A 118,186-nucleotide genomic window follows, 5' to 3' on the forward strand; every position below is an offset into this window, starting at 1 on the left:
ATGTATTTAATGTTTTTAATGTCTGCCACAGAAAACAGGCATGTGCATATAAATAGATGGGCCAACTGTATGTACATGAGGAAAAAGAGGTCAGTTGTGGGAGTGCCTTAAAGTACCCATACGTGCAGCCCGGGGAGAGGAGTCTTGGGCATTTACACAGGAGAAAGCAAAGACTGTTAGGATGGATGGACATGCTGGACACTGCAGAGATGTGGAGACCCCTGCCACTGCTCAGCTGTTGACCTCCACAGCCACACGGCCTGAGCGTGGGTTGCCAATGATTGAAAGACAGGTGTGTTTGTGCCTGCCCTTTTGGAAGCCATCTGCTTCATCCCAGGAGGGATCTGATAGACCCTGAGCTCTGAAGACTCAGTCCATCCTGGAGACCCCTACTTTAGGACTAAAGCCTGGGAAAACAATAGGCTAGGCCTCCCAAATCAGTCCAAATGGATCGGGTAAAATGACCCAACTTTCCGGAAGAATATACAACTGAAGAGCAGAGTGCTGTTGAATGCTATCAGAGCTGAAGATGTGAGGGTTGAACATTTACATGCCTTTAAATGTTCGTATTTCCTTTAAATAAACAAAATGTTGGGGGCCAGGTCAATTTGGCTCCCAGACTGACCCATCCTTCTCTGTTACCTAGCTGCCTTGGTCATGGGACTGACTCAACCAAACTGCCCTTCTTTAGCATCTGACTGAACTGTCATGGCTGCTGTCCTGTTCTGAGCACCCCTTAGATTCTCTGAGGAAGCTCCACTGCAACCACAGCTGCTTACTGCTAAAGCAAAGCCGTGAGTCCAGAAGGCAGTCTCTAAGACACAGCTTTTCAATAGAATGCACCAGACTTCTTACGGTCACAAGCCTTGGTAAGCTCTGGTAACCACTTTCCACCAGACACAGGGGTTGGGAGTATGGGGAGCATTTCGTTTAGTGGTCCAGCAGAAGGACTGTGACTGGTGCAAGAATCTTTGCCACGCCCCATTCCTGGCTATATAAACAAGCTATTCCGCTCACCTTTTTTTCAGTAAGTTGGGTGAATCTTTTATCCAATAAAAACTTCTCTCGAGTGATGGTACACTTTTTTTTTTTAATGCAAGCTAGACTAGTAATATGACAAACACATCAGTGAAGCACTGGCAGTCGCAAGGGGGCTCTGAAGAGCTCCAGAGAGAGAATGGGGCCAGAGCAACAGCATACACTGGTGGTGGAGACAGGAGACAGCAGGACTGAAGGAGGCGATAGCGAGGCAGAGGAGGGAAATGGGGTACCAGCCACTGGAAGAGTTCCAGGGAGCCACCAACCCTTAAGGGGTAACGGTCTTTCTCTAGGATTGAAAGCCGCAATGATAATCACATAGGCGCTGCCCGTTGCTGATGGACACTCAGGATTCCAGGAGCTGCCAAGTGTGACTACAGGTGGGTAAAGCCCAGAATACTCTGACTTCAATATATTGAGCCGCAAGCCTCTGGCTTCTAAAGCCTGGAGCAATAGGCCCTTGGCTCTCAGCGGGCAGACTCATAAGCCTCTGGATCTGCCAGTCCGTCCCATAAACTCTGGGCATGTAAGGGCCGGGATTACTAGCACTGGGAATCATCTCCTTGCCCGATCACGTGTATCTGGGTAAGGCAGAATGACCCCAGCCAGCTGATTAGTAATACAGGGGTCAGAGCTGTACCAAGAGCTGGACTAATTAACATCTGTGAGGAGCTTTGAGAGGCACAGACCAAAGGCCTCCCTCAGTAATACGCAACATATTATTACTGGACACCCCTGTTTTCCATGGCTTTACAATTAACCACCTTCATGCTGACTACACCTGCTCCTACCACTTCGGCTAAGCCCCACCTTCTTAAGCTGTCAGGCATTTAATTACCATGGGTTCTGCGTGCCAGAATTGAACTCATGCATGAAAGCCTTCAAATGGCTGGGAGTCCTCCCATTCTCCAGCACCCCTCCCAGCCCCCAGGAAACAGGAAAATAAAAGAAAGCCACCACCCTGGTCTCTACAATGGGAAGTGGCACCCACCTCCCGTGTGTATTTAACAAGGGCTGATTTCCTAACTACATGGAGTGACTTTGCATGACAGCAGCCTTCTGCAGGCAGTTGTTTCAGAGAGCCATCAGTTCAAGTCACCATGGGATGCAGATGGTTCTCCCAGCCTTCTGGAAACCAAATTGAAAGGAATTGGAAACCGGTGGTGACCAGGCTGAACAGTGGAGCCAGAGAAAGCAGGCATGAAATGGGTGGTTTGGGGGAGGCATCAAGATGGACTCATTTCCTGATTTTTGCTTCTAAGGTGTGATAGACAGACCTGTTTCTTGGATACTGAGGAACCAGGAAGCGGTATAACAAGTGGACTTCAAGTGAGGCATACTCTCCTGTTGTCTTCACTGTGACAAAAATACCAGAGGGACAATTAGCTTAAGTGAGGGAAGATGTATTTTGGCATGGTTTCCGAAGTTTCAGTTTATGGTCATTTGGCCCCAAATACGTGTATAGGACACCACGGTGGAAGAAGAATGCAGCAGAGGAGAGCTATTCGTCGCCCACACCCCCAGGACGCACAGAGTGAAACTGGATTGTTGTATAGCGTTTCCATCCAGGGGGAAGATCCCTAACGTTCTGACGGGAGGGGCCGTAAAACTCAAGAAGTAGGGGCTGGAGAGATGGCTCCGCAGTTACAAGCACTTGCTGTTCTTGCAGAGGACTGGGCTTTGGTTCCTAGAACCCACGTGGCAGTTAATAACCATCTGTAATTCTAGGTCTAGGAGATCTGGCACCCTCTACTGGCCTCTAGGGACAAGACTTACATATGGAGCACATGTATGTGTTCAGGCAAAACACACACACACACATATATATGCACACAAAATAATAAATCTTAAAAAAAAAGTCAGGAAGTAAACAACTCCAGAGCCTCAGGAAGTCCCTGAAACCAGATACTAAGAAATATGGACTTCTGAGAGACAACTCAGACAAGCCCAGCCGTCTGGAAGAGACGACGACCAACAGAGCTGCAGGAAAATACACATTTCAGCCTTTAAGATGCCTGCAAGTTGTGCGGTGGGCTCTAGGTTTCCAATTGCCGTGAGTTGTTTCTGGGGTGGGCCTTGCTGGTGCAGCTGTCTTTGGGGCATGCAGGGAGTTCCACGATCTTCACAGGTAGCACAGAGGTGAGGGCAGATCAGCTTGACATGACTCGGTAGCCGAATCTGAATCCGAGTTGCTTCATTTTGGCATATTTACACACAGCACGATTTGCTGAAAACTTTTCTTGTGAAGATTAACTCAGTCCCATGCGCACAACAAAGCATGTCTAAATCTCTTTGAGGAACAAAGCCAGCTAAATACAGAGCAGATGTGACAACAAAACTCTCTGCAAGGTACATGTGACTTCTCCCTAATGGTGGGTTCTATAGATTACACGTGACACCTTCCTAAAGATGGGCTCCATAGACTACACGCGACACCTTCCTAAAGATGGGTTCTATAGACTGCACGCGACACCTTCCTAAAGATGGGCTCCATAGACTGCATGTGACACCTTCCTAAAGATGGGTTCTATAGACTGCATGTGACACCTTCCTAAAGATGGGCTCCATAGGTTGACTAAGAAAAACCTGTTTACGAGAAGGGTCTGGAGGAGGGTCTGGTGCCAGAAAGTCTTTGACCACGCCAATTGTGCAATGGTCAGCTGGCTAGATAGAAAACACGTCCACTCCAGCCTTCTGGGTGTAAAACAGGTTTTGCATTCCTTCCCTGGAAGGAATAACCCTTGTGTTTAACATTCCAGGTCCCACTAGTGCATGTCCTGTGAGCACAAAACCCTCCCTGCCCGCTTCAGAGTCATTTCTGCTCCTGTAAGTAACCCTCCCTCGTATGCCTGCAGTAACACCCATAAAATTCCCTGCTTCACAGAGCTGGACAATGGTGGGAACCTCATTTTGCTCTGTGCCTGGTTCTCCATCAGGGATGAGTAGGTGTTCTTTTTCACAGCATGTTACACAACAGGGATACAGGAAGGAGTCAAGATGAGAGCAACCCAAAGGACATGTCTCAGTGACCTACTCGCTAGCTAGGCCCCACCTCCTGTGTTTTGCCTCCTCTTGATGCGGTGACTTCACTGAGGGATTAACCCACTGACCATGTCAGAGCCCTCGGATGTCTGGAAATGCCCTGACACATTCCCGGAGGTGTACTTCATTAATAATCTAGGCATTTCCTAAGCCAGTCGCATTGACAGACTTTACATCCTGGGTGCTGAGGAGACAGTTCAGTGGGTATAGAGGCATGAAGACCTGAGTTTAGATCCCCGGAATCCACACGAAAAGCCATAACATCAGTGGTTCTCAGCCTTCCTAACGCTGCAACCCCTTAATAAAGTTCTTCAGGTTGTGGTGACCCCCACGACTACTTCACAACTGTAATATTGCTACTGTTATGAATCGTCAATGCACAAACCTGAAATGTAGGACAGTCTTCGGCGACCCCTGAGACAAGGTCATTTGACCCTCCCCCCAACAGGTCACGACCCACAGGTTGAGAAACACTGCCATACCGGAGGACACAGATTTGTAACTTGGACCAGGGATGGAGAAGAGTCAGGCAGATGTCTGGAGCTCACTAATCCGTGCTGTTTATACCACAAACTACAGGGAACGTTATCAGGAAGGTGGACCCTGCCCTCTCTGGAAGAACGTTCCCTGTGATTTGAGAACAATTCTGTCATTTCGGCTCCTGTGAGGTGTGAGCCGTACCAGCTTGATGGGTCCAGTCGATTGCTTCATTCATCAGGCTAGTTGTTATCTTCGATACTGAAGCAAGCAGCGAAAACGTGGACGTAGTATTCTAAGACTGTGCGCCTTGCCCTTCTGCTCCATTTTCTCTACTTGGGAGCTGTGGTGTTTGGTGCTTTCTTTATAAGTGTTACATTATCTAGGCGAATCAGCTCTTAGAGCAGCTGACCCTTTGACATCATGTCTTCCGTGACAATGTTGACTTGAGGCCCAACTGTCTTAATGTTGGTGCAATCACTCTCATCCTCCTTTGTTTGCACTGACATTGCCCCCCTTTCAGTTTCAGCCCCCAGATCTTTTATCGTCCATACATACTGGGATCTGTTTTTTTTTTTTTATCATTCTGCTGATTTGTGTTTTATACATTTTGCTCACTAGCAAATTCATATTTACTTTATGCATTTCTCTTCTAAGTTCTATTAGAAAAAAAGTAGAAGCCACATATGATGGTCCACACCCAAAATTCTCGCATTTAGAGTTTGAGGCAAGAGGATTGTCATGAGTTCAAGGCCAGTCTGGGCTACAAAGTGATTTCCAGACTGACCTGGGCTTCAGACCATCCATCTCAAAAGAAATGAAATTAAAAATCAAACCACCTGAGGCTGGAGAGATGGCTTGGGAGTTAAGAGCACTGCTGATTTTCCAGAGGACCTGGGTTCCATTCCCAGCACCCATATGGTGGCTCACAACTATCTGTAGCTCCAGTTCCAGGGAATTCAGTACCCCCTTCTGACCATCGTGAGCATCAGGCATTCGTGTGGCGCACATACAGAGATACATGATGGGCAAAACACCCAAACATAAATTTTTAAATTAAAAACACCAAGCCATGCTGGGAGGTGGTGATATGTCTTTAACCCCAGAACTCAGGAGGCAGAGGCAGGTGGATTCCTGAGTTTCAGGCCCATTCAGGACTACACAGAGAAAGCCTGCCTTGAAAAACCAAAGCAACCAAACAAACAAAAGAACAAAAACAAGGCACAAAGTTCCTCAGCATTTTTATCTTTAATCTGAAGAGTGTCCTATCATCTACCTTCTTTTTATTTTTAAAGTTTATGTGGACATGTGTGCCTGTGTCCATGTGTGCCTGTGTCCATGTGTGCCTGTGTACATGTGTGTCTGTGTTCATGTGCGTCTGTGTACATGTGCGTCTTTGTACATGCCTGCCTGTGTACATGTGTTCCTGTGTCCATGTGTGCCTGTGTACATATGTACATGCATGCCTGTGTACATGAGTTCCTGTGTACATGTGTTCCTGTGTACATGTGTGCCTGTGTACATGCATTCCCATGTACGTGTGTTCCTGTGTTCATGTGTGCCTGTGTGTGTGCCTGTGTACATGTGTTCCTGTGTCCATGTGTGCCTGTGTACATATGTACATGCATGCCTGTGTACATGAGTTCCTGTGTGCATGTGTTCCTGTGTACATATGTTCCTGTGTTCATGTGTGCCTGTGTACTTGTGTACATGCATTACTGTGTACATGTGTTCCTGTGTACATGTGTGCACGTCCCTGCAGAGGTCAGAAGAGGATCTGGAATCCTCAGAGCTGGAGTAGCAGATAATCGTGAGCCACCAGGGGCTCTCTAGTTCTCTGGGAAAGCAAGGAGTGTTCTTAACCAATGAAGCATCTCTCTCCAGCCACCACGTCCCTTGCTTTTGAAGATCATCAGCTTTGCCAACTATAGAGCTCTTTTTTTTTTAATATTTATTTATTTATTATGTATACAGCATTCCTTCCATGTATGTCTGCAGGCAGAAGAGGGTACCAGACCCCATTACAGATGGTTGTGAGCCACCATGTGGTTGCTGGGAATTGAACTCAGGACCTTTGGAAGAACAGTCAGTGCTCTTAACCTCTGAGCCATCTCTCCAGCCCCCAACTATAGAGCTCTTGATTGACAAGTTTTGATTTGTTTTTCTTTCAGAACTTGAGATATGCCAACTTGCGGCCTTCTGTTCGCTATGTTCTAATGAGATGCCAAGCCCATGAAGGTTACTAGTTGGGGACAAATCACTTCTCTCTTGATGATTTAAATATTATCTATTTGCTTTTGTCTTTCGAGTTTACGCTATATGGAGTTCCTTGAGTTTCGGGCATTTGTAGCATATAGATTCATGGCTTTCATCAAATAATGACTATTTGAAATTTATCCTGGGTGTACAAAAGATAGCCCTGTCATTGACGAATGGATAAACAAAATGGGATATATGTACATATAGACTACATTCAGCCACATAAAGTAATGGGTTCTCACACATGCTACACTAGGAATGGAACTTAAAAACATTATACGGTAAAATAAGCCAGACAAGCATTGTGAGTCTACCAGCATAGGCTAGCATAGGTAAAGGCAGGGTAGCTACCAGCACTGTTGGTAATAAGAAGCATGTAGTCACTCCTTGTAATCGCAGAGTTTCTGTTTGCAATGACGACAATGTTTTAGGGACAGATGATAGTAATGTTCATGCAACGTTGTAAATCAACACTAGGAATTTGTACGCTTAAAATGATAAGCTTCAGCACAGTGCACGGTGATAGCGCATGCCTTTAGTCTCAGGACCCGAGAGGCAGAGGCAGACAGATCTCTGTGAGTTTGAGGCCAGCCCGGTCTACAAAGCAAGTTCCAGGACAGCCAGGGCTACACAGAGAAACCTATCTCAAAAACCAAAAGGAGAGAGAGAGAGAGAGAGAGAGAGAGAGAGAGAGGGAGAGAGAGAGAGAAAGAGAGAGAGAAATATGGATATTTTATGATTCAACCTCTTCTTTACAGCATAAATCAGGAAATCCTAAACAGTGCAGAAGACAAGAAAAAGGGGTGGGCAATATGGCTTAGTGGGTAAAAATGTTACCATGCACAAGCCTAACTCCATGAGTTCAATCCCCAGAACCCCAAAAGCCAGACGCAGCGACCTGTGTCTGTAATCCCAGCACTCCAGCAGTGAGATGGGGCAGGAAGAAACAGGAAAATCACCGAGAAGCTCACAGGCAGGCTCATCTCGGTAGAAAGGGTGAGAGCAATGGAAACAACCAGGGAGACCCTGGCTTACCACAGTGGAAGGAGCGAACAACTTCCTGGAGGTGTCTTCTGACCCCCACCTGCACACCCTGCACCCTGGCATGCCACGGTCTCACTCCCGGGTCTGCCATGCACCCACACCAACACGGTGGGGACAGCCTACCAAAAGCATTTCAAAAGGCAAGGAAAAAGGGGTACACTCATCCATTGCTGGTGGGAATGCAAACTTGTACAATCACTTTGGAAAGCAGTGTGGCGGTTTCTCAGGAAATTCGGGATCAACTTACCCCTGGACCCAGCAATAGCACTCTTGGGAATATACCCAAGAGAAGCCTTATCATACAACAAAAGTATATGCTCTACGATGTTCATAGCAGCATTATTTGTAATAGCCAGAACCTGGAAACAACCTAGATGCCCTTCAATGGAAGAATGGATGAAGAAAGTATGGAATATATACATATTAGAATACTACTCAGCAGTAAAAAACAAGAGCTTCTTGAATTTTGCATGCAAATGGATGGAAATAGAAAACACTATCCTGAGTGAGGTAAGCCAGACCCAAAAAGAGGAACATGGGATGTACTCACTCATATTTGGTTTCTAGCCATAAACAAAGGACATTGAGCCTATAATTAGTGATCCTAGAGAAGCTAAATAAGGAGAACCCAAAGAAAAACATATAGGCATCCTCTTGAATATTAACCTTCATCAGGCGATGAAAGGAGACAGAGACAGAGACCCACATTGGAGCACCGGACATAAATCTCAAGGTCCAAATCAGGAGCAGAAGGAGAGAGAGCACGAGCAAGGAACTCAGGACCTCAAGGGGTGCACCCACACACTGAGACAATGGGGATGTTCTATTGGGAACTCACCAAAGCCAGCTGGCCTGGGTCTGAAAAAGCCTGGGATAAAACCGGACTCTCTGAACATAACGGACAATGAGGACTACTGAGAACTCAAGAACAATGGCAATGGGTTTCTGATCCTACTGCACGTACTGGCTTTGTAGGAGCCTAGGCAGTATGGATGCTCAACTTACTAGACCTGGATGGAGGTGGGGGTTCCTTGGACTTCCCACAGGGCAGGGAACCCTGATTGCTCTTCAGGCTGAGGAGGGAGGGGGACTTGATTAGGGGAGGGGAGGGAAATGGGAGGCGGTGGCGAGGAAGAGACAGAAATCTTTAATAAATAAATTAATTAATTAATTAATTAATTTAAAAAAAAGGCAAGGAAAAGAACCTGAAAGGCACACATGTTGCCTAGGAAGACTTATTGATCCTCAGATGATGATTGCACATCATGTGGGAAATCAAGAAATTTATTGCAGTTTTTTTTTTTCTTTTTACAGTAGATTTAGCAGTGTCTGTGGATACAAGATGCATCCAGGCAGCCAGAGCACAACTCTGGTGGGAGCACTTGCCAAGCATACATGAGCCCCTGGGCTCCTACCCTGCTGTAACGAATTAACATATAAATAAATACCTTCATCTCTACATAACAATAATCTACTGGAAGCATATTTTAAGTATAGTTTATAATAATGAAAAAGGAATCTCATTAAAATTAGTTCAGATTTGCAAAATTCCATCGATTCAAAAAATATGAAACATTGTTTTGAAAAAGTCAAAATCAAAATCTGAATAGAAATCACACTGATGGATTTGGAGACTCAATGTTGTGAAGTTGGCCATCATCCTTAAACTATCCTATAGGTTCCATGGTGTCTCAATAGAGTCTCAGCATTTTTTGCTAAAACTTGCCAATCTGTTCAAACTTTTGTTTTGTGAGAGTGATTTCTTCACTTGATATCATTTAAAGTTCTCTTAGGTATTTCTGCAATTGATGATTTTTAATTTTTTTAGTAACGCATGCTCCATTCTCTAGATGCAGCACAGATTATCTTAGGTATTTCTGCAATTGATGATTTTTAATTTTTTAGTAACGCATGCTCCATTCTCTAGATGCAGCACAGATTATCTTAGGTATTTCTGCAATTGATGGTTTTTAATTTTTTAGTAACGCATGCTCCATTCTCTAAAGGCAGCACAGATTATTGACTCACTGCAGGTTCTGGGCTGAGTTTGGGCCGTTATGAAAATCTGCTATAAAGCACCATTCGCAGATTGTTCTGTGAACACAGTCCTCAGTGCACGTGGGTAACTGTGACAACTGCTGGGTTGGATGGTGACTTGACTTGGCTTTAGCACAAACTCCAAACCTTCTTTGGAAGGAAGTTAAGTCCTTTTTTGTGAATATTTGGTACAAATGATAGCTGGGTCAGAGAGAATACAGATGACAAGGACACCATACTATGGGGAAGGGACTGCAAGATGAGGCTTCAAGATTAGATTTTCTCCTAACAAGCAAACATAAATGTATTTCAGACCTGATAATTGGGTCAAATGCATGCTTGAAGAGTTGAAAATAGAAATCACTGTTCTACTTGACACCTATCCTGGGCAGCAACCAGCGAGGTCATGTTTATATAGTCTCACAGGTAAAAACCACTGCAGGAAAATGTCAAGCAAATAACTAAATAAATAAGAAATTCTTATATTGTGCGCTCACTGTTTTTTTGTATTGTGAGAGATGTGAAGGGAATGAGGAGCAGGAAACTAGGCTCAGGTGAACTTCCAGATCAATTTGTTCCTCTGTGCATATGTGTGTGCGCATGCTTGAGTGCGTCTGTGCGTGCATGTGTGTGTGCGTGCATGTGTGTGTGCGTGCTGGGGTCCGGGGAACCCACCCAAAACTATCTATTTGGAAATGTTGGAAATGTCCCAAGAATGGAGACAATGTCATCCAACCCTGAGATTTAGCTCCCACAGTGCAGTCCCTTGCACTTTTTGAGTCAAACAGACCAATGGTCACTTGGGTGAAATGAGCAATGAAGTGAAAGCTGACAACCTTGCGGGATCACTATGATCTCCATGGTACTAAGTGAGCACTGGCTGAGATACAGCCAGAGCTGCGGGGCTAGAGCTGGCTTGGTTGCTGCCAGTCACAGAAACTGACCCTTTTCAGTGAACCACCACTTTCAGGCTGCCCACCATGCTCTGTGACGAGTTGACACCTACCTCGTCGACCTCTTAACTCTGTAATGTAACTATAGTCTACCTTTCAAGAGCACATTATTGGGAAAAAGAGTTCCCAATACATGTTCAGCACCATCAGGATAGGAGAATTTTAAATCAGATGCTCTCCAAAGTGTTCAGTTGGGACATCCTGTGCCCATTGTCCTGCTTCTCTGTGACATCATCACACAGTAAATCCCCTTAGGTGACGGATCCGTCCCTCACTTCCACTTCTTCTCGTGTAGAGTAGTATCCTTTCTATCCTCCAAAAACAGGGACCTGCCCAGTCTAGCCAGGTAGGAGAAATCCCTGAATGTTGTGCCTTGTGTTTGTCTCTCCAGGCCAGAGTCCTCCTCCCTACCTAGAGGAGCTGCAGCCCCATCTGTCATCCCCCCCCCCCCAGAACATGGAGTCCTTTCTGAGGGGTCATGTCATCTCCAGACCCCACGGACACGGTAGGAATGTGCCTACAGCCCTCTTCTTTCCCCTACATTCCATTCTGAAGTCAGCTCCTCCCAGACCTTTCTACACACACCTCTCTTCCCTTCGTCTTCTTAGCGGGGTCTCCAAGTGCTCCAAGAGCCTTGGATTTTCTAGAACCAACTTCAAGAAGGCCAGTGAGCCAGCTCCATCCCTTCAGCTAATCAAGGGCTGCCCCAGTGGGTGACAGGAAGAGATTTCCCACTCTGAATCCATGCAGCCCTGTCTTGATCAGTGTGTAGCATGTAGACTATGCCAAGGTGATGAAGGCTAGGGGAGCCAAACATAATGTCCTCCCCTACCACCACCCCATCTCCTGGAAACGTAGGCTCTTGGATGCATGCGCCCCCACATCTGTAACTGGAGGACTTGGATGCATGTGGCCCCACACCTGTAACTGGAGGTCTTGGACACATGCACCCCCATACCTGCAACTGGAGGACTTGGATGCATGCGCCCCCACACCTATAGCTGGAGGACATGCACCCCCGTACCTGCAACTGGAGGACTTGAATGTATGCGCCCCCACACCTGTAGCTAGAGGAGCAGTGTTTGCCACAGCAAAGCCCACGGATGCATTTTCTTCTGAAGCACTGAGGCCTGGCAGCTGATGACCAAGCTCTTGGAAGACAGTGAGGATGACCTCTCTGTTCTCTCTTCTGGACCTCTGGCACTGCCCCTTCCCAGTCAGTCTCTCCAAGCAACCTTTGCCTTCTTCAGATGTCACAAAACGTTCTAGTCACTTGTACCAGCTACTGCACCTGCTTGCTCCTTTAGCACATCCTAAGCACACGGGGTGGGGGTGGATTCAGCAATCTGATGCCACTTAGAAAGAAAAGCAACACTGTTTTCTAAAATCCCCTGTTTATATTGGTTGCCACTTGGAGAAGATGCAGTCTACTTCAACTGACTTTAAAGGTTTAATTTATGTTGCTATAATCCACAATATGCATACGTAATACATAATCACACCTAATAGTCTGTCCCTCTACCTCAGAGTATGACAGTCTATTCATCCTGATCTTAGAACCAGTATTTATGGAGAAATTCTTGTTACAAAGTAACAGCTGTGTTCTACAGTATACATATATATTTGTAACTAAGAAAATATATGCAAGTGAAAATTGAAGTACCTAGTATGTGTGAATGGTTCTGTACCCAAAGTTCAGGTGTTAACAAGCTTAATCCCTAATACAGTGTTGGGAGGTGGGATCCAGGGAAGTTTCAATCAGGGAGGACCCACCCTCCAGGCTGGATTAATTACAATATAAAGTTCTGGGAGTGGGCTCTCTCTCTGCTACCCGTCCCTCCTTGAAATCCCCTATGCAGCATGTAACCCCAGGGAACCCTCCCAGAGGGGACAAAGCCTTCCTCCCTTGATCCTGTGCTTCCTAGCACCTAAAACTAAGAGTCCAAGTTACAGTTCTGGAGAGACTGCCAGCCACGGGCCTGTGCTACAGTCATGGAGAGGCTGAATAGCCCCTTAGGGAAGCTCTGGCCAGGGCCAGGTCTTCATGTCTAGGGCACCTGACAACTAAAATATGCTAGTCAAATTCCAAAGTTGGAACTTAAACATTTTTTAATGCACTCGTTTGGTCTTTAAGAACTATATGGTGACATATGTTTAAAAAAAAATGTCTGATGGGGCCAGAGAGATGGCTCAGTAGTTAAGAGCATTTGTTGCTCTTGTAGAGGACCCTGGTTCTATTCCCAGCACCCACACAGTGGCTCACAATCATCCATAACTCTAGTTCCACGGTATCTAACCCCCTTCTTCTGACCTCCTCAGGCATCAGGACACACATGGTGCACATGCATTCATACAAATAACATACATTCATGCAGCAAACACTCATACACATAAGCAAGTCTAAAATTAAAAAACATTGGCTAGGTTTTGTGCAATAATTAGTTCAATACAAAAATATAACTTAAAAATGAGATTCTTAGTAAGTTTCAAATAATTATGCCCTGATCATAAATAGTTTTTATTTAAGGATGCATATTCTTATGATTCAAAATCAAATGTTTTAAAGGTAAAACTAATAAAAATCAGCATGAAAATGTTTTATTTAAAATAGTTACAGGTGACAGGAAAGCAGCAAGCCTTTAAAGATCAAAAGTAAGCATCTAAGCTCAAAATAAAATCTCCTATCACCATTATGCTCAATAACAAACATTTGACCAACAGATTATCATTGTACAATAAATAAAAAAGTCTTTCTAATTCTTCTTTACCAAAAACTCATGGGCTGATGAATTAACAATAGGAAGTTAATAATCTTCATTTTTTAAAAAAAGGCACATCCAGGCAAACAGTTCAGGTGATTGTAAAATGCAGTGTTAAAACTCTGTACATAACTGACTGACGGCAAATAAATTACTCCGGAGAAACACGACGGGAGAGGTTTTGAATGCAAGCAAACACGAGGACACTGGCTCTTCCTTGCTGCTGCTGCTGCTGCTGTCTCTGATGGAAGGCTGGCAAGAGGGAGCAGCAACAGACCATCTCAGGACTCACAACCCCCCAAGGAGGACCCCGCCCCACAGTCCAGTCCCTCATCATCTGGCGCTGTCAGAGGCTTGACCTCCTCTCTGGTCTTGGCACACACTTTGTAATGGCCGCTTTCCACAGCACCGGGGCAAGTAGGAGGCTAAGTGTGGTCACGCTTAGAATAAGGAGGTACACCTGCAACAGATCAATGGGCACAGTCACGGGGGTTCCGGAAGGTGACTACAGGACGCTCTGTGGTTTCAGAGGGCACACTGAGTAGCACATGGTCCCACTGAGTGGCAGAGCTTACCCATCTTTACAGAAAGAGGAAGTAGTGCGGGGTGGTGGTGGGGGGGAGGACATTTGCAGTGGAAACAACTGGGATTTAACCACTGATGGAACGCTGTGATGAGGTCTCGTAAATTCCAGGGTAGCAGCCTGGTTTCTTTGCTAGCCTGAAGGTGACCACGCTCTTCCCATGGTGCAGCCCTGTGTCAGCTTCAGTGATGCCTCATTCAGTGGACAGGCCTCTACCATGGCCCTTACACTGCCACCTCCTCACACTCCTTACACAGGGACAACCACTGGTCTCTAGATGCTCTGCAGGCTTCTTGTGCTTCCCTGGGAGCTTCTATTGTAGGCTCCAGATAACATCCCACTTCTCCTCAGCCTGCTAATTATAATTACTGTAAAAGACAATGACATCACTTCCTGGCCTTTGGGCTAAGATCAAGCCGAAAAGATGACAGCAGGGATTAACTAGCTATTTTCACCTAAGAATTTCAACACCTTAAACCAGAAGGAAGCAGCCAGGTCCAGCTTCCTTCCAGGCCAGCTCAGTGCCCACTGAGAGCATGCTGCTGTCCCAGAGGCCTGGTGTGCCTGGACTCCCAAGTCAGCACAGTGGGAGTCGGGGAGTGTTCACTCTTTGCTAGAAATGCTTGCACTGAAGCATTCGATGTGCTCCACAGGACTGTCATGCCTGTGAACTTACTGACTCTCACCTCTCTCGAGATGATGCCCGCTCTCCGTGCTCGACTCCCCAGAACGAAGGAGAACTCGCTGACCTGTGCCAGTCCTGCTGATACAATCCACTTGATGTACTGGCTGCTCCGTGGCAAGATGAGAGACAAGACCAGCACTGCCAACACAAACTGTAAGAATGGCTTATCACATCACTATTCACGACCAAAGGCAGACAAAATGACTCTCATAAACCAGAACCGAGATGGAGAACATCAGTGGCTACCATTGTTTCTAGCCACAAATCAAGTAGGAAAGTGCACGCAGCAGCATGTTAAATAATCAGATATAGCACAATTAATAAAAACCCAGACACAGAAATTGGGGTTCAACCTGAAGGTCAGAAAAGCAAAACAGCCAGCCACTGGCTCTTTCCTCTATTTCAGTCTGAAATGGCGATCCTGCCTCCAGGGATTTCAGAATGAGACTGTGTGTGAGAGCTGTCTCTTCCCGTCTTATATTCCTCTCTAGGGCTGGGATTAAAGATGTGTACCACTACAGCCCAGTTTCTGATGTGGGATGTCCTTCTGCATATGTATTGCTTTTATTGATTAATGAATAAAGTTGCTTTGGCCTATGGCAGAGCAGAATATAGCCAGAATGGAAGGGATATATAGAGAGAGTAGGTGGAGTCGAGGAGACACCATATAGTGATGCGGGAGGTCCTTCTGTTTGTATGTTGCTTTTATTGGTTAATGAATAAAGAACTGCTTTGAGCCTATGGCAGGGAAGAACAGAACGAGGCAGGGAAAGCTAGGCTGTATGCTGGGAGGAAGAAGGGTAGAGTCAGGGAGAAGCCATGGCACAGCCGCTGGAGACAGATGTGCTGAAACTTTGCTGGTAGGCCACGAACTCGTGATGATGCACAGATTATGGAGATGTATTAAGATGTAAGAGTTAGCCATAAGAAGCTAGAACTAATGGGCCAAGCAATGATTTAATTAATACAGTTTCTGTGTGATTATTTTGGGGCTAAGCTATCAGGGCGGCCGGAAACCAAAAAGCAGCCTCCTCCTACTACAATGTAGCTGCCAAAGGAGGCAGATGCCATGTAGCAGATCAATAAACAAGAGGTGACAAACCACGAGCCTCATGGTAAAATATAAAATAATAAAAATGCGTTAATTTGAGATGTAAGAGTTAGTTAATAAGAAGCCTGAGCTAATAGGCCAAACAGTGTTGTAATTAATATGGTTTCTATGTGATTATTTAGGTCTTGGCCACCTGGAAACAAATGAGCAGTCTCCACTTACAGGTTTCTGTGGCAAACTAGTGTGGCTAGTGGGATTAAAGGTGTGTGTCACCACTGCCTGGTCCGTAAGGCTGATCAGTGTGGCTGTTTTACTCTCTGAACTTCAGGCAAACTTTATTTATTAAAATACAAAAGAAATATCGCTATAGCCAGAAGGCACTAAATAAATAGAAACTGTCTTAAATCCATATAGAAAAAGAAGGCAAAATAAAAAGTTTGGATTCAGTGATAGAAAATAAGCCTTCCCCCATCAAACTGAATCAACAGCATTAAATAGTAAGCACTCAAGACAGAGGTTCATTCCATATATGAGAAAAGCCTGGAAGTGGCAGGCAGTTCAGAACTAGCAACTTGCCAAATACTGCTAAACAGGCAGTCACATTGTGACTTAGACACCAGTTCAGGTCATACAGTAATTTGTGGTCATGAGGATGGTCATTTAGCAGTGCCCATTGGATTTCCTGTATGCTGAAACACACCTCCATCAGGAAGGAGACAATGGCGGCTCCTCAGACTTAACCACAACAAGCCTGTTGACCCAGAAAGATGCTCCCCAACCTGGCTTCTGCTAATTCCCAACACCTCAATTCTGAAACAACACATCATCCTACCATCTAAACCACTGGTCCAGACCTGCCTCCTTGGGCCTGCCAAGGGCGTGGGTGGGAGTGTCTCTGGGAGCCACAAGTGTCACTGGGGCTCTGCAGGACTTAGGCAGTGACTGGCTGGAAACGAGGGCCAATGGGAAGTGTTCTACTGTGTAGTGAGCAACAGAGCAGTGTGGACTTCACCAGCTCTGAGTGCTAAGAGCCAGCCTCACTTCATACCTTCATGACGACCACAGACAGGGTGAGGAACACCAGCACAGTCAACTCATAGATCACAAAGGTGGGGAAGACATGGAGCCCTGTGGGAGACAGAGACAGAGACTTCAGAGCAGGCTCCAGCCATCTCTCGACTACAAGTCTACAACTCTGTCTTACTCGTTAAGCTTGCTCTTACAGAAGACTTAACTGAAACTCAAGTCCTTCTGAGTGCTTTGGCAAAACCCTCTCCCTCTTCTGGGGAAAGAAAGAGGCCCAGCAGCCCTCCTCCATTGGGCCACACCTGCAGAGAATGCACGAAACTCCCAGGTCGGCACAGGACCCAGCACTCCTTCTGGACTAGGGACTAGCGCACACACAGCTTGAGTGTGTGCACAGCAGCCACAGGAAGGGTCAGGAAATGTCCCACAACTACACAGTCTTTGTCATTCCTCACTTGGCTCACACAGGAAGAAACCAGGGAACAGGCCTTGCCCTAGGTACCTCCCATCGCACTGATGAAACCTGACGAACAACCAGCTAATTCTTGACCTTTTTTTTTTTTGTCCATTTTCCCTATTTTAAAGTAAGTCTTTCCTCAGACTCTAGAAAAGCATATTTATATACAGCCATACAAACGGGTCTCACATGAGTATCAAAGGAATTGCAGCATTGAGAGGAATACCTATGGATGCGAAGAAAATGATGGCCAGGAAGTCTCGGATAGGCTCGATGTAAGCCACGATCTCCTCTGTGACCATGTGCCCCTGAGAAGAGACCAGTGCTCCAGCCAGGAAGCAGCCAAGCTCCATAGAGACGTCCAGCAGCTCTGTGACCTGAGGATGAAGGACTCAGCTTCATTAAGGAACACACGCACTGCCCAGTCTGCTCACTGCCAGAGACTGCTCACAGCCTGACACTCTTCAACCCAATACAAAAACCACAGTGCACACCAAGAATGGCTAGTATCCAAGTGCCACCCAGAGACGCAGGTTCCTATATGCAGCTCCAGGAGGGCCCATGAGTGGCCAGAGATACCTTACACAAGAGACTAACATTGGTTGAATTAACCACACTTGGGGAGAAAAAAAATAATATTTTAAACAGTCACTTATGTAGACCACTGTAATATTTTTAAATAAGGGTATTTTCCAATCTTTATTTCAGTTCTAAATTTTTAAAATTTTATATGCATTGGTGGTCTGCCTGCATGTCTGTCTGTGTGAGAGTGTTGGGTACCCTGGAACTATTAGAGACAGCTGTAAGCTGCCATGTGGGTGTTGGGAATTGAATCCTGGTCCTTTGGAAGAGCAGCCAGTGCTTCTAACTGCTAAGCCATCTCTCCAGCCACGCCAACCTTTATTTTGAATAATTGTTGTACATTTTTTATCTGCATCAGGAAAGAGTCAGACTTTAGCACTAAAACGATTCCTGTAACTGACCTCAAACCTCATAGTAGGCGGACAATCACCAGCAGGTGACGACATTGACAGAGTACAGAGAAAGCTCCCACCAGTGCAGAGAAGATGAGAAGGTCAGACGGAATGGATGGTCATCACAGACCAGTTCTTTAACCTTGCCCTGTTACACACAGAGCTCAAGACTGGCTTCTGGGACATCCCCAACAGAACAACCACAAAGATACTTTAAAACTATAGGAAATAGCAACAGTCCAATACAAAACATTTTTTTAAAAGAAGTACCACTTACAATGACATCAAAAACACCATTAAACATCAAGACACAGGTTCACAAAATGGCCGAACCTTTGTGCCCAACACAAGATGCCACTGGGGTACTAGAAGATCCCAACAGTGAGAATGCAAACACTCTGCACCAGGAAAATGTCAATATCCCCTCAAATAATAGACAGATTTAGGAATGCTGGTGAGACTTAACGCATGCATGAAAGATGAAGGCCAGACCTGAAAACTTACAAGGAAGTGGAAGAAATCACAAATAAAGCTACGATTATCCTGATACAGAACCAAAGTTGGGTCAGGATGCTACTGGATGCCAAGCTACAAAACAGTGTGAGAGCAGTCACGGATTAACAGGTGAGCAGTAGCAAATCAAAGTAACACCCCACCCTTGCATAAGCACTTTGCATGAGCAAAGGAAATGTACACATCAACCAATAGAAACACACACAACTATGTACATATACATAGATAGTATACATACACTATCCACTTGTATTTACAAAAGCGCACACGTACACACGTATACCTCATACAAAGGTACAAGAATAAATTCAAACACTTGCACATACAAATACACAACACAGCTACTTGGATTCTGGCAAGGCTACCCTACAAAGCAATGGTCAAAGATTCTTTTATACCCGTGAGAAACCTCATACCACAGACTGAACTCATACCCCAGGTGGACTGTAGATCCAAAGGAGAAAAGCGGAGCAACGACACTTGCAGAAGACACTACAGAACATCTTCATGAGCCCAGAGTAGCAAACATCTACACATCCATACAGAAAACAGCAGGTGCTAGCTATAAAGAAAACACTTGCTTGTTGGGTTATATTGAAATTAAGAACCTCAGTTTATTAAAAACTGCCATTAAGAGCAAGCCAGGATCAGAACACATTAGCAAACATGGACGTGACACAGAACACTGTGCAACCATATGGACACAAGCGCTGGCACATTCTACACATGGACCTGAAGGCATCAGGCCGGAAGAAGCCAGATGATAACAGCCACGTGGTGTCTGATCCAGTTTATATAAACATGCCAAGAAGCAGCAGCCGGTCCACAGTGACGGACAGTGGACCAGTGCTGATAGGGATGGGGAAGCAGCAAGTCCACTGACAAGCGGCGATAATGGCACAGTACTGAAGCATTCTGGGAACCACCAAATCACACAGTAAGATGTTTAAATGTGAAGGTTATGTTACATATATTTCATAGCTGCTTTTTTATTGAGACAAAAAAACCTAACAAAAATATTTTTAAAGTCTACAAATGAATAAGAAAATTACTGGTTCCATAGAGAAACAAGCAGACCACACTGAGGCATATCCCAGAGCGCACCCCAGGTGTCTTGCATCACGTAAAAGGAGAGCTGACTCAGCAGCTCCGAGGAAAACGGAGTCAGAGCCCACTGCATATGTGTACGCAAACACACAAAACAGAAACGCTAAGGTCAAACACAGACAACACCAAGTGTGAGGAGGGTGTGGACGAACCCGGCTCCCATCAGTCTCAATGTCACAGATTAGGCTTTGGACAGAGAGGACAGCAGGGAAAGTGACCAGCAATTAAAGAAATGAAATCCAGGAGTAAAACCGTGGGGATAACAAACAGCAGCTCGCTCGCATCACCACTAACTGCAGCAGCAGCAGCGACAAGCACTGTGGGAGCATCTGATGTGCAAAAGGCCAGCACGTCCTAACACCTAGCACTGACAGTGGGTGCCCAACAAAGGCTGTGGAGTGAATAGAGGAAGAAACCAAGGAGGGCCGGGGACAGTCACTCTGGCTGCTGTATCCCTGGGGAAGGCAACACTGACCCCACAGACAAGACAACTTTGCTGGCGGTTACTTTCAAAAAGAAAATAGTCTGGAATAGGCAAAGCAGGGGAAATTTTAAATAAGTAACATTCATGAAATAATTATAGTTATCATGAGCAGAAGCAAATGTGTGCTTCCCACACATAAAGAAAGAATTTGCTAATTTACTTTCTAAAACACTGAAACCTTTAATCTCAGGACAGATTCGGTGGAAGAGGAACAGTTAGGTTCCTCAGGGCAGTGTCCTGTCTGGCTCAGTGGTGTGGCCAGGCTACCTGCCAGCCTTTCCCAACCCCTAGCACTCACTTCCTTCCTTAATTTCTGAAACTGCTATTTAATGAGTACTATACAAACGGATTCACTCAGCCATATACAGCCTTTGAAGAATGGCTCCTTCGCTCTGCATGGCTCCCTGGGCTTTGTGGGGACAACAGTTTTACTGTAGGACAGCATTACCTGCTATGGATAGGCCATAGTTTCTCCTTGTTTATTTAGTGCATGCATGTTGATGTGTGTGCATGTGCACTTATGGAGGTCAGAGGTCAACTTCAGGTGCTTATCCAACCACACTCCCTCTTGCTTTGCTTTTATGTATTCATTTTTGGAGACAGGGTGTGTCACTGAAGTTCAAGCTTAGCTGTTCAGCTAGACTGCATGGCAAGCAAACCCAGGGACACTTCTGCCCCTGCCCCTGCCCCTGCCCCTGCCCCTGCCCCTGCCCCACAATACCTCACTTGTGGATTACAGGACCTTGTCACTGCCTGGGTTTTGCAGTGGGTCTGGGGACCCAAGCTCAGGACCTCTTGCTTTCAAGGCCAACACTTTAACAACAGAACCGTCTCCCCGGCCCTATAGACCACAGCATCTTACTACTCACCCTGAAGAACAATCACACTGGATTTGGCCGTGAACATTCATGAGTTTCTGAGTGAACGTCCACCTTCACTTTTCTGGGGTAAGTGCCAGGTTGCACGGCTGCTGAGCAACACGGTGGAGGTGTGTGGCAATTCCGCCTTGCTATTTAAGCTACTTAAGGATGCCCCTGACCTTCCCCCACTCTCTCAAGAGAAGTCTACTTTCTAACACAAATCTGGTTTGTCTTACTTTATTTTTAAGTCTTTTTTTAAAATATGTATTTATTTATTTATTATGTATAGTGTTCTGCTTGCATGTATACCCGCGGACCAGAAGAGGGAACCAGATCTCTCATTACAGATGGTTGTGAGCCACCATGTGGGTGCTGGGAATTGAACTCAGGTCCTCTGGAAGAGCAGTCAGTGCTCTTAACCCCTGAGCCATCTCTCCAGCCCCACATTTTCACTTCTTTTATTTTCTAAGATGACATTATTTCCCTCCTTGCTTCCTTCTAAGCCCTCTTATACCCGTCCCCTTGCTCTCTTTCAAATGCATACATGGACCTGTTTGAAAGTCCTCTTTATGGCAACAGAAGTCATACCATTAACTAGCTCATCTCACCAGAAAAAAATGAAAAATGGTTTGAAACTTGATCTGCTATTTTGAATGCAAAGCTGTGTGAAGCTTAGGATAGTTATGTGTTTCTGTGCCTTTTCATGAATACACGTCTGTTTTTAAAAAATGTAAACCCTGTCTCGAAACACAAACAAAATAAATGCAGCACTCACAAATCATATTTCTCCAAAGTGGTTGGTAATGATCAAAGGTTCAGTAGGATAAACTGTGTGTGTGAGATAAACATTCCGAGTGTCAATGCTTTAACCGCTTCTCCAGTGAGACAGACCGCACACAGGGCCACAGGAACTACAGATACTTGAGGATTACCGTCAGCATCAGAAAGATGAAAGCAGACACTCCTAGGATCAGGATTTCTTTGTTCCCTTTGCTCTCCACGTGCAGTTTTCGGTAGTACGGGCCTATGAGGTAAGTCTTTATGATCAGACATAAAAGGAAAATGGCAGCCAGCGAAAAGAGGGCCTGTCCAATCAGAAACAGGATCCGCAGCGCTTCCATGATAACGCTAGAAAGAAAAGAGAGAGATGGCATTTCACCTCCAAATATAGTCCTTTAAGGTCTATAAATCATCTGAAAATATTTTCTTTAACATGTTACAAGGTAAATAACTGAATCATACACAGTTTGTTTTTAAATGCTAAAATACAATCTATATATTACATTAACTTAGAAAATTAAGTCATATGCCTCAAATGTGGATTGTTTTGGGATCTCTGCTTTAGAGTCAATAAGTTTGGTTTTGTTGTTGTTTTGTTGAGACAGGGTTTCTCTGTGTAGCTTTGGAGCCTGTCCTGGAACTCACTTCTTGACTAGGCTGGCCTTGAACTCACAGAGATCCGCAGGCCTCTGCCTCCCAAGTGCTGGAATTAAAGGCATGTGCCACCACTGCTCGGCTGAGAAATAAGTTTTTTAGGAAGTTTAAGAGAACACCAGAACTGGGGAGACACCAGTGGATGAAAGCATTTGCTCCACAAACATGAAGATCTGAGCTCAAATACTTGACACCCATTTTAAAAAAAAAAGGCCAGGTGTGGTCATGCACGCTTTTAATCCTTTTAATCAAGAAGCAGAGGCAGGTAGATCTCTGGGAGTTTGAGGCCAGCCTGGTCTACATAGCAAATTCCAGGTAAGCCAAAGCTACACAGTAAGACCCTGTCTCAAACAGTAACAGCAACCAAAAAGAGCTGAGTATGGCCACATGCATGCTCAAAACCCCTGTGCTGTGGGGGTCGGAAATGGGGGAGCCTGGGGCTTGCTGGTGCCAGTTTAGCACCAGATTCAGTGAGAGGCCTTGCCTGAAGGGAATGAGGCAGAGTCATAAAGCGGGACACCTGATATCCTCCTCAGCATGCACGCCCCATGAGTACACTGCACACACACACACACACACACACACACACACACACACACCATAAGCATACATTCATGTACACACATACACATATACACACACCATACACAGATGCACACATTCACAAACATGCACACACACACATGCATACACATTATCCACATACATTCATGTAGAGCCCCCCACATACACACCATACATAGATGCACACATGTACACACATGCACACACACACAGTCTCAACTGACAGCTTTTGGTCTCTGGAGATGCTATATAATAAAGCTAGAGTCAGAAGGACTCTACATGTCTACAGGAGATAAGCACAGTTTATAAGAGTCAGTTAGAGTGTGTCTACTCTCTGTCTTTCTCTCCACCTTCCTAATTCTGTAGGGCTCCCTATATTTTTCATCTGTGCTTATATTCTTTCTGCCATTCCTGGAGGCCAGCTGGACTTGTAACATAACCAAAGGTTTTTTTGGTCAAGTTAATTTTTAGTTGACTTTTCCTTTCATACGGACCAAGCAAGGGCTGAGTAGGCTTGGGCTGTTTGTGGGGAAGAATGAAAAGAATGAAGGACACAGCAGTTGATATCCACCCAACGTCTCTTCTACATCACCACAGGGCATGGCACACATGCAAAGACATATGTCTATGCATTTATCTATGTACATCTATGTATATAGATCACTGCTTTCCCAAGGCTACCCTGGACATGTACACCTACTGACTCACTAAAGCCTCCGATTGCCTTAGAACAGGTGAGTTACCATTCCACTCCATAACCACAGAGGGGAGCAGTGAGGTTGTGTAATCTTCCAGTCCAGGAGCTGGTAGACAACAAAGCCAGGATCAGCCTGGTGGTGTCACCACAGGCTATGCTCAGAGACACATATGACATGAGTTAGAGACCACACTGGGAAAGGTATTGTGTAGCTTTTTTGTTTTGTTTTGTTTTTTGACACAGGGTTTCTCTGTGTTGCCATGGCTATCCAGGAACGCCCTCAGTAGACCAGCTGGCCTCGAACTCAGAGATCAGAGATCTGCCTGCCTCTGCCTCCCAAGTGCTGGGATTAAAGGGTTGCACCATCACCACCTGGTCTTGTGGAACATTTTTATAAACAAACAACTTTAAGTTAGACAAGCACATGATACGGATGCTTACTTGGAAGATGTGCTGGCTCCGGCCTGGATGAGTGTGGGCATGACAGCAATGAAGAGCCCCAGCTGCACGTCCTGCATCACCAGCATGCCAAGCAGCACTGTGCTGTAGTCAATGTCACCTGCTGGTGAGACAGCTACTCAGAACCAAGGCTTAGTGACGCAGTGCCCAGTCCAAACCAAGGCCCTGGGGGACTGTGACTGCACACATGTCTGTCAACCCGAATCCAGTCTCCAGAGCCTATGGCAAGGGGGGAGGGGAGCTGCCTCCACAAAGTTGCTGTCTGAGCTCCACAAGCACACCACGGCACATGCTCATACACCCGCACAATAGTAAAGTTAAAGCAAGAAATATCACAGGACTTAACATATTTTCAAAATAATTCACAAAATCTTCAGAACTTAAGTAAAAACGACTTTCAAGTCTCTTTGGAGCAGTAGGTGGGGCACACTTGTAGGCCTAACTACTGCAAGGCCGAGGCAGAAGGACCCTGTTAGCACAAGAGTTTGGGGCCATCCTGAGCAACATAATTACGAGGCCTATCTCAAGAAAAACCTTAAAAGGGTTATAACTTTTAAAATCAATGTTTGCTCTCAAAGACTTTTTTTTTACTAGTTTTGCTTGAGATGGGTATGGGCAGTTTTCACTATGTTGCCCAGCCTGGCTCGTAGGCTCAAACAATCCTCCTGCCCCAGTCTTCCAGGTAGCTGGCACTACAAGTGTACACCATTGCCCTAAAAACATTTTATAAAGAAAATCACCAAAATACCTGATTTCTATGGCTTGCTATTAATATAATTATAGCAAAATGCCATTACCAAAAGACACTGTGGCAAACAAGACGACATGCTTGGATAATGGGAACAGGAGCTCTCTGTCCTTACCCTCAGCCCCTAACAAGCCAGACTCAGCCCTTCAGGTGGCAGGTTCCCACATTCTGCAAACCACCAGAGCAAGTCCCTCCCCCTCCACCTCCCCTGGCATGTCCTTCTACAGGAAGGGGCTCTTCCTAAACACGCAGTAAAGCAGAACTACAGATTGCATTTCCACCTTAGCGGTTACCTCTTGTTCTTATAAGCAATTGCAAAACCTGTGGATGGAGCAAAACAGAGCGGCACAGGATGCGCAGTGGCATTTTCCCAGCTGCTGCTGCTGTCGCAAGCCCTCCCCTCTCCACCCCCGGTTCATCATTCAGATGTCTCCTTGGGCTGCTGGGGTGAAAGTTCTTGTTTCCAAACCTGACATTGGATCAACACAGACATGCGCTGCATCTCTGCGTCTCCTCTGATCCTAAGACTAGCTCCGATTGGTTTCACAGTTTCCCAGTGACTATGCTACTGATGGCATTGTCTGGTCTATGATTGAACACTTACATTATTAGTGATTTTTGTTATTGAAAGTAACGCTGTCTTTAATATTCTTTTATAAGACTCTTTTAGGGCATATAGTTAGAAAGAGAATTTTCTCTTTTGAAATCATTCTCCAAAGACATTGGGTCCACTTAGAGTGCAGAGGCTCCTGAGACTCGACATTCTATCAAGGCTAGTTAAAGTCGACATACAGCAGGAAGACAGCGAGTCTGAGGGCAGCCTGGGCTACATTTTGAGATGCTGTCTCAAAACAAAACAAGAGCAGAACAGCACCTCCTCCTCCACTCAAAAGGACAATGGGAAATGGCACCGTGGTGGTATTAGCATGTCTCTCTAGGGTGCTCACAAGAAGCAGAATCTTTGTAATTATTCACCCGGGTGTCTGCTCCCACAAGGCGTGTTCTGATAATTTCCCGTGGGCAGCAATTTGTAGGGCCTTACAGAGGTTCCTGCTCTGGGTCCAGGGATGCTTACATTGTTGTCAACCTGACAGGGGTCGAGAGCCACCTGAGGGACACCTGCTAGGCACACCTGTAAGGAGACTATTTAGATGAGGCTAGTCTCTTGCCAAGCCTGTGAAGATTATCTTGAAGAGGTGGAGGCGGGACCGACTCCAAATGTGGGCGGAGCCATTTCTCAGGTTGGGTCCTACACTGCCAACAGGACAAAGGGAACTGAGCTGGCGCATTCATTGCACCATTGCACTTTTTTCCTTACTGCAGACAAACCAGTTATATCAAGTTCCTGATACCTCGACTCCCCAAAACCGTGAGTGAAAATAAACCCTTCCTTGCCTGGGTTGCTTTTGTCAGGGTTATTTCCACCACAGCAACAAGGAGGGTAACTAAAACAAACTATTTTGCAGAGTGAGCCAAAGTTGTCCCTGGCCTGTGCTCATTTATTATTTATTTGGGGTTTTGCAACAGGGTTCCTCTGTGTAGCCCTGGCTGTCATGGAACTCACTCTGTAGACCAGGCTGGCCTTGAACTCACAGAGATCCACCTGCCTCTGCCTCCCGAGTGCTGACATTAAAGGTGTGCACTGCCATGCCCAGTCTATGTTTTACTGTGCTCACAGCTCTCTCTCATTGTCTTCCTTTGGGGTCAGCGTTTTTTACTTTAGGGAGTGGACACTACGGTCTTGGGTCTCTGGACTATGGTCTCTCTCCCCTTCAGTAGCTCTCAAGCTCCGCCCCTCATGTGCTGCTGCTGAGTCATGTGAGCTTGCTTTTTCCAGGTCAGGGAAGGGCTCTGGTTCCATCCTTTCCAACAGGGCAGCTTTTCTCATCAGTGACTCCCCAATTCCTCCAACGTACCTGGAGCACCTGGGCCGGCTGTTCAGTTCCACGAGTGCTTGTGGCAAGGCTCTACTACCTTGTCACAGCCACAGGGAGTCCTGTCATCTGGAGGGCTCTTCACTCAATAGTTTTCAAATGTATTTATTATGTTTACTTTATGTGTGTGAGTGGTTTGCCTGTGTATATGTATCTGTGCCCTGTGCACACAGCACCCTAGGAAGCCTGAAGAGGTCACTGGATCCCCTGGAACTGAAGCTAAAGAGAAGGGCATGTATGAGCTGCTATGTAGGTGCTGAGAACCGAATCGCAGTCCTCTGCTAGAACAGCAGATGCTCTTACTCACTGAACCATCTCCCCAGCCTCTCCTCACTCAGTCCTCAAGGGCCATTCCGGCCTCTTGGCCTCTAATGAATCTGAAGTTGCTGTGAGTTTACAAATTCAAGGAGAAATAACATCTCATAGATTAGGCCTTTTTATCCATGACCACAGACAAATTCCCTGATTAATCTTCAGGAATGCTGCAGTATGTTTTTTTCTTACTCAAGGGTAGCACACACCTTTTGAGAGATTCCCCAAATTTCTTTTATATTATATTACTACTATACATTAAAACAGAAGAAGAAAAAGAAGAAGAAGAAGAGGAAGAAGAAGAAGAAGAAGAAGAAGAAGAAGAAGAAGAAGAAGAAGACGACGAAGAAGAAGAAGATGACGACGACGACAAGATCTTTAGCCCAGGACATGGCTGAAAATGATCTTGAACTTGTGATCCCCCTGCCTCTCCCACCCAAGTGCAGGGATTACAGGCCCAATCGACTCTGCCTGGTTCACGCAGTACTGGGGATTGAACCCAAGTCCTCATGCATTCTAGGTGAGTGCTCTACCAATGGAGCTCTATTCCCAGTCACGGCCTCTCTTCCTCCATCACATCTCATGACAGTGCAGGGGCACCACCTTCCTAACACGATAAACTATAAACTGCTTGCCATAGTCTACAGTCCTCTTATCAGCATCCCTGCCAAAGGAACCAACAGCAGCACGTCCTTTGACCTTTCCTATGGTTTTGGTGTGACCTTTGTGAATTTTAAAATGAAGCAAAACCAGCCTCCTTGCTAAGCAGTCCCCAGTAGTCCAGGTCTGAAAAATCTCATGCTCCTCACTGTTTCCCTGGCATGCTCCCCAGCCCTCTGGACCCTCTACTCTTGTTATCCTATAGTGTGGGATAGGACGATGTCACCAGCCCTGCCCTTGGTCACATCTCTGCATCTGTGACCTGTTCTCCCAGGTGCTCTGTCTTTTGACATGACCTCATGGTACAGAGAAGGCACGTGCTATTGGGCCACTTGTCTATTCCGTTGAGTGTTGAGACCTCCTTGAACTAGAGATGACATGACTAGGGCAAACTTCAATTTTCCCATTCAGTTTTAGAGACGTACTTCAAACCCAAGCTTCCTGTCTTCCTCCAGGTCTGGAAAACCACCAGCCACTTTCTGCAACTTCTCCTACACACAGGTCAGACTTTCCATCTCTTCTGCATCTAAAGGTTTCTTGCCTGTTCTAAGCTTTTGGAATGTGATCTAATTACAGACGTGACCTTTGTTTAGGTTCTCAGGCACTCGATCGTGCCGGTATGGTCTAGTGAATACTCTTGTGAAGGAGGGACTCACGGACAGAGGCTGACAGCTGTCCTTTCTGGAAGCAGAGTTCTTCACATGCAGGCCACCAGTCAGAAGACACTTCGTACTTCATTGCTTGCCCCGCCTTCTCTGCCTGTGTCCCTAGCTCTGTATCCCAGTGATACCTGGGATGAAATCCACAGGGATACTGGACCTGTCTGCTGGATCCCCACTGATGTGGCCACTACAGTAGTGACAACAAGATGCGTCGCCCGAGAAAATGTCACACCCATACCCCATGAGCCCACAGGTCTCACAGGATCTGCAGTTTTCTCTTTCACCAGTGAGAAACTCCTTACCCCCAGGTCATACTACAAGTGTTGGGGACAGTTCCATTGGTTCTCCAGAGCTCCACCCAGATTAAGAGTTCAGGAGGCTCGGGGCAGTTCTATGCCCAGTACAGCAGTTTGAATCTCACTAGAGGAGTTAACCATGCCTCTTTTTTTGTTGTTGTTTTGTTTTGTTTTTTTACAGTTCCTCTTCTAATCCAGATGTACTCAAGGCATCAATTGATGTTACCATGGCATTTTGGCCTCGTGAGTTACTCACGAAGTAACTAAGTAAGTAAGAATCAAACACCGACATCCCCGTGAACAAGTGTATGTGAAAACATTACTGCTGCCAGAGACGCTGAGCTTGACTCTAAAGGCCTCTTGTGACTGCTCCGTGCTGCTCTGGTCTCACCACCCCAAGCAGCGACTCAGAGAGGACCACAGTTCACACACATAGAGAACAAACCAAGCAGAGAACGGTTTTGTCACTGCTGAAAGGCTCTGGTTTCACAGAAAAATTCACCAATTGTGTGAGCGCCTCATGCTGCTACAACTAAAAAGACCAACAAGAACATGGGCGCCTTCGTAAGCTACCACCTCCGCAGGCTCCACACACTGTGCTGTAGCTGTGTGGTCTTCTGGTCCTGGTCTGGTTTCTTTCTAGCTCTCTAGTGATGATAAACACATGAGCACGCAATGGGTGCTCCTTTTAACCCAGCAGAACGCATGGAGGCACTGACGTCAGCAGCAGAATAGCCCCTTGAAGGGCTGAACATGTACCCGAGGAGCCACTAACAGCTGAACAGTCCTGTGAAGGAGGGCTCACAGTTCGTCCTCGCAGGCCTCCAGTCATGAGTCTGCAGGTGAGCTGCGCACGAACATTAGCTACGCACATACTTAGAACATGCTGCTTACCTACCTTCTTTATCACCCCGGGCACTGCCCATGAGGAATCTGGACACCAGGGGTGTGCTTGATAAGGACAAACAGGTGGAAATGAAGACACTCTGGGTGGGTCTGATCCGCAGAAGGTGTCCCCACCATAAGCCAAAGGCAATCATCAGTAGTGTCATGTAACAAGGTCCTTGTAAGGATATCTTCCACACCTTGAAAAGAACACATAGATTCGTGCACGTTCCAGAGACAAGAGCCCATCTCTGGACTAGGGCCAGAGCGGAGAACTGATGTTTCAGGAGAGAAGGAACTCACGGCCCATATACTCAGACATAGTAAACACACATCCCAGGTTGCAACACACTCAGGCACAGACGCTAAGTACGAGCATCTCACAGTATCCCTGGAGATTGGGTATAGCTCCCTTACCCCCACCAAATACAAGATACTGAAATCCTCTGATGCTTAAATCTTTTATTTTAAAATTTTATTTATTTACTTTTATGTATATGGGAATTTTGTCTGCATGTTTGTCAATGCACCGTATTCATGCCTGATGCCCATGGAACCCAGAAGAGCGTGTCAGGTCCCCTGAGAATGGAATTACAGAAGCTTGTGAGCTGCCATGTGGGTGCTGAGAAATGAGCCTAGGTCCTCTGGAAGAGCAGCCAGTGCTCTTAACCACTGAGCCATTTCTCCAACTCTGCTCAAATCTTCCTATTAAAAAGGGGCAATACTTATGCCTTCCTGTAGATTTTAAGTCATCTCTAGATGACTTATAAGTCTCAATACAATATAAAGGCTATGCAAATATTTATATTGTATTAATAAGGGAATTAATGACAAAACAAACCTATTGTATATTCAATATAGAAATACCTGTTTCTAAATATGTTCATTTTGCAGTTGGCTGAGTCCATGTATGCAGAACCCACAATATGAAACATTGACTATGGGTCATTTATACATGTGACTTCTCTGTTCCCTCTAGTATATGTATAAACACTGTTTGTTTGTTTGTTTGTTTGTTTGTTTTTTGAGACAAGATTTCTCTGTGTAGCCTTGGCTGTCCTGGAACTCACTCTGTACTGGCCTTGAAGTCAGAGATCCACCTGCCTCTGCCCTGTGGAGCCATGAGGCAGAGGCCAACAGAGGTTTTCTACAGGGCTAGCCTCCTATGGCTCTCCTGTGGATGCTTTGCAGCCTGCGACCTTTGCATCCCTGCTCTACTGTTGGGTAACAATTTCATTCTTCTGGAAATAGGAAGGTGGACATGCTTCAAAGTTAGAGACTGAGATTTCCAAGTCCTGTCACCTGAGCACTCAGCTGAGCGCCCACAATGCCCAGTTATGGGTAGGGATGGGCAGCCCCACGGAGGCTGGTTCCAGATGCCCAGAGGCCCTTTCTCTCCAATCCTGTACTTGGCAGGCACAGTGGTGCTCTGGAGCAAACTCCCTTCTTAACACTCCTGCCACGAACAGAGGCACTCCAGGCCGTTTGAGGGTTGGTGAGACTGTTTAAAAAAAAAAACAAAAAAACAAAAAAAAAAAACTGCCAACTGTGTTCACAGGAGTAACTGCCCTGAATTCATGAGGCTGAACTGCTGAGCTGGCTTCCGAAACCTCCTGGAGTTGAAGACTGCATCTGTCAATTACTAGCCATGAACTCAGGAACACACTCTACAGCTTCATTTCTACATCTGGAGGGAGGAACAGTGAGACTCAATGATCTCTGAGACAGAAGGACTCTGGGATCCCTGTGAGAGGAGACCATCTCCAGCACTTCTCCAGCACGTGGATTGCCTGGGGGGGGGGGGGTGCGGAGGGGGCACAGTTCAGGTACAAGTGGGGTCAGTCAGACGTTCCGTTTCCAGTTAGCATGGGGCCCAGAATGCATTTGAAGTGCAGCCTACAGCTCACTCTGGGTCAGACCATGTGGGCTTTATCCCCAGATGATTCCTACAAAGAGGAATTAGGAAGCTCAGATTGGCAAACTTCCCACAATAGCTGTAATCCCCAGACAGTTGGGTACCAGCCCCACAGGCTGGTTAGGTTTCTCTGGTTAGGTTTCTCTTCAAGGCACATCCTCTGAAACCCTAAAGTCAAGCAATACAGCGGGGCTTAATGCACCATGCCCACAGCTGCAAAGGGGCTGAACACCACGGGTGCAGAGCAAGAACCTGCTAGGAGAGCAGAAGATAAGAGAAGAAAACAACTCTGGCTCCCCATGATTCAAAATTTATTTGGAGAGAGGTAGTAACTGATGAACTGAAGATAAAAATGAACAACAGTTGGTTCAAAGGGGTCAGTAGCATGAGCCTGTAATCCCAGCACTAGGGAGGATGAGGTAGGAGGATCTGAGGTCCAGGGCAGCCCTAACTACAGTTAGACCAGTGTCTCAGAACAAAGAGAACAATTTAAGTCGATTTCAAAGCAGGAAAGTGAGAAAGGTCCTGGCAGGTTCAAGAACCCAGACTAAGCATTCAGCAGGGATGGGCACTCAAGGTAGGGAGACTGCATTCTCTGCCATACTAGGAAGCTCTTCCAGACCCCAGGAACTCTGGCTGTTTCTAATCTGAGGATTCAGAGTCCGCAGAGGGTGTCCATCAACTGCTACCATTTCAGAAAACACTATCAGATGTTTTCTACCAACCACAAGCTGCCTTTACAGTGCTCACAGCCACGATGCTAGCAATGTCACAGAATGTCTCTCACCATGACCCTTGGGCACTACAGACACAAATTTAATTATGGAAACCAGGGGAAACATTATCAAAATTCTCCACTACAGATGATGTCCCAATTGACATCCAGGAGGGTCAGAGCCCTGCGGAAGGTCTTGTGGCTCGTTATAGAGGAACAGAACTTTACCTGCCTTGCTTTCCATGAATTGCACTGAATGTCTTTAATTATACAATCCCAGACAAGCCAGTGTACTTGGAAACAGAGGGCACGTGTTCCCATGAAGCCTGCCCAAGATGGCACCTGTGATGGCTGAGCCTGGCTTACGCTAACATGGCTGGGCACTCCAGAAATCCCTCTACCAAGCTTATTCCCTCCCTACCCCATGTTCCTCAAGAGAATGCATAGGAAAAATGGGGCCTTTTTTAAAATTTAGGATCTAGAAAAATGGTTAATTTTCTTTGAACTTTGAGTTTAGAAATTAACATCTGTGGTTTATGATGTCAGAAGCACATGAAGAGACCAAAGTCCCTGCAAGATGGCACTAACAGCTCAGAACTCCTCAGAAGAAGCAAGCAGTGAGATCAGACAGAGTCCCTGGAAGACGGCACTAACACAGCTCAGAACTCCTCAGAAGATGCAGGCGGTGAGATCAGACAGATTCCCTGGAAGACAGCACTAACAGCTCAGAACTCCTCAGAAGAAGCAGGTGGTGAATCAGACAGATTCCCTGGAAGATGGCACTAACAGCTCAGAACTCCTCAGAAGATGCAGGCGGTGAGATAAGACAGATTAACAGAGCTTTCAGCAAAGTTTTAAAAAGGAAAGAAAGGAAGGAAGGAAGAAAGAAAAGCAGACAGCTAGGAGTGAGTGAACACATTTGTAATTCCAGTACATAGGAGGCAGAGGCAGGAGGATTGCCACAATGTTAAGGCAACCCTGGGCTACATAATGAATATAAGGTTCTATCAAGAGTCTATGAGGAATCTCAGGAACAACAGCAACAAAAACCCTTTCACAGCACTACAAGGTGCCGTGCAGGCTACTGGAGGAAAAAAGGAATGATTAATCATAACCAGCTGTCAGTCATGCAAGCCACGGCAGTGACTGGCTTGGCAAGACATGCCCACCGGTGCAATAGCGGCATAAACATTATGGGAGTAACCAACCACCTCTTGCTTAGATGCAAGCCCAGATCCACAAGGTGAAAACCAAACTTGGCACCATCACTGAGCCAAGAACCTATGGCCTGATGGGACATAGGCTCCAGAGGGGGAACTAGCACTGCTGTTCTGGTAAATGAACATAGCATTAAACTGACTCCTAATGACTCAGCATTATACCCGCAGATCACCTGAGCATATTCTAAATGCAGGAGATGGTTAGTAACGCAGGGACCCACGACTGGCCAAAGCGCAGAGAATGAGAGACTGCAGGGTGCAGTCTCTGCAGAGCCCTAAAGGGAACACGTATACCGCAGCTCCTTTCCCAAGGCTCAGGGACCACCTTAGAAGGAAGTGTCAAAGAGTGTAAGAGCCAGAAGCAGTGATGGCTACAGAGAAACATCTTGACACCACAGCTGTGACAGCAGGCACAAAACGGATACAAGCCCGAGCCAGATAAAATCCCCGTATGGAGACAGGCACACAATCACACCCCTAGCTCCGGCATGGATGGCAACAGCTCACTGCTGGGAGAGGGAGAGACGGCTTTTTCTAAGACTGCAGCCCCTTATAAGATGACCGTGCTCCATCTGAAGACCATACATCCCAGGATATTTAGGGAGCATAAATTTGTATTTACAGGTTAAAAAATAAAACAGACCCAATTTGGGCAGGCAGATCTGGGAAGAGTTGGGGGCCTGAATATGATCAAAATGTATTATATGAACTTGAACCTCTCAAAGAATAAAAACCAGAGAGAGACACACAAAGTTGTGGGTTAGGGGAGTGAAGGTAGATATGGGCGGAGATGGGGGAGGGAGCAAATATGAACAAAATAGATTTTTAAAAAGCCTCCAAAAATAAATGTGTCTTTTTTTTCGGTTTTTTTTTTTTTTGAAGTGCTGTAGAAAATTTGAAAAACAGAGAAGGGTGCAACCATAGCTGTCCCCTGTTGTCTCCTGTGTGTGCTTGCCTCTTTACACTGCTATTGTGTAATATGCTTTCTTTCCATATCACTTCTGACTGTATGCAGCCCAGTCTGGAACCCTCACAAAGGCCATCTCTTCAGCCACTGAGCCATCTCTTCAGCCACTGAGCCATCGCTTTAACCACTGAGCCATCTCTTCAGCCACTGAGCATCTCTTTAACCACTGAGCATCTCTTCAGCCACTGAGCCATCTCTTCAGCCACTGAGCCATCGCTTTAACCACTGAGCCACAGCTTCAGCCACTGAGCCACAGCTTCAGCCACTGAGCCATCTCTTCAGCCACTGAGCCATCTCTTCAGCCACTGAGCCACAGGTTCAACCACTGAGCCATCTCTTCAGCCACTGAGCCACAGGTTCAACCACTGAGCCATCTCGCCAGCCCCCAGTTTTGCTGAGGGTGAGTGCCATAACAAACATTTTCCTTGTTTCTATACTCTAGTGTTTCATGACTACCTAACGTTCCATCAGGCAGTTAGGCTGCTGGTTAGCCATTACTTATTCACATCATTTACAGCATCTTCTAACATGTACTGATTTGTGGGGAAGTGCCACAGGCTGCCTAGGTGGACTGGAGGACACCTTGCAGGAGCTGATCTTCTCCTTCCACAGTGTGGGTCCTGGAGATTAAATTCTGGTGGTCAGGGTTGGTGGCAATCCCTTGTACATGCTGCACCATTGCACCAGTCCCCAGCTGTCCTGTTTTATTTTTCTTATTGTTTTGAGACAGGGTCTCACTATGTAGTCCTAACTGGCCTGGAACTTACTATGTAGAGCAGGCTAGCCTTGAACTCATAGAGATCCACCTGCTCCTGCGTCCTGAGCGCTGGGATTAGGTTAGGTGCCACCATACCTACCTCCAACATTTCTTAAACATGAGGAGTTAAAACTCCTTTTTGGTAAATTTGTGTGCATATGTGTGTGCAAGTTGGGAGGAAGGAGAGGCAGCGAATGTGTGTGTGTACGTGCACAGCACATACATGCAGTGAACAGGGGACACATGCTCGGTCATTGTACTGTCTGACCACCTGTTGGAGACAGGGTCTTTCCCTGTCCTGGGGGATGATTAGGGTAAACTAGCTGGCCAGCAAGGCCAGGGATCTCCACTTTCTAAATACTAGAACTGGGGATATGGAGCACCAAACCAGGTCTCCAATAGTACTCGTTTTATTCCCTAACACCTTCAATTTTTAGGAAGCTATTCCCTCCCCCCCAATCCAGGCAGTGGTGGGGGCGCACACCTTTAATCCCAGCACTTGGGAGGCAGAGGCAGGTGGATCTCTGTGAGTTCAAGGCCAGTCTGGACTACAGAGTAAGTTCCAGGACAGCCAGGACTGTTATACACAGAAACCTTGTCTTGAAAAAAACAAAACAACAACAACAACAAAAAGAAGTTAGTTCCCTTGTTTTTGAGGTAAAAATCTCTAATTCATTTTTCATCGTAGGAACGTTCTTCTAGAGAAATACACTGCGTATTAAGTCTCTATCATATTTCACCCTCGGTTTCACATTTCCCTAGAGGGACCCATACAAAGCCACGTGGAAATTCATCCCACTCACTAAGTTTTGACATTTTCAAATTTATTATCTTAAAAAAGTATCAAACTAAATTAAAATTCACTTATTCTTAACTATTATTTTTAAGAAATTAGTTAAAAAAAAAAAAACAACAGACACTTAATAGCCAAGCAGACTCTATGTGAGTTAAAAAGAAAAAGTGAGTAAACCTAGCTGCCCCCAGGCAATAGCAGAGGGGTTGGGTCCTTACCTTCCTCAGCTTTTCCGGAGAAAACTCCAAGCCGACAAGAAACAGGGTGAAGAAGACCCCGAATTCTCCCAGTGTCTCCACCTGTACAATGGACTGAGAACAAGGAAGCTTATTATTGGGTGCTTTCTTTACTTAGCACATATTAACAAAAGAACACACGCTGATTATGGAGGGTATTCCCCGGCCCTCCACCCCCACCAAAAAACCCATTTTTTTAAAAAAAAAAATGAATTATGTGAATTTCCCTTATATCGGAGATCTTTTTGACTTCCTGCCTGTGCTTGTACATGCATGCGCACATACACACACACGCACATGCATACACGCACACACTTTCTAGATTTGCTAGAGAAATATTTATTTTCATTATAGTTTCTATTGAGAAGCAGCTGTGGGGTTCACTGACTTTCAAATACATGGTCACTTCTGTCTTTGCTATTCCTTTTCTCAACACACACACACACACACACACACACACACACACACGGACAAGCAACAGGCAGAGTTTAAGACCAATTCACCCTGACTTGTTTGGATATGAGCTTGTCTAAGTAGGGAAGGTTTTCTCATGAAGTGAATTCCCCTATTTGGCCACATCCCAGAGATTCTGTTATGTAATCTGGTGTCTCTCTTTCTTGGCTCATTTGTCAGTTGTTTTTAATACTGTCATACTAAACGAAAAGAAACAGGATGATATATTTAGGTTTTAATTTTTTAAGGTGTTCATGTGGTTGGTACAGTGTTCCTGAGTCCCCATGCCGTCCTGAACCCAGCATGAACCAAGTTTGCAGCACCCCTGCTCCGTGTTTATCTACACCTTTTGCCTTCAGCCTTTCTTACTGCTCTACGTTTACCGCACCTCGTTCACCATGCTCTTGTCTGTATGCCATCAAGTCTATCTTTCCGTAGGGAACCTGTCCACTTACTGTCCAGCCAGATGTTATTTCCTTGACATCTTCTTGTTTTTATGCCTCCTTACTTTACTCCTATTTTCTTTTTATTTCCCTTCCCTTTTCTGAGTCAGATCATCGTTACGATGCCAAAAGAATACACTTAAACCTCCATTTCTCAACAATGAAAGCGTATCAAGCTCCTAGAGGGAAACGTTACTGGTCTGGTCCTGCTGACCATACCCCACTTTTAACGAGCATGCTCTTGGATCTTTACTCAGAATCACAACACTTCTTGTGGTACAGGTAATTGAGTACACACAGTACACAGGTGTTGTGTGGCCCAGTTACTCTGACCTGGCAGTTTGTGAGATCTCTGCTCCTGTGTGCTTGCTTTTACCCTCGACACTCTAGATGGGAAAGGGATGCAGCAGAGGGATTTTCTCCTTAATCTTACTATACTGTTCTAAGTCGGTGGAAACATTTGGGCAGAATATGAACCTGGAGCACAGTTCACTATGCTGCGAAGCCTTTGAGACCCTCCCGGGACGGAGGGCTACCTCCACCACATCAGGCTATTTTTTCCTAGAAGGCAGCAGGCTCAGAGTCTGAGCAGCTAGGCAGACAGCCCTTTTCCTGGCCAAAGATCATTTACTGTTCAGATCAGTCTTCAGCCTGAAGTCACTGAGCTCTTCCGACCCAGTTCAACAACTGTGGACTAGAGCGCCCCACAGGGCCCTGCGCACTGCACTGAGTCCTTCCTGAGAACCGTGGGCTAGAGGGCCCTATGGGGCCCCTGTGCACTGCGTTCTTCCTGAGAACTGTGGACTTGAGCGCCCCACGGGGCTCCTGCATCCTTCCTGAGAACTGTGGACTAGAGCGCCTCACGGGGCCCCTGCGTCCTTCCTGAGAACTGTGGACTAGAGTGCACCACGGAGCCCCTGCGCACTGCGTCCTTCCTGAGAACTGTGGACTAGAGTGCCCCACGGGGCCCCTGCGCACTGTGTCCTTCCCAAGAACTGTGGACTAGAGTGCACCAGAGAGCCCTGCGCACTGCATCCTTCCACTCTCTCAGGGTGTCTTAGTGAAATGAGGAGGGTTCTGAGGCTGGTCCTGTGCTCTCCTGGACTGTTCCCTCACAATAAACTAACAGCACCCACTCTGAGCAGCCTCTTCCCACTGTCACTCCACCACCACCAAGTATACTTAAGTGATGTACTCAAAAATGACCAGGAACCCTTTCTTTCCTGCTGGAAGTGTGTTTATTTCCTTATGACAGGGATCAATCACCCTGCTCCTGAGATGGCTTCAGGTCTACTGACTCTTGAGACTGGGACTTCGGCCATCTCCCCAAACCACAGGAACTGCATAAAATTACACTGAGATCAACATTTCCAGTTGATTTATTGTCTGAATGTTAGTCTGGACAACTCCGGCCATCATATCACCAGAAAGGCAATTTTTAATGTTAGCATAATTTAAAGAGACAGACAGCCCATCATAAAGTCCTCTTGCCCCAAGAAATGCAGTCTTCCCGTGGATTAAAGTAAGCATCGAAGACATCTTAGAGTGGTATCTTCACTGACTGGGCTCAGATCTGTTTCATGCACCTTATTAGACACTAAAACAGTGAGAATTATTCTTACCTTAATACTGTTTAGTCCTGAAGGCCCCAGAAGCACACCACAGATTATATACCCAAACATGGTAGGCAAGCCTATTGTTGTACACAGCCAGCCACAAGGTAAGGACAGCATTCCTATGGTCACAATGTCCTAACACAGAAAGAAAACAATAATAAACACAGACTGGTTGGCCGCGAGGGGGAACGGGACGGAGAGCGTTGATTTCATCTCAGCCCGCGAGAATACAAACCGAGTGAGGAAAGTGAGAGGATGAGCTCTCACTCCTGATGTCTCACACACGCTGAGAACCCTAAACTGTGCTCTAAGAGACGAGCTTCAACTCTGAATGGGTTGGTCTGTTTGTTCAAGCTCTCTAAAAACATTCTAGGATCCAGGAACACTTGAATCCCATTGAGTGTTCTGGCCTCAGGGCCCTAAGAGCTCACATGTTAATTCATGATACCTTGGATTTCTCACTACTCGGTAAGTGATACAGTAAGATCCAGCATGGTGCTGGGGCCCCCAGGTGAGTGAGACTTGGGGCGGGGTATTTATCCAGCCTCCAATATTTCATAGAAATTATTTATTCATCACAAGAGGAGGGGAAGAGAACTTTTCAGAGGGCCCCCAACCTCCATGGAGGGAACTGATGGTGTCAGCTGGGGAATCAGCTCTAGGACAGTTCAGTCATAGCCACGGACAGCAACACCTGCTGTGAGCTGGGCAGAGCCCCTGGGCATCCTGTCTTGTCTGCCCATCAAGACAGGCTGCTTAAAACTCAAATGTGGTGCTGTCTGCCTGTAATCCTAGCACTTGGGAGGCTAAGGCAGGAGGCCTGGTGAGAACTCAGACCAAACTGCTCCAGGCCAGCCCAGGCTTCATAGTGACAGCCCACCTCAACAAAAGAAAAGAAGACAGGAAGGCTTCTCAGAGAACAGGGGAGTGATCAGGAGGAGCCTTTGACAGCAAGAAGGTTGAGGCAGGAGATGGCTCAACCTCACTGGCCAGCCCCAGGCTGATGGCTACGGCTTGCCTTTATGAAGTGGTGGTCCGCACGCGGGATAGTGGAATCCCGGGGCTTGGTCAGAATATACTGGTTGTTCTGGGAATCGATAAGCATGCTGAGGCCCAGGCCATCCTCCACTTCCCGCTTTGTGATATTCTGCTTGGAACTGGCCTCCTCTTCCTCCACTCTCAGAACCGCCTCAAAGTTGACTCCCTTGACCTGGAAGCATAACCAATATTATATAATTAGAATTAAGGGCTTTCACATCAGCATTTAAAGAATACAAGACTGAAAGAGTAACCGAAATGTTTTAGTGTCCTGTGACAAAGAAATCAGTGATGCTAAGTCTGGAGCCAGGATCTGTAATCCCATCTTGTACAGGGAGGCACAGGATTTAAAGTTCAAGAACTACCTGGACTACTGAGTGAATTCGGGGGGGGGGGGCATAGGCAAGTTGGCAAGATTCCATCTCACAATAAATAAAAGTGAGAAGGCCAGACGTGTAATCCAGGGGCACGGCGCTGGGTGTGGGATCCAGGGGCACGGTGCTGGGTGTGGGATCCAGGGGCACGGCGCTGGGTGTGTGATCCCGGGGTATAGCGCTGGGTGTGTGATCCCGGGGTATAGCACTGGGTGTGTGATCCAGGGGCACGGCACTGGGTGTGTGATCCAGGGGTAGGGAGCTGGGTGTGTGATCCAGGGGTACGGAGCTGGGTGTGTGATCCAGGGGTACGGAGCTGGGTGTGTGATCCCGGGGTATGGCGCTGGGTGTGTGATCCAGGGGTATGGCACTGGGTGTGTGATCCAGGGGTATGGCACTGGGTGTGTGATCCCGGGGTATGGCGCTGGGTGTGTGATCCCGGCGTATGGCGCTGGGTGTGTGATCCAGGGGCACGGCGCTGGGTGTGTAATCCAGGGGTACGGTACTTTTCTAGCAATGTGCACATCCCTGGCTTCAATACGCCATACTTCCAACAAACCAAACAAACAAACCCAATAACATCCATTAGCCAGAATTAGGGAATTTTTCAACTAAAGAATTTAGAGGTAAAAATATTAGGACTTATGCTACTTCCAAACATCCACATTCCTTGATTTATGGTATATTCTTCCAAATATTTGCAGCTCTAGAAAAACCTTAGAGCTCTTCTCCGAAACCAGAATGAACTAAGCGCCCCTTTCCCTCCCTGTTTTCTATTCTCCCCACACACCGGCATTTACTCTGATTTGTTTTCAGCCCATAACCGTTTATAGGTTCCCCAAGACCCACAATTCTTGGCATCAGTATGAATTTTCCCTTATGATCTCAACATCGGACAAATGAGAAGCCTAAATCCTATTTCTGCTATAATCCTGTCTTTTGCAGAATCTAACAGATGCCCCAGTAGATAAGCACGAAAAACTCAACCACCCCAAATCCCGAGTCTAGAGCCCCGACCCAAGCTGGGGCCTGAGATAAGTCATTCATATGGGAGTGATTGCAATTGTTACAAGAGAAAGCAGGCCAGCTAGCTCACTTCTGAGGACGTGCCACATGAATTCTGATGTGGCACAGAGGTGTTTTAGTGTACCCTCTCATCCTCAGCTTCCCTAAGATGCACATGTGAGCATCTTGAGCACGCCAGGGCCCATGAGATCATAATGGCTTAGCAGGCGGAGAAGTCACCTGGAGTGCTGCTTACTGATTTATTGTCGTCGAAGGCATGCTCCTCTATCTCCTCCTCCAAACGGTCCGCAGCTTTCCTCACGTCTTCAAGAATCTCGTCGAGCATGGACAGACTCTTGTTTTGATGTTGCATGTTTTTAAGGGCTTCCACTTGGTGTTTTTCTGCAGCAAGGAGTTCCACATACTCTGTCTCTTCCTAACGATTTGTAAGAATTGAAGATCTGGTGAGGGTTTACACCAGGCTATGACTTCCTCACGTCCACTAAGGGCTCTGATCTGGATTAGACCTACAAGGGGCCATCTGTACAGGTGCAACTCTAACTCTGACCAGCAGAGGGAGTCAAACATTCTTACCTGCTCATATATATACACTGAGTTTATAGCAAAAAAACCATGCAGGGCAAGCAACAAGGAAACAGCAAAGAAGCATCCTAAGCAGGCTTGCTCACCACCCATGGAGGTCCGCTGCTAACAGCAAACCATGTGCTGAGCACAGCAACGCCGCAAGCATCGTAGTGCCAAGCACGGGGCTACTTTCTGAGTTTACAGGTAGCATACAGTCCGATCCCAGTCAGTCTGAGCTGAGCACTAAGATTTACATGACATGGGTAGGTGCCTTCTGGAAGCAATGATGGCACAAACAGGGCTGTGAGAAAGGTTCCCTCCAGCTAGCCCTCCTAATTTTGTGTGTCACTCCACCCCAATCTCCCATCCCTGCCAGATCCCTAGACAGAGCAGGTTCCCCCCAGATTGGAAGCTGACCTTAATGGCAGCCTCCCTCAAAGCCTCCAGCCGTTGCTTGCTGCTCTCCTTCATGTTGACCACATCTCTGTAATCCCCCTGCAGGGCTCTCTGCAATCCATAGATGGCCTGGAAGACAGAGTTCTCACTCTCATTCAGTTCTTTCTGGAAGATCTCAAAAGTGTGCACCTGGAAGAGCTTCTCCTCCCCCGAGAGTGTGGCGTCCTTCTCCACCGCTCGGATGGCACTCTTCAGTTTGTTTAGCACAACATTCTTCTGCCGCAGGAGCCCGGTGAGCCTCCGGCAGCTGTCCAGGACCCACTGCTTCCTCTGGGTGGCGGTGGCCCCCTTCCCGCGGTGTAACTTGATGGCATGCTTCGCGACCTCCTCGTGCTCGGCAGCGCTGGCTATCAGGTGAAAGAACGGAAGCAGCATCCAGAAGAGGCTCTCATCCAGGACCTTCATGGTCCAAGGACGAGGGTCGGGGTGCAGGGCCTTCTGCTACATCCAGCTTGCATCTTACACGCACATTCTCAGCTGAAGAAACAGATAAGACATTACATCAACCTCTGAACTATTGTATTCAGACTACAACCAAACACTGAATGTTAAAGCACCATAAGTGGCGAGTGAAGGAGCTTCCTCGACTTTAGAGACGACTTTAAAAGCTGAAAACACAGCCCTGCTAGGCAGTCATGTCACACGCCTGTAATCCCAGCATGTAGGAGAGGGAAAAAGAAGATTCGGCTGGGAGCTCAAAGCCAGTCTACACCACAGAATGTCTTGTCTCGAAACAAGCCAACAACTAGTGCAGTAAGTAAATCATACAGCTTCATAAACTGACACGTGTGATAGAACAGAACCTGTCCACTCAAGAGGAACCACGTGTTGCTGGGCGGTGGTGCCGCACGCCTTTGATCCCGGAACTCAGGAGGCGGAGGCAGGCGGAGTTTCGTGAATTTGAGGCCAGTCTGGTCTACAGAGTGAGTTCCAAGACAGCCAGGACTACAGAGAGAAACCCTGTCTCAGAAAAAAAAGCAGAAGAAAAAAATCAACTTTCCCATCACATGGGAAGCCACTGTCTTTGGAGGTGCTGAGTGGCACGCTTAGCCACTCTGTTTGCTTCCTGGAGCCTTGGGGAGTATTGTCAGTTTTCCCAGGTCAGCCGTAGTTAATGAAGTAGACATTCCAGAGTCTGACGCTCCTGGAACTCTAGGATTTGACCAAAGGCTCAAACCTTTTCCACCACTGAGACTCAGGCTTATCCTCCTTTCCCCTGAAGGGAGACTAACACCACATATCAGTGTTTGCAAAAAGAACAGAGAACCTGGTTTCTGATGTCTCGTTTTGGGGCGTGGGGAGGTCTTGGTGCCAGGTGCAGCTGAGACGACAAGAAGACGAGGCAGGTGACAGCAGTGTCTTAGAAGCTGGTGGCTGCAGTGCTCAGTAATGGTCCCTGAGAAGGAATGACCTTGGAGGCTGAAAAACAGACCAAATCAGAAACAAAGATTAGATAGATCCGGTGAGTTAAGCTCTAAGAATCACCCATGGAACCAGCTGGACATGGACCCTGATCACAAGGACAGAAAAATATTATCTTAATTGAGGCTTCCTTCTCTCAGATGATTTTAGCTAATCGAAATCACCAAGAAAAGACCACGTTGTGACTGAAAGCCAACTGTCAGGTCTCAGCAGGGCTTGAGAAGTCTGGCTGCTCAGGCTGGCTAGCCACGTATGGAGAAAGAACTCACTGCTTCGATAGCTTTACTCTGTGCCAGTATCAACACAGCTTTACCCACCCGGGTGACCAACTCACAAGCAAACTGACTATTTCCTCCTACATGGCAATAAACCGGATCTGTAACCTCTATGCTTCCTGCTGCCCTCCTCCTGCTCCTAAGGGGCGTAGTCCCGCTTTACAAGGGCACATCGGGGCTTCTCCAGACCTAGGGCAGGAACTTGGGATCCTTCATTTTCGCTTCCCGTCACTCATCGTCCCCCACACATCAAGATCTCCAAATGTGACTATTTTATAGATCTCACGCCTCAGAAGGCAGTGTGTGTGAGAAGGGCGTATTGCACTCATTTCTGCTTCCTTCCCCAACCAGGTCCCTAAAATCAGTCATCCTCCAGTTCATACAGGAGAGAGTTACTTTTTTTTTTTTTTTTTTTTTTTTTTTTTTTGGTTTTTCAAGACAGGGTTTCTCTGTGGCTTTGGAGCCTGTCCTGGAACTAGCTCTGTAGACCAGGCTGGTCTCGAACTCACAGAGATCCGCCTGCCTCTGCCTCCCGAGTGCTGGGACTAAAGGCGTGCGCCACCATCGCCCGGCTGAGAGTTACTTTTTATAACAACTTTTTGAGGATTCAGTTGTGCAAACAGGAATATTTTTCATAAAAGATACTTATAACATAAACATGATTGAAATTATCTAGACACCCATAAAATATGGCACCTTTTTCCTAAGTTCATTTTATTTTACCTTCAAATCTGCCTACAAGACCCTATATATTTTATATAGTATTTTTTTAAAATTTAGTAAATTAGTAAACATTTTTAGTATGCTGCTATTTTTAATTGGTTAAAAAGACATTTTGATGGCAGGTGGGATGGTGTACACTTGCAATCCCAATACTCAGGAAGCTGAACTAAGGCAGAAAAGCCAGGAGCTCAAGGTCACTGTGAACTACATAGAAAGTCTGAGGACAGCCGGGGTTACATAAGAAGAACACATTTTCCCCCAAAAGCAATAATGACAATAATAAAATGGAAAGACTCTCTGGTTTTCTGCAATACTGAACAGCCACATAAAACAGCTTGGACAGATCACAACACTGGGTGGAGAGATCCCCCAAAAGCAAAACACTGTAAAGTCCACCTAGTGTTCTCAAAACAACAGCATGGCAGGAAGGCCGCGTGGATGAGTGGTCCTTAGCGTTAGGAGCAGGAGGTGGTGGCGATGGCTGCTAAAAGGAGTAGGAGGGACTCCCAAGAGCTAGACAGGCCTGAACAGACGAGGGCAAAGATGCTTACACACACTTACTCACCTGGGGCTCGCACAGCTGAGCCACTTTCCACAGCAGGCAACTGAACAACATCCCAAATGTGACTGCTGACAACTTCCTGCTAGTATACAGCCCAGAGGGCAAAATGCTGCTCCTAGAGAGAACAAGTGAAGGATCTACTTCACCTAGTTTTTCTTAGTAGTCTTAAAACTGAGTTGGAAATTAATAAATGGGACCTCCTGAAACTGAAAACCTTCTGTAAAGCAAACAACACGGTCAACAAGACAAAATGACAGCCTACAGAACGGGAAAAGATCTTCACTAACCCCACATCAGACAGAGGCCTGATCTCCAAAATATACAAAGAACTCAAGAAATTGGACACCAAAAGATCACATAATCCAATAAAAAATGGAGTACAGACCTAAACAGAGAACTCTCAACAGAATCGAAAATGGCTGAAAGACACTTAAGGAAATGTTCAACATCGTTAGTCATCAGAGAAATGCAAATCAAAACAACTCTGAAATTCCATCTTACACCTGTAAAAATGGCCAAGATAAAAAACACTGATGACAACTTATGCTGGAGAAGTTGTGGGGAAAAGAGAACACACCTGCATTGCTGATGGGAATGCAAGCTGGTGCAACCCCTTTGGATGTCAGTGTGGCGATTTCTCAGAATACTAGGAAACAACCTTCCTCAAGACCCAGTAATACCACTTTGGGGTATATATTCAAAGGAATGCTCAATCGTGCCACAAGGACATGTGCTCAGCTATGTTTATTATTTATCTGTTTACTTATTTTTTGAGACAATCTCACTATGTAGCCCTGGCTGACCTCAAGCTCACAGAGCTGTCTCTGCCTCCCAAGTGCTGGGATTAAAAGTGTACTCTACCAACAGCAAAATTTACTTTAAATTCTAAAGGACACTTGAAAGGGGCACTTATACCCCATATACACACAACAGATAGTTGGCAAAGACAAAGTCTACGAATTCATACCTAAGGACTACAATAATTAGAAAACAAAAAAGAGGAAGTAAATGACAGGATAATTCTCATGAGCCCTGAGGAGAGTTTTAAAGCATTATGTGAGCATTAGAGTACTACTCATTGGTAAAAACAATGACGTCTTGAAATCTGCACGCTAATGGATGGAACTAGAAAACAACATCTTGAGTGAGGTAGCACAGACCCAAAAAGAGGAATATGGTATGAACTCACTCCTAAGTGGACACTGGCTGTAAACAAAGAAGCCTATAGTTCAATGAAGTGAGCCTAGTTCCTGATTCTAGAGAAGCTATGTAACAAGGTGAACCCTAAGAAAAATAAACATAGATTTACCTGGAAAGTCGAAATAGACAAGATCACCTGACAAAATTGGGAGCATGGGGTTGGGGGAATAGGGAGGCTGGAAAGGGAAGATGAGGGGAGAAAAAGAGTGGGGAGAAGAACTTGGGGGAACGGGATAGTCAGATGGAGGAAGGACAGAGAGGAGAGCGAGGAAAGAGATATTTTGATTGAGGGGGCCATTGTAGAGCTAGCAAGAAACCTGGCACTAGAGAAATTCCCAGGAATCCACAAGGATGACCCCAGCTAAGACCCTAAGCAATAGAGAAGAGGGGGCCCGAACTGGCCTTGTCCTGTAGTCAGACTGATGAATATCTTAAATGTCACCATAGAACCTACATCCAGCAACTGATGGAAACAGAGGCAGAGACCTGCATCGGAGCACTGGACTGAGCTCTCAAAGTTCAGTTGTAGAGTGGGAGGAGTGAGAGTATGGGCAAAGAGGTCAAGACCATGATGAGAACACCGACTGAGACAGTCTACCTGAGCTAATGGGAGCTCACCAACTCCAGCCGGACAGGGAAGGACTCAGCATAGGTCCAAACTAGTCCCTCTGAATGTGGTGACAGTTGCATGGCTGGAGCAGACAGTGGGGCCCTGGCAGTGACACCAGGATTTATCCCTACTGCATGTACTCGCTTTTTGGGAACCTATTCTCTTTGGATGGATACCTTCCTCAGCCTAGATACAGTAGGGAGGGCACTGGACCGTCCCCAAAGCACCATGCCTTACCCTCTCTGAGGAGTGGATGGGGGAAGGGCAGGTGGAGGGAATGGGAGGAGGGGAGGGAGTGGGAACTGGGATTGGCATATATAATGAAAAAGATAGTTTGTCTTCCTTTTAAAAGAAATTTTTAAAAGTGGGGGCTGGAGAGATGGCTCAGCGGTTAAGAGCACTGACTGCTCTTCCAGAGGACCCGGGTTCGATTCCCAGCACCCACATGGCAGCTCACAACTGTCTGAAAATGCAGTTCCATGAGATCTGACACCTTCACACCAACAAACATAATAAAGTTAAGTAAATAAATTAAAAAAAAGTTTTAAAAGTGAAAAAAGTACTGTGTGAAATTATTAGGCAGGGGAGAGAAGCATTTCACTAATAGACCAATCCTTGAAACTACTTTGGAAAAAGAACAAAACATAATATGGAAGAGGAATAAGATGTCATGAACCATAGCTTCTTGGTGGTGTACAAAAGGTTCAAATAGCTACTTTGTTCAGGACGTTCCAACTCAAGTCCACAAAGAAAGGAGACGGAACCTACTCGCTAGTCAGCTGCCTGTGTCTGTTCTTTCTCTTGTTAGGGAAGCCAAGGAGGAGACAGAGACTGTGAAGAACGAGGCCCTTTCGTGGGCAGCAAATATTTCTCTGTGTAAGCAAATCTACTCTGTGCCCCACATAGCCGAGCTAGATGCTGAAAACGAAGGCGCTAGGGTATATGCGGTCCTACCCTCCTTTTAAGAGTTGGCAAAAGGCTGGAGCCAGAGGTTAAACCTACTGTGCTAGAGAGACCTTCCAAGTCACTTTCAACAGACTTGATTGGTTACACACACACACACACACACACACACACACACCCTACACGCAAACTAAGAACTAGGACTCCTTGAGTAATGTGTAAACCTTGGTTGCTTGTTGACTACACCTCTCAGGCTGTATAAGCTTCCAAGTGTTGCGAGACACCGCACTTCCTGCACCGCACCCTCCCTCAAGACAATCTTGGGGGGTCCGTTTCCAGGTATACCTTTAAAAAGAGGTTGTCTCAGTACCTCGGGGAGCTGAATCCTGGAGTCTAGACGAAGTCTTGAGAAGAGGAGCCCCTCCCCACCCCCAGAAAAGAAATCACTGGAAAGGTAACTTCCCGGGAAGGAGCCCCCCACAGGAAAGGAAACAAAGGCAGCCCCCCGAGGGAACACTCCCCCTTGGGAAGAGACAAACCGTGAAGGATCCCCGGGTAGGAGTCCCCAGGATTGAGTTCCCCGGAAAGGGACCCCGGTGTAACCAGTCTCAGGACAGGAGTCCCGCAATCGCAGAGCTCACCCCAAAGGAGGAGGCCGCTCCCTGGACCTGAGACCTCAGCATCACTGTCTCCGGTCGGGAGCTTCCTGGCGCAGCCAGCAGGACAGACGTGGGCCTGCCCACATCCCTTTCGTCGGCGTGGGTCCAGGACACGGAGGACGGCGCCGCCCTCTTTTTACTTCAGGCTCTTCTGACGTGCTGCTGAAAAGTAGTCGCGGCCCCTTTAAGCAAGCTGCCGGTGGACAGCTCCATCGGCCTTTGCACGGCGCTGTGCATGCCGGGAACAGTAGTTTCTATAGCTGGTCTCCTAGTGCGTAACCTAAGAGCCAGAAAACAGCAATAGCCTCCGAAAGAGAGGTCACGGTTTGCCCAAAACGCCGAGCGTCAGGCCGGAAGGGCGCCTGTCTACACTGCACGCGGAGAACCGGAGACTGAGTTAGCGTCCCAGCCGGCCAAAGTGAACGTCAGTATAGTGCGCCTGCGCAGAAAACCTGCTGCTAGCAGCGGCGACGGTCGCCCGCGCAGAGGAAAGCAGCGTGCGCTTGCGCAGAAAATTGAAGCCTCTTCGGCAGCGTTGGGGAGCATGGTAGGTGGCAGCGTCTGCGCTTGGCAGGTGCGGCCAGAAGCGGGCGCGGAGGTCACTGCTCTGTGCTGGCTTCGGGATCATTGGGCGGAGGAGGCCGGGTGTCCCCGTAGGGGCGCTGAGGGAGGGACACGGTTGACTTGGAGAGGCATGGCTCTGCCTGTAGGTGTGGGGAGCCCGGTTGGGTCTCTGGGAGGGCAAAGGTTCCTGATCGGCCCAGTGCTGCCCTGACCAGAGGGCGGGACGGGGCTGTGAGTGCGACGGATGACACCTGCCTGATGGGCGAGCCAACCCGCGTCGAAGTGGGCAGTGACGCCGACGGGGGCGGAGCTGGCCGAGCTCTGCCAGCTCTTGGTACGCGGAGGTTTCTGGAAGAGATGGAAGGAGGCAATCCCGGGGAGGTGGTGCAGGCGCCTGACTCTGCAGGGAGAGGATGGTTTGCGATCCGCGCAGCTGGCGCCGGTAATGGATGTCACCAATTGCTCGTTCTTTTCCAAAGCCAAGATCAGGCTGGGGATCCTGGAGATGGGAGAGACTGGCAGGACGTCGAGGTAGAGGAGGGTTAGCCTAGAAAATCTGTGCACAGGCGTAGATCGCGGGAGGGGCACCTGACAACCCCTTTCCTTGGATTTGGGGTAGCCATGCTCTGAGAGGCTGCGGGCGGATGGGAACCCAGGGAGACAAGATTTGTCTCTGTTTCTAGAGCGATGTCTGCTTGTCTTAAGAGTTTGTGCAAAGGAAAGCACATGGTTCTTTGGGAGAGCCTCTTAGGGAGGCAAGAGGGGATGGAATGGATACTGAGAAGGGTGAGGCTGGAAAACTAGAAGGTACGAACCCAGAAACCAAGAAATAATTGAGAAGAGCAGCCGAAAGACTCTCCTGACCAGCGGAGGAGACCAGCAGAGCCAGTGGCCAAGCCCCCCATGCCTGTGCCCTTATCTGGGAGGCTGAAAATCTGGAAGCGGTTGGATTTAAGGACCCACTCTCCAGGCCTGGACCTGCAAAAGCACAGTCAACCTAAAGTGGGCCACAAATTTATGTGATCAAATGATTGTCCGGTGAGCCTAAGAGGAGGTGCCTCCGGAAGAACATTTTACAGATTTTTTTTTTTAAATCTTATATCGAAGCACCCGTGTGCCTAAATTGTGCCTTATTGTACACAAGGTAACACATAACGCGTTTGAAGCTTTTTCATTCCCGCTTCCGCTGTTCTGGTCCCCTGTCCTTTTCCATGCCAGCCTCCGCTGTTCAAAAGGTCCTGTTGTCCTGCTTTCTGTATATCTGATTGATTATCCCTTTCTGAAATGATTCTGAGCAGCTGCGGTTGTGTGTGAGGCACTGTGCTGAGCTCTGGGAGACTATGGAAACACTGGTCAGTGACTTCAGGCACTTTCTCAGTGGGCTACTGTAAATGTAGTTTGGAAACTTGTGAAGAGTGAGGCAGATGAGCCATTGAAAACATTGGGCAGAGAACTCACCCAAAAGGTTGTCCCTGAAGGAGCTCCATACATCTCTTCTTGAGATGGTTTTCTTAAAATGAAATGTTTTATTGTAATTTAATCGAGCAAAAGGGTTAATTAACACTTACCAGTCCAGGCTGAAGTGATGGCTCTGCCGTTAAGAGTAATTGCCACCAAGCCCAATGACCTGAGTTCAATCCCTGGAATCCTGGAATCCAGATGGTGAATAAGTAAAACCAACAATACAAGTTGTTTTCTGACCTACACACTCACACACACACACACACACACACACACACTAAGTAATTGTAAACAACTTGCACTAAAAAAAAAAATCTGTGCAGGGCTGGAGAGATGGCTCAGAGGTTAAGAGCATTGCCTGCTCTTTCAAAGGTCCTGAGTTCAATTCCCGGCAACCACATGGTGGCTCACAACCATCTGTAATGAGGTCTGTTACCCTCTTCTGGCCTGTAGACATACACACAGACAGAATATTGTATATATAATAAATAAGTATTAAAAAATAAAAATCTGTGCATTTTAAACAATAAAATAATGAGACATAGAAAATGTCCTCTAGGACTTTGGTTCCTGGGACGTGCTAAACTTTATCTAAAGTCACTTGCCTAAGTAGACCTTGGCATGGATGCACTTGGAGCTCTTTTATTTTCCTGTAAATTTTTAGTTTATAAACCATTTTTCTTAAGAAAATTATTACCAATTCACCTTTCTTCCCATTGGACCTGAGTTCTCTTAGCTGTTTTTTTGTTTGCTTATTTGTTTTTGTTTGTTTGTTTTTTCTTTTTTGGTTTTTCAAAACAGATGTTCTCTGTGAAGCTCTGGCTGTCCTGGAACTCACTCTGTAGACCAGGCTGGCCTCGAACTCACAGAGATCCTACTGCCTCTGCCTCCCAAATGATGGGATTAAAGGCATGCGCCACCACCACCTGGTTTTTAATGCAAAGCAAACACTTTTTAGATTTAGCTGTGGATTATTGGTTTTTAAAAACATTTATTATTGGGGCTGGAGAAATGGCTCAGCAGTTAAGAGGACCCGAGTTTGGTTTTTAGCACCCATGTGGCGGCTCACAATTGTCTTTAACTCCAATTGCAGGGGATCTGTCACCCTCTTCTGGCTTTTATGGGCACCAGATTTTCCTAACCTACTCCCGTTTTCTTCTTTGCTGTGGCAGCTAGCGGCTTGGAGCCTGCTTTCCAGCCCATTTTCAGCTCTTATACATGGTATGCATGTCTTTGTTTTAATCCCTTTCCTGCCTCCCCCCCTTTATTTCTTCATCTGCACCTTACTATTCATTATGTATTTCTGTAAGTTAAATTTTATTCTGTTACTACTATAAATTCTCATCTTTATTTGAATAAGAAAAGTGCAGTCCTCTTAAGTAAAAATTGTTCCCTTATTATTGTTTAAAGCTTCTTGTTTAAAAAAAAAAAAGAATCCTCAGGACTGGTGACAGACCACTGTAGCTTGGCACTTTCCTAGTGTGCATGAGATCCCGGGTTTGATCCCCAGTTCTACTGAATAAAGAAAGAAACTGTTTATTATGGAGTCTGTTTTGATTTCTAGAAATGAGCTCATCACTTCTGGTGTTGCTTTCCCTGAGTTACCTTAGAGGCGTGGCTGTGCTGGTCAGCAAGCATGCAGATGCACTCTTTCGCTCCGGACTATATATAGCGCCGTTCCTCGGCAGTGCTATTCCTGCCTCCCCACAGCCTCTGTCCCACTTTTCATCTCACGGTTTGTGTGCTCCCTTGTGGCCCTTTGTAATTTCCTCCAGTGTAGCGCTTAGTTATTTGTGTGTTTCCATCAGCACCGTTCTGCTCCTAAACTAAGAAAAGCCTTAAAACAATAGTGCTTCCAAACTGTCTATTTCCTCAGTATTCACTGGAACCTGAACTTAATGGAAGCTCCTGATTCTGCAGGGGGGGCCCTAGGATAGCATCAAGTCCCCGTGTTGTTGGCAGGGTACCAGATGCGTATTACTGAGATATTGTGCTAATGTTTTAAGGGGGAGGGGAGCAGTATTTTATACAAAGGGAACATGCTTTTCTTTTTTTTTTTTTTTCTTTTTTAAGACAGACTCACATCATAGCCCTGACTGGCCTGGAACTTTCTGTGTAGACCAGACTGGCCTCTGAATATCCTCCTGCCTCTGCTTCCCATGTGCTGCAATTAAAGGTATGCACCACCATACTTGGCTCGCTTGCTTATTTATTTATTTACTTTTTATAGACAGGACTCCCAGTATAGCCCCTGGCTACCTTAGAGCTCATTGCATAGAGGCTGGCCTTGAACTCATTCATAGTCCTCCTGGCTCTGGCTCCCAAGTTCTGGGATTACTCATGTGCATCTCCATTCCTGGCTTATAGTATATTGTCTATAAAAGGTTGATTTTCATCGACTTTTCGTTAAACTTTTATATATTTATTACTGTAGAGTTGCTTTCATTTCCATTTTCAGAAGACTATGCAGTCTTTTGACTGATGAAGAGTAAGGTTTTGGTCCCTGCTATTCTGAAAGTTGGGTCCAACAAGAAAAATAAATCCAGTTAAAATGTAGGTGTAAAATGTAAAAATAGACGTATGCCATGTGGTGATGGCGCACGCCTTTAGTCCCAGCGCACAGGAGACAGTAGCAGGCGGATCTCTGTGAGTTTGAGGCCAGGCTGGACTACAAAGTAAGTTTCAAGACAGCCAGAGCTACACAGTAAAACCCTGTCTCAAAAAACAAAACAAAAACAAAGAATCAAGGCTGAGCAACCATGGATTCATTGGCTTTCCCACCTTTTTGTTTTCATCCCAAAGCATAAACTTAAATCAACTCAGAAGGACAAAGTCCGCCAGTTCATGGCATGCACACAAGCTAGCGAGAAAACTGCCATCTACTGCCTGACACAGAATGAGTGGAAACTAGATGAGGCTACAGACAGTTTCTTCCAAAACCCAGAGGCGTTCCACCGAGAGTCTATGAAGAGCGCGGTGGACCAGAAGAAACTGGAGCAGCTCTATGGCAGGTACAAAGGTAAGGGGTACAATGGCAGCAAAGCCAACCAAACGCTGTAGTGCGCATCTCGGATGATGGTAGTGGACAAGCACACGGGTGATGCTGGTGGACGCTAGAGGATGAGCACACGGGTGATGCTGGTGGATGGGCACACGGATGATGCTGGTGGACGCTAGAGGATGAGCACATGGGTGATGCTGGTGGATGGGCACACGGATGATGCTGGTGGACGCTAGAGGATGAGCACACGGGTGATGCTGGTGGACGCTAGAGGATGGGCACACGGATGATGCTGGTGGACGCTAGAGGATGGGCACACGGGTGATGCTGGGGCACACGGATGATGCTGGTGGATGAGCACACGGGTGATGCTGGTGGATGGGCACACGGGTGATGCTGGGGCACACAGATGATGCTGGTGGATGAGCACATGGGTGATGCTGGTGGATGGGCACACGGGTGATGCTGGGGCACACGGATGATGCTGGTGGACGCTAGAGGATGGGCACACGGGTGATGCTGGTGGATGGGCACACGGGTGATGCTGGGGCACACGGATGATGCTGGTGGATGAGCACACGGGTGATGCTGGTGAATGGGCACACGGGTGATGCTGGGGCACACGGATGATGCTGGTGGATGAGCACACGGGTGATGCTGGGGCACACGGGTGATGCTGGGGCACACGGGTGATGCTGGGGCACACGGATGATGCTGGTGGATGAGCACACGGATGATGCTGGTGGACGCTAGAGGATGAGCACACGGGTGATGCTGGTGGGTGAGGAGCACGGGTGATGCTGGGGCACACGGGTGATGCTGGTGGATGAGCACACGGGTGATGCTGGTGGACGCTAGAGGATGAGCACACGGGTGATGCTGGTGGATGAGCACATGAGTGATGCTGGAGCACACGGGTGATGCTGGTGGACGCTAGAGGATGAGCACACGGGTGATGCTGGTGGGTGAGGAGCACACGGGTGATGCTGGAGCACACGGGTGATGCTGGTGGACGCTAGAGGATGAGCACACGGGTGATGCTGGTGGGTGAGGAGCACACGGGTGATGCTGGTGGATGGGCACACGGGTGATGCTGGTGGACGAGCAGCAAAGACCCAGATGCCTCCTCCTTGTGTGTAGTTCTAGAGTCCACTCTCCTTAGCAGAGAGGCTGGAGATGAGGGAAGGAGTCGCTAGCCTTCACCTCACCCCTCAGTCCCTGTTCTGTGCATGCTGAGGATGTCCAGCAGGGCTTTGCAGGCTACTGTTTCAGGCGTGCTATACCTGTGAATGCATTTTCCCAAAATGCTCTCTGTTAAGGCTGAGGCAGGGGTTTTTATTGGTTTTGTTTGGTTTTTAATAGGCCTTTTGTCCCATAAGCATGGAGAGGGTTACTCCACGTATAATACAATTAGAAAGATGTCTGGTTTTATTAATTTCATTTGTGTCATCAATTTTTCTTTGCTGTTGGTCACCATGGTACATCCCAGGACTTGGGAAGCTGAGGCAAGAGAATTGCTGCAAATTCAAGGCAAGCCTGGGATCCACAACACACCCTATCTCAAAAGACAGCAGGGGTATCATTTAGAGTAGAGGTAGGGCTGGAGAGCTGCCAAGGACTTACTGTCCAAGCATGAGGACCTGAGTTCAGATCCTCAGCACCCACATAAAAGCTGAGTGTGGAGACACATGCCGGTAACTCCACTCCCAGGAGAGTAGACACAGCTGGGTCCCAGGGGCTCACTAGCCAGCGAATATAGCCAAAGCATCACACTGCAGGCTCAGGCTCAGAGATCCTATGTAAGAGGTAAGATGGTGGGGTTGGAGGAACAGCTCAGCAGCTAGAGCACTTGCTGAATTACAGAGGACTGGAATTTGGTTCCCAGTATCTATGTGGTAATTCACAACCCTTTGTAATTCCATTTCCAGAGGAACCGACACTCCAAATGGTCCTGTACTGTCTATAGCGCCCATGCCACTACAGGACTAGTACTCGAGCCAGGAACTGGACTGGAGACTTAGAAACACAGAGAGACACAGACACGGACACGGGTCATCCTTGTTACAAGAATGCCAATCCCCCTTTATTGTGCTCAGGGGCAGCTTATATAGGGATCCTTAGCCATGCCCAACTCTCGGGATCTTTCAGCAGTGGGCTTCATCAGCCTGCCATCAGGGTCTTGTGCTCAGAGCAGCTGCAGGCAAAGAAAGTCAAGGGGCCAAGGATCTATAGCTCCCAACACATTGAAGCTAGCAAATGAAATTACTTAAAAAGAAAACCAATCGCTTTTGCCTTGGCAGAATTGTGAGCACTCTTATTTCCCTTCCCTCCGTTCTCCAGAGTCTGAACTGAGATAAACCCACAGCATGTGTGCCCACGTGGAGCAAGCCTCCACTACATAGCTTCGTCCTCGGCTGGAAGTTAAACAGAGTTTTGGCTTTGGTTTTAGTTTTCCTGTATTGATGTTAGAACCCAGGGCCTCAAGCACACCATGCAAGCATTCCTGCCTGAGATTGTGCTCAGCCCTTAAATTAATTCTTAATGATGACATCTCTTTACAAGAGTTTCAGTCTTCTTTCTAGATGTTAAGGATGAACTGTTTTCTGGATAGATTTTTAACTCTCTGTATTTATTTCATACTTAATAGAAAATGGTTGTTCACTGACTGGTGTGACTGAAATACTTGATAGAACTGTATGATATAGTATGATTCTAACAAGCTATTTTAGGATTGCTTTTCAATGTAGTATGATGTCCCCCCCCCCAATTTTAACAACAGACCCACAGGATGAAAACAAAATCGGAGTTGATGGGATCCAGCAGTTCTGTGACGATTTGAACCTGGACCCTGCCAGTATTAGCGTTTTGGTCATAGCATGGAAGTTCAGGGCTGCCACTCAATGTGAATTTAGCAAAAAGGAATTTGTGGATGGCATGACAGAGCTGGGGTAAGTAAATTTCTCATTTTAAACCTTTCAGAAGGAAAGTTACTTAGATCATTTTTCAACCACTTACAAATCCTAATTTCATATACGTACACTTTCTTTGTGTATTATAAGCCTTCAGTTTCCTTTCAGAGTCAGGTTTTCTTCTACTATCATTACTCATATTAAATCTTCTTATTCTTTAAACTTAAAATTTTCCTTCCATTGGGGAGGAGATGGCTCAGTGGTTAAGAACTTGCACTACTGGCAGAGGCCATAGTTCAGTTCCCAGCACCCCTGTCAGCTGGTTCACATCCACGGCTTGTAACTCAAGCCCTAGGAGATCTGACCCCCTTGGCCTCTTCTGGTATCTGCGTACATGCATGCATATATACACAATTGTGTGCTCATGCACACATGCATAATTTAAATTACTAAAAATAAAGTCTAAAATTTTAAAACAAATATTCTTCCAAGTTTGAATTAACAGTGAATAATAGCAGGGTAAAATTTTTAACCACTCATTTTTGTACTAAATATATAATTTCTTATGTGGTTGTATTAAATGCCAATAAAATAATACCATTTTGGTTTTTGTTTCTTTATTATGCCTAACAGAGTTAGGATTAATGACTTTAGATGTTGCTCGTTTAGCAGATGTGACACAGAATAAATGAAAATGCCCAACAAAAATAACCTTTTAATTGGTAAACTTATGAACTGCTTTGTGAAGTTGTATAAAGGCCAACTTGTTCCCCTTGCTGACATTTCTGACTCTCTCATCCACTGTTGATACTTCAGAGTCAGTGTTTTGAGTTGCTGAAAAACAGGGTTCTTTGGGGTACCCACCCCTCAGACCCTTCGAGGTTCAGCTAAAGCGTCACAGCCAGCGAAGGAAAAATGACTAAGGGGATCTGAGGGGAGAAACAAATTATCACACACACACAATTCTTCCTCAGGATGTCTCTTCTAATTCTTCTGTCCTAACTGTATAATTTCTTAGCTCCAATTCTCTGTCTCAGTTCTAATTTCCATTCCAATTCTCTGCTACATTTTTTTTTCCTCTCCATTTTCCTAGCTGCTGATTTCTGGGACACTTCTGCTCCAGCTTCTGCTAACTCTCCTTGTTCTTACCCAGCTATAAAGACCCTCAAAATCTTGCAGGCACAGAGAGTAACCAGGCAACTCCAGTACACAGACAAAGGCAGTTTATGGCCCTTGGTCCATTAGCCCTTTTCCCAAATGTTGCAAGCTCTAAGGGACTTTTAGATCTGAAGTTTACACCATTTACTCTAAGCGGTTGAAACAAGGAGGAGACTCAAACCTCTAAATGATCAGATCTGGGGCTTGATGCCTATCAGAGGCGCCAGTGGAGGTTTGTCTTCCTCCGGGCTGTGGGTTGATGATTAGTTATTTTTCCTCAGAGTGAAAGACGGGCAGTAAATCTCCTGAACTCAGATTATCAGTAGACTGAGATGGAGATGAGGTGAGGAGTTAGGGCTCTTTTAATGCGAGGTTAGTTTAAAGTCGTTGCTTTCCTTATCTCTAAGTCAGGTAACCAGGGCCTGCTTATTTTTTCTGTCTGAGAAGCTATGAATCAACAGCTATGTCCTTTGATGTCTGGGAATGTCTTAAATGGAATGCTTTTTCCTGGACCCAGCACACTGACAATAAATATAATTGCAGGAAGGCAGATCTCCATGTTTACACTGAAGAAAGAAACAGAGACCTGGTAGTGGAAGCAGGTTTCTTGACTGAGACTGTCTTCACACATAGCTGGGGGATGTAATCAGTAAACCCCAAATGCATAGGGGAAATCGTGCCCAGTAAATGATCAAATAGTGCTGAACTGTGGGGGTAAGTCCTAAATTTGTAACAGGTAGGGATAAACTACAGAGAAATCTATCTCAAGAAACAGCTACTTTATTCACAAGGCAGTAATTCCAATATGCCTTGCATCTTGGCCTAATCTCCAATACAGAGTCCCTGACTCTGATGGGTTGACTTTGTGAAACGAGGCTGATTAATTAATGATTCCATGGCTCAGTGCAACTGAAAGCCTGTAAAGTTGTCTCCAACAACTGACTCTGCTTCTCCCAGTGACACGCCTGGAGAGAAGTGTGTTCACGTGTGCTCAGGCTGCGTGTGTAGAAATGCTAACAGCATTTCTTGTGATAAGAAAAATCACTATCAGTATGTTCTATAAATTACATACGTATGAGTCCTATGACAAAGGCAATGACTGAATTGTATCTGCACACACCGCAGGATCAACCTCACACATGATGTAGGCCAAAAGACCAGGCACGAAACAGCGTGAGTTCACGTTTTTGTCGAGCTCCAGGGTAGAGCAGTGCTGTCAGGTGGTAGAGCTAGAAGAACAGGAGAGTGGGCTCCGCCTCTCCAGGGGGGAGTGCTCAGCCTCTGTGGACCTGGGTGCCTGCCGCTCAGCTGTGCTACCTGGAGGTGGTGCCCGGGGCATGTGGTCACCAACGGGAGTCGACTGCATTTGTCCTGAGTGCACATCCCATAAGGGTGTGGAATAGTGGATAGTCTGGGAGCTGTAGGACTTCCTCCAGTTTGTCTTCCTTAGATTAAAGCACACCTTGGATAAGTGGTTGAGTACCATTCTTACTCTGTTCCCTGTTGGACAGTTGAAGCAAAATAGACCAATTCGTTTCGCTGCTCCACATTTATGCCTTAAAGAACAATTAATATTTTTACTGAGGTATTTTGGGATTGTTTTATGTCTGGGGGCTTTTTGTCTGTTTTGTTTTACAGAGCTGGGGATGGAGTCCAGGGCCGACTTATAGTAGGCAAGCCCTCTACTGCAGAGCCACACCCCAGCCCAGGCTGATTGCTGGTTTTAAAGGTGATTGTCTTTTTAGAGAAAAACTAATCTTTAAAACAATACAGCCTGGGCAAGGTGGTGCACCCCTTTAATTGCAGCACTGGGAAGGCAGAGGCAGGTGGATTTCTGTGGGTTCAAAACCAGCCTGATTTGCCCAGTGAGTTCCAGGACAGCCAGGACTACATAGAAAGGCTGGTTTAAACCACCAAAATGAAACAGGTTTTTTAAAACCCGGCTGTTTCAGACTGAACTTGCTACAGTTAATGTTAAATGCTTAAGCAATACAGCGCATTGGTGGCAATGGCCCAGGCTGACAGGAGCTCCCAGTTTCATGATCAGTGAATAAATGTGGACTCTGCATCTTGTCCCTGAGCCACCTCACTTGGCCTCGCTGTGGACAGGACACAATTTTGTTTTTCCTGACTTAGCAGTCCATACCACCAGGTAGAATCCCAGCACTCAGGAGGAAGAGGCAGGTGGATCTTTGAGTTTGAAGTGAACCTGGTCTATAGAGTGAGTTCCAGGACTAGGCTCCATAGAGAAACCCTGTCTCAAAAAAACAAGCAGACAAACAGCACATGCCGTCCTTTCACGCGTTCAGCGAGCGCAGCCAGAGGCCTCAGTGCTGCCGCAGCTCCACAGCTACTTGATCTTTACAGCATCGCAAGGGAACCTGGGAGATGAGGAACGCTGGACGGGCAGGTGGCAAGTAACAAGCTTCCCTGTCGTCGCAGGTGTGACAGCACAGAGGAGCTGAAAGCTCTTCTTCCCAGACTGGAGCAAGAGCTTAAGGACTCGGCCAAGTTTAAAGACTTTTACCAGTTCACCTTCACCTTCGCCAAGAACCCTGGGCAGAAGGGTTTAGGTGAGTATGAACTCCAGGATTGCAAGGTGCCCATCTGAGTCCTGTTGTATGTGCACAGAATCAGCGGAATTCCAGCAGACGGACAGACAGCCGTGGCAGTGCTGTCTCTTAGGTTCTCTGTTCCACTTTGTTCTCATGTAACTGGAAATATCACTTGAGAATGTCTCTTGGCTTCCAGATTTAAATGTTTTAAATTTAAAATGCGAACTGCTTTGTGTTTCCTGTTATCTCTGTTGTTCCAAGTCCGCTGACAGTCTGAGTGTTGGGGGCTTGTCCTCCGCGTGGTGGCTCTGCCAGCTCTGCTGTGTCCCACACCTCATTGCCGCTCCTCCCAGAGCTGTACAGTCCCACTCGTGCTTCACTGCAGATGTGCACGTCTGGGAAGCATAGCTGAAAATTTCAGTCTGAGGTTTTGATTTATTGGGGGTTTTATTTAGTTCTGCATCTGAGTACTGGCTTATTTCTGGCTTGTTTCCTCCTAAGAATCCGTATCAACCTACAATGACTTGCCTGGACTTTGTAAAAGGCCTTGTGTATTTTTGTGAAACCTCTTACGTGATAGAAGGAATGTTTAGAAGATAAAATTGGCACAGAGGCAGTAACAGAGCGGACTGAACTCTACATAGGGAGTTAGAAAGGGCTGTGACGCAGACGGGCGGAAGCCTGCCTGGCGCACCTGTTCTACCACCACATGCTTGTGCAACGGCTCCTCATTTTGTACTCAGCAGACAGTTAATCTCAGCTAGGATGATGTGGAAGGTCCTTCTGTATATGTGTTGCTTTTGTTGGTTGATGAATAAAGCTGTTTTAGCCAATGGCTTAACAGTAAAACTAGGTGGGAAGTTCAAACAAAGATATAGAGAGAGAGTGGGCGGAGTCGAGGAGACACCACACAGCTGCCGAAGGAGTAACGTGCCTCACTGGTAAGCCAGTGGCAATACACAGATGTATAGAAATGGGTTAATTCAGTAATTAGAACTAGCCAGTAAGAAAGACATTGGCGAAACAATTGTAGCTGATAGTAAGCCTCAGAGTGGTTATTTCCTAAGTGGCTGTGGGAGCTAAGGGTGTAGAGAAACTCGTGCAGTGGGAGCAGGTGAGATGCAGAAAAGCCTTCTGGCAACACAAAGAGGCTTTTTTGGGGGTATGTTTGTGTGTGTGCACACACATGCAGGAACACACATGTGCTTGCTCCTGTGTTTGTACACAGAGCCTCACACACACTAGGGTGAGTACTCGGCTGCTGAGCTGCACCTCAGTGTGGTGCTTTGTTGTGATGTGGAAACTTAGGTGAGTTCCTGCTGACTGCCATGTGAAGTCGGGGAGCTCTGAGAACCTTGACTTTGAGGAAACAAGGTTTCATACTAACTAGCTATTTTCTTCCTGAGCAGAGGCTGCTCTGTCGAGTGGAACATTGCATGTGTGATTCTAACTACCCTTGCCTTTTAGCATTTTCTGTTTTCTTTTATGTTTTGTTCTGGTTTTTTGTTTGTTTTTGTTTTTCAAGGCAGGGTTTCTCTGTAGTTTTGGAGCCTGTCCTGGAACTCAGTCTTGTAGACCAGGCTAGCCTCGAACTCACAGAGATCTGCCTGCCTCTGCCTCCTGAGTGCTGGGATTAATGGTGTGCGCCACCACCGCCCAGTGCATTTTCTTAATCACGAAATGGACTTTTTACATTGAGAAAAAATTGATGCCAAACATTCTCATTACAGAGTAACTATGGCCCCTGATTTCAGTCTCAAAGTCTGCTGTTTGAGAAGTTTGTAGTTATTCTGCAAATGGCCCAAGCTCACTTGGATAGCCGGACATTTTTTGCAGAGGCATATTAAATGTTGGAAATGTGTACTTTCACTTTAAGGTCATGTAACTCGTGAACGTCCATGTGAGGTACTTTATTTATAAGAAGGGTTCTAGGACCAACGCTAACCCAGACGCAACTAGATTCTAAAGTATGCCATAAAACTTTATTTTCCTTTCCTCCTCAGGTTCGCCTCCATTTCCCAGTGTGAGCGCTTTACATCATTAAGATGAGTTGACTCTAGATCTCACTTAATGTCCTTCCTAAGGGATAAGGATGTAGACTTAGAAGCAGGACAAGACTAATCGTCTTAGCCTTACACTGCGGGTCCCATAGGTAAGGCCTAGCAAGCCCTCCACACGCCATGATTGGACCTCTCTGACTTGCTCCTTTCCATGGTGACTCCAGGGTGCTTAGGACGGATCAGACCTGCAGCATACCCTGTAAGCCCACAGGGAATAACCGAATAACCGTCCTATTCACCGTTGGTCACTAGCCATTCATCTCTAGCTCATTAGTGTTAGTAATGGTCAGCTCAAATTGGAGCAGTGGCATCAGTACTTTTCCTCCAGGTGGGATCAAACCAGATTCAGGAGAAAGTCTTGAAAAGTGCTTCTTTGTGGATTTCGTATTTATGCTAATCTGTGTCCTTAATATAGTTGTGGATCTGCTTCTCGCATATCTCTATCTGACATACATGCAGAAATGTAATTCGGAGATTATTTCAGCATAGCTGTCTTTTTATTGCCTCTGGTGAGCAGTATTCATCAGGATTAAAATGGGCTTAGAGATAGGCCTGCTGCTTCTAGCATGTAAGAAGAAGGTACTAAAAGCTCTCGTTTACAGCGAGCAGGGAGTAGACAGCTATTCCCAAAAATCTCTGGAGAGTCTGTCCCAGAGCCTTCTGAAACCCAGCCCTCGGGTTCCATGAAATACACAGCTTTAAGATGAACCTTACAATGTAGATTTGCTTCAGAATGGTGAATTATCACCGTCTTCTGGTTGAGGGAGAGGAAATAGGCTTTGATTGATAAATAACCCAAATTTTTACTAACTGTGTAGTAGTGAATAGTTTTCTCTATATGCAGAAATCTGTCTTAACTGTGCAGTGAGAAATTCAGGGTCCTTAGGCTGTGCAGTTTGCTTGTGGATCAGGTAGTTCTGAGACAGCTCAATCTGTCGACGTGTACACGACCATGAGACAAGTCTGCTGGAGAAAACCGATCCCTCCCTTCTAAATGGGTCCTTTAATTTTCAGTTTTTCCCTTGGAAATGGCAGTGGCCTACTTTCTGAATAAATGATGTATGCTAATAGTAGTAATAGACTGGATCAGGCGGTTAAGTCTGATACACGGGGAATGCAAGTCTCCAGAACTGGTTAACTGGGGGCAGCTGCTTGCAAGTCCAAATAATACACACGTGCTGCCTAAGGAACTTCCTCGGGTTCATAGAGTTAGATTACATGGCATTTCCAGAAACACTGTGTAGAGATTGGGTAAGGCTGCCAATAATTGTTTTTATCCCATAGAACAGAAGACTGATTTATTAATCAATCCCTCTCTCTCTCTCCCCCCCTCTGTCCCTCCCTCCCTCTCCTTCCCTTCCTCCATCTTTCTCCCCCACTCCCATTTCTCTCTGACAGATTTAGAAATGGCTGTTGCATATTGGAAGTTAGTATTGTCTGGAAGGTTTAAATTTTTAGATCTTTGGAACACATTTCTGCTGGTAAGTGACTGTTTCTTGCCTTGTGTGCCCAATTGAGAAGTTTCTCTTATTTAAAATGCTAAGGCCTGGGCCCTGCATAGGAGTACACGCTTTAATCCCAGAACTCAGGAGGGTAAGTCAGGTGGATCTCTGTGAGTTCAAGCCTGATCTACATAGTGGGCTCCTGGCCAGCCTGGGCTACATAGTGAGATTGTGTCTCAAAATAAGTAAGTAACCAAATAGATAAATAAAATGCTAAGACTGAATGCAGGCATCTGATTAAAATATGATTATACGGGCATTCAGCCATCAGGCCAGCTGCACAGATTAACCACTTGCCGAATGCCGCAGCACAGCAGTGGAGAGCTGCTGGTGGAAACTGCTCCAAGGCTCTTCTCTACACAGCTACTTTTTCTAGAATGTTGTCAGTCAGCTTATAGCTGATGTCAGCTCACACTCGTTGCACACTGCTCTGCACTCTAGAGTGTGGACCAGGTCTTGTCTAGAGGTGCCCTAGCCATCGTATATGTCTGTAATCTGTTCTGCCCACACACAAGATGAACAGGAGGCTTTTGTAGGGTACGGTGAGGACGACATTGTGGCTGTGCTGGAGCCTGTACTGTGGAACAGCCAGGTTAGTTGTGAGCTATCGTAAGTGAGAAGAATGTCCTGGAGCCACAAAAGATGGTCCTGGGGACAGCAGAGATACCCAGACCTTCCACACTGTCACATCCATCAAAGAAGGTCACACTTCCCACAGCACACCCTGTGGCCGGACTGGGCACACCCCTCCTCTTCTCTATCTGTGACCCCAGCTGGCATGCACCCTGCTCAGCCATGGGCAAGATTGTGGCCTTGCGCATATTGCTTCTACGTGCCTCAGTTTCTTTAGTGATAGCAGTCGCGAGTGTGGCCTGGGGAGACCAAGCCCTGTCTTAGTGGCCTGGGAACGTTCATGTCAAGGGCTCATCCCATCCTATGTCATGTTACTTATAGAATGTTCAGTGTTGACAAAGCAATGCCCAGTTCTTCCTTTACTCATACTTGGGATGGAGCCTGCAGCCTCCTGCATGCTAGACAGGTGTTCTACAAGTGAACTCCATCCCCGGTTCCCTTCGTGTTTGAGGCATGGTCTTGCTGAGGTCAAGGAGCCCTGAACTTGGGATCTTCCAGTCTAACCTACTAAGTATCTAGGATTATTGGCCTATTTCACCAGGTTCTCATCTCCTGGTTACACCCAAAATTATGGGACATTGTCCAGAGGCCTCCACAGCCATGCGTGCAGAAGTAAGAAGGTGCTAGCACGTCATGGAGTTCGCAGAGTGTTAGAACACATGCAGCACCGCCGATGGGAAGACTGATGAAGATGAGAGTATTTCCCCGGTAGAGGAGAGGACAGAACAGCGGCGTTAGATCACCGTGTCAGCCGGCGGAGGAACAAACTGTAAAAACCACTGACAGTCCAGCAGTTGATGTCATAATACACTATATGAAGAATAAAGTTAATAAATAAACAGGCTTCAAAAAAATAAAGGTACAAGACAAGGCCAGGCAAGATGGCTCAGCTGATAAGGGTGGCAGCCACCAAGTCCCATGACCGGAGTTTGATCCTAGAACCTAAACAGTGGAAGGAGAGAACTGACCCCCAGTCCCCCCCAACAAAATGTCCTCTGACCTATGCACATGTGTAGAAATAAATGGGAAAAAATTTAATGATAGCATTCGCACATAGCAAGTATAGATGCTCTTTATGTTACGTGCATGTATTGGCATGTAAAAGCTGGTGTGTTGTGTTAAGTTCAAGGGAACGGGTTCTTTTGTAGGTGAGGCGAGAACTGGTGAATACGGGAGCCGCGGAGGCCCGGCGTTGCCCCAGAACTTGCCTCTCTGTGCTACAGTCATCATATTAGTCTCCGTGTTGGTGATATACCTGGAATATTGAGTAACAAAGATATTTTTAGATAATTATCTCATCCCATTCGAGAAATACTTGATATATAGAAACACAAACATGAGGAAATAAGATAAGTAGAAATGGGACTCCACGTCTTCCTGCGTCGTTTCTGAACAGGCTTAGGGGAGTGGGAAGGACTGGCCTTCTGTCTGACCAGACAGGAATATGTAATTTTAATATTTTAAAGTACATCAGTACTCTTTATTTGGACTTCGGCACACAGCACATCCAGTTGCTCTGAGGGACTATTACTTTTAGTTGTGATATTTGTGAATCCATGACCCTCGTCACGCTGAGGAGGACCCCTTGCTAAGGCAGTGTGCCCCAACCAATTGAACCTTAACCTGGTGGATGTCTTTCTCTTCTATATTAGGAGCACCACAAACGATCAATTCCCAGGGACACTTGGAACCTCCTCCTAGATTTTGGAAACATGATTGCGGATGATTTGTCTAACTACGATGAAGAAGGTACTAGAAGTTGTAGGACTGACTTCAGAGGGTTACCAGAGATGATCACACCTGTGGATGCTAATGGACCACCTCCAGAGTGAGGGACAGACACCAACCCAGAAGGGTCACCCACCCATGGGGATAGATAATGACTGACTTCCTTGTCAGCTCTAGAACAACATAAAACCTGGTTAGGATGACTGGAGATGTTACCATAAGTCTGCATATTCCCCCTAATGCCAGGGAACCCCACACTAGAAACAGTTAAGTCCTCCTATAGAGTAGCATTGCTCCCTGAGCAAGGCCTGGTCCTGGCAGCTAGTCTTCCCTTTACTCCTCATGCCTTGTGGCATGTTACCTTGTAGCTGATAGCATCCAGTTCATGTCCTGTCCCTCCCTTCTGTGTCCTCTACACTTAGTACAGTGCCCAACTCATACCAAACACCTAATGAATGCTTCTTGTGTAAAGGAAGGAATAGCTGACGGTAGACAGCTTGGTTCTCAGGAACCATAACTGTCCCTGGTAAAAACAGCTAGCTTGCGAGGCGGCCAGTGCTGCCAGAGGATCCATGTGAGCCCGGGTGCCCTGCCCCTGGTAGGCTGGGGAGTCTGGTGAGGAGTCAGAGAAGGAACGCCCATGGCGAAGGGGAATGTTCCTTGGCCCCTAGGAAGCAGTGGGTCCGTTTATTCCCATTCCCAGTCAGCGGGTTCTGACTGCCCATAAACTGGCTGAGGCCTGAGAGGCCACCTTGTAGGCCCAGGCAGTGGGAGTGTGGTCTCAAGGCCGTCACCCCCACCGCTCTCTGACCCTACTTCCTGGAGCAGCAGAACTGAGTCGTTTGATTAGATGCAGGCTGCGTAAGCTTCAGATTGTTTGGTTCTTTAGGTGACAGAATTGGGGGAAGAATATTTTTCATATAAAATACTGCTCTAAGACTTATTTTAAAAATCTGTTTGTTTTCCTTCAGGAGCCTGGCCTGTCCTCATAGATGACTTTGTAGAATATGCGCGACCAGTAGTCACAGGTGGGAAGCGCCGCCCTTTCTAAGCAAAGCCAGCTAGATGGAGGGTAAGATGAGCCGGATCCCGAATGAGACACCCGGGTTGGTTGCTGTGTGCACTTGTTGCTGACTTCAGAAGTCTTCCTCGTCCATTCATGAAACAAATCCTTACTCCGCTTCAAGGCTGTCGCGGCTGCCGCGTAGGAACCAAGAAACTCCTCAGGAAGTTAGGGACGTGTCGTCAGAGCTGTTGCTTTAGGAGCCGCCTGCATGCATGCCTTTACAGAGAGCAGCTTAGAACCTGTTGGCAGGGCTGAGAGCATACAGTTCAGTTCACGCTGTGAAGGTGAGCACCAGCGGTTTCCAAGGCCATGGAATCACGTTGTAATTATGCCTCAAAATAGCATCCGTGTCCTCAGAACGGTGTGTCTTCTCACCAGTCCAAGCTGTCAGAAGCGACCCTGATGAAGACAGCCTTTCCAGAGAGCCTACTGCTTTTAATCTTGGTATTCAAGATTGATAGTTCTGAATTATCAAGTCTCTAGATTTACTAGATACTCTGTTTTTATTTTCTCTAGAAGACATTGTTGCAATTTGCACAGGGATGTCGCAGGATGGAGTCCAGCAGGTCCATTTCACACTGTTTACAAGCTGCCGGGCCTGTTTTACTTATAATAAGGTTATGATTATTAGGCCTGGATGCTGCCTCCTGAGAAGTTTCTTATTTTTTTAATATATTTTATTATATTTAAAAGGACATTTTTCCATGAGAAATACTTCTTTTTGAGTGATGAATTAGATTTACAAATCAATGCACTGGTTCCCTTCACCTGTCTATAATGTCTTCAGTGCCCAGTGTCCAGCCCTTGGATAGCCATATGCATTTGGAAGCAAAAACACACATCATCCGAAAGCGTCTACCCACAAAGCCTCCGCCTCATTTGTCTGCACCATGGGACTGCACCGTGTCACTGTCTGCTTTTCTGGTGTTTATCTGCTCAAGATCCCCTCGTGCACACAGGCATGGAGGGCCTGGATACCGTCCGCTCATCTGGTGTTAAGCTTCGAACATCACTGTGCCGACCCTACCTCACACTTGCCAAGACTTGGTGTCACAAGCGTGCCTTGCTGCCCGGCCTACAGCGTGGCCATGGAGCAGATATGCTGGGCCCACTTCAGGATGGGGAACTGGCCAAATGCCTATATGCAGAAAGCGTGCTGTTGTGGTGGCTTCTGTGATGGGACATGCTCCTGACTTAGGAAGCAGCTTGTGTGCCCTACAGTGAGATGGACTGTTGACGGTGGATGGGTCTCACAGAGGCGATGGCGAATTGGGACAGGAGACCAGTCTCCACAAAGCCAACCCTCACTGTGTGAGGTGACATCTAGTGACCTGTCTACGCAGGTCCGTAAAAGGGACAACTGGGGCATCTTTGAGAGTGTATGTAACCAAACTAACTTAACGGAAACCTGGAAAACAAAGTAGCCTTCCAGGCTTTGTGGGTTCCTGACATATAGATAACCTCTGTTTGGAGAGATTTATGGGTACAAATAACTAAATTCTGAAGGTCTGCAATACACTATTTTTTTTTTTTTTTTTTTTTTTTTTTGGTTTTTTGAGACAGGGTTTCTCTGTGGCTTTGGAGCCTGTCCTGGAACTAGCTCTGTAGACCAGGCTGGTCTCGAACTCACAGAGATCCGCCTGCCTCTGCCTCCCGAGTGCTGGGATTAAAGGCGTGCGCCACCATCGCCCGGCTATTTTTAAGATTTAAAATTCTTCAGGAAGACCAGCGATAGGACTCAGCAGGCTAAGGCACATGCTGCCTAGCCTGACAACCCGAGTTCAATCCCTGGGAGCCACATGGTGGAAGGAGAGCACCCACTCCACACATGTGCCATGAAATGCATGTATTCCCCCTACACACACATGTACTTCCACAACAAATTAAATAAATAAACGTAACTTTAAAATTTTCAATTCTATGGGATTGTCAGTAGGCTGTGATGCACTAGTAACTGATGAAGGCTTTTCAGAGAACTGTGCTTTCGGTTCCATCATTTACACTTGAACTGCGCATGTAACAAAAACGCTGAAAACTTGAGAAATAGTAAATAAAGTATTTTCCCTGGTGTTGTGTGTCCTTTGTTCTCGGTTGCACAGATACCTTCCTGTGCACATCAAGGCCCTGGTCTTCGGCTTGGACAAGCAGAAAGGCCCCCTGTAGCAAACCCTTGGCCACACTGCCTCTAACACCTCACCAGGCAAATGAATGTATTGGAGACAGCTTCGTTTGTCTGGGTCTCTGTCTCAGGACAATATGCTGGACGTGTGGGACCTGCACATCGGTATACCAGTAGAGCCATAATTATGTTTAAAACACATTTGCCAAACACAGCAAGTTTAAGAAATGCATATAATCTGCCCCACTTGGTACCTGCCAGGCATTTCCAGAACAGCCAGCATCGTCGCTGTCTAAGCCATACGGGTGCAGTGTTGTTAGTTTATGTTCAGTGCGTCCTGAACTCGATGCTCTGGGCACAGAGGAAGAGCTCCTCCAGCGCCTGTTGCTGTGTCTAGCACCCTGTAACAGGAGGCTTCTGAACGAGTGTCAGATAGACAAATACTGTGGAAGTTCCCAAACATCCTTAACCAAGTTCCTCTCCCTGAGTCTCCGGCTTAGCTCCGTCTACCTGAAGTGGGTGGCTGTCTGTTGCCTGCTCCTACTGTTTGGCTTCGATGGGAACCATATACATCCTGGTTTTGAGGGGTTGCTTCCGACTGAGACTTGTGCCTGCAGGAAATGCAGCTTGCTACGCACCAAAGTTCTTACCAGTTGTATTTAAGCCCACGTGGCCCCCTGCCCATTCTGGGTGTGGCAGACCAGATCATAGGAGGGCCAGCTGGGGTCTGTGGCTGCAGGGTTTGTGCTTGAGAGAGAATAGGGAGGTGCCCATCCTCCAAGTTCATTTCAAACCAAGAGCCCTGGCTTTATAAAGTATACCCTACCCAGCCTTGTATTAGTTAATAATTCCACGAGCAGGCAGGATTGTTTACAACATGAAGCTTGAGGTGGCATAACCAGATTTCACCGCACTTGCCGAGACACACGCCACTCTAAAGCCAAGCACTGGAGCCCCTTGCTGGACACGAAAATGTGAAATCATGCCGGGCGGTGGTGGCGCACGCCTTTAATCCCAGCACTTGGGAGGCAGAGGCAGGTGGATCTCTGTGAGTTCGAGACCAGCCTGGTCTACAAGAGCTAGTTCCAGGACAGGCTCCAAAGCCACAGAGAAACCCTGTCTCGAAAAACCAAATAAAAAAAAAAAAGAAAGAAAGAAAGAAAATGTGAAATCACATTTCTTCATAGGAGTTAGGAGGACTGCATCTTCTAAACTTTCCTTTCGTGACTTTTTTTTTTATGGTGCCGAAGATCCAACCAAGGGCCTCATGTACACCAGATAATAGCTCTATCATGGTGCTGCTCCCACAGCCCTCCCAATGTTATAATCAGAAAAGTTTCTAAACACAAAACTACAATGGATGTATCGCGACATTATTCTGAGTGAAAGAGGGCAGATAAAAGGGGGCCACTAATAATGTATTAGGTAATGGCAAGATGAATGCTATTTGAAGATGGGGCAGCAATGTTCACTTCGTGACATGCACTTCCTTGCCTGCAGGGGCCGCAAGGTAGTCAAGGAGCTGACCCAGTAGCACAGCTCCAGGGCTCTGAGCGGCTGGGGTGTGGACCTGCGCCAGCAGGCTCCCTTGCTGGAGAACCAGTCCAAACAGCTCCCACGTGGTGAGCTCAGAGCTTTATCTCATTGGTGCCACCTGCCAAGGCAGAGAAGGAGAGTGCTGGATGGTGATACAATGACCACTATAAATGTCAGCCAGGCTGGCTAAGGTTGGCCAGGAAGGGACAAAGGCAGCTGCAGCCTGAGAAGAGTCACCTTCTAAGATGGAGAAGTTCAAGGCTGCGATGTTGTTGGGGGGTGTCGGTGATGCACTCGGCTATGGGAACGTCTGCAGGGAGAACAGTGCTTTAGGCTCAATCCAGGAGGAGCTGCAAAAGACTGGGGGACTGGAAAGCCTTGTGCTGTCGCCCGGAAAGTGGCCAGTGAGTGACAACACCATCATGCACATGGCAACAGCCAAGGCCCTCACCACAGGTAGGACTGACGGGCATATTCTGCCCCAGGTGCGCTGGGGTAGAAAGACGGGTGTGTGGCTTCCCGTGTTGATGACAAACCAGCACCAGGAACCTTGAAGGGAGTGCTTGGTGCCCCGTGTTACCTGACACTGCTGCTGAAGCTGGTGATTTAATCTCCACCAGAGACCTGGAGCCTGACAGGCAGCAGGTCATGTTTCTCCTGTATGTCTTTGGGGACAGCAGCATTTCACAGATGATTAAACTCCAGATTCTAAAGAGCAACTTCCCCTTGTTTCTGCTGTTGCACCACAAGCAAGCCTCTGGGAGCAGATCTGGGGGCCGAGCACAGGCAAAGGTTCTAGCTGTAGAGGATGAGGTGTCTTGTTCTAAATCTACTACAAAAGAATACGTATCCAGCTTGAAATTTGGGGTTGCATCTTGGTTCCAAATAATTAAGGTTAAAATATCCATCCGAGCTATTCAGTTTGGACATTGTTTATGTGTAAATGTTATAAGAAAGAGTAATTTGGATACAGGAGAGCAAGTGTTCAGCTAGGAGCAGGTCAGTGCTAAGATCAACAAGACTTACATATATTTCCGAGAATAGTACATATACAAACATAGTGTGTCCTTCCTGTGCAGGGTGTGCTAATGTCCTGCAGGTCTGATAGCCATCATTGCAAAATGAAGGTCTGAGGGCAGCAGTTAAGCCAACAGATCTCACTTTTGCATTCACCATTCTGCTCTTCTGTCGTGAACATGCTCAGCTTAGTTCTGTGGTCACTGTATAGGAATGCCACCAATGCCACGTCCCTAAATAGAACTGAAGCCCGTTGATAAGATATGGTATCACAGCCTCTTGAAGTGGTGAAGCATCTTTCTGAGTGGGTATAATTATGGAATCCAAGTATTTATGGATTCTGCCGTCACTGTATAGGAATCTCATCAGCTAGCCCCTGAGTAACTAGGGGAAAAGTAAAGCATATCATGGTACGATACAGCATCGCCGTATGTGAAGTAGTGAAACATTGTTTGGGGTCTTAAAAGTTTTTGGAAGCAGGGCGGTGATGGTGCACGCCTTTAATCCCAGCACTCGGGAGGCAGAGGCAGGTGGATCTCTCTGAGTTCGAGACCAGCCTGGTCTACAAGAGCTAGTTCCAGGACAGGCTCCAAAGCCACAGAGAAACCCTGTCTTGAAAAACCAAAAAAAAAAAAAAAAGTTTTTGGATTCCAAGTGTTTATTTCTTCTGATATTTTTGGTCATACTTGTGTGCCTTTGTAGTCAGTATTACAGCTCAGAGCCCACCACGGCTCACAACCTCAGGAGAGCATGACTTTTCCATCAAAACTGCAGTCAGTACTTTCTCCTGACATTTGCTCCCCTGGTACTGTGTAGATGCCTCTGCTCCCCCAGTGCTGTGTAGACACTTCTGCACAGCCACATCAAGGTCCTTGTCTGTGCTCAGTTCTGATGGATGTTCTGTGTGTGAGTGCAGAGTGCTAGGACCGTGTCTGTCTCTGGGGCTTCCTCTGAGAGCCCCTGATACAGGCAGGCCCTGTGTAATGGCACAGAGTACTTGGGATTAGATCGATGGACCAAAGTCAACTCAAGATGAAGTGTGCATATTTAGCAAGGTTTGGATCATTTTGCAGCATTGGTTTTTTGGTTTGGTTTGGTTTGGTTTGGCTTTCTGAGGAAGAGGTGAGCCTCCCTGCCAGTCACCAGGAGTACCAAGCATGTGTTTCTATGTTGTGCCCTGTTATGGCCTCTCATTGTAGGTCCTAAGAAAACACTTGTTGAACACCCCCTAGTCGATCCTATAGACCAGAGGTTATCAACCTGTGGGTTGTATCCCCTTTGGAGATCAAATGACCCTTTCCCAGGGGTTGCCTAAGACCATCTTGCATATTGGAAATTTAAACTATGATTCATAACAGTAGCAAAATTATAGTAATGGACTATAATAATTTTAAGGTTGGGGGTCACCATAACATGAGACACTGTACTGAGGGGTCGCAGCTTTAGGAAGGCTGAGAACTGTGGCTCTAGACACTAAGCACTTTTTCCCCTGCTCACTTAAACTCGAGGTTTTGACTTGAAACAGCCCAGTTTTTCGCAATGGTAGCCCACTACCATCCGACTAATGGTAGGCACAACTCTTTGCAGCCCCTGCCCACTGCCTGTTTATTGTGGCATTTGGATGCCCTGTAGCCTGCTTCCCAGAGTGGGACCCCTCTTGGCGTATTTAAACAAGTGTCACTCGTGATTCCGTCACCCAGCAATGGCGATGCAGTCTACAAGCCATGGCTTAGCTGCCACCACTGGCCACAGCCCATTCAGGGGCAGTGTGTGACATTCAGGACATGAGAGCGGAAACAAAGGCGGAGCCTACGAAACCTGTTGGTAGTGCTGCCCCTCACACAGGAGTGCAAAGACTGAGTGACTTCATGTCACCAGGTGAACGTCTAGTGAGCATGGGCGGTCACACCAGGCTCTGAGTGTGGCTCATCTCAGGGCTCAGGCATGCAGCTCCACATTCCTGCCAGCTGCTGCTGAGCCTAGGAAAGCGGCGGGGTGCTCACATCCCTGCTCCTTAAAACCCTTGTGGCTGTGGGAGTCAAACAGAGCCACAGGATGAGGTGCCCAGTGGTGCTCGGCCACCAGGCTGGGGTCGGGACTCTAGATGATTTTATGCCACTGGGGGGAGCGATTTTGGCTGATTGTTGACTGCCAGGGCCAATCAGCAAGGCAGGGAGGGGAAAGGGCAGGAAGTGTCTCGGTGTACAGCCTACAAGGAACCTGAGACCAGCAGGATAAGGGTGCACCAGGCCTGCTCCTTCTCTTCCTTTCAGGGATTCTGACAGCTGAGATAGAGTTAGAGAAGACACAGGTCAGAGCCAGGGGAGAGAAGGAGGATGCAACCTATATATAGGTATTTTACTTCAAGACCATGGCGTTTGCTTTATATATATATATATATATATCAATTATAAGGTCGGTTGAGAGCTGCTGGCCAGTTTTCTAAACTGACTTACCTTCAGGATGGATAGGGAGGTAGGGAGAGGACTGTAGCAGTCAGATCAGGGTGCTGGATTTTTATAGACCTTTCTTACTCTGGAAAAGCTCGGTTACAGTCGAAGGCAGAGATTTTGTGGTATCTGGCCTTATCATTGTTTTAGAGGACTTGGAGAGGCCTGGGCTGCCAGGACGGAGGGGACACTGCCGTCGGTAAGCAGATAGCCCTAGCGAATCAGTGCCAGATGCTGTGGCTTCACCAGCAACCTGGCCAGGCACAGGTCCTGCCTCCCAGCAGGGGTTTGCAGGCAGATGAAGCTAATTTTATTCCTGTAGGGTTGCCGCAAGAAGCCTGGCTGGAACATGTGGCACTCCCTCCTCCCAAACAAAGTTCTGCCCATCTTCTCCTGTCCCAGTTCCAAGCTAGGCATGGGCCCTAGAGGAAGAAGAACAGCAGGGCTACCTCCATTCCAGGAGCACCGAGGGCAGCGTGGGAGAAAGGTTCATTCTCCAGGAGCCCACAGCTGTGGCTAAGCGGCTCTGCTCCCGATAGGGCAGGGAGCAGTTGTGCCGGGTGCTTCACTTCTCCCGGCAACAAGGAGTCTGAGGTTTCCAGCCTGCTCTTCTCTGGAGCAGGGTCACCAGCCCCTCGCCATGCCCCATTCGTCTCTTGCCACCCAGCCCTCAACAAAGACGGGTCACCCGTGGCCACAAAAGGGCCAGTGGTTGTCTCCTAAAGGCACTTCTCCATCCTGGGTGCAGCTTTGACAAAGGATGAAAACCGCTGGTGGCCATGAGAGAGAGCAGGGGAAAGCACCACCCTCATGCTCACTGGGCACCCAAACTACGGCCTGCTCTCCAGAGGATCAAGCACTCCGGCCTCCGTTGTCTGGGTGTGTGTGGCCTTTGTCCATGGATTAATTTAGTGAGCAAAACTCTGGCTTTGCAGTCAACATCCATCAGCTCTAGTCAGGCAAAGAGTCTTCCTGGAGAAAACAACGGCTGTTCATGAAGGAGAGGCGGGCCAGGCCCCGTGCTGGCCAAAGGCAGATGCTCAGTACAGACTAGTTCTTCTCACCCCCAGTGGCTCATGACCTTCAGGGGCTTGACCCCTTCTGGTCTCCCAAACACACTTGAAGGGAGCAAGGCACAGCTTGGCAGTAACAGCCACATAGAGCCTGGGTTTCCCAAGGGGGTGGTGGGAGCTGGAGCTCAGTGGGATCACCCTGTCACCTGGTGTCCCTCCAGGTCAGTGAGGCTACTGCTGTGCATAGTGTAGCGTGACGTAGTTTGTTCTGAGTGGACAAAACCACTAGTGAAAATGAGGGTGGTAGGTGTTCCCTAGACTCTCAGGACACCAGTGTGGTGGTTTGGAAGAAAATGGCCCCCAAAAGGAGTGTTACTACTAGGAGGTGTGGCCTTGTCAGAGGAAGTGTGTCACTGCGGGGGGGGGGGGGAGGGGGGGTTTTGAGGTCTCCTTTGCTCAAGTTTCACTCAGTGTGACACTCAGTTCACTTCCTGTTGCCTCGAAACTACCTCTCCAGCACCATGTCTGCCTGCACACTGCCATGTCCTACCACGATGGTGATGTCCTAAGCCTCCACAATAAAGTGTTTTCTTTTATAAGAGTTGCCGTGGTCATGGTGTCTCTTCACAGCCACAGAAACGCCAAGACAACCAGACTAGGAGCAATGGTCTGCTACAATCTAAAATGCAGCCAGGCAGCTGTGCAGTCACCAGACTCTCTGCTCTAAGCACACTGGTGCATCCTTGTCACCAATGGAAGCTGTTCCCATGCCCAGCACCCCCACTTTCCACCCTCACTGAATCTGTCCCCACCCCTTCCCCCACAGACTACTGGTGCCTGGATGACCTGTACCGTGAGATGGTAAAGCGCTACGTGGAGACCGTGGAGAAGCTCACGGAACATCGGCCAGACCCTTCCACTATCGAGGGTTGCTCGCAGCTGAAGCCAGATAACTACCTCCTCGCCTGGCATACGCCCTTCAGTGAAAAGGGTCAGACAGCTTTCTGTCCACAGAGCTGCTGTTAGGGACCTTGGGTGCCAGTGTGGGTGCTATTGTAGCATCGCCATATGTCTGGAATCAAATCCTTCGACAGGCAGGGCATCCCCTTGTCAGCCAGTCCTGCCTGCTTGCACATCTGTTAAAGACACTGTCCACAGAGGGGTTTTTGTTATCCACCCCAGTTTACTTTAAGGGATATTCTCCTCTGCCTTTGCTTGAAGCCTATATTTAGTAAGAAGTGCCATCTGTGTTCACGGAGTGCAGCACACAGGCAGCCCCAGCTCCCACCTCTCCACGCAGGAGCCTCCCCTCCCCTGCTGGCCCTTCTCCTAGTACCCCTTAAGAATAGGAAAACCACTGCCCTGCATTTATCCTGAAAGGGGGCAGAGTGGACATGTTGCAGTGTGGGCGCCACGACTCTCAGCCCCCTCTCCAGCTCCATCAGTCTGGGGACCTGGGCTCACTCACTCTTCCCAAACAGCAGAGGTAGTTCCTGGGATGTCTCTGAAGGGCACGGGAGCCACAGAGCACAGGAAAGACCAGGTCAGCTGCTCTGAAACCCCAGGTAGGCTAAGAGAGAACAACTCAGGTGCAGCAGAAGGTAAAACAGAAGTGTATGTAGCTGTTACCAGCAGGAGAGATCATTTGAACAGGTAGAAGCATGTCACCACCAAGAGCAGTTTAAGCGGGTGTAACAGGACTTTTCTTCTAGTTTCACTTCTGCTACTTTGATTTTTTTAAAAAACAGTTCTGCTATAGCCTGCCTTTATGGAGAATTCAAGGCAGGAACTTTAATCAGCCAATCACACAGTCAAATGCAGAGAGAAATACATGTATGCCTATTTGCTTGCTTGCTTAACTTAGCTTGAGTTCTCCGCTTCTAAATGTTCAGGACCCCCTGACTAGGAACGATGCTGTAAACGGTGGACTGGGTCTTCCCACATCAATTAACTTAGCTAAGACCAACCCCACAGATACGCCCATAAACCAGCCCAAAGTAGACAGTCCCTCACTGAGACTCTTTCCAGGTTATCCTGGATTGTATCTCATTGACAATTAAAATTGACCATCATAACTACCAACCATGAAGACTATTGAATGGCAATGCCTCCTGGTCTGATATTCTTCTTCTAAAAGTCTTAAAGACCCATAATGGCAATACACTAAAGCAAATGCTCAGAAGCGTGTGTATGCGGATGACCCTCGGCATCATCATTTGTACCAGCAAAAACCTGGAAGCAGCTTGGCGTCTCAGAAAGAGAATGGGAAAGTTAACTACACAGCTACACGGTGGAATGCTGTGTAGCTGCTTAAAAGAATGAGGTAGCTCAGTGTGCTGGAGTGGAAATTCTCCACTGTGGACTGGTGAAAACACACCAAACAAAAAAAACAGATTCTGCTGGGTGACAGTGGCGCACACCTTTAATCCCTGCACTCGGGATGCAGAGGTAGGCAGATCTCTGAGAGTTCGAGGCCAGCCTGGTCTACAGAGTGAGTTCCAGGACAGGCTCGAAAGGTACACAGAGAAACCCTGTCTCAGAAAATCCAACCAAACAAACAAACAAACAAAAAAAAAAAACCAAGATTCTAACTAGTCCACTACATCTTTTCCATAGTGTACATGGAGAGAGTTCATAGAGTGTGCATACAGGAAACTTCACAAAAGAGAGTAGAGAGGACCAGGCAGTGGTGGCGCACGCCTTTAATCTCAGCACTTGGGAGGCAGAGGCAGGCGGATCTCTGAGAGTTCAAGGCCAGCCTGGTCTACAAAGCCAGTTCTAGGACAGCCAGGACTACACAGAGAAACCCTGTCTCAAAAGAGAGAGAGGGAGAGGGGGAGAGAGAGAGAGAGAGAGAGAGATAGAGAGACAGAGACAGAGAGAGAAGAGAGAGCCTTGACATCAGAAATAAAGAAAATTAGTGTCTTGTACGGAAGTGCATGGCATATGTGGAGTGCCCGAGGAGGCCAGCAGAGGACTCTCTGTCACTTGTGACTGAATGACACTGTTTTTAAAGAAAAAAGTTCCCAGGAACAGTGGCTATGTAACCAAACTCTGTTTTCTAAAAGAGGAATGAAGGAAGGAAAAGAGAGAGAAAGGGAAGACTGAAGGAAGCAGTCATATCTGGTTCAACGCTGCTTCTGAGATTCCCCAATAGACACGCATTATGATCTTACCGGGGATCAAGAGAAAGCCCATTGTCAGGGTTAAATAACTCCACTTTCTTGCAACCTAACCCATAGATCTCTTTTTCTTTTGTCTGGGATTGGGGGCGGTGTTAATTGTTTACTCATTTAATGATATTCTAATGGCATGTAGTTACCTAAACCTTGTACTTTAGGAATCAGGAAGGCTGGACTTCCAGGGGCTATTGGGGGCAAACCTGAATTCAGGTGCCTATCACCCATTTAGGTTCGGGGTTTGGAGCTGCCACTAAAGCAATGTGCATCGGGATGCGGTACTGGAAGCCAGGCCGGCTGGAGACCCTCGTTGAAGTCAGTATTGAGTGTGGTAGAATGACCCACAACCATCCCACAGGTAAAGCGGGTACCGGACGGGCGTGGGTCCTGTTAGGATGATGTTCTGCTTGGAAACAGGATTGTCACTAAGTGTGGCCATGTTAGAGAGACGAGACGAGGGGGAGAATTCTCATCATTCCTGTATCATACATGGCAGAGCAAAAGAGAGGTGTGGATCTTGAGGGAAAGCTGGGCTCTAGTCTAAGTAGGTGCCAATCAGTACTATGGGCTCCCGCCCTTCTCCATGGCCTGGCCTATGCTTCTCCTCTTAATATCTAGGTCCTGTAGCAGCCCTGGAAAGATGAGCGTCTCACCTCTTTTGCAGAGAGAAGAGGCAGAGCTCACAGCTCTGGGGGTGGTGTTTGGACTTGAAAGCCCCTGGCCCAGGTGACAGCTGTCCCTCTCTTTCCCCCACCCTCCAGGTTTCCTTGGGTCCCTGTGCACTGCTCTGTTCGCCTCCTACGCAGTACAAGGAAAGCCCCTTGTACAATGGGGAAGAGATATGCTGAAGGCAGTCCCGCTGGCTGAGGAGTACTGCAGGAAGACCATCCGGCACATGGCAGGTGAGCCTGGCTTCCTGCCCCTGCTTCCCACTTGCCCAAAGCACATATGCTCATGTTTCACCAAGTCCTGCACCAGCCGCACAGAAGCTCTAGGTGCTCAACCAAAGGCAATGCCTGAAGAAGCCCTCAGTCAGTAAGCGAAGATCTGACTTCACAACCATTCTCACTTGGCCAAGGGCAGACACCTGCTCCGAATGGTACCAGGACCTCACGGAGAAACACAGCCACACGCGTGGCTTCTTCCCCAGTAGCCTGAGGTCTCTAAGACACCCACACCTTCCACAGCTCCAAGCTGACACCAAGTGTCTAGTGTGACAGAGAGCTGTCTCTGCCTTCATAGAGGAATGCATTGCCCCTACATTTTACACAGCCCCACCCTAGCCTGTACTTAACCAAAGAGATGCATCTGTCCCACACACTTCCATCTGTACCAAGATGGATCCCCGTGTCATGCGTCCCCAGAGACCACCAAAGGCATGTATCCCCACAGTTTCCATTGCTCTTGTTAACCCAGAACCTGTCACCTAGTGGGCATGGTCGGCCTGTTACTCAAAAGTCCTGGATGCACTACGGCTTCCAGGGTTAGGGAACGAAAGCAGCAAAGTATACCCCACCCTCCCCCACTTTACTCGGAGGTGCTGTGCAGTAGCCATAGATACAGATGCAGGAGCCCAGGGCAGGACCAGAAAACTCAGGGCTTGCTCCCCACGTCACAGAGTATATGGAAGACCCTCTTACCCCGTGCCGTTCTCCACTCTAAGGGAGATGCGTGTGAGTGGGTAGCGCAGGTGGCCCCACGTGTCCTGCTGTGCACCTAAGTGGGAGTAAACGTTTTAAAATAAGCCATCCAGGGTGTCCTGAAAGAAGGGAGGGCGTGAACCCAGGGCCAAGGCTCCTGCCCTCCAAAGCGGCCTGAAGCCGAATGACTCTTGGGCAGTTCCAAGAGTCACGTCAAAGTCACCGCAAGATGGGGGAGGGGGCATGTGCTAGAGGATTCCAGAACAACTTTACAAGGACACATAACACACAGGAGGACAGCCACTTGGCCTCAGCACTGGAGGAAATTGGGCTTACCGGGTGGTGCCGGGAATCCTAGCTAGCTCATCTCTCAACTGCCTGTCCATCGCTTGCTTGGCCTCCACGTGACATTTATTGCATTTATTTTTGCTTAGTTTAAGCCATCATTCCCTGGTCCCTCTGTCTCAAATGGACTTTGATGTCCCCTGAAGGTCTCCCAATGCTGCCTACAGCCAGCGGGCTGTTTCTGTCATCTAAGCAGGGTCACCAGATGCCCCCCAAGACTGGAAGACACTTACTATGATAGAGCAGATCCTTACAACACAGCATTCATACTGCTAAGGAACACCCCAGGACTCCAGAACCCGGGTGGTTATTTTTCAGGTATGCCATCCATGAGGGCATGAACCTGAGAACAGAGTTCACTTCTGGAAGATCTAGGGACTTGACTCTCTCTGGGAGGTGACCCCTGAGAAACAATCCTGTTGTGTCTGTTTGATTTTAAGTTTGCTTAACTAGAGTTTTAGGAGCTCCTTAGAAATAACTTTCAACAGAACCTAAGTTCACCCAAAAAGTGTTGTTCTGTAAACATCCTTGGAGAGCATCCCCTGGAGCTCCCTCTCTAAGGGGTTCTGGGTCTGAAAATCTCCCTGCCTAGCTGCTCTCACCTGCTCCCTGGGTAGAGGCAGGCGGTGCTGCCCCACACAGGTGTTTTGCCTTTAGTGGTATTCAAACAGGCGGTACTTCAACTTGGTGAAGCCCAGCAGGTCCAGAATTCCAATATGCTAGTGAGAGAAACTGTCCCAGCACCTCCTGGCTTCTCTGCTGCAGCGTCTGCTCGCCGCTGCCCCGCTCCGGCCCCCATAGCCCTTTACTCTCTCTGCTCTGTCCTCTTCTCTCGGCTGTCCAGCCATAGACAGAAAATAGGGTCTAGATCGCTATCCTGGGCTTTGTCCCCCAGACCTTACCACCCCTAAAGGCAGTCCCCATCCTCTGTTGCCTCCAGGGGGAGACAAGCTGTCACCCTCCTAGAGCAAGCACCGCCATTTCCTGCTGCTCCAAGGCTGCAGAGGGCTTGGTCATCTGTAGAATGAGTGGCTGCTGCCCACTGCCCAGCCAGTGCCCTCCTCATCTGATGCGCCAGCCAGAGATGCTGCAGTTTCCTTGCGGCTTGGGTTTCAGACTATCAGTAATAATAAAACTTCCCCCCTTACTGTGCAGGTCCAGATTTAAGCTAAGTAAAACACAGAATTCCCTGTTGATTTGGCTTTGGGTTTCTGGGTTTCTTTAGTTTGGGGGCTTTCTTTGTTTTTCTTTTCTTTTCAGTGTCTTATGCATGCTAGGCAAGCGCTGTTAACCCCGGGCTACCTCTCCAGACTTAATTAATTACAATTATGAATTCATAATTGTCCTGTGACCACTTTCTGCTTTAGAAAGCAGTGAAATAACCCGGGCACTGTTCTGTCTCCTCCCCATCTTCTGCGCTACTGTTGGAAGCAGTCACACCTATCATGGCACGGGCGCTCCATCCCCCACACCCTCAGCGGGGAGAAGGCACTGCCTGCCTCCCCCATCCCCGTGCCTACCTCCACCAGGAGCCCTCAACCCTCCTACTCTGTGCTTGCACCTAGAGTACCAAGAGCACTGGTTTTACTTCGAAGCAAAATGGCAGTTTTATCTGGAGGAAAGAAAAATCAGTGAGGAAACAGAGAACAAAGCCACCTTCCCTGGCAACTACGATGCGGAAGAGCGAGACAAGGTAAGTCCAGCCCTGGGATAGCCTGTGCTCCGTGGGCAAGTGAACAAGGCTGGTGGGTGGACGGCAGCCACAGGGGTGGGCGTGGATCTTTTGCTGGACACACACTGACCCACAGTTCTCTTCAGACATACAAGAAGTGGAGCTCAGAAGGCCGAGGGGGACGGCGCGGCCATGATGCCCCCATGATAGCCTACGATGCCCTCCTTGGTGCAGGGAACAACTGGACCGAGCTGTGCCAGCGAGCCATGTTTCACGGAGGTAAGATGCCCTCCTCTGTGGTGGATACTTCCAGAAGGTACGAAGCCCTGGAGCACTTCTCAGTGTTTAGGGTCCACAGACGTGGGCTTCAGCCACAGACCTGGAACACAGGCCTCTGGAGTCTCTGATCGCCATCCATGTACAACATCAGGGACATAGATACGGTCGCAGTAACATACTTTGGTGTGGCCCACAAGCCTGCCGGTCTCACGGGTGACCACTGTCGGAAGGACAGTGACCAGGTGCAGGGACTCTTCTCTTTCCAGCTGCTCACTCAGAGCTGGCAGGTCTCCCTCCACCCCGTGACACAGGCTCCCCCGCTCCCCTGCAGTTCTATAGCCCGCACAAAGCCGCGGCATTTTAGAGTGAGCTTCCTGGGTCTGGGTGAAATGCTTCTCCTCCTGAGGCCCATTGTCCCCTGGTGGCCCCCACTCTCAACAACAAATGGAGCCGCGTGGGTGTGAGTTATGACACTAGCGAGCCCTGTGTTTGTGGAGCTCTGCTGGGGCCGGGAGGTAGGCATCAGCCTCGTCATTTGTTTGCCGTTCCAGGTGAGAGCGGAGCCACAGGGGCAATCGCTGGCTGCCTGTTCGGGTTGCTGCACGGCCTGGCCAGTGTTCCACGGGGCTTGTACCAGGAACTGGAGCACAAAGATAGACTAGAAGACTTGGGCACAGCCCTGCACCGCCTGTCCACAGAAGAAAAGTAAAGTGTTTCTGCCATTTCCCCTCCCAGAGGGCAGCCTGTAGCTGTCCAGGCTCAGACTTGGAGCCTCCCCTAGGAAAGGGTACACACGTGTGCTGTGTCCACACAGGAACACATGCCTCCCGGACCATAATTCCACTGTAACTTTCCCCTCCAGTTCCAAACCCTGTTTGCTATATAAAATACATTGTTTGTCCTAAGAGAATGTTTTTCCTCACCCTCTCTGAAGCCTGGCACAGTGCTGCCAACGCCTTGGGTTTGCTGCACACAAACCTCCAGACGCTCGGTGACAAGCTGTCTCTGGACAATTGGTGTATTTTATTCTGCCCCAAACCTGGTGCTCCTTGTTCACCTGCGTGAACGACACTAACAGCCATGGCCCTCCGTTTGAGAGCCTTCCTCGGTCTTTCCTGCTGCCTGGCTATGTATTTCTCCCTGCTGCCCCCTGGCACACTGTGAGGTGGGCATCGCTCTTCAGTAGGCAGATGTGCCCGTGCCTCCGAGTAGAGACCCTCGGTGGCTTCAGGATGTACCCAAAGCGGTCGTTCAGCCTGCTTGCCGTGTTCTAGTCACTAGTCGGGCAGGAGCTGACTTCCTGTGCCGCATGACGCATCTTCCTCTTGGTGGGTTAGATCCATGTAGGAGGAAGTCTCCGGCCACCGTGTCCTGTTCCACGGAGGCTCCCCAGGAGGGGTTAGCTGGGAGTATAGGGGAGGTGGTCACAGGCTCCTGTTCCAACCATGGCTTGACATGGGTTTTTCTCGGTGAGTGACCAGTATGAAGCCAGCCACTGTTGACCAGATGGCTGGTGCTGGGCCTGGGCAGCAGATCTGGGCCCTTCTCATTGGTGCTGTGTTGTCTCTGAGGAGAGCCAAGGCTCTTTGCAGTGAGAAGCCGGTGAGGCCCCTGGAAGCTCTGCCTGGGGAAGAGCTAGGGCGGAAAGCCTTCATCTGTGGAAACTGCACAGGTTCTAGAATGCAAATTCTCCATGGGTCTCACGTGCTTCCGTGGGATGGTTGAATGCAAGATGGTAATGTGTCTCTTCTCCTCTGTGATAAGGTGTCCAAACAGACAGTAGGACAAGTGACTGCAGGCCGCTGGCACAGGCTCAGTGATGTGTTAAGACTTCTGAGGTTGCTCTGTCCTGGGTACCTTGTTTCTTCTTCCTCAGTCCCAGGCATGTCTGGGGCATCGCAGTTATTGTCCCAGAGGGAAGAGTAGAGTTATATGGTGCTCAGATCTTTGGTGTCCAGCACTGAGCAGGTTGTGCATGTGCATGCGTCTGTGCATATGTGTATGTGCATGTGTGTCTTTTGCTTCTGGGTACTGAACAATAACTAAACTAACACGCTTACTGACCAGGAACAGAGCGACAGATAAGGGGGAAATCGTGCGTTATCTACTTCCACTCTGCTGCCTAAGCAGCCCAAAGCAATGGATGAGAATTAACGGAAATTCCCTCGGGAAAATAAACCCTGCTGGGGTGCGGTAAGATGGAGCTTTCCCTAGATAAGCACAATTGGCATTTTGAAGAGCACCCTCCTGTCCCTGGTGGCCTTACCCTGAAGGTGGCCTTTCCTGTCTCTGTCCTTGGTGCAGAAGAAGTGGCCCCAATAAGCAGCGTGTGTACAGTAGTTTAGGGTGGAGGCCTGCATGGGCTCCATCTTATTCACTACTGGTCCTCTGTAAGTAAGAATCAGGAATTTACAAAGTAATGATAAATTAGAAAGCCTGAACTAGAGTGAAATCCGCAGACTTGTTATCAATGCCCCCCAGTTTCGTATTCCCATGACAGATAAATGCAGCCCCGAAAGGTTCAATGCAAGCCTGGATGGCAGTGGCTGGGCCAGCATCCCCTGCTAGACACGTGATGCTAGCTGGCTTTGTTCTGAGCACAGGCGTGCTGTGCACACAGAGCCTCAGGACTCAGGTACTGTTGAAAGGTGGCATGTAGGAGACACGATCTCCCCAAACTTCTGAGCCCAGTTAATTTCTTATGCATCCTGCCAGAATTTTCCTCTGGATCTATCAGTGTTGCATATAGGGAGGGCATACGTGTACAAGTGTGCTGTGTATACCTGATTCCTACCATACAAAGGATTAGAGTAGCTGTATATGTACACCCTTGCTCCTGGCTTTTCCCACTAACATGGCTTATCAGTCTGTCTTCATGTATGCATGAGAGTGGACATATACACATTCTAACTGGTCCTCCACGGGATAAGTATGTCATAGTTCATCTACTCAGAGCTGAACCGAATCTTAGATTGTTGTGGCTTTTCTGTTCATTTGTTTTTTGTTTCAAGAAAGGGTCATACATAGCCCTGGCTAACCTAGAACACGAACAGATATCTGTCTGCTTCCGCCTCCTGAAATTAAAGGAGCCACCACCCCCAGTTATGCTGTTCATATTCTTGTTTTGTTTCATTGAGATAGGATTTTACTGTGTATGTGGGGATGGTCTCAGACTCGGATCCTTCTGGTTCACTCAGTCTTCCGCATCTCTTGTACGAGCAAATTCATCCCTACAGGTAGCGCAGGAAGCCGTGTTTCATCCTAAGATGTCTACTTTCCTTTCCTAGTTCTGAAATTGTGGCACAGGCAATGTTTTCTTGTCCCCTAGTTTTATCCTTGGAGTGAGGAACAAGCTCTCCTTGCAGGCACTGTACTTTAGACTAAGCGTCACGTGCCCACTTCAGCTGGTGTGGGGCCCACACACAAGGTCACACATCTGGACATTAGATTTCGGAGGGATCGGTGTTTCTTATGCCTGGGTGACAAACTGGGGTGACTTACAGAAAAGTGTGGGTCATGGCTGTAACCTTCGGTGCCGTTCTCTGCCTAAACCAAGGGCAAGCACCCTCTGTTGGTCTAGAGGCGTGGGCATGTGAGCTGAATCTGGGGCTGAGACTGAGAAGCAAATGTCCAGAATGATCCTGTGTGTTCTCAAGAACATATGTGAACTTGTGCTGTGGCTCCCCAGCAGAAAGCCGTGCTCCCAAAAGAGGAATGTGTATCATAAGGACAAGGCTGGTCAGGAGACACAAGGTCTAGAATTCAGGCTAATTTAGATTCATTTCCCTAAAATCTCTGGAGACAGAGAGACAGAAATAGAGAGAGACAGAGAGACACAGAGAGAAAGAGCACACGGTGGAGACAGAACCAAGGCCAGGGCTAGCTAAGTGCTTTATCACTGAGCCATAACCCCAACCCAAGGTCCTTCATTTATATTTGAAATCATTTTTCCAAGGTTTTTATATCTGAAAGCCAGATAAGAGGTGGGCATTATGGACGCCATCCCTTTCTAACACTTGGTGGGAGTAAGTCAGCTAGACAAGATGACAGACTCCTCGGAGATTGACAAAATTAGATTCTTATGCATGTGGCAATGGTAAACACTCATAATATCAGTCCTTTGGAGGCAGAGGCAGGAGGATCACAAGTTTGAGGACAGCCATAGCTATACAGCTGGTACAAAACCAGAGCTACAGGGCAAGAGCCCATCTTGGATGGGAAATAAAAACCAACAACAAACGAGACAACTGGCAAAGCTTATGTAGCCCCGGGTTCAAATACCCCTTTATGACTCACAGGCGGAGTTCAGCCAAATGCCAGCTGAGCTGCAGCTCTGTTTTGGTGCCTGGCTTTCCCAGTCTCGCGGTAATAACAGCTCCTACTGCTGAGCATGAACTTGCCTTAATCCAGGCTTTCCATGAGGTCGGTAGCGTTGGTGAGCCTGTTTGCAGGCTAGAGATCCAGGCTGTAGAGACCAGAGGGTCTCCCTTGGGACGGAGCAGTCAGAGGAGCTTTTAAATCCAGTGTGACAAGCCACACTTTTTGCTCTGCTCCCGGCCCAGGTGGCCTCTGCGCCTCTCATAGCCTCCCCTTCCCGGAGGGCAGGCCGAGAGCATGGTCTGATGGATCAGTGCCCCGGGCTTGAATGTGGGTGGAAAACCCTGAAAATGTCCAATCTGATGCTCAATTCGAATGCCTGATTAAAATCTCCATCATTAAAATCCACCTCAACTGTTCTGTTAGGCTGGAAATGTCTTTTAGGTCATTGAGCTAGCATTACCTCTCTAATGTTAAAACTGATCCGGGCTAATATATGTGTCCCTGTTAAATAGAAATAAGTTAAGAGACCACTCCAAATGTTCAAAATAAAGAATTGTCATGGGTATGAAAGTGGGGGCTCACACCCTCAGATGGCCACATCATAAATAAGAGACCAGTGTTATAGAAAGCATGGCCACCAGTGCACGGAGCTCTGACTTTGTCCTGAATGCCATGCTGAGTTCACCACAGACTTACTTGTCTTAAGTCTTTTGGTGATTGTCTTAAGGCCAGAGGAGGTGGCCCCCAAATCATAGCCTCTTACATGACCCTTTGGGCCACATCTACTCGCCCTCCCACGATTCCTGTGGGGTTTCACTCAGGACCACTTCCCTCTTCCTTGGGCTCATGACTAGCAGTCCTGGTAGTGCCAACTTGGAGAGCATCTACCTCCACAGCGCTCACCCCAAATCCCGAGGAAGCTCTGAAACCCTCTCAGGCCCCGTGGTGTAATCAGCGTCCTTGACTCCCTCTTCTTACAGCCTGACTTTATGCTTTTGTTTCTCATGCCCTATCTTGATTGTTTTCAAGTCAATCTTTTCTCCCTCCCTGCCTCCTTTCTTTTCTCCCTCTTTTTGAGATAAGTTCTCAAACCCAAACTGCCCTCAAAATCACAATCTTCCAGCCTCCACCTCCTGAGGACCTGGACGACAGATGTACACTGTCATGTCTGGCCCCAGAGGATTTCAAATGTGTTTTTAAAGCCAGGTGTGGTGGGTCACACCTATAATTTCAGTTCTTGAGAGGCTAATCCAGGAGGATCACCACAAATTTGAGTCCAGCCTGCAGAGTAAGTTCTAGGCTAGCTAGCTTTGGCTACAAAGTGAGAACTATCTCAGAGAGAGAGAGAGAGAGAGAGAAAGCCACAGAGACACAGCTACAGAGACACACAGATGCAGAGATACACTTTTTCTGAACTTCTTAACAAACCTCAAACTGTGTCCTTATTTTTTTTGTGTCATAAATGTTTTCCTGAATTTTCTGAACAAACATGTTCTTCTCTCTCCACCATAAATCAGAAGGGCTGGCTTGGCTAGAATTCTGATGTCCTGTGTACTAGCACGCTACTCTGAAATACTATGATGGTTTATGTTCTACAGCTTGCCGATTGTCTCACCACGGCCCCTTTTAATCTACTTCTCTGTGCCGCATCCTCACCACACAGAGGTCAGGAACCTGCTCGCCTGTGTCTACTCTCAGCCCTTCACCTGCCACAGGCTCTGCAGAGCAGCACGATGCAGTAGCTGTCTGTCTACAGAGTAATATTCCTCAACCCAGGTGATGGCTGTCCTCTGTCCCTCACAGCCTGATGACCAGACACTGATCTATCACACCTATAGCCACACATGTTGAACCCAAGTGCAATAGCAGGGCCCCCATGACCAAGGCAACCAACCATCAATCTAGAGACAAGCCTATTCTAGGATAGCACTGACATACACATTCCGATTCAGGATTCCAGCCATAGCCACCCAGTTGCACAAAGGACAGAAGTCAGCACATATCTACTGCAGAGCTCCCCTGGACAGTAGTCACTGTTACTGTGAGTTTACAGATGACAGGCAACAGGCAAGACTAACACTGGCTCCATGGTTCATCCTGGAACAGTGACACGGAGCATCTCACAGACACTCCCCCTGAATCCCTCGCTGGGTCTTCTGGGTTGTTTGGAAAGTACTCGTTCTCTTAGAGATATGGTTTTCATCATTCATAAACCTAACATTAGACCTGCTAGTAACATATCAGAATCTCCTCTTTAAAAGGCCCCATTATTAATAAAACCAGTCTTAGTGGACTGAGCATAGCTCAGTAGCAGAGTGCGTACCTAGGAAACACGAGGCCCTGGGTAGGTTCCGTCCCAGGAGAACCTGAAATTCAGAGTGCATTCTCACTTATAAAAAGTAAAAATGAAGCTGCATTGCGTCTCTCCTCTAAGTCTAACTTGGCAGTTGCATACAGAGCCCTTGGTCACTGGCTCGGGAACCGGGCCCTCGAGACAGATGGTTATCGGTCCGCGGAAGTTGATCAGGACTACACAGCACCGAAAGTCCCTGTGTGGGTGCCCTGCTTGATGACCAGACACTGCTCAGGCAAGGCCACTGAGGCAGAGGAGCACTCTCTGCCAGAGAATGCTCAGAGCAGAGGCCAGTGACCCTGGCGTAGCCCCTGACTATGGGGCAGCCCAATGAGACTCTACTGGTCATAGCTGATGAGGAATTGGACTGATCCAAGGCTGGGCTTGAGGTCTGTTGTCCTCTGTCTTCAGTAAAAGTCGTGTTGGTGGCATTCCTTAGGACTGAGCAGCCTGGGTGTGTCCTAAGATGATTGTCCAGTCTCCTTCCCAAATGACCTTGCCTGCCTGCTACTGATGCCTAAATTAGGAAGGTTTATGGGTCTCCTGTTTGTGTTGGCCATGGAGGGGAAGATTCTGTTCCATCCTGGGCCAGCCTCTATAGCTCATCCAAGTACCTCAGGGATGTGGAAAATGGGCTTAGTCTTGCCTACACACTGCCACTGAGCAGAGTGTCTCACACGGGCAGCATAAGGCCCCCACAAGCTATCCTGGGGCTTCAGTATGAGTGTGAGGATGCTGGAATGTTCTGGCATAGATTAAGCCAGAGGTACCAGCGGCTAAGAACTGGGGTGGGTGGGAGGACACCACAAGAGATAGCGTGGACCTCAAGAGACAGAGCACAGAGAAATCTCCTGAGGATTGTGGCATAGGGCTCACAGCTAGGACTGACACCTTGAGAGGGGCCCTGAAGTGAAATGTCTCTGGAGGGTGGGCAGCAGCTTGCCAGGGGAGAGGGAAGCTACACTGCCAGGGAGGAAACAGATCCGTAGGCTGGCACTGGAGCAAGGGGAGCAGAGGGGTAGGAGGGGCTGGCCCAGAGGCCGCTTGCCGTGGCCTCACAGAGCCAGGTGAGCCAGGTATCTACAGGGTATCTACAGGGGCCTCACCACTCCATCCACAGGCGTCTGCCAAGGCTGGCCCTCATGCTGGGACCTTTGTGGGCACTGGAGTGAAGTGGAAGAGAAAACAAACTTCCTCCACAGGAAGCTTTTGTTGCAGTAGGGGCTTGTGGGTAGAAATAGAATGGCTCTTAGAATCGCACCAGGAACTCAGTGGTCCCGCAGTGACAGGTTATCCTGAGGAAGTGCTAGGGAGCAGCTGTGGGTTGCTTGCAATCGCCCTGAGGGCCTGGCACAAGCTGTTTCAAGGACAGAATGCCTCAGGCAGATGAACTGAAAGCAAAGATCTCAAGGTGATGCGGGGCCAGAATTTTATTTCCTGAGGCTTTCTTCGTCACCTTGTACCTGCCAAAAGTTGGGAGAACATGAAAGCCAGGGTCTAGAAGAGGACAGAAGCTCACTCATGCCACAGTGCATGGCCTGGGGGATGCTAAGCAGAGAGAGATTTACACAAAAGAAGAAATTTTGGTTAATAATGATTGTTAAACACAATTTTGACTGATTGGAGTGAGCTGTGAAAGCCCCCTTTATTCCTCATTTACAATGCAGACACCCTCTCCTGCTGTAGGTCCACAGCATGACAGGGCCACAGCGTGACACGGTCACAAAGTGAGGGCCACGGAGTGAGGGCCACAGTGTGGCCCACCAGAAAAGAACTTAAGTACCTGCTCTAATCTGCTAATCCTGGCTCATAACCCTTAGGAAAGTGTCTGCCTGAATGAAAACACCTGAGATTATCGTGGGAGCTTTGAGGAACCTTGTGAGACTCCACCCAGAGCTGCTAGCTAAATCCCCTTTCCGTGTCTGCCGAAGAAGTCAGGCCTCAAGTGTTGGTCCCTGGTGATGGGCAGGTGATGAGCTGTTGGGCAGCACCTTGGCCATGTGCTGGCTGCTAACATGGGATGTGCATGGCTTGGGCCCAGACAGCCAAGCTGCGTTTAGACATGCTAACTCTCTTGATCTAAGGAGACTTGGCAAGCCTCCCCAAAAGTGTCCTGCCTACCCAGAGCAGAAGGCAGTGTGGAACCCTGGCATGGGGCATGTGGAGAGGCTACGTCATCCCTTCTGTGGTGGGAGAAGCTGGACAGTTAATGCCAGCTGGGTTTCTCATGTCTCCCTTTAGAGCATGGGCTCAGGCAGAGGAACTTGGGAATGATACTCAGTGCCCTGCGTGGTTGGGCTCGTGGCCTTTAGTCAGTCAGTCAGAATATCTTCGCTCCCTGTCATCAGCATGGTTATTTCAGTCATCGCAATGACTCACCTGAGAAGTCGTTAAGACAGTTGAAATAGCCTAGCCAGCCTCACAAACTGTATGACCACAAAGCTCCAAGCAGGTACACAGGCCCTTTGAGCTTCTTCACAGCACTGAGCCAGGTGAGTTTATCTGCATCCCAGGCCTGGGGAGCAAGACCTCCATGTCTCCACAGGCTCCGTGGCTCCTGGGAACTCTTGTGGCCCGGTGTGGGGCACCTAGTTGGGAGCTGGTAGTGCTAATTGCTAAGCTGCTCCTGGAGACTGTTTAGTGAAGTGTGTATAGGCCAGTCCAGACCCTGCTGGAGGGTATGGAATTTGTCATTGCCCATGTGTGAACTCAGCCTGTGCTGGGTTCCAAGCCCCACTTGAGATCCTATGCGCTGGTACTCATAATGGAACTGTGGGTACATCCTGAAATCAGACCCACAGAGGATGGTGGCCCAAGAAGGACAACATAGGAAATGTGTCGGTACCCAGTCTAGGGCAAGTGGATGGGAGATGATGTTGTCCTCGGGACAGCACAAAGAGTAGCCAAGACGAGCAGAGGCTACCGGGTGTGGCCGGCAGTGGAGGATTCTGGTCGTGTGGCCTATGGCCATCAAGAGCATGGACACTGTTGGCTGTCACGTTCAGTTGTGTGCATGTGAGGCAGGCAAGCCTGAAAGAGGGGTGGGGAACAATTCCTGGAGCCAGTGACAGTCTGACACGTCTTAAAGCTGTAGGGCCCAGTGGCTGTAGGGCGCATGAGCAGAGAAGGCTCCTGTGTGCCTAAGGGGCGTGATTAATAGGAGGAGGAATTTGGGGTCTAAGGGCTTAGTTCATAGGCATGCAGTGTGCCTGTGTGACCCAAGATATCCAGACAGAAGCTTGTATCTAGGCAGCTGACAAAAGCCAACCCCGAGATGTAGAAGTTTCTGACCTCATGGTCAGTTCCCAAATGCCCTGGGAAAGGAAGAAACGCCACCCACAACAAAAACTAAGCCACACCCAAGACAACACCATCTTACCTGAGAGGCTGGAGATCTGGGACCCCCTCACACACATGCAGCTGTGCACAGATCCCCTCAAGCCCAGCAGCGGCACATAGCCAGCCCCACCCCCGCCCCGTTCCCTCTACAGCTGTGAAGACGCACAGATGGCTTTGCAGGGAGCACAGACCCCCAAGAATCTCTCTGCCAATGCTGTCTGAGGAGGGTGAGCCTCCTCCGGTGAAAGGAGGTCTCTCTCCACCAGGGCACCTTCCACGGGTGACCAGATGAGTCTGGAGAGACGCGTCCACAGGCCATCTGGATGGGAGACAAACCAGGCAGGCAGGACCGTGACACCCAGTTGTCAAAGGGGCGAGCCTGAGCTCTGAGTCTGCTGTCTTCTCAACTCCAAACAGACCACTTGGGGCCCAGGGGAGTGTTGGGACTGCCGCAGGATTGGTTTACTCTTGCAAGGACACAGAGCAGCTGCTTCCTGGTGGGCAGGATTGGCCTCCACGTCCTGATTACTCAGAACAATGGCGTTCTTGGTGGTGTATGGCACAGTTGCTGCTTAGGCTAGTTATTTTTACCCTGTGGTCATTGCCGTGGGCCGTGCTTACTCACACCCCTGAGTAAGTGCTTTGGGAGTGCTCACCACGCTGCTCTTGTTTAATACCCCTATTTCTATGTCAGCTCTCCCAGTGCACGCCAGTCTCAGGCGTGGAGAGTGCCTCCTTGTCCCTGGTAATGCTCAGGACCAGATCAGCCCAAAGACCCAATAGGACCTGACTCCTGAGAACCAGCCCCAGGGTCCTCCAGGAACTCTGATGCTGTCTTAGCTGTGATGAAACACCATGACCAGAACAGCTTGGTGGGGGCAGGGGAGGGGGGTTCTTTCAACTTAGGCTTCCACAGCAGTGTCCTTGTCTAAGGAAGTCAGGGCAGGAACCTGGAGGCAGGAGCTGATGCAGAGGCCGTGGAGGTGTGCTGCCAATGTACTCTTACTGGGGCTGCTCCTCATTTCTTGCTCTTGTTTATTTTAATAGAAGCCAGGACCAGCAGCCCAGGGGCAGCACCACTCATAATGGGCCGGGCTCTCCCCCATCAATCACTAAAATGCCTGGTAGATTTGCCTGCCTACAGCCTATGTTATTCAGTCGAGACCCCTTCCTATCAGGTGTGTCAAGGTGACATAAAACTAACCAGGATCAGAGGAATCTTTCAGCCATCAGTGGTGGTGCACACCTTGAATCCCAGCACTGGGGAGGCAGAGGCAGGCGGGTCTCTGTGAGTTCGAGGCCAGCCTGGTCTATGAATGAATTTCAGGACAGTCAGAACTGTTACACAGAGAAACCCTGTCTAGAAAAAACAAAAAGAAAAAGAGTAATCTTTCAAAATTAACAATAAAATATGTGACCATTGTTTTTTTTTTAATTTTTTGTTTGTTTTCCTACAGCTCCAAGAACAACAAGATTTTCCGAGAGAAGAGGGCCATGGACTCACAGACCCTGAAGAAGAAGATCAGCAGGACCTGTGACGAGGCAGCCCGCACCCTCCTCAACAGCCTCCTGCTTTATGTCTTGGACCGGGAAGATGGACCCCAGAAGGCAGAAAAAAAAGCAACCGGGGCCAACCGCCCATCCCAACTTCAGGACATGGGCCGGAGACCCACACGGTTCCAGCTTCTACAGGCTAAGTTCATGGGCACCGGCCGGGAACCCCACCTCAAGAAAACCCGGGAAGTGGGCCGGCTGATCTCCAAGGACAAGCAGGGACCTGGTAAAAGTTTTGTAAACGCCACTATCAACAAGCTCTTAGAAAAGTCCAAGGAAGGAGCCAACGGTGCCAGCCAGAGGACCCCAAGCAGTGAGAAGCCGCGGTGGAGCCCCTCGAGCGGGAAGAACACTGTAAAAAACATCCTGAAGAAGTTCTTGGCTGCGGAGGAGAAGGAAGCTAAGGAGAAAGAGGAACGCCAGAAGCCCCCTGCCCAGCGGCCTGGAGCTGCCAGGGGCCTCCTGCCGCGGATTGTGGGCCGGAGCTCCATCCTCTCCAAGCTGAGAGAAAGATTTGAGCAGAGCGGCTGCCTGCACTCGGAGGCTGGGGTGTTGCCCCTGCACAGGGAAGGACGGAAGGGCAAGAGCCTACAGAAGAAGAAAGAGCACAGGCCACAGGTGCGGGTCCTCCACATAGCCACCATGGCCACCAGCTGTACCAGAACTCCCCCTGCCCGGTTTCTGGCCTGCACAGCTGAGCCCCTGCCAGCCCTCAGCATTGCCACCATTGTCTGCGGCCCCCAGAGTTGGTTGTCCCATTGTGCAAAACTTAGTCACGCGGAGTCCAGACGTTGGCCCACTGGAGAAAACGTCATGTCCTCTGACACAGAAAACCTGGAATCCAGAGGAAACAAATCACCAGGACTCATGAACGAGGAGCACCAGGAACAATTAAAGTCCTCAGTGTCCCAGGCAGTGACTTGTGTGGATAGTCATGTGGGTGTGAACACGGATTTCTCTGGCATGCCTACCAAAGGCCAGGCCCTGCCTGGCTATATACCGGCATTGTCCCCACCTGGACTGAACAGCTCCAGAGATACTGCCGTAGTCGAGAAGGACAGAACAGCAGAGCCCAGCACACAGGAGGTGGCAACTGGCACCCAGGGAGTGGAGGATGACATAGGAGAGACCCCTGAAATCACCATGACTGTGTACAGCTCCGAGGATGAAGAAGAAAGGACACCTTCAGGCTCAGAAAGAGAGCCCTTCTTTGCCATCCAGAGGCACCTGCCAGAAGAGGAGGCAGTGTCACAGGTCCCCTTCTTAGCCCCTTTAGCGGTCCAGGCTGAGCGGCGGGCACAACCCTCCATCAAGTCTCCACAGATAACAGTACAGCTTCCTGTCGTTCACGAAATGCCTGCTTCCTCTGGGCCCCTGCAACATGCGACGAGTCACGAAGACAATCGTTCTCAGGTTCTGAGAGGAGAGGAGAGGACTGAAAATAAAGAAACAGCGTTTTCTGCTGTGAATGAGGACAGGAGGGGTTCCCAGGCCCCAACAATATTGAGCAAACCCTGTGGGAGGCCAGGGAGTCCCCAGCCTGCGGCAGAAGGTGGACACCAGGAAGACGTAAGAGATGACACCCATGTGGATGGTGATGCCTCACAGATGTTCCTAATTCCAATTCCTTCGAAATCCTTTCCTGGTGGAATAGAGAAAAACCATGCCCTTGAGGAGTTACGGGACCTCGGGGAGTGCGGTGGCTCTTCAGAGGAGAACATCTCTGACCTCAACAGGGGAAGACATCTATGTCCAGAGTCACAGGAAGCCCCTATTACTAGCCATGTCACCTCAAGTCATCCCACTGTTGGGGGACGATATGCAGGAGTGGGCACCAGCTCAGCCTCTGGCCTCCAGCAGGGGGTGTCCCCCACAGTGCTGGTGTCACCCCAGGACTGTGCAAAGCCCGAGAGTTCTATAGCATCAAGCAAGAACATCCAGCTTGGGCAGAAAGAGTGCAGAGGGCCCCCAAACAATTCGGCTTCACCCCCAAGCATCACTCAGGAAAACATCAGCAGTGATTTGGGCAGTAACAACCAGTCCACATTAGATAAACAGCCTGTGACAAGTATCCAAGCCTCTGGGGAGGTGACAGTTATAGGAACTGTCACTGGTCTTACAGTACCACAGCCAAGTGGTACCCAGAACCCTGAATACAAGATCATAGCATGGTCAGCTGATGCTCAGGACACTGAACACAAGGCAATACCACATATGGGTGACTCTAAGGATGCTGAACACAAAATAATACCACATACAGGTGACTCCAAGGATGCTGAACACAAGACAGTACCACATATGGGAGACTCCATGGATACTGAACACAAGACAGTACCACATACGGGAGACTCCAAGGATGCTGAACACAAGACAATACCACATATGGGAGACTCCAAGGATGCTGAACACAAGACAATACCACATATGGGAGACTCCCTGGATGCTGAACACAAAACAATACCACATATGGGAGACTCCAAGGATGCTGAACACAAAGTAATACCACATACGGGTGACTCCAAGGATGCTGATCACAAGAAACTGCCACAGACAAGTGGTGCCCAAGATATTAAACACAAACCGCCGTCATTGGCAAGTGGAGCCCAAAACAAGGCACACAAGCTGAAACTACAGCCACATGTTTGCCAGGATGCTGAGCCCAACACAGCGCCACATCCAGGTACTTCCCAGGAGACTAAGCACAAGACAGCACCGAGGCCCAGTGGTACCCAGAATGTTGAACACAAGACAACACTACAGCAAGATAGTACTCAAGGCACTAAACAGGTGACACTATGGCCAGGTGGTACCCAGGATGATGAACAAAAGATAACACCACAGCCACACAGTGCCCAGGACCCTGAAGACAAGGCAGTATCACTGACGGGCGATACCCAAAATGCTAAACACAAAACAACCGTATGGACAGGTAATGCCCAAAACCCTAGTCAGAAGGTAACATCACAGTCAGGTGGTACCCAGGATACTAAATACAAGATAATGCCACAAGCAGATGGTACCCAAGACACTGAGCCCAAGATGACAGCATGGGTCGGTGATGGCCAGGATGGTACACAAAAGCCTGAAAACAAGACAATGCCATGGTCTGCTAGTGTCCAGGACTACAAAGACAAGAAAACACAAAAATCCAGCAGTCATCCTTTGGTATCAAGCAGCTCCCTAAAGGATGAGAGTAGAGCCACTGAAGGAAGCATCTCCAAAGACACGGTGCAGAGCCATCTCCTCATGGCGGCAGCCCCGGCTGTTCAGCCTGCGGAAGCTGCAGTTTCTTGCCCTGTGCTGATTGAGTCTCTGCCAAGTGTTTCAAGTGAGCCAGCACTGAGGAGAAGCAGTTCAGATACAGAGAACAAAATTACAGCCACAGAGAGCATAACATCCCCAAGACCACAGAAGAACCCCACAGAGTCTCTGGGCCACTCACAACTGCCCCCTGTGGGCCAACAGGACCTGGACAGGAAGTCCCCTGAGAGAGAACACTTGTGTGGAGAAGCACACTCCCCTATGTACCCTCTAAGGCCAGCCTCAAAGGGGGAGACCAGGCAGGTGGTGCCAGCCTATGGTCCAGAGTCCCCTATCCTCACCCAGAAGGCAGAGCACAAGTCTGGACTCCAGGCAAAAGGCTTGGGAAGTGAAGCCAAAGAGAGTCTCCCAACCCAGAGGGACATGGGTAGGCCACAGAGTCACCTTGGATCAGAGGTAGCTGGTACAGGGCATTCAAGATTACACCAAACTGGACAGCCTGATGTGCTGTGTGTGGCAGAGCCTCATGAAGAAGCATGGGCTTCTCAGGACCTAGTAGGGAACAGAAAGATGCCAACAGAAGAGAGTCCCAGCTGGCACAGGAACAGGGGTCAGGAGCATCCCCTGGGACCACTGGGGAGGCAGGAAAGGAGTCCAACTCAAGGAGACAGCCTTCAGGCTGACAAAGCCACCCCAGGGAACCCGAGGGAGCCTTGTGGTCTGCCTATGCAGAAACAAACCCAGAGTCAGGGACAGGCCAGCCAGCCAGTACCTCAGGCCTGGGGACAACCCGAGAGCACACCTGAAGAAGTACCCACTGCTGACTCAGTTGGGGAGCCTCCAAGTGTGGACCCCATCCTCGGCAGTCAGCAAAGCCTAGGTGTCCTGCACCTACCCCAAGAAGGCCAGTCCTTGGCTGGAAGCAGGACCACAGTCTGTTCCCTCGACACAGCAGATAACTCTCCCTGGCTCGCATCTAATGCTGGGAGCCAACCGCTCTTCCAAACCCTTGCCCAGTCTGGCTCCCCAAATGCCCCTAGGGCAGAAAAAGACCTATCGGACCACAGGCATCACAGGTCGGTGCACTTTGCAAAATACCGTGCCCAAAGCTTCAGGGACCAGAAAGCCTTCGAGCTGTCCTTTAGGCCCACAGTCCTCAGGGCCAGTGATACCTCTGAGCCCCCAAAGTGAGGACTCACGTGGAGCCAACATGCTTATCTCCAAATGAACGCGACTTTGAGCATCCCCTGCAGAGAGAATGCAGACACTAGCTTCCCCTGTTTTCTCTCACTTTACATGAACTAATTCTGGAGATGCACACGGCTGGTGCTTGCCTGTGTTCAAAGAAGCTGCGAGGCTTCTTAGAATGAGGAAGACATCAGCTGTCCAAGGCTGGCTGTGGCCTGTTGCTCTCACAGGCCCTTGCGGTGTTTGACCAGGACCTTGACTTGGAGAACACAGCACACTCACTCCTGTCTTGGCAGAGGAAAGATCAGAGTCATGGGCTGCTCTCTGGTCCTCTGCTCCCCAGAGCTTCCCAACTATGACCCTGCCTACCATCAAAATTCAGTGCCTGTGACCTATAACACATGACCTATGTCCTAAACCTCACATATGTGGCAAGAGCAATGCTTGCCAAGACATGTTCCACTCTAAGCTGGTGCCAGAGGCCTGCTGATTACAGCAGGCAGACGTGGGGTCACAGACTGGCTTTTCCCTTTAGCAGATGTCAGGAGAGGCGACCACCAGGAGTCACCAGAGCCTGTCCCATTGTTGATGTGAGACACACAGTTCCAAGCACGCTTTTGTTTAGAACTGGGCGGTGATAAAAACACTGTCACTTCTACTGTCACTGTGACGGCCTAGCATCCCTAGTGGGATTCACGAAGCAACTCTCCCATTCTGCTGTTGACCAAGCTGCACAGGATTCCAGTTTGCAGCTGCTGATGGCCTTTCTGTCTGGAATCTTTGCTATCCTGAGGTATATGATGATGGGGACAGTCAGTCTTCGCCACACTGCTCAGCGTCGTTTTCATTACAACTTTCAGTTTCCAGACCGCCCCTTGTGTGTGTCCATGTCACACATACGAGCAGTGTGCACCTCTTCAAGCTCTGGTCGCCATGCCCCCTGACCTGTGGGGATGCCCTGCGCACCACAGAACCGCAGAAAAGCCAAGGTGGTGATCAAGATCCCAGAACGCTCTCCTTTGAGTGATGATTTCCTGGGCTGCCCTTTGGAGACTCGCTGTTTGCTTTCTGCACAACTGAGAAATTCCCTAAAAGCCTTTCCCTACTCTGGAGAGGGTTCTCTAGCCTCTGGAACTTCCGTTGTTTTCTAACGCAAATATCCACAACAAGAAAGTCCTGTCCTATCCCTGAGGAGGCTGAGTGTGGGTGTCCCCAACCCTCTGAGGGACACCTGAGTGGACAAATGGGCCATTGCATGGGAACCTGAGCCGCTAATCAGGCAGAAAGTGCCAGGTTTTTGTGTAGTGATCTTAGTGCTCCCCTTGTAGGGGCAGGGCTCCTCCTCTCCCCTTTCATGAGCCTTTGCTGAAGTTACAGGGGTACGTTTATTTCCTGAACACAGAGCAGTGCCCCTTTGTGTTCCACCCTGGGGTCATCCCCCATATCCTGGGTCCTGAGGAGATAGATGCCTTGACTTGGTTTTTCAAGCTCAACCAATATTGGGGGGGTGCATGGAGCTACAGGGTGCAATAATTCCCTACCCAGAGTCTCTGTGAGGCTAGCTCCTAAGAGCTGTGAGACACGAGGGTGGGTGTGGTCCCAGTGGAGGCCACAGAGCTCCTATGAGCCCTTTCCGAGTTATCAACAAGATCTGCACACACCAGGGATGGCCACGGAGGTGGGCAATGGCCATAAACTTTGAAGTGCCCAGGTTTGGCTGTCTCCCACCAGACAGGTACAAAACCAATTTACTTGTTTTCTTTCATTATATGCTTTGTTCCACAAAGGACATGAGATGATATTTGATAAAAAGCATGAGAGACAGAGGAGATAAACATTGCGTGCTCAAAGGGCATCCCTCTGAAAAGCATCAGTAACAGGACTTTGCTGAAGGCTTTTGTTCATTGGTTTGGTTTTCAGATGGAGTACTTTTACAAAAAAGAGTAAGCACTTTCCCTCCTGCTATCTTTAAACAGGCCTGGAAGTTGTGATGAGGGGGCAAGTAAGGTCATACAGCAGGACCCTTGCAGGTACCACAGGATGGTCAGCCTGTCCCCCCGGTGGTCACACAGCCTCTGTGAAGTCGCCTGTGCCTTTAGGCCAAGGGTGACACAGCTCTGCCCGGTGTTCAGGAAGGCTGTGAGCAATTTGATATGGTTCTAGTTGAAATTAGGGCAAGTCCCCACTGCCAAGCCTAAACCCGGTCAGCAGACAGTTCATTGCGGTGTCTGTCAGGCAGACTGTTGTCCTAGGTGGGGAACAACCGAGACCTAAGATGGTGTGCGTAAGATCCAGATTTTAAAAACCACTTATTTCAGCTCCTAATTCATCAGGTGATTTAAGGTACAGGAGCCACTCATCCGTTCACGCCCTGCTGCAGGCTCTCAAGGCGTTCACAGACCTGCAGCCCAGGAAGGACAGCTGGTGAGTGAGCCCAGCAGATACATGCTACACGGCCCGCCAGCAGACACTGCACTGGGTAAGATGCTCCCCGGGCATGTCACTCTCAGAATTGGGCAGAGTCAACACCACCAATTCTTCTAGTCAAAGATGCCATTTTAGCTATGTATCAACCCATGACTACCTACTAAGTTTGTTTCTATCCTTCTTTGTATATAAAGACTCTGAAATGGATTAATCAGAAAAAAATATTTTTGTTATATGGTTTCATTTGAATCTGTACTAACATTGTATAGCTGGAATTTTGTAAAAGGAAATAAATTGTATTTCCTATTATAGTCTATATATCTCGTTTATGTGTGCACTTTTTTTGACCGGGTCCGGCTCAAAGTCACAGAGATCCGACTGCCTCTGCCTCCCGAGTGCTGGGATTAAAGGCGTATGCCACCTCCACGGTGAGAAAATCAAAGTTTTAAACTCTGTAGAAAGGGACGCCCGCATAGAGAAAAGTTAAGAAAGAAAGAAAGAAAGAAAGAAAGGAAAGAAAGAAAGAAAGGAAGAAAGAAAGAAATGGATTTGGCACAAGACTGATTTTTTTAAGTCCCTGATCATAGAAATTCCTGCCCTTTTTCCCATAGGCTGGCACTCCAGGGAGGCATAGTCTTCAGGCTACTCTAGCATAACCCTCCTCCCAAGGTGCTCTCCTGCTGATTCAGGACACAGCACCTTATCTAATGAATGTCCTGGGAGTTTGAGATCTCTCTTTTTTTAAAAAAAATTTAATATCTATTTATTTATATTATATTTTTTTCTTTTTTATTCCTTTTTTTATTGAAAAAAATTTCTGCCTCCTCCCACTCCTTTCCCCCTCCCCCCACTCCTCTCCCCCTCCCTCTCCAGTCCGAACAGCAGTCAGTGTTCCCTGCCCTGTGGAAAGTCCAAGGTCCTCCCCCCTCCATCCAGGTCTAGGAAGGTGAGCATCCAAACTGGCTAGGCTCCCACAAAGCCAGAACATGAAGTAGGATCAAAACCCAGTGCCATTGTCCTTGGCTTCTCATCAGCCCTCATTGTCCGCCATGTTCAGAGAGTCCGGTTTTATCCCAGATCTCCAATGGTGAGCTCAGTGGCCTAGGAGACTGGCTGCAACCTTCTAATTCTCAGAGTTCTGAGACAAGCAGGCACCAACTGCCAGCCGGGGAGAGAAGGGCCTCAAGCCTCCCGCCAATCTGTGACACTCTGATGAGCTCTATGGATAAAGTGGACCAGAGCAACGCAATTCTTACTTACCGCTGGGCGTGCTCACGGGCGCGTCACGTAGGAAGTAGCCATGAAGGGAGGAGAAAACGCAGCAGGGCAAAGCCTGGGCTGTGCATGGAATGAGCAACTCCATGGTATATTGGCACCAGGTCAGCAGGGATGGAGGGTCTGTCCAGACATGCCACGTGTAGGAAGAAAAGTCCTCAGCATGTTCTGGGGAAGAAGAGCAAATCTGTTGGGAGCAGTGAGGCCCCAGATCCCGAGTTTCTTGTTTTCCCCTGATCTAAGTGTCTACAACTGCTCTGAGCACAAGACCTTCAGGAGTTCCTGATGGCAGGAGAGTGGTTTCTGGTGGGTTTGGCTGGGGTGTGGCTATCTCTATATAATCTGCCCCTGAACACAATAAAGGGGGCATTCTTGGGGAATTTAAGGGTGACCCGTGTCGCTATCTCTCTGTCTGTGTGTGTCTGTGTATTTTAACCTCCAGCACCCTTGCTCAAAGCTCGTGAACTGGGTGCTAGCGCACAGAGCACAGACACGGGGGTGCAGTGCATGGCACAAATCCATCCCAGGATCTTCCCTGGATCTGTCTAGAGACCTCACTGACTAAGGCTCTTTGCTCCCTTTCCCGGCAAGGAAATTGTGGGCAGGTCTTGCAGCACCCTAAAACGTCCTGATCCCTCAGCCCTTGGCAGCAAATAGCACTGCAGCTCCCGGGCCTGTGTGATCAGGATCCTGTTGTTGCTGCTGCCACTGCAGTCATTGGTATCTTAGCTCCACCCCTTATGGAGTTGTCCGAATAAATGCCACTATTCCGGGCCTGTTGGTTATCATTCTTGCTGTTGCTTTTTTCTTCCTTCTCTTAGCTCAAGCAACTCTATTAAAAGCAGACAAGACCACTTGACAAAAGCATTTTATTAAGCCTAAATTTGCATCTCCAGGGAAGGCCCTTAGGATGTTATCTCCCAACCTGCTCATCTAGTGAGCCAAGGAAAGGGAGTTTGTACCAATCATGGCAAACTTCTGAAGGAAAGAGCAGTATCTGTGCCCACTGTGGCATAGTCTCTCATGCAAATGAAAACCTACAGCCGTCCTGCCGTGCAAACAAAAGAGTATTTGCTCCAGTCACAGGCCTTCTGCTGGGCCACCAGAGGAAGCATTCCTTCTCTGGTGGAGGTACAGAGGCTGTAGGAGTCCTTCAAGTTTGATGAGGCTCAGAGATGCATAAAGTCAGTCTCAGATGGAATGGTTGTAGCTGTATCTTCAGGACTTCAGCCAAGAGCATCTGCAATCATCATATGGCTTCCCCAAACCTTCTTTGGAGTGCTCCAAGCAGCCAGTACCACATAAGGGAAGCCCAGCTGGCTGTGCAACTGACACTGCCTCCCTCAGTATAGCCGGGGTACCGGGAAAAGTCCACCAGCTGCCACCTGGGGGTCAGGACCTCTCTTCTCAACATCTTACAATGAAGTGTAATGGGTGCTTACAATGAAGGTTTATTACAGTTCATCATCAATGTTTAGCATCCAACAATACGTTTGACAGTGTTAACTCTTAGCCAGAGAGGTGGGTTCTTCTAATCTGTCTCCAGTCCACACTTAGGTGGAGGATGTTGTCCTTCAGTGGGGACACAATGTGGCATGATGTCTAAGTAGCCTAGGCCACCTAAGGAGACAGAATAGGAGTGAGGAGAATAAGAGGGGAGTAAGTACAACCCACTGACCCGCCCCCAAGGCAGTCAGTTTCTGCCTATGATGAAGGGCTGGGTGGAAAACCCTTCACTCTGAAATGAGAAGGGACTCTGTCCCCAGGGTGGGAGCCCTCACCTGTGTCACCAAGAGCATGTCAGCACCTAGCGAGCTTAGGACCTCCCTGTGGCCAGAGCTTGGGGGTGATGTGGGGACTTCTCGTCTAGAGAGGAAAACACTGTCACTAAGTCATGATGCAAATTTTCTATGGAATATGTTTTCATTTGAAAGCTCTTATTGGAAGCTTTATACTTGACGTCATGAGGTTCCTGAATGTTATGAAGAAGTACTGACCACACTAGGGAATGTTCATGTGTTCGTCTGTGAATTCTGGCCCATTTGCTACAATTATTATACAATGATTATGATCGGTTTCCGACAGGAACTTTTTGTTTGCTTTTTGTGACACGGTTTCTCTGTGTAGTCTTGGCTGTCCTGGAACTCTGTAGACCTGGCTGGCCTTGAACTCACAGAAATCAGCCTGCTTCTGCTTCCCTGCTGCTGGGATTGAAGCTGTGCCCCACCGCTGCCTGGCATGGAACTGACCCAATGTATCCAGAAGCCCACCCCTCATTATCCACAAGTGGCATCTCTAAATCCACCAGAACACGCAGTAACCTGCTAGAAAGTTCCCTTGAGCACTTCTGCTAAGAATGTGTTGAGGCACTTCCCCTACAAGCACAGAGGACAGCAGGCAGCTGAAGATCCTTTGTGAAGAGGATCTTTGGCACAATTCTGCTGTGGGCTATTCCAGTGGGTCAGCCCCACTGACACAAAGGGAGTGGGAAACCCTCCTGCGACTTTTCTCCACGTCCTCGGGCTCTCTACATCTGGATTCTCATCTCTGAGCTGGAGACAGGGACGTTGTGAGGGTCTGGCAGGCCTCGAGGCCACGTAGGGGACCACCTGTGGCTGTCCACTTCTGCACCTGGGTTCCAGGGACTCTCGATTCTTCCGTGCCACCAGGGGGCACTGTCAACCACCAGATGGCTGCATTGGCAGGGGTCCAGGACACAACTGCTATTAGGAAAATCCAACAAGCAGATCCAACTGCTACCAGTGTCCTTGGCCTGGTGGTGGCCTGGTGGCTTTTCCAGAATAAAACTGAGGTGAATGAGCTACACAGGGGAGGGGGACAAAACATGGCCCACCAGCTCACAGCATGACAGTGGTCATTATTCTCTAGTCAAGGTCCCCCAAACCAGGCAAGGACTCCTCCGCTGATGTCAGTGCTGCCGCCTGAGACTCTTGTCCCTTCTCTATGCTCTGGAACTTCACTGATTGCCTGGGTTTCTAAGGAGAGAGTGCAAGACCTTGACCTCTAATGGGACATAAGCATTCAGCACTCAATGCAGTGCTGGGCACGGTGCCTACTGTGTATCTCTGGCAGGGGCTGGGCATTCCATGTCCTGGCCTGATGTCTTCTCGAGCTACTGGCCTCTCTGTGGAGGGGCATGCTTCCTGGCCCTCTGTGATGGCCTCTTTGGCAGATGTCAGTATTGTGGTTTTGTCTGTGTTAGGGGGGTGGAAAAGTCCTCTCTTTTCCCCCCTTCTTCCTGCTGTCTGTCAGGCCTCCTCAGTGCCCCTGAGTGCTCAGGGGAAGACCACAGGGTGAAGTGAAGTCACCACAGATGAGGCAGCCAGCAGAAACAGCTGTCTGGGGGCTTTCTGAGGTCAGCAGTTACAGATCACCCCAGTGAACAGGTACCACACGGCAGCTAGAGCAATAGGGAGACAACTAAGCTCAGACATGCTAGGTCACGGTGACCCCTTCCTGAAGGCCCCAAGGGCCAGGGAACGCCTGTGTGTGCTGTGGAGTATCAGCAAGCATAGGGTCTATCATGTGATTCCCAGACAGAGCTTATCTCTTCTTCTGAGGAGGTATCTCTGTCCCGAGAGGTTCTGGCCTGGTGACCATGGGGGCAGAGACCTGGCGTGGAAATGAGAAGTGGGATTGAAGTGGGTGCAAGGACAGAGAAAAACAAGGAGTTGTGGGAGGGAAAAGACACTCCTTACCCCAGGATCTAGTCTGCTTCCTGCAGGCTCACGGTCATAAACCTTCACACAGCTGCTGACAAAGCTAAGATTGTTCTAGGGAGAGGTGTTTCCTAAAGACGCCCCAGGCCAGGGTGCTGCGGCGCCCCAGGCCAGGGTGCTGCGACGCCCCAGGCCAGGGTGCTGCAGGCTGCAGGCGAGCTGAGTCCACTCAGGGCCTTCATCTTAACTCCATCAGCTTTCCTCAGCTCACACAACACACCATGGAACCATCTCTCCGGCACCCTGCCTTTTAATTCTAGTAATTTCTCACTTTCTCCTAGTATAGGAATGAGATTCATATACAATAAAATTCACCCATCTGAAGCTCCCAGAGGGCAGGGTCTTGTGATGGCTCTGCTCTGTGAGCCTCAGGGGGGCTGTCTACCTTTCCATTACCAGGAGCATCTGTTGTGACAAGTCTTATTCTTAAAAAATATCCCTTGGGGGCTGGAGAGATGGCTCAGTGGTTAAGAGCATTGCCTGCTCTTCCAAAGGTCCTGAGTTCAATTCCCGGCAACCACATGGTGGCTCACAACCATCTGGAATGAGGTCTGGTGCCCTCTTCTGGCCTACAGACATACACACAGACAGAATATTGTATACATAATAAATAAATAAATAAAGAAATATTAAAAAAAAAAAATATCCCTTGGGGTCCCCCCACCCCACAGCAAACTCCGGCGGGTCCCAGCAGTGACGGGCGCCGGCTCTAGGGTCCGGCACCCGAGCAAGCGGCTACAGCTTCTCACCAGCGGGAGGGCAGGCACGCGGCGGGTCAGACATATAAACACAGAAAATAGCCATAAATGTTTATTAAAAAGGGGGAGGGAGAGAGAGAGAGGAGAAAGAGAAGAAGGGAGAAAGAGGAGGAGAGAGAGAGAGAGGAGAAAGAGAAGAAGGGAGAAAGAGGAGGAGAGAGGCAGAGTCCCGTGTGTACACCGCGGGAGAGGAAACAGAAAGAGGGAGCAATGGCGGGCGAGGTCAGAGGTTAAAAGGAGTGGGCGTGGCCAGGGCAGGGACCAAAAGAATAACAACAAGAACCTTTTCTCAACAGAATTTTCAAGGGTGCTGTGAACACGGACTGTCCTGTCCACAGGGTGGATTCTGCAGTCACTCAGGCTATGGCAGGCTAGGAATTTGTGCACACACATATACAGACACACACATATATACACACATGGCTGTACCCACATACACACACGTACACACACATATACACACACGACGTACACACATGCGTGCACACGTATGTACACACATGTATACACACACGTGCACACACATGAACAAACACATGCACACACATATACACACACATAACAAAACACAGAACTCCCTGCAAAACAGAGAGGAGACTGATAGCCATTAAGTTTAAAACCCAGGCCCAACTGCCAAGGCGCCCATTTAACACATCAAAGCCAGACCTGGCCGACAGGTTCTCCCAGCTTCCCTCAGTCCCTACCTGTTCCTGGGTATGGCTAGTGTGCCCCGCCCTCTACCCAGAGCTCGCCAACCTGGCTGCCCTTCCCCCAGAGGCTCTTCCCTACACAACCCAGACATTCTGGTTACCGGCCCTGTTGGACCTTTGACCTCCTGGCTGTGACACCTGGTTCCCTCTCTCCCAGCTCCCTTCCCCTCCCCCGTCTCACATGACCCAGTTCAGTCTGGTCCTGTCCACTCTGGACACTCCCAGATGTCCCTAATGCTGACTATGCTCTTTCCCACATATCTGTAATAAACTCTTTCCTCCACCATCCCTAAGAGCGATCCTATCCTTTCCCTTCCTTTTCTTTCTTTCTTTTTTTTTTTTTTTTCCCATTGAAGAGCCAAATCCTCTGGGAGGGTCTGGGTCTTTTAAGGTCTTTGTTTTGGTAGCTAGCAAAGGCTAAATTCTCCTCCCCTGATATTGGACTGACCTGCTTGAACAAAGAAAGGGGCTCTGGTGGGCCCACAGCTTCAGGTAAACAAGTTCAGCACAGGCCTTGTACACATCTGACCAGCCTGGACCAGTTCCTGCCCCTCCCCCAGGCCTTCGTCTTCAGGTCAGGAGGATAAGGAAGAAGCTGGAAGTACGCCGGGCGTTGGTGGCGCACGCCTTTAATCCCAGCACTCGGGAGGCAGAGGCAGGCGGATCTCTGTGAGTTCGAGACCAGCCTGGTCTACAGAGCTAGTTCCAGGACAGGCTCCAAAGCCGCAGAGAAACCCTGTCTCGAAAAACCAAAAAAAAAAAAAAAAAAAAAGAAGCTGGAAGTTCGCCATCTTGGTTATGGCTCTGTGACCTTTTCCCTGCCCTTTGTCTGCTTGTTAGATTCTTTCTTTCTTTCTTTCTTTTCTTAGCTTCTACTCCCTCAGAAGGAGAGACCTGACTCCTGAGAACCATTCCTTGACCTCTCCACAGATTCTGTCGTGTTTCCCCTCAAAACAAGTAAATAAATATAATAAAAAATGTAAAGATGAAAATATGCCCATCTTTTCAATGACTCTGATAAAAGAGAATCAGAACATTTTATTTGCACACCCAGCATTTTCCTGAGTTGCTGAGTGTTGGGAGCTGTGAACCCCCAGATCCTGAATTTCTTGTAAACAACTTGTTTTCCTCTGATCTGAGTGCCTACAGCTGCTCTGAGCATGAGACCTTCAGGAGTTCCTGATGGCAGGAGAGTGGTTTCTGGTGCGTTTAGCTGGGGTGTGGCTGTCCCTATATAAACTGCCCCTGGACACAATAAAGGGGGCATTCTTGGGGCATTCTGGCATCAATGATGACCTGTGTCTCTGTCTATGAGTCTGTGTGTTTCAATCTCCAGGCCCTTGCCAGAGGCTCGTGAATGGTCCTGTAGTTCAGGTGCCGCAATACAGGAGTAGTACCATACTGTCACGTAGTACAGGCGGGCGCTATAGCTGAGTCCCTTGGGGACATTCCTCAGGGTCTCCTCTGATGCATGCTTCTTCCATAGACACTTACCTATCAAACAGGAGCTTGTCCAATAACTCGGAAGAAAAGGATCAGCCAACATGCATCTGGTGAACGCCTCCCTGAGACAAAAGCCACAAAAGTGTCCAGAGAAACCACCTCCAGTCATACTGCTTACATCACCCTTGGTAACAAAAAGATGAGGGAAATACAAAGACACAAAGTGAGGAGGGTGTTATCGCGCGAGGCGCCTAGCATGGACACAGCTCTCTGGCTGCAGAGAACTATGGGGTGTGGCAAGACGCCAAGGTGCACTGTGGGAAGATGGGGATAGTGGCGGCAGGTGCACAGCTCTGTGAGGCCACACTCAGGAAGCTCCAGATGTCGTTGTATGCATTCTGCCATTAAAGAGGGTATGGGCTGGAAAGACGGGTCAGCGGTTAAAGAGTACTGGCTGCTCAATCGTGAGGATTGGAGCTTGGACCCCAGCATCCGTGTTGAGAGACTCACATGTAACTCCATCTCCAAGGGGCACCATCTTACACACACACACACACACACACACACACACACACACGTGCACACACACACACACACACGTGCACACACACGCACGCACAAAGTAACTATAAAATAAACATAAGTAAACAAAGGGCAGCGTCGCCCTGACATTGGTGGGCAGGGTTGAGTAGGGGTGGGAGAGGCTGGGAGCATTAGCTGGGGACAGCTGGCACTATCTTCTCCTGTGCTTGGGGACAGCTGTAAGACCTTGGCTTAAGGAGTGGCAGTGGTGGAACTGGCTGTTGACGAATGTCAACAGTTCCTAAAAATAAACAGCCCAGAACCCCGGGGCTCAGAGTTTGTCCACCGAGGTTGCTGAGGAGTTCTAGGAGTGCTGGCAGCCCCTTGGGGGCACGCTGAGCTTCACGCTTTGACCTTGCTCCGAGAGCAGGAACCACTATCAATTCAGTCTCATCTGGGTCAGTCCCTGGCTTCCTAGCACCAGTTCCAACCTATACCGAGAAATTCCAGGCTGCTGTTGTAGATCTGAGACAAATGGCCAAAGAGCCCACTGTGTTTGGACTGTGTTTCTATGACACTCCTGTTCCCAAGATTATGTGCCAGACACTAATGGCCAGGATATGGCTGGGTATGGCAGTGCATGCTTGTAATCCTAGCCAGAGTCTTGGGCATAAGAATTCCCAAACGTGTGAGGTCAGTAGGGAGGTCCTACTTCAAAAACACAAACAAAACAAGGGCAGGCCAGATGGTTTCTTGAGTAGAGGCACCTGTGGCCAAGTCTGACCATCTGAGCCCGATCCATGAAACCCACAAGGTGAAAAGAAAGCTGGCAGGAGAGAACTGTCTCCTGCGAGCTGACCTCTGACCTCCACAAGTGTATGTATGTACGTGCATGGCCCATGTGTACGTGTGCATACACACGAAATAAATAAAGCAAACATAAAAAATATAAATAAATCTATCAGAGAGATGGACAGGGACTGTGGGGGTCAACCAAAAATAAGTATATCTGAAGATGCCACGAGGAAACCTGTCACTTTCTATGCAAGTCAAAAATATTAAATTAAACAGGCGGTGGTGGTGCGTGCCTTTAATCCTAGCACTTGGGAGGCAGGAGGCAGGTGGATCTCAGTGAGTTCAAGGCCAGCCTGGTCCACAAAAAGAGTTCCAGGACAGCTAGGACTGTTACACAGAGAAACCCTGTCCTGAAAAATTAAAAATAAATAAACAAATAAATAATAAATAAAAATTAAACTTTTGCGGAATGGAGAGGGAAGGAGAAGGGTGTGGCTGGAAAGGAGCCCGACCTCTCCAGGCTCCTGGCAAGCTGTCAGAGGAGTGGCCCGGAAGCTGCATTCCCTTTGCAGGAGGAGCCTCTTGACCCTGCACAGGTGTTCTCTGTGGGGAGGAGCAGGTGACTTCTCCAAAAGGAACAGGGCAAGGCTGACAATTTCACATTTTTTGGAGGTCTGACATCACCAGGATTCTGTCAAACCCACCCAGACACAGAGCCGCCCCGGGAACTGGACAGAGCCTTTCTCCATGCCTCTTTGCGGCATTTTCAAGTCCGACACGTTTCCTATTTAAGGATTTCACAAATAGCTTTCTTCCACTGGCTCCCATTTCCAAATGTGCTTAGTCATCGTTCAGTGGCACGGCCAGAGAGCCAGATGCAGTGTTGACACACAAAAGCTGTTCCTGTGTCTAAACATGTATTGCCAAGGCTGGCTGCTCACCCCCAGAAGATAGCAGCCAAAAACCTTACCCTGCTCCTCTCAATACTTTCCCCCTTCTTCCAGACTTAGTCTTACTACATGGCCCAGGCTGTCCTCAGATTCAAAAATCCCTCTGCCTTAGCATCTTTAGTGCAGGCATGAGCCACCATGACCAGCTATGCCTAATCTAGTTCAACATTTTATTTTACTATTATTATTATTGTGTGTGCACGTGTGTGTGTGTACTCACGTGAGTGTGGGTGCCAGAGCGTGTGCGTGAAGGTCAGAGGACAATTTTAAAGACCCTGTTCTCTTCTACCACTTGGTTTTCCAGGTGGAGACTCTGTTGCTATTTCTGTCATGTCGTGTATTCCAAGAGCTCCTGTCTCCCGCTTCCATCTTGATGGAGAGGGGCTGGGATTAAGGCACAGTACACTGGGATTACTTGAGTCTGGCTTTTTCTTTTTCTTTTTTTTTGGATTTTCGAGACAGGGTTTCTCCGTAGCTTTTTGGTTCCTGTCCTGGAACTAGCTCTTGTAGACCAGGCTGGCCTCGAACTCACAGAGATCCGCCTGCCTCTGCCTCCCGAGTGCTGGGATTAAAGGCGTGCGCCACCACCGCCCGGCCTGGCTTTCTTTTTATGTGGGCTCCAGGGATGGAACTTGGGTCAAGAGGTTTGTGTTGTAAGCACTTTTACCTCTGGAGCCTTCTTATCAGCTGTTTTATTTTTTATTATTTTAATTTGAGACAGGACCTCATGTTTCAAGCTCAGGCTGGCCTCAAATTCATGTCAAATCAAAACTATAACTCTCAGGGATGGTGGTGGCCCACACTTTTAATTTCAGTGCTTAAGAAACAGAGACAGGAGGGCTGGAGAGATGGCTCAGTGGTTAAGGGCATTGCCTGCTCTTCCAAAGGTCCTAAGTTCAATTCCCAGCAACCACATGGTGGCTCACAACCATCTGTAATGAGGTCTGGTGCCCTCTTCTGGCCTTCAGGCAAACACATAGAAAGAATATTGCATACATAATAAATAAATAAATAAATAAATAAATAAGAAAGAAAGAAACAGAGACAGGAGGATCTTTGTGGTTTCAAGACCAGCCTGATCTACAGAGTGAGTTCTAGGATAGCGGGGGCTACACAGGGCTGTCTTGAAAAACAAACAAAAAAACAAAAACCAAATAAAAATGACAAAAAAAACCCCACATAATTTTCCCTCTCAAAAGAGATAAGAAATATTATTTTTGGAGCCAAATATGAGTGATGGTAACCTGGGAACTCAGATGTAGCTTCCTCTAAACTCCATGTGACCTTGTGGAAGCAGTGTTATGAAGTTTGTCTAGTAACAGAATATAGTCATAAATAAATAATAAAAGTCATAAAAAATAAATCGAGATGCTTTTCAAATACATTGGTGGAAGCATGGGGAGGCTGGCTCTGGCGGAATGGAAAAAAACTCTGCTCTGGGCCTCAGATACTACTGAGGACATTTGGAGCTGTGGGGCTAGTGAGTGCGTTCAGAAGGGACTGGTGCTCCATTTGCACATTCCAAGTGTTTCACCTCCAGGTCACAGAGCTGCTAGGTCTCTTAGGAGGCGTTAAAGATGAACAGAGATAATTTGGCTCTGAACTGGCAACATCCCAACCTCTTCACAATCATTGGCTGCTCCAATCAGTTAATCAGCCTTGCAGAAGGTGCCGTTTGAAAATGCAGCTTCTTTCTGGGAAATTTCGTCCACATTCACCATGTAGCTGAGGCTAGTCCTCAACCCTGGTCCCTCCTGCCTGCACCTTCCATACACAGTTAATGCCTGGTCTTTAAAAGGAGAGAGAACTGTATCCTGGAGTGAGGGAGATGAGCTAGCATTCACCTGCTGCTCCAGACTCTTGGAGTGTCTCCTTATGAAAGCAATGTCCGGACTGCGGACTATTCAGTACATGTTTCAAGCAAACATGTTTAGGGTTTTACTGTTTTTGTTATTGCTGGATTTTGTTGGTGGTTGTTTTTTGAGATAGCGTTTCTCTTTGTAGCCCCAGCTGTCCTGGAACTCCATCACTAGATCAGGCTGGCCTGGAACTCAGATATCCACCTGCCTCTACCTCTCAAATGCTGGGATTAAAGGTGTGTTCCACCACCAAACTGCAGGCCTTTTATGTTTTACACATGTACTCTACCAGGATGAATTCAGCATATATGAAAAGAAGGAATATCAAATCACACACTCGCTAGAGCACTTCTCAATTTCAAGAAACATGGTATCGTCCAGGCATCCTGGAGCCATGGGAGGGGATGCAAGGTGTGTGTGGTGGAGGTATTTGGACGATAGGCCTTCTGCTGGGCCACCAAAGTGTTCTTCCTTTGGCTTGGGTGAAAACTGGCCATTAGGTTCTGGTCTGTCTGGTCATGCTGCACAGAGGAGAGGAACCTCAGTGACCCAGACTCTGAACCAGAGAGAAGATCATTCTTCCCCTAGGGAATTCTCGAGAGGTTGTCTGCCCCGTTGCCAGGAAGAATAACTCTGTCTTTTCCTCCTCCTCCTCTTCCTTTTTTCCCTTGAGACTGATCTCAAAGTTGCAATTCCCCTGCCTCTGCCTTGCAAGCCCTGGGATTTTGCAACTTCTGGGACTTTCATCTCAAATCTCTCTCTCTCTCTCTCTCTCTCTCTCTCTCTCTCTCTCTCTCTCTCTCTCTGGCCTTTATGATGCTGCCAAGGCTAGTGTGGCGTCTTTAAAGGGGAATGATGCTCATGTGGGCCCTCTCCACCCCACGTGAGGCTGATGGGAAGTAGGCTCTGCCTACAGGGATTGGGATCAGCTCTGGACCAGCAAGTTATAACGCACATTCTGCACATGCATGAATGTCAGAACGAAACCCATTATTTTGTATGACTAACATACACTAATAAACTGAAAAAGAAGGGTTAGTCTGCTTTACAAGCTGCATGTGGAGCCAGCTCCCTGGTTTATGATAACCTTCAGGGGCTCTGCTCAGGGAACTGGGAGGCCTGAACCCACCCAGCCTCCCAGAGCCCCAACCATTCACCACCCCAAACCTGTTTTCTTTCTTCACAGTACTCTTGGATACAGTCTCCGGGGAGGGACTGTCAGGCTCTGAGAGTGCCTTCTGGATCAGGAAGCCCCGGAGTTTGGGGAGTTCAGGGTCTAACAGGGATAAAGTCACCAGCTCAAGAGACCCAAGGCTGACTGCATTGCCACCACTGCTCTTACTCCTGTGAGCCATATGACCCTGCTGAAGTCACTCTCACAGTGTAGCTGAGCTAGGCCAACCCATATATCCCAGGACCCTGGGGCCAGGATGAAGAGGTTGCTTATATGACCCCAGGGATTGTAGTCTTGGGTCGCACTTAGGCCTCACGTAAAGTGTTAAGAGGGAGTTTGGGGGCTCTGAAGGAAAGGCTGTGATCTTGACATCCTGCCGGGATCCGGAAATTCAGTATGTAGACCTGTAGAGCAAACTGGTCTAGAGGTCACAGACTTACCCCATGACTTGTAAGTGCTGGGATTAAAGACATGCAAAATTTAGTCACTTTCTGGGGTCACTGGGGTCACCCCCTTTATGCTGACCCATTTGTCCCTCACCCATGGCTCTGCACTAACTGCCCCACTGCTCTGAACACCTGAGCCCTTTGCAGAGAAGTGTGACATTGACCCTACCCCTCAGGACCCCAGCATTTGGAGGGATGGATTTCCACCTCATTTCTTCAGTGGGAAGCTGTCCAGGGCACAGGGCTGGGGTGGAAGCCAAAGGTTCGTTCCAAGGAAGGGATGGAAAATTTCAAATCCAAGCAAAAATCTCCCCAGAGGCTCATTCTCCAGGCACACAGAGGGTGGTATGATTCTCCTACTTTTCATTTAGCTGAGGGCTTGGTGCTTGTTTTTGTTTATTTGTCCTAGTGGTGGGTGTCAAGGCAAATGCTCTACCTCTGGTTGGTAGCACTGCCCCACGCTGCTCCCAGTCCCCATCAGCTGGGACATCTTTAGCAGACTTTATGTTCGTTACTTTTGTCAAGTTTTTATTTTATTTTATTTTATTTTATTTTATTTCCAAGACAGAGTTTCTCTGTAACTTTGGAGCCTGTCCTGGAACTAACTCTTGTAGACCAGGCTGGTCTCGAACTCACAGAGATCCGCCTGCCCACCTGCCTCTGCCTCCTGAGTGCTGGGATTAAAGGCGTGTGCCACCACCGCCGCCCGGCTTTTTGTCAAGTTTTTAAAGAGCCTGCCAAACTCACAGATGCTGAGAGCTGATGGTGGTTGGCAGCTGGGGCAGTAAGGGATAAACACAAATTTAAGAAAACAGTAATGCTCTGGCCATCCTCACTGCAAGGATATGATACAGGGTCCACAGACAGGGGTTTTCTTCTGAACGGCACTCAAAATCAGAAGAGCAGGGCCTGGGGAGAAGGCTCAGCGGTTACCCAATGGACACAGGTTCAGTTCTCAGCACCCACATGACAGCTTACAGCTGTCTGTAATATCAAGATTGGACCCTTACGCAGGCAAAATGCCAGTGCACATAAAATAAAAATAAACAAATTATTTTTTTTTTTTTTAAAATATTTATTTATTTATTTATTTATTACGTATACAATATTCTGTCTGTGTGTATGTCTGCAGGCCAGAAGAGGGCACCAGACCTCATTACAGATGGTTGTGAGCCACCATGTGGTTGCTGGGAATTGAACTCAGGACCTTTGGAAGAGCAGGCAATGCTCTTAACCACTGAGCCATCTCTCCAGCCCAAATTATTTTTAAAAATCACAAGAGCAGCATGTGGGGTTGGGCAAAGGTCAGCCAGAGAACCTGCTCCCCAGAGGGCCCTGCTCCGGGTAGGGTAAAGGTGAGGGATAGAGAGGCCTGTGGCTCAGCAAAGACACCTGCACAGATTTTATGAGTCAGAGGTGGGGCTGGAGGGACCTATGCCTGGCCTGTCACATGGGCTGTGGCCAGTCTAACCCACAGCACATAGGCAAGGAACTATTTCCTATAACACAAATCAGAAGGTGCTCTTTTTCCAAGCTAAAGGACTCAGACGAAGTCCAACAACATCAATTTTTGTTTGTTTGTTTTTGAGACAGGGTTTCTCAGTAGCTTTGGAACCTGTCCTGGAACTAGCTCTTGTAGACCAGGCTGGCCTCGAACTCACAGAGATCCATCTGCCTCTGCCTCCTGAATGCTGGGAATAAAGGCATGCACCACCACATGGTGGCTCCAACCATCTGTGACTTCAGTTCTAAGGGATTCAACACTGTTTCTGGTCTCCAGGGGAACCTGCATTTGCATGATGCCCACACATATGAAACACTCATTTAAAATAAATCTTTAGGGTCAGGTGTTATGGCACTCACCCTTAATCTCAGCACTTGGGAAGCTAAGGCAAGTGAATTTCTGATTTGTATTTTTTTTCTTTTGTTTTGTTTTTGTTTTTCAAGATAGGGTTTCTCGGTAACTTTGGAGCCTATTCTGGAACTAACTCTTGTAAACCAGGCTGACCTTAAATTCACAGAGATCTGCCTGCCTCTCCCTCCCGAGTGCTTGGATTAAAGGCATGTGCTACTACCACCTGACTAAATTTCTATTATTTGAGGCCAGTCTGGTCTCCATAGAGAGTTCTAGGTCAGCCAGGGTGATGGATCCTGTTTCAAAAAATTAAAATAAAATAAAAGATAAAAGAAGACAAAAGTTGGGAAGAGTAGGCAGTACTGAGTAAGTCTGGGAAAAGCTATGTGGAGTAGTTATTGGTGAATATAAAAATATTTTGTATGGCCGGGCAGTGGTGGCACACACCTTTAATCCCAGCATTCAGGAGGCAGAGGCAGGTGGATCTCTATGAGTTTGAGGCCAGCCTAGTCTACAGAGCAAGTTCTAGGGCAGGCTCCAAAGCCACACAGAGAAACCCTGTCTCAAAAACAAACAAACAAACAAACAAACAAACAAAAATAAAGAAATTTTTTGTGTGTGTGAATGTATGAAATTCTCAAAGAATTATTAATAAAAATACTTTTTTGTTAAAAAGGCAAAAGTAGGCTCTGATAGGAAACCATGACCAAGGCTACTTATAGAAGAGTTTAATGAGATCCCAGTCCCAGAGGGTTCAAGTCCATGACCATCATGGTGGGGAGCATGGCAGCGTGCAGGCAGACATGGCATCACAACAGTGGCTGAGAGCTGATATCCTTATCCTCAAGGAGGAGACAGAGAGAGCTAACTGGAAATGGCCTGGGCTCAGAGCCCACCCCCAGGGACACACCTCCTCCAACAAGGCCACACCTCCTAATCCTTTCCAAACAGTTCCACCAACTGGGGGCCAAGCATTAGAACACATGAGCCTCTGGGGGTCCTTCTCGTTTAAACCACCACCTAAACTGAGTCCAAACATTCATTGGCTTCTGCTTCTTGACTGCAATGCAATCAACTGCTTCAAATTCTTGCTGCCCTGACTTACAGGCCATGATGGCTAGACCTCAAACCAGGAGCTAAAAATCAAAATCAGCGGGGGGCCTGGGGGTGTAGGCCTGTCATCCCAGGCTGAGGCAGAAGGATCACGAAAGGCTACCTGGATTAGTGAGTGAGTTCAAGGCCAATCTGGCCAATTTAGGGAGACTCTGTTTCAAAAGGAAAAGTAAAAAGCTTAGTGGTCGGGCACTTGCTTATCAAGCAGGAACCCCAAGATTCAGTCTCCAGAACTACAAAAATAAAAATGAAATCCCACACGTGAGAAAATACTCACCAGACAAGAAAGC

At 48.1% G+C, this 118,186-nt stretch overlaps 3 protein-coding genes across 14 annotated transcripts; 2 read left to right on the plus strand and 1 right to left on the minus strand.

The window, feature by feature from the left end:
* Window positions 1-13,432: 13,432 nt before the first annotated feature.
* Tmco3 (transmembrane and coiled-coil domains 3) lies at window positions 13,433-49,191 on the minus strand. 4 transcript variants are annotated; one of them, XM_041673614.1, is made up of 15 exons: window positions 48,910-49,191; window positions 45,559-45,670; window positions 43,841-43,992; window positions 42,535-43,050; window positions 41,789-41,968; window positions 40,134-40,325; window positions 39,122-39,250; window positions 36,586-36,678; window positions 30,014-30,200; window positions 24,486-24,606; window positions 22,282-22,477; window positions 17,638-17,788; window positions 16,977-17,056; window positions 14,879-15,028; window positions 13,433-14,069 (listed from the first exon to the last, which is right to left on the minus strand). In XM_041673614.1, the coding sequence occupies exons 4-15, from the start codon at window positions 42,976-42,978 to the stop codon at window positions 13,956-13,958; spliced, it is 2,037 nt and encodes a 678-aa protein (XP_041529548.1). In that variant the 5' UTR covers window positions 42,979-43,050; window positions 43,841-43,992; window positions 45,559-45,670; window positions 48,910-49,191; the 3' UTR covers window positions 13,433-13,955. The 4 variants fall into 4 exon arrangements, with proteins under 4 accessions (XP_041529548.1, XP_041529550.1, XP_041529547.1 ...); XM_041673616.1 differs by lacking the exon at window positions 45,559-45,670 and having other exon boundaries at window positions 24,486-24,603; XM_041673613.1 differs by lacking the exon at window positions 45,559-45,670.
* Window positions 49,192-49,347: 156 nt separating this feature from the next.
* Window positions 49,348-69,081, plus strand: Dcun1d2 (defective in cullin neddylation 1 domain containing 2). 9 transcript variants are annotated; one of them, XM_041673621.1, is made up of 8 exons: window positions 49,348-49,474; window positions 52,125-52,173; window positions 53,755-53,971; window positions 56,733-56,901; window positions 60,463-60,593; window positions 64,034-64,116; window positions 66,423-66,519; window positions 67,470-69,081. In XM_041673621.1, exons 2-8 carry the CDS (start codon window positions 52,171-52,173, stop codon window positions 67,547-67,549), a joined length of 780 nt encoding a protein of 259 aa, XP_041529555.1. In that variant the 5' UTR covers window positions 49,348-49,474; window positions 52,125-52,170; the 3' UTR covers window positions 67,550-69,081. The 9 variants fall into 9 exon arrangements, with proteins under 9 accessions (XP_041529555.1, XP_041529553.1, XP_041529552.1 ...); XM_041673618.1 differs by lacking the exon at window positions 52,125-52,173 and having other exon boundaries at window positions 49,471-49,501; window positions 67,470-67,570; window positions 67,686-69,081; XM_041673620.1 differs by lacking the exon at window positions 49,348-49,474 and adding an exon at window positions 49,857-49,933.
* Window positions 69,082-71,363: 2,282 nt separating this feature from the next.
* Window positions 71,364-83,714, plus strand: Adprhl1 (ADP-ribosylhydrolase like 1). The gene is made up of 7 exons (XM_041673936.1): window positions 71,364-71,675; window positions 76,526-76,690; window positions 79,111-79,236; window positions 79,640-79,780; window positions 82,429-82,556; window positions 82,682-82,814; window positions 83,366-83,714. Exons 1-7 carry the CDS (start codon window positions 71,465-71,467, stop codon window positions 83,521-83,523), a joined length of 1,062 nt encoding a protein of 353 aa, XP_041529870.1. The 5' UTR covers window positions 71,364-71,464; the 3' UTR covers window positions 83,524-83,714.
* Window positions 83,715-118,186: the final 34,472 nt, after the last annotated feature.

This window comes from Microtus oregoni, unplaced genomic scaffold (assembly GCF_018167655.1).
Source record: "Microtus oregoni isolate MIOR12 unplaced genomic scaffold, Mior012 000024F_ref0000369, whole genome shotgun sequence".
NCBI classification, from domain to species: domain Eukaryota; kingdom Metazoa; phylum Chordata; class Mammalia; order Rodentia; family Cricetidae; genus Microtus; species Microtus oregoni.

What these genes read in the sequence shown, in the direction of transcription:
- Tmco3 (XM_041673613.1), bottom strand. Translation starts at nt 42,978, where the DNA reads ATGAAGGTCCTGGATGAGAGCCTCTTCTGGATGCTGCTTCCGTTCTTT. An exon ending in TCATCTTTCTGATGCTGACG is followed by an intron (nt 17,789 to 22,281) that starts GTAATCCTCAAG and finishes CTTCATCCTCAG; the next exon opens with GTCACAGAGCTGCTGGACGT. An exon ending in TGTCTGTGGTCGTCATGAAG is followed by an intron (nt 15,029 to 16,976) that starts GTATGAAGTGAG and finishes CCATTCTTACAG; the next exon opens with TTTGTGTTGGCAGTGCTGGT.
- Dcun1d2 (XM_041673617.1), top strand. Translation starts at nt 49,472, where the DNA reads ATGGTAGGTGGCAGCGTCTGCGCTTGGCAG. An exon ending in TTTGGAACACATTTCTGCTG is followed by an intron (nt 64,117 to 66,422) that starts GTAAGTGACTGT and finishes CTTCTATATTAG; the next exon opens with GAGCACCACAAACGATCAAT. An exon ending in GTCTAACTACGATGAAGAAG is followed by an intron (nt 66,520 to 67,469) that starts GTACTAGAAGTT and finishes GTTTTCCTTCAG; the next exon opens with GAGCCTGGCCTGTCCTCATA.
- Adprhl1 (XM_041673936.1), top strand. Translation starts at nt 71,465, where the DNA reads ATGGAGAAGTTCAAGGCTGCGATGTTGTTGGGGGGTGTCGGTGATGCA. An exon ending in ATGCGGAAGAGCGAGACAAG is followed by an intron (nt 82,557 to 82,681) that starts GTAAGTCCAGCC and finishes AGTTCTCTTCAG; the next exon opens with ACATACAAGAAGTGGAGCTC. An exon ending in GCGAGCCATGTTTCACGGAG is followed by an intron (nt 82,815 to 83,365) that starts GTAAGATGCCCT and finishes TTGCCGTTCCAG; the next exon opens with GTGAGAGCGGAGCCACAGGG.